The sequence below is a fragment of the Mauremys mutica genome, chromosome 3 (assembly GCF_020497125.1).
Source record: "Mauremys mutica isolate MM-2020 ecotype Southern chromosome 3, ASM2049712v1, whole genome shotgun sequence".
NCBI lineage: Eukaryota > Metazoa > Chordata > Testudines > Geoemydidae > Mauremys > Mauremys mutica.
This window is the reverse complement of record NC_059074.1, coordinates 128,866,009-129,010,187: the sequence shown is the minus strand read 5'-3', so window position 1 is coordinate 129,010,187 and position 144,179 is coordinate 128,866,009. Positions and strand designations below refer to the sequence as shown.

Sequence of the window (144,179 nt, the reverse complement as noted above, 5' to 3'; positions counted from 1 at the left end):
GTACTTCAAGTATTTACTTACACCTAGCAATTTTCCACAGCAATTTCTAGGGTTCTTTTAGCTCTCCTTTTCATTGGCCTGTGTACTCAGCTTCATTAATTACCCTGGTTGTTCTGTACAAAGTGAAAAAAAGGTTATCTGTGCGTGAATTTGGAGATGGTCTACGCAGCAGGAAAAATGAAGACTAACTAGTGGTTTCCTAGTTGGTGCAGTGTATGCACTACATGGTTTAAATAGTCTCTTCAATTTGACTTTTGTTCCTCAGTCAATGTTCATAACATAGCAGATCTTGGTCTGCTGAATTTTTCAGATGGGTTTCCTTGCAGATGGTAGGGATTAGTACAGGAACTCCACATCTCACTATATTCACAAAGGCCAAGATGTCAAAAAAATGGGTATCTAAAAATTAGGTTCCTAAATTAATATTTAGGAATATAAATTAGTAGCCAGATTTTCAAAAGCACTGAAGACAAAGATCTCGCCCTAAAGTCAATGAGTGTTCCTGAATACTTAGTACTTGGACTTAAGACCCTTACTTTAGGCACCCATTTTAAAAAAATCTTGGACAAATTCACTTGAGCAGTTGATTCTCAAATTCCCTACCCTGGTCATGATGGATCGTTTTAGAAAATCCAAAGCAAAGAATAAAGTCTCTGAATATTTTATCAGCAGCTGTTCTGCCTGTTTTACTGGTTGTTGGGTAGAGCTGTGAGAAGCTAGTGAAGTGGTCTATTTCCACTACTAAAACATATTCACAGCCCTTCCCTCCCACTGTCTAAAAGCAAGTGATCACACAGATGCCTGGGAAGGTGATCATGGTAGTAATGTTCTACAAGGGTAATTAATTTCTGAATAGTAGGTCTATTTCATTTAACACAGAGACAAACACTGCTGACTGGAGTGGAAATGAAATTTCACTTAAATATGCCATTTTGTCAAAGCTGAAATGTTTCAGTGAGACATATCGATTTTGACAAAATCTTCATTGCAAAGGTTCTTTTTGGTTCAGGGCTCTCTGGTCAGTTCTGATTAGTGAGTGGGTGTGTGTTATGAATAAAAAATCTCAATTTTTTAAATCTGAAAATAAATGCTTTGACACAATTCCATTTACTGAAAACATTTGAAAGGTTTTGGTTTTGTTCCAAGAAACGAAAACAAAATTTGAAAGCTTGAAAGTTGCTGTGAAATCAAACGTCGTCTTCCAGGCAGCTCCGTTCCTGAGAGAAGGATCATTTTTTCCCTTCATTTGCAGCCAACAGAATCTCTTTTGTGCCAAATGAAATGTCCATTTGGGCCCGAAGGGAGCAAGGTGCTCATGTAATTATTGGTAAATCAATGGTTACACAAATTGTTTTTTTGAATTCTGCTTGTCTATAGAGGAGTCCTTCTTTACTACACTGAAACCTGCCCCATTCTTATATCAGCAGTCTTACAACTGGTGTTTCCCTGCCATCTCTGTGTCCTACTGAGCTGTTTATTTCTGCCCTCCATCTCAAATTGCTCACCTGATCCTTAGAGAGACAAGGTGGAGAGGTAATATTTTTTATTGACCCAATTTCTATTTGTGAAAGAGAAAAGCTTTCAAGTTTACACAGAGCTCTTCTTCAGGTGACCTTGTTCACCTGACCCATGTTCTTTCAGCTTCCTCTTGGCTAACAGGGAGGCTGGGGTAGCATGAGGAATACCTGCCCTTCCTCTCCCATGACTTTTTGGGTACTTGCTAAAGAAGGGATGCAGAATATTTTCCCTCTGGCTGGACAACAGCACTCATTTGTACTGTGCGGGGACTGCCTGAGTGCCCCATCTTTTGCTGATGTTCCGTCTCATTACTAAAGGCAGCTTCATCGTCTCAAGCAAGATCTCCTCACTGATCTTCCTCATTTTAGCTTGAATATTATCACTCCATAGCCTTGTCATTGCTGCCTAGAGCTGGTTGAAAGTTTTCCACTGGAAAATACAGTTTGATTGAAATCTAAACATTTCACAGGATCATGTTGATTCCAATAATATTTTTGACAGGAAAAAGTTTTATTTTATTTTTCTTGTTTCATTTTGATAAGGTAAAATGTTTTGTTTCAATATTATCATTTTGATTAATTTCAATTCAATGTTTATATTACATATAATATTTATATTTATATTAATATAATACAATATATTAATAATTTAACACTGCATTATATTTATATATTATATTTAATGTTATGTATATGCTATTTAATATTTTAATACGGTATACAAGCTGAAACAAAATTAATTGACTTTAAATGAAACATGTTGACATTATCACAATTAATGATTTGATAGCTCAGAATGAAAGTTTTTGAGAATTTCCATTCTGCGGGAAATTTCAAAATGTCTTTTGTTGTTGTTGTTGTTGTTCCAATTCAAATTTATGGAATTTCCTGCAGAATGGAAATTCCATTTTTAGACCAGCTCTAGTACCGCCTCTAAAAATTGGCTCTGGACCAACTCAGTGATACTTCAGACCTGATAAGACTATATCAGTCAGATTATATCAGGCTGCTGCTGCTGATCCACCAGATGAACTAAACCTTCCAAAGGGTTTATCTGGACTCTTGTTCATTTTATATAGATTTTAATTTTCCCTTCCTTATAAAACCTAATCATGGGCCTAAGTTTTTAAACTGTGAGGGCAAATTCAGTGTTTGGACTTGTATTGAAATCCAGATCTGGAACTACATCCTCTGATGGTGTAAGTCAGTATCGCTCTACTGACGTCAATGAAGTGATGCTGATTTACACCAACTGACAATGTGGTCTCAGATCTGGATTTGGATCCAAGTCCAAACTCTCCTACAGTTTGGGGGTGTTGAAATGTGGGATTCCAGCTCAAGGCAATTCAGATCTGAATCTAAACCTGTCCAAAGTCAGGAGAGGAGAGGGATGGATGCTTGTGTTTCTGTCCCATCTTTAGTTAAAAAACTAAACAAAAGCAAAACCATCCCAAACAGTAAATGCCAAACTGCACCCTTTGTTATGCTGATTGAAAGCCCTCTGGAGCTTGGAAGGTGCTCTGTATTTTCTACAAGCAGATTCATCAACATTTTTCATGTGAACACATAATAATGCTACTGACACCACCAAAACTAAACTTTACTCTTATTAGGGAGCAAGGCAGGTAACATAATCCTCCTTATTCCCCCTCGAGAACCCTCTCCCTGATGTGAGTGAATGTGAAACATTTTATGAAAGTGACATATGTCTAATTGGCTGAAAGGTAATATTCAAAAGAGACACAGGCCCGCTGCTCCTCTCTGAACTCAGGGACTGCAGCTGGCAGAGTGTTAAATCAGTTAACAGTTGGGCCCATTACTGTGCTGCTGCTACTGCTGCTGCTGTTATTGGGACTGTTGCTGAGTCTAGCTCAATGAGCTCTATAGTCAATGGAGAAGGCATCTCTATTGTGCACCTCAAAGCATGCTCACAGCCCCTGAAAGAGAAACAGGCCCCAAACTACTGGCGCAGATCGTATGACAGGATTACTTGCTTGTTGCTCCTCTTTTTTTTTTTTTTTTTTTAAGGGACTTCTATTGGCACATAGGAAGGAATTACATGAGGGAAGACCGTATTACATCGTGACAGCTGGAAAACTGGGGACTGAAAAATGTAAAAGAGAGCTGGGTTCTTTTATGCCTCCTGCACACCTACCCAAAGTACCTTTTAATTCATTTGTGTGGTGGGGGGAGCTCCAGTATATAGGCAGTATGGGGCAAACCCTGGTTTCATTGAAGTTAGTGGTAAAATTCCCATGGACTTCAGGGAGGTCAGGATTATTCCACAAAAGCATACACAATAGCCATACTTTATAGATATTGCTTATTTGCTCTTATGCTTCTTGTGGATTAATTGTGTATTTTTTAAAGGATCCAACTATACCAGTTCAGGAATTGTGTTAAAACTACATTTAAATATAGCTCCAACTAACAAGACCCCACCTTCACTAGAGACCAGATCCTTAGCTAGTGTAAATCAGTAGTTCCCCAATGGAGCTAATACAGCAATGCTGACTTACAAAGCTAAGGATCTGGCCCCACGAGTACAAGTGTATTTTTGTAACCAGGTTGTGACACTCTCATCTGATCCAGTTAACAATGAACATCATTGATTTATGTCCACCCAGCAGCTTTATACAACCATCAGCTAAGTCTGTTTCCACCCCTCCCACATCACGTTTGTATGAGTACATTCTGAGAAAATCTGTGCAGCTTAACCTACAGTTCTTCAGAGGGCCACCATGCCCAGAGGACATGGATAGAGAGCAACACCAGCATATGGTGGCAATGACAACCATTCTAATGATGCTGATCAATGCAGGGAGGATAATGCCGTGCAAAGCTTTGATGCTACCCTGCATAAACTGCCAGATGCTCCCAGAAATGTCCAATCAAAACAAGTTTCTGATAATCCACATATAGAGGCTTCATCTAATGTTAAGAAAGTTTTGTAGTCTCACCAAAACTTCTAATCAACAATTCCTTTAGTTCAAATGCCATTCGTTAATTCCATTCTGTGTTTTCTTTCAATGACTTTGGATAATTGAACATTTCAACCAAATGAAGAGGTCAGCACAAGTGTTTAATTTAGGTCTTGTGCAAAGAGACCTGTGTGCAAAATTCAGTGTTTTCAATTCTATCCTGCAAATCTTTCCTTTGGTTTGGATACAAGTTGATTCTCACACTAAGTTTTTATTTCATTTTTTTGATCCAACTGAACCCTAACTCTCAAAGCAAAATGTTGAGTTTTGCACACTTGTGACTTGAAACCATAAATTGGCCCAAGTCTGCAAAATCTTGTCTGAACCCAGCTGAATGTAAAGTTTGTAGTGAAACAAAGTAAGTTTACTAGCACTATCTTCAAGTAGCGCAGTTAGGAAATATGCACCAAATTCAGCCTCAGTATTGCAGGCATAACTCCACTGTACTTGTTTGCTGGGGCTGAATTTGACTTTCTATCTTTTGTGCCTATAGAGCTGGAAGTGGAGGAGATGGTGAAGTATTAGTTTCAAGGAGAAAAATAATGGATGAAAAAGAAATCTGGTCATTAACCCCTGATTAGTTTACTGGGTAGGATGTAGCAGATCCTTGCATTTAGAAGAATCTGGAATAGAGTGGGATGTAAGAACATGGACTTCCTTAGGAAATTCCAAGGGCTATCAGGGGGAGCTTTGTTCATGGGATCCTTTAGAGAAGTGCACTGTGGTTCTGAAAACATTTAGATAAGAGTTGCCATGTTTAAGGTGTGTAATCGCGCAACACACGTGGAAAAAAATAGACACTGGGCCTGATTCTCATTTTACACTAGGTACCCTTTATAGCACTCTGGCAGTGTGAAGGGGCTTAATGTGGGCATAAAAGGCCTTAGTGTAACTGAAAATCAGGCTCATTGTGTCAAAGTCTAGGAATAAAAAGTTCATATCTATGCGCTGAAGTCTTAAATTATTATTACTACCTAGGATAACGCCAATATGCATCATATCTAATCTAAACCAATCCAACCACACACATTATCAGCCTCTGAGCACACAGTACTACTATTTAATATTTATTTAACACCATACATTTGCATGGCACTTTCCCAGGGTAAAAAAGGGACAGTCCCTATCCTGAAGAATTTACAGTCCAAGGGCCCTAAGTTAGACAAACACAAGGAAGGCTGAAATCATGGTTTGAGAGAGAGAGAACTGTAGCTTGAACCAGGGTTTTAGTGGTAGAAATAAATGGAAGAGTTGAAGTTTAGAAATGTGTTACAGGGAGAAGTGACAAGATTTGGTGGGAACCTGGAAGTGAGGAGAGAAGAAAAGGCGCCCGTGAGAGTTAAGCCCAAGGTTGTGAGTACATCTGACAGGGAGGATAGTGGAGCTGTCAGCTGTGGTGGAGGAAATAGGAAGGACAGAAGTTCACCTGTAGCAATCTGTAGATTAAAAAAGTTAGGGGACATCCAAGAGGAGATAATGGAAAAACAGGAAGAGATGCAAGTCTGGACCCAGGGGGAGAGGCCAGGGGTGGAGAGATACATTGAGAGGCATCAGCATAAAGATGGTATGAGATCATGAGAGCAGATGAAGTCAGCCATGGGCAAAAGAGCAAGGGTGGTTCTGTGTTTGTGCGGCACCCAGCACAACGGATTCCAGGTCCATGACTGAGGCTCCTAGGCACTACGGTAATACAAACATGCAATAAATAATAATAAAGTAACTACAGGACATAGTCTAATCTATGTCATTCTGTGTGTGCAACTCTTGTTGGTGACAGTGGGGGCTCTCCAAGTGAGGAGGGGGAGATGCGGTCTTGTGATTTCAGCACAGGTCTTTGCAGGTGGGGAAGAAAGGAACTTTTGGGTTCTAATCCAAGCTCTGACATTGACTCTCTCTGCAGTCATGGGCAGATGTAACCACCTCAGTTTCTCAGCCTGTAAAATGGAAATAACACCTGCCAACCTGACAGGGAAGATGGCTGATTAATGTTTGTTGAGAGTTTTAAGGAAAGTTTTGCATAAGAGATACACTATTATTGTTACTATTGCTTGAAATCGCCATCATTCCGCAAGTGAATATAAAAAGGTAGAGATAATTTAATTAAATAAATAATTTAACTGTCCCTGAAATGTTTGTGATTGACCAGATCTTCCTTCCCCAAGATACAGTGACTACAGAAAAAATTAATCTTTTCTACAGGGAAGGCTGCCCTCTTCTAATCCCTGCCCCAACTTCAAAAATGTCCCTCTAGCTTTGTGGCACTGCAACCCCACTGCCACCGTTGATAATCTGAACTCCTGCCTATGACTCAGAGTGCCCATCCTTAGATCTTAGAAGCCAACCTTTTAATTTGGACAGTTTAACATGGGTATCACGCGCCCATTAACAAGGCTACAGTCTTTTACATTTGGCCTAAGATTTGTAACATGAATTCCCACCATAACCACTTTGACCTGAAAGCTCAAAGAAAGTCTCTGGCAGCCTAACCCACACCACCCCTGGGCTGCCATTCCAGAGCACAGATAAAAGTGAAACTTGAGCAGAAAATGTTTGCGGTGCCACTGGCAATCAAGGTTTCCGTTGCCACAGTAACAGGAACACTTCATCAGCTCAGCTAACAGATGGCTAGTGAGCAACAGGCAGCATATGTTCCAATAAGCACTGACATCAGCACAGATGGAGGGTGGGCAGGAGGCTGGCCCTGAAACATAACCTGACATTTCCTTCTCATTTGGTGCTGCATTGTTATAGCTCACACAGGAAGATTAGCAGGGAAAAGTGAATAGCATTAGGGAATCTGCTCAAGAACCGATTACTAACACTTCACTGCAGTTTTAGATTTTTACTTAACCAGAGTGCAACATTGTTAACAACATTCAGTGGCACAAAGGAAAATGCAGTGGGTTTTAACGACAGGGGCTTTATTTTCATCACAGGCAGGTTTTCCCAAGAACACTAATTAACAGGGATTGCCACCTTCTAGGTGTCTAGATCTCCAGTTCTACTGATTATTTCAGCTTTAAAAAACAAAACAAAACAGTGCAACCAAAACCCGCACAGGATTAAACAAAACCCCACAAATACATTGTGAGAAGGATATACCTTTACTCACCACACAAATAAAGTTTAAAGATTGCTACAAAAGACAAAAAGCCTATAGTCACAGAAGAAAATCAGGCACATATCCCTGCTGGTGGGAACTCAGGCAAAGCTGGGCTTCAAGTGGGACTAAAGGACTCAGGAATCAGTAAGCAAAGAAGTTATAGACAGGGATCCCATTTTATATTTATGTACTTATGCCTGGGTCAGCTGGCAGGTTGTGTGAGGATGCCCCCTCTGCCTTCATCCTTAGCTCCCAAACACCTTTGCGTGACAGATGGCAAGGTAGTGACTAGATTATCCTCATGAAGAGGAGAGTTTTGTATACACATGGCTAAAATGTGTACAAATAATAAATACACAAATTGATCATGCACAGAAGCCTTCTGATATGTCATAATAGCTTTAGGGCGCCCTTCTTCCACTGATGTGTATGAGATTTTCACAGGTGCCTCCCTTTAATGCTAATAGGACTTGTCTGTACATCCATCTCTTGTGTAAATAGGTGAATAGACCCTTCAGCGCAGCCATTCTCCACCTGTGGATTGCAAACCCCGAGTGGGCTGCCAAGCTGTTTTAGGGATGTCATGTCCCCACAGCCTGTTCTCAGTTGCAGGTCTTTTGCTGAAGTATATTTGCTCAGACCCTGGTAACTCACCCTCTCAGATGCCAAGACAGCCCCAGAAACCCCAACACCAATTCTGGTGGCAGCTCCTTTGAAGCTTTACGGAAGTAAATACTTAGCACTTCTACAGCACTTTTCATCTGAGGCTCCTCAAGCCTCTTTTTCAACATTAATTAATTCTCACACCACCTCTCCGAGGTAGACATTGCTGAACCCCATTTTACAGATAAGGAGAGAGCAGCTCAGGGAGTCTAAGGCCCACATTTGCAAGTGGCCTCTAATTTTGTTGTCTCAATATTTTAATCTCAGCTTTAGACAGCTATTGTTATTCTGTATGTTACAGTAGCAACTAGAGGCCCAAGCTGAGAGCAGGAGCCTGTTGTCCCAGGAACTGTACAAACACCTAGTGAGAAACAGTCCCTGCCCCCAAGAGCTTACAGTCTAAATAGACAAGAATGGCAAAGGGTGTGAGAGGAAGCTGAAGCCCAAGGAAGTGAAGTGACTTCCCCAAGGTCACACAGCAGGTCACTGACACAGCTGGGAATAAAACTCAGGTTTCATGATTTCTAGTCCAGTGTCCTACTCACAAGACCACTGCCCAGGCAGGGCCAGATTTACACCTTATGTGCCCCTACGCACAGCATCTTCAGCGCCCTGCCTGCCTGCAGCTGACCTCCTTGTTTTCCATAAAAAATGAAACAAAAATAAATATAAACACAGCTTCCCCTGGAAGGCACAAGACCCTCAGCCACGCACGGCGTGCCCAGCCCGAGCCGGGGCACAACCCACCAGCCCCAGGAGAGGCACAAAAGGGGGGACTGTACCTCTCCGCACAGAGAGCTGTCCCCAGGTGTCTTCCATCCCTACTGCAGCCTAGTGCGGCAGCTGCGCTCCAGCTCTGCCTGGGCAAGTGAATGGGTTGCCAGCCACACCCCTTCTTCTCCCTCCCCGGCACGGGCCAGAGGCAGCAGGACAGCCGAGATTGGGAAAGGGATGCTCCCAGCATGTTCAGCAGCTGCCCCGCCCAGCCACAGTTCACAGCACCCCCAGGCTGACTTGGACGCTCATCTGCTTCAGTCCCACAAGCTGGGTGGCCACCAACCCGGACCAGGAGCCCAGCCACCCGCAGGGCAGCTGTATGTATTAACTTTTTAACTTTTAACCCACTCCTAGAATGTCGGCGCCCCTAGGCGCGTGCCTACTGTGCCTAATTGGAAATCCGGCCCTATACCCAGGGGGCCTTATTTTTAGAAGTGCTGAGTTCCTGGAGTCCCTCTGGACTCCAAGTGGAGTTATGGGTGCTCACTGAAAATGAGACCCCAAGTGTCTCAAGTTGAGCACCTAATCACTGGGCCAACCCAAATCTGTGGACATTTTATATTTTTGGGGCATTATGTGCCCAACTTTAGGCATTCAAGTTTGAAAACTTTGCCCTCTGGGACTTGTCTGAGGTTAACTTCAAATCAGTGGCACAGCCTGAATCCCAGGACTCCCATGCCATTGCTCTAACTGCTAGGCCTCACATGCAAACATTAGAATGAGAGGAAAGGCTTCTGGGGACACAGTGGCAGAGGACTGGTTGCGAGTGGCTGAATTATTTATGATTTATTTTGACTTAGAAAATTATGTCAATCACTTAAAAAGTGCCCATTCCATGCTCTGGGCTTCTCCACAATTTTTAACATTGCATTCTCCTCTTCAAACATTTAGGGAACAAGAAACTATGGCTTGAACCATTTAGGACTTGAAGGGGATGTCTACACTGCAGCTGTGAGTGAGCCTTCCAGCCCGAGGAGACAGACTTGCGCTAGTTCCGCTGGAGTTGGCGTGCTAAAAATAGCAGAGTGGACATTGTGGCTTGGTCGGCAGCTCAGATTCTCAGGCCCATGCAAACCCCTGGGCCTGAGCTCAGGTGGGTAGGCAGAGCCACACTGTCCACGAAAGCTCATGCTAAAATAAATTTGTTAGTCTTTAAGGTGCCACAAGTACTCCTGTTCTTTTTACTGTCCACACTATTTTTAGCATCCTAGTTTGAGGAAAGCTAGCACGAGTCTGTCTACCCAGGCTGGGAGGGCCGCTCCCAGCTGCAATGTAGACACAAAAGGTTAAAACCAATACCTTGAATTTTACCCAGAAACTCAAAGTTAACATGGGGACACATGACAGGAACCGCCTCCTTCAGTGTTAATCTTTGGGGCTTTAGAATTCTTTCCTCCAATCATTAGAGACGTCTTACTGCTTTCCTCCAACGTCAACGTAACAATCAATGAACAGTTATGAACAAACCCTCTGTGGCAATACGCTTTCTATACAGAACATGCATTGTGGCTGCACCAATTATGCTGATTGGTATATGCTTAAAGCTGCATCACATTAAACCCTGTGGGCCAAATTATCACCTGATATAAATCAGTGTTGCTCCATTGCCATCAATGTAGCTGTGTTGGTAGACACCAGCTGAAGATCTGGCCCCTTTTGTTTTCAGGCATTTCAAGCTCAGCTATAACGATTTGAAATTAAAAATTGAAGGGCTGGATTACCAGAACAACAAAGTGAATTTGCCTATAAAACAGCTGCCGTGTATATGCAATAGGCATCTTTCAGTCAAACACATTTCATAGTGATGTCTACTATGCAGACTCCTTAGCGTCCAAGAGAACTGGTCTAGCTGTATAATGTACTCTGTATCTGAAAAATACCTTTTGTGTGCGTATTTGCACAATTTGTGTACCAAATATTTATTTTCATAGGAGACAAGCTAGCCAACAGGACAAGCAGTGAGCCTTAAATCTGAACAGAGATGGACTTCTTCAGTGGAATCTACAGTAGGTATCTTGAAGCTGGTGCATGGTTTTCCATCAGATTATCATATCCATACTTAACAGTATTATGTGCAGTACTAATTACTTCAACTAGCCTAATTTCAATATTTCCTTCATTTCGTAGGGGGCAGAATAAATTATTTCTTCTCTTTCTCTCTTTCTTTCTCCCCCCATTCCCTCCCCAGATCTATCCAAGCAATCTTCCTCCTCCTCTCCCTTCCCTACCCCTCAAAACCCCAATCCTGACTTCCAGTTCCTCACTGCGAAAGCAGAAAACAAGCACATGCATCTTTGCCAAAAGCCAAAATGATTTCCCTGATTCTCTCCTCAGACTAGTCACCGCTGGTTTGCTTGTTTTTGTTTTTTACAGTCATCCCTCCGGCTCTTAGCACAAGTCACCCCATTAACAAAATTGATCTTCTTGCCCATGGTACACATGGATTTGGGATAAATGTTATAAAGCAGCCCTGCAAAATGGCACTTTTATCATCATCATTCATAGTAAAGAACAGGCAAGGAGATTTGTGTCCAGGCTGATACATTTTTATGACAATTTCCCAAGCTTTGTTTAAACCACAGGCATGGGCGCCAACTTATATGGGCTCGTGGAGCTAAAGCCACAGGAATATTCAAAATCAGGGGCTCTGCTCCACCAATATTTGGAGCTAGGTTTCGCCCCTTTAAATCCCAGCCGCGGCCGGGAATCAGAGGGCTCTGGGCTGCCCGCTGCTGCGGGGAGCCCAGAGCCTTTTAAATCCCAGCCGCGGCTGGGAATCAGAGGGCTCTGGGCTGCCTGCAACCGCAGGGAGCCCAGAGCCCTTTAAATCTCAGCCGCGGCTGGGAATCAGAGGGCTCTGGGCTGCCTGCAACCGCGGGGAGCCCAGAGCCCTTTAAATCTCAGCCGCGGCTGGGAATCAGAGGGCTCTGGGCTGCCTGCAACCGCGGGGAGCCCAGAGCCCTTTAAATCTCAGCCGCGGCTGGGAATCAGAGGGCTCTGGGCTGCCTGCAACCGCGGGGAGCCCAGAGCCCTTTAAATCTCAGCCGCGGCTGGGAATCAGAGGGCTCTGGGCTGCCTGCAACCGCGGGGAGCCCAGAGCCCTTTAAATCTCAGCCGCGGCTGGGAATCGGAGGGCTCTGGGCTGCCCGCAGGGGCAGAGAGCCCAGAGCCCTTTGAATCCCAGCCGCGGCGGCTGGGATTTAAAGGGCTCAGGGCTCCCCGCGGCTGCCAGCAGCTCAGAGCCCTTTGAATCCCAGCCCCTGGCTGCTGATTGCCCCCTCCACAGACCCCTGCCCCAACTGCCCCCCAGGACCCCCACCCCCCATCTAAGCACCACTGGTCCTTGTCCCCCGTTACCCACTCCCGAGACAACTGCCCCCTAACTGCCCCTTGGGACCCCAGCCCTTATCTAAGCCTCCCTTCTCCTTGTCCCCAACTGCCCCCTCCTGAGACCCCACCCAACTTCCCCCCAGGACCCCACCCCCTACCTGTCCCCTGATAAACCCCCTGGACTCCCATGCCTATCCAATTGCTGCCTGTCCCCTGACTGCCCCTCCGAACCTCTGCCCCATCCAACCCCCCCTGCTCCTTGTCCCTTGACTGGCCCCTGGAACCCCCTACCCCTTCTCCAACCTTGTAATCTTGTGGCACTGACTCATTGTAGCTTCATTTTATATCGGCTTACAGGGCGGGAGTGGGGGGGGCACCACCATTTTGGGCCCCACCAAAAATTATACAAACCTGCCGCCTATGACCACAGGGGAGTTTGAAGGTTCCAATAAACATTTATCTTTTAAACACCAGCCTTCCTCACACTCCACAGCTTCATGTTCAGCCACACACATATTGCTTTCGTGGTCTAGCGTAGTAGTTCTCAACCTGTGGTCCACAGATCTCTGGGGATCCGCAGACTATGTCTGAGATTTCCAAAGGGGCCTGCACTTCCATTTGAAATTTTTTAGGGGTCCACAAATGAAAAAAGGTTGAAAACCACTAGTCTAGCAGGAACTGATGGGTCAGGTTAAGATTTAGTCATGGATATTTATAGTAAAAGTCATGGACAGGTCATGGGCAGTAAACAAAAATTCACAGCCATGACCTGTCCATGACTTGTACTATATACCCCTAAATCTTGGGTGCTCTGAAGGGGGGTTCCGGGGGCACCACAGGTGCTCTGGAGGGGGGGCTCTGAGGGCACGACAGGTGCTGTGAGGCAGGGGGCAGCCTGGGGACACCACTGGTGCTGGGGGGTGGTGGTGGCAGTGGCGCATGGCCCAGGACTGCGGCTGGTGCTAGAGGAGGGAGGGAAGTGGCGCACGGCTAGGATTGTCAACTGTCTAATCCAGGGGTCAGCAACCTTTCAGAAGTGGTGTGCCGAGTCTTCATTTAGTCACTCTAATTTAAGGTTTTGCGTGCCAGTAATACATTTTAACGTTTTTAGAAGGTCTCTTTCTATAAGTCTAGTCTATAATATATAACTAAACTATTGTTGTATGTAAAGTAAATAAGGTTTTTAAAATGTTTAAGGAGATTCATTTAAAATTAAATTAAAATGCAGAGAGCCCCCTGGTGGCCAGGACCCAGGCAGTGTGAGTGCCACTGAAAATCAGCTCGTGTGCTGCCTTCGGCACCTGTGCCATAGGTTGCCTACCCCTGGTCTAATCACACAAACCCAAACACCTTTGCCCCGCCTCTGTCCTGTCCCTTTTCTGAGGCCCTGCCCCACTCACTCCATCCCCACACCCTCACTCACTTTCACTGGGCTGGGGCAGGCGGTTGGGGTGTGGGAGGGGGTGTGGGCTCTGGGCTGGGGCTGAGGTGTTTGGAGTGTGCTCCAGGCTGAGTGTGGGGCAGGGGTGCATGAGGGGGTGTGGGGTGCAAACTCTGGGAGGGAGTATGGGTGCTGGAGGGGACCCAGGGCTGGGACATAGGGTTGGGGTGTGGGCTCAGGGCTGGAGCAGGGGATTGGGGTGTGGGAGGGGGTGAGGGGTGCGGGCTCTGGGAGGGAGTTTGGGAGCAGGAGGGGGCTCCAGGCTGGGGCAGGGGTGCAGGAGGGGGTAAGGGGTGCAGGCTCTGGACGGGCGACACTTACCTTGGGTGGTGGTGCAGCTGGGCTAAGGCGGACTCCCTGCCTTCCCTGGCCCCATGCCACTCCCAGAAGCAGCCAGCACATCCCTGTGGCCCCTGGGGTGGGGCAGGATCCCTGTGGCCCCTGGGGCATGGCAGGGGGCTCCGTGCGCTGCCCCTGCCTGCAGGCACCACCCCTGCAGCTCCCATTGACTGCAGTGATCCTGAACTGTTTTGTATCTTAGGTCCATGTCTGCTCACCATGGGGGTATCATGAGCTACCAGGTCGGGGCGGGGGGGTAGAGGGGGAAAGAACTCTTTCCTATGGTTCCAACTCTGAGAAACTAAGATTTATCCCCCCAAAATGCAATAAGCTACTTCATGATGTGTTATATCTGACATACAAAAATGTCAGGAAATTCAAAGTTATAGTTCCCACAACACTTTTTCTTGGGCCCACCTTAAGTATATATTAACTATTCATATTAGCAGAGTTTGAATGGAGCCAGTATAGCTGGCACACCATCTTTTCCAGTCCTGTAAATCTGACCAATATTCGTACACTTCCACCAGCTGCTGCTGTGCTAACATGTTGTGGGACATGTGACTGAGGCATCGATCCTACATTTCCCAGCACATCTATTCAATGTGGCGCTTACAGGAAATTTTGCACAGTATTGTGGGATTAGAAGAGTGTTCTGTGAGACGACTGTGAATATTCTAGAATCCCCCAGGAATTGCTGCCATTTTACATGACCTTTGGCAGGTCACGTCACTGCTGTCCCTCAGTTTGCCCATCTGTAAAATGGGGATAACGATACTGCATTGCTTTGTAAAGCGCTCTGAGATCTACTAATGAAACCAAATATCTGACTGAATCCCTGGCCTCACCGAATCAGTGAAGGGAATGGACAAAGTTCAATATGTATTAAAGGGGTGTCTGTCCCCACTGAGACTCTGGAAATCATTGAACAGGAAACACCTCCCTCATCTGCCCCAGAGACTATGTCTATACACCAACAGTGATGAACATCACTTCAATGATCACCTAAGCTGGAGCAGACTGGTGGTTGACTGTGCCTTGAAGCAAGATGGAGATGCCTTCTGAAGGGGAATGATCCTGCTGTTGCTTCTATCCTCTATATTATGTTGGCATGCTGCATTCTGCACATTTGCATAGGCAAAGTGGAAGTGTTTCATGGTAGGCAGAGTGAGTGCAGAAGGGCACATATTAGCAAACAGAAACCCTCGAGGTCCAGTATATCTCAGCTGCTGCTACTACTGGGTAAGCTAGCATTAACAGCATGCTCTCTGCTATTACTTTGCCAATGATGCAGCTGGGAATGGCAATGCTGACAACGATGACCCCGCCGATTGACTCTGTATGCTGGCAAATGCTTTGTTCACTTTTGGAGGGTTATCTCAATGATCTCATGGAAATTGATGTTGGTGACTGGGAGACACAGGCCTTGTTTGCAGAGGGATTGTAGCCAATGCAGGTGAACTGATGTTCAGACCTTATGTAGACATGATTTACATCAGACAGAACGATTTACACCAGTGCAGCTACACCAGGGGATAAAAATCCCAGCACAGATACAGCCATAGTTAGCAAAGACAATTAAGGGACTTCCTGAGCATTTGCCCCATGGGCTGCTCAGGGCTGGGGGTAGAAAACAGAGTGGGATCCTTGTTCAGAGCAGTTCCTGAAGCACGACAGGACTGAGCTGGGAGAGATCACTGCATTGGTGCAGCTGCCTTGCCTGCAGTCCCTATCACTGTTACAGCTGCAATGGTGTTAATCAAACTCCTGTGAGCGGGGGCACTGTCAAGATGTGCTTGGAGACAGCATCTGAAGAAGCGGGCTGTATGAAAGCGTATGCTCAAATAAATGTGTTAGTCTCTAAGGTGCCACAAGTCCTCCTGTTCTTTCTGGGGATACAGACTAACATGGCTGCTACTCTGAAACACAATCGTAATGGAACTAGTGATGCTCATGCAACGCTAGGAGCACAAGGTGTCCTTCCACCATACCAAGAGGAGTAAGCTGGACGGGGGAAGTGCTCTGCAACTGCAGGGCCTATTTCCAATCCTCCCTCAAGTTACATCTCCGGGCAGAGTTCCTCTGGGCCATGTCCACTGCTTCCCTGGACACTTTCAAGGGCAGTGGGCACTGTCCAGGATTCTCTGCTCAGTGTCCCCCTCTGAATCCCTTGACTTTATGCCTGTGACCCTCACTCCCGTCCCTGTTTTTCATTTGTTGTCCCCTGAAATTATTAGGAGCACATTTGTGCATGGAGATGGAGAGTTTTATAAGCAATTGCAGGTGCCTGGCCCAGTGCTGACAACTGCTTTTTTCCCTCTAGTGTAGGCAGGGCTTGCGAGCATGAGAGAGATTGAATGCTTTGTAATGAAGGTATATTGTAACATTTCTCTCCAGGTGGCACTTTGTTAACAACAATCAGATCCTGATTGATCTTTGAAGGGCTAATTCTTATGTGGTTTGCAAGGATCCTAGAAGAAGCAAGTGTTGAGTGGGGGTACTTTAAAAGTATCAGAGAAAAAAAGAATAGTGGCATAAGAAATTTGCAATACAATGCCTGTGTCTCCTTTGCACCCCACAGCAATTTGTTCTTATTCCTGTTATTATCCCCTCAGGCACTAATGGTCACTTTATTAATTAGCTGAAAATTGCATTCTAGGTCAAATGGTAGCCCCTCCCCCCATTGTTGCAAATTGCTGCTGGTACGGCCCAGTAAATGGCAGTGTTACTGCAAAATGGGAATGATCCTTTGCTTTTCAAAATAAAGCCCATGGGCCAGCTGCACTTTCTAGGGCTGCAAAAGGGATTTCAGAATTTCTAAGCAGAGCATTTCCCCAGGCCTGCTTTTAAGCAGTCAGAAATTAACAGGTCATTGTTAAGATTTCTAATCACAGCTGATTATGTTACTGTATGTGCTGATTTTCAAAGGCTGCTTTCTAAGGTGCACTGCTTCAACACCTCCCTGAAAACTGGGGCTGAGGTTTTCAAAAGGCACTAGTAATTTTGGGTTACTCAATTTTTGGGTGCCCAACTTTGAAATGCTTTAAAGGTGCCTGATTTTCAGAGGGCACATGCTCAGCAATTTTTAAGAAATATGGCCCCCTTTTAAGGCATATCAGTTTAGGTACCCAAAATCACAACTCACTTTGAAAAGCTCGGCTTGGTGTCACTTCAAAGATATTTATGTTGAATGTAGGCATGAAGCAACATAAGTTTCAGAAAACAAGTGTAGAAATATAGGAATCTCTCAAAAGTCTTTAGAAAGGGAAACTCCTAGGGTTGCCAATACTGTATTTAAAATATAAGGGACTCTTTTCTTAGAACTCCCACCCCACCTGCCTCCCATTATTATCATTATTAATATTAATAATAATACACAGTACTGACCTACATTTGCCAGGGGTATTTCTTGCTGCTTTCTGCAGCACTCAACAACTCCCGATCTTGTTGTACAGAGTCACAGGGACGCTGGAAGAATTTTTATAGTGGGCGTGCTGAGAGTCATTGAACTCAACTGTAAACCCTGTTTTTGATGAAAACCACTTCAAGCCAGGGGGTGCGGTAGCACCCCCAGTTCCAGTACCTATGTACAGAGATGAAAAAATAAGGGACGTTCCTTGTAGTAAGGGACTGTTGGCAACCGTATACGGAAGTCGTAGGTGTTTGGCCTGTGCAGGAAGTAAAGGAGCAGAGGGGGTGAACATCAGAGGTCAAGCAAAAGATTTTCCATTAATCATTTTCTGCTGCCTAGTCTGCTAGATACATTGTGTCAGGATATCTGTGGTCCAGCAGGTACGGAACTGAGTGGAAGTCAGGAAGCCTAGGTTCATTTTCCAGCTCTTCATTGCTAGTATGAAGGAAGTGGTTAACATTAAATCAGAGTTTTGCAGATAACTCCCCTACCATCATGCAAAACATATAGCTCCTGATCTCTATTTTTTATATGACCATAGCCCTATGTCCTCTCATTCCTTTTCTTGCATAACAGTTGAAACTTTTTTCAACTGATTTCTATTCAGCACAAATTTACTGAAGCTCAAGTTGCCTTTTTTCCTTTCCCAAAGGCCACTGAAGTCAACACAAAGACCCCCTTCGGATGGGACCATAAAATAACAGAGAAGATGGAGATGAAGATGATCACCAGACAGGGAGAGAGAGAGGTACATTGATAGAGCAGTAAAATATTCATATCTATAAATCCATGACCACAAATTGGTGAATATTATTCTGTTCTCACTTAGCCAGTTTTATGAGACTTACGATGGCTCTTATAAGTACTTAATATTTTTTCTCTTTGATTTTTTTTTTAACTTACCAGAAACAATAGTTTCGCACCACCGTGTCCAATGCCAAGAACTGATGCGTCACTCAATGGTGGAAAGCAATAGAAGCCTGCCTGAGTCTTGTTAAGCCTGGAGAATTTGGAGGATTTTATTTCCCTTGTGTTCTAAAAACGCTCTAATAGTTTTTTTGTTTGGCCATCTGTAGAAATAATCAAAATGTAACTTCAGTGAAAAGTGTAAACTAAAAGCAGCCACTTTAGGAAAGCAAGCAAAACTTAGCAAAGGAATTAAACATATAATATCACTTAATGTGCTAGTTTTACTTGTGAAATCATATTTAATAAACCTAAGGTCAATGCAGAAAGAATGATTGGAGCAAATATATTGTAAAACTTCTGATAGTCAGCAGATCTTGAAAGATTCCTGAATTATTTTTGAAGTATGGAAACCTGGTTTAAGCTTATTATTTATCTGTCTTAAAGTTGTATACTGCTGCTCATCACCATACTATCCGAGTGCCTTCCATATAAAATAAATATAACAACAAAGTTCCTAGTGGACTTCAAAGAGTCTCTGGCATTGCTTTATGGGGTGAAAACTCTGTGTAGGCTAGGGGGGGATTTTTGATAAGGCAGGTTGGGAGTAAAAGGAGTGTTTGAATTGCAAGTGTCACTCAGGGTGGAAAGGCTTTCTCAGAGAGGAAGGCTGTGCAACATTTCCTCAAGATGGTCAGACTGTGTCGGTCTTATTATTGTGTTCAGCAAGCTGTATAATTATATGTGATGTTTTTCTGTATAAATATACAATGTAGGTATAGTTTTAATACAGGCATACCTCAAACACTGAATAAACTTTACAAAAAATAACACCCCCTCCCACCGTCAGAGTGGAATGTAGATCAGATGATAAAGAAAGGAATCAACGGGCAATTAAACCAGAAGGCAACGATGAATATCAAAAGACATCATCATCTACATTTAAATCCTACTAGATGAGCTGCATCTTAAACACAAATGAAAATTAAATGTCCTCAATGTAAATAGAGAGCCAGCTGGGACTCTTGAATAAAAGGAGTTCGGATCTGATAAACTTAACTCCTCTGTGGTTACTTTGAGTTCAACCATCAGTGTTCAAAAGGGGATAAAGAGTAGCAACATTTCATAGCAGAGTTTTAAAAATGATTTTACCAAAACATTAAGATATTATGCAGTGCTGAGCCACCAATCATGTAATATCTTAAAGTCACAAATGGGGGCAATGCAGCTTTTACATTCCAGTTTTGATCTCCTAGTAAAAGAGTCAAAAGGTCAGTCAGCAGTTGGATGCTGGGTGCTGCCTCCATAGTCTTCCAGACATCCAAAAGCGTTTGATCACTGGGCATTGCCAAATGGCATGTATCCAAGCTGCTTTTTGTGTTTTACATTTTTCACAAGCCAGAGGGGCGTTTCCTGTGTAACCTAGCAGAGAGAAATGAAGATCCATACATTTTAAATATCAGCTTTGATAGAAGTTAAAATGGCTGGCTTGGAAATGAAACCAAATGTATTTTATATGATGATTCACAGCCATTCAGTAGTAATATACTGAATCAGACTCCCTTAAAATGGTGTTTTATTTGCTCTGCTCCTTTGTGAACACTAGTACTAATAGCTTTCATATAAAATCAGCCTATTAATGGCATAATGGCTAATTAGGGACAGATGGGAATAACTGACACAACAATACAAAAGAGGAAATGTACATAAAAATTGTATGTATCCCTACCCTCATCCCCTTTGATTTCCTCTTTTCTCTTTAAACTGTATGCTCTTCAGGTCAGGGACCATATCTTTCTATATGTGTACAGGCCTAGCACAACGAGCTCCCACCCCTGATGGCACCTTTAGGTGCTACTGCAAACAAGTATTATATGATGACAGTAAAAGAGGAGATGAGATTTTATTGATGATGGTTATACAAAACACCCCTTACCGACTAGTGAAATGTGACTAACACCAAACCTATAGTCTGTTAGGTTCAAGCTTTACCATCAGAGATACTCAATCCTGTACAGGGGAACACACTATCTTCTCATTTCCTGCAATGTTTGTAGCATATTGACATAAACAAAGCATAAAACAGAAGTTGAGATTACTACAGTTGAGGTCCTCTCCACACTACAACTGCAATCATGTTAGAGTACCTAGTTATAACACTGTTGTGCCCTAACCATGTTATAACACAGACTCTGCTCTCGCAATGAGTTCTGTGCAGGCAGATCCCTGCACTCATGTGGAGCTCGTTGCAGGATCAGAGCAGCATCTGGTTTTACCTGTGTAAACTAGACAAAGATATATTTATTACTCATTCATTTACTTTGATGTATATACTCATTTCATAAAATGGAACCACCTGTCCTTTACTCTGGGTATTCCTTCACTCATTAAAAAATACAGTTATAAAAACAAACTACTTCAATAACAGCACTTTGCTCAATTATTTACATACAGCAAAACCCAGCAGCTGAATGCATACTGAAGATCTTTATGATCTCTCACCAGAGTCCTCATAACCCCACACAGCTAGGGAAAACAAACAGGCCTTGAATATGCCCTGAAAGTTAGTAAGGCAGGACTATTTCACACCAGTACAGAGTGAGTTACAAAGCTCACAGAGAATGTCCTGCTAGCGGCCACTCTCTCTTATACAAGTGGGGCTCCAGCACACATCCCCCTGCTGATTATAATTGTGGCAGTATGGTCCAGGAAGAGAGCTGGTCTTCTAGATAAGTAGGTTCCAGGCTGTTTAGGGCTTCACAGGTCAAAACCAACACCGTATGTTCTACCTGGGGCCTGGTCTACACTACCAACTTAGGTCAATGTAAGCTGTCTTGCATTGACCTAGTTGTGTATGTGTCTACACCAGGGGTAGGCAACCTATGGCACGCATGCCAAAGGTGGCACACGAGCTGATTTTCAGTGGCACTCACACTGCCTGGGTCCTGGCCACCAGTCTAGGGGCTCTGCATTTTAATTTAATTTTAAATGAATCTCTTTAAACATTTTAAAAGCCTTATTTACTTTACATAAAACAATAGTTTAGTTATATATTATAGACATAGAAAGAGACCTTCTAAAAACGTTAAAATGTATCACTGGCACGCAAAACCTTAAATTAGAGTGACTAAATGAAGACTCGGCACACCACTTCTGAAAGGTTGCTGACTCCTGGACTACACTTAAATTTGTCTGCCACTGACGTAAGCTCTCCACTACACTGACATAGTAACACCACTTCCCAGAGCAGCGTTGAACCCTCGTTGATGTACTGAGGTCAACACTGAGGTGCGAATGTAGAAGATCCTACCTATGTCAACCTTAACAGTCCTCCAGCAGCTATCCCACAATGCCTGACAGTGACTGTTCTGGTCACAATTGTGAATTCCACTGCCCATAGGTCATGGAGACAGGAAGCAAACCCCCATTTTAAACCCCCCTGTGAATTTTTGAAATGCTTTTTCCCGATTGTTCATGTTGGGGAGCACACCTAGCAGCTCTCCACTGTTGCGTGCAACTACGCACCTCACCATGCTGGCTACATGTTCCAGATGCTTTCCAAACTGGACAGGAGATATTGGCTCTCCTGGGCCTGAGGGAGAAGAGGCAGTGCCGTGAACAGCAAGGAGGAGGAAAAGGAGGATGGGGGACATGCAACTGTGGACTGCAGCTGTGCTGTGAGCCAGGACCTGTTTGAGATTCCAGCGCAGTCCAGTCAGTCCCGGCTGTCGAGTACGGGAGAGCCTGATGCAGGGGAAGGACCCACTTGTAAGTGTGTCGTTATATTTCCCATTACAATGATGTATTGATGATGCCTGCAGAACACTTTTTATTAATTTACTTGTACTAGAAGTAGCTGTACAACAAAGAGAGGTAGTGTTATCTGCTTTTCATTCTGCTGTAGAGTTAGGCAAGGGGGGGGCATATGAAGCAGTTTGTTTATGTGCACAGGGATGTCCCTTGAATGCTTCTGAGAGATCTCGATGAAACTTTCATGGAAGTACTCTGCAATCCTCTCCCAAAGGTTTCTATGGATGGCAGCCTTATTTCTTCCTCTGTGGTAAGACAATTTCCCATGCCAGTCAGCAATAACTTCAGTAGGTACCATTATAGTACATAGGCTAGCAGGATATGGGCGTGGGCAGCTTTGGTTCAGAACTCCAATCTTGTGAGTAAACAACGCCAGCATCCCTTCAATCTACCAAAAGCACATTCAACTGTCATTCTGCACCTGCTCAGACAGTAGTTGACACTTTCCTTGGTGCTATCGAGGTGGTTGTTGTACGGCTTCATGAGCCAAGGGAACAAGGGGTAGGCTGGGTGCCCCAGGATCACTACTGGCATTTCAACATTGCCAAAGTAATCCCCCGGTTGGGAAAGAAAGTCCCTGCTTGCAGCTTTCTAATCAGTCCTGTGTTCTTAAAGATGCAAGTGTTGTGCACCTCCCCTGAGCAGCCAACACTGATGTTGGTCAGCGTTCTTGCTGAGTGCTTCATAAATACAGAAAAATAGCTCTGTTGACGTACTCTGTGGCAAGGTGGTCTGGTGCCAAAACAGAGATGTGTGTGCTATCTACTGCTCCACCATATCTTAGGAACCCCATTGCTGCAAATCTATCCATTATGTTCTGCACATTGCTGAGAGTCACAGTCCTGCATAGCAGGAGATGATTACTGGCCCTGCACACTTGCATGACAATGGCTCCCACAGTGGATTTTCCAACTCCAAAATAACCAGTAGCAATCTGGTGTTGCAAGTTTCCACAGTATAATCGCCATTTGCTTTTCCACTGTCAGTGCAGCAATCATTTTGTTGTCCCTGTGCTGGCGGGCTGGGGCGAGCTAAGTACACAGATCCAGGAATGTGGCCTTGTGCATCCAAAAGTTCTGCAGACACAGCTTGTCATCCCAACCTTGCATTACAATGCAATCCCACCACTCAGTGGTCATTTCTCAGGCCCAGAAGCAGAGCTCTACCATTTGCAGCTGCTCCGGAAATACCACCAACAACTTGAATTGTTCCTCCCTAGGTCCCACAGCAATCTCCCTCCAGGAAATCGTCATATTCCACGGCTCTTCTTGCAGCTCTGCACATACTACAGGATTGTGTGTCCTGTGCTTGCAATACTCATGACAATAGTGCATAGCTGTCTGGGTTCCATGCTTTTGTCAGAGATGGCAGACAGCGACAAGTCCCGCATGAATTAATGGGATTTTAAAAATAAGTGCAAAAATTATGGCGTAGGAATGGCATTACGGGGTGGAGAAAGTTGCATGATGGGAACTTGACCTCACAGTCCCAGCACAACTCATTTCTGGCCCATCACACATTGCCAAAACTTCCAAAAAGGCAGTATGCTGGATGGGGGGGCGGGGGGGGGGGTTGACATAGTTAGGGTTGACCTAAGTTTTAGGTGTAGAGCAGGCCTGAGAATTAATAGGCAGCCAGTACAGATGCAAAAGCACTAGTTTAATGGTATCCCCAAAAGATGTAACCTGTAACATTTCAGTTACTTCAGTTTCTCAATAGATTTAAAATTTAACCGCACATAGAGTGCACTTCAGTAGCCTAATCTGGAGGTGACAAAGGTGTGGATGACAATTGCACATTTCATATCTGAAAAAAATGAATACAATCTCCTGGCCATACAGAGATGAAAAAAATCTGATCTATCTGTAGCTGCTGCTACCTGATCTTCTAATAGTAGCTGGGAGTCCAACCAATCTCTTAGATTGCACACCTGCTCCACAAATGGCAGGGGAGCTCACTCCAAACACAGGGAGTGATATCAGAGAGCAAGAGAAAAATTTGTCTTATTCAAAGGAATCTTGTTTATATAAAATTGAATAAATCCAAGAGTTTAGAGGCAGTCATAGTTAACAGGTTCACATGCAGTGAGATTTAGATGCAATGGACCGTTTTCAGGGTCTGAGGAACAGAGCTGGATGAAGTATTAGCAGTAAGCCAGCAGCACTGGATGTATTTTTCTAAACCTAATTTTTGAAATTAGGGCTGTCAAACGATAAAAAAAAATCACAATTCGTCGCAAGATAATAATAATCACGATTAATGGTCATTTTAATCGCATTGTTAAACAATAATAGAATACCATTTATTTAACTATTTTTGAATGTTTTCTCCATTTTCAAATATATTGATTTCAATTACAACTCAGAATACAAAGTATATAGTGCTCACTGTTATTTTTTATTACAAATATTTTCATTGTAAAAAAAGAAAAGAAATAGTATTTTTCAATTCACCTCATACAAATACTGTAATGCAATCTCTTTATCGTGAAAGTGCATCTTACAAATGTAAAATTATTAAAAAAATTTATATAACTGCATTGAAAGAGCCTACAAGCCCACTCAGTCCTACTTCTTGTTCAGCCAATCACTAAAACAAACAAGTTTGTTTACATTTATGGGAGATAATGCTGCCCTCTTCTTATTTACGTCACCTGAAAGTGAAAACAGGTGTTTGCATGGCACTGTTGTAGCCGGGGTTGCAAGATGTTTACGTACCAGATATGCTAAACATGTATATGTCCCTTCATGCTTCGACCACCATTCCAGAGGATATGCATCCATGCTGATGACAGGTTCTGTTTGATAATGATCCAAAGCAGTGTGGACAGATGCATGTTCATTTTCAACATCTGAGTCAGATGCCACCAACAGAATGTTGATTTTTTATTTTTATTTTTTTTGGATGGTTCAGATTCTGTAGTTTCTGCATCGGAGTGTCTTTTAAGACTTCTGAGAGCATGTTTCATAACTTGTCCCTCTCAGATTTTGGAAGGCACTTCAGATTCTTAAACCTTGGGTCAAGTGCTGTAGCTATCTTTAGAAATCTCATATTGGTTCCTTCTTTGCATTTTGTCAAATCTGCAGTGAAAAATGTTCTTAAATTAAACAAAATTTGCTGGATCATCATCTGAGACTGTCCTAACACGAAATACATGGCAGAATGCGAGTAAAACCACAGAGCAGAAGACATACAATACTCCTTGGAGGAGTTCAGTCACAAATTGAATTAACATTTTTTAATGAGCGTCATCAGCATGGAAGCATGTCCTTTGGAATGGTGGCTGAAGCATGAAGGGGCATATGACTGTTTAGCCAGGATTGGCTACAGGCATTGTCTTTGGTGTAAGAACTAGGGTACCCACTTGATCTGGGGTAAATAAACTGATCTCTCGGGACTGGAAGCAACCTGAATATTTTGTGATTTTTGGTGTGAGGGACCATTTGTCACTAAATACAGCTTTCCTGGGTAGCAAGATAGACTGGAGAATCTAAGAGAACTGTCTGTGAGTCCATGGTAAGACTGTTATAGTGATCCAGGAGTTCACATTGTTACTGGCTTGGTAAAATCTAATTACAGTACATACCCCCAGTTTGGGGTGTCTGGCAAGTTTTTGACAGTCTGCCCTGAGGTAGGCACTCACTGTCATAAGCCATTCCAGACAATTGGCGTAGTCTTGGCAGGATTCACATGCCTCAGGGTCAGTTGGGTTTATAGTGCGTAACCCCAGAGCTGTTAAAAGTATAGATTTGATAGTGAAAGTTTAAGGGTTAAAGGTTAGTCCCAATGAGTGAATCACAGTCATATGAGGGTCTTGATATAAAAGACCTGGAGCATTTGTGCTCGCACAGGGGACTATCCTTTAAAAGGCAAACCCCAGATCAGGAACTGAGAGATTGCTCATAAGTTTTGACCAAGCATCCAAAGGCCCTGCAGCCCCAGACATTGGAAGGAAACTGGCCAGACTGGAACACCTGCAAGCCTAGAAAGAATGTGAACAGGAAATAATGATGGCAGAGCTGTGGATCTGGGAACTGAGGCTGAGGAGAAAGCCAACCAATGACACATGGAACATATGGCAGCAGTCAAAGCCAAGGCTGAAATGGAGGAGAAAGCCCACAGCACCAAAGATGCATGGAACAACTAGTGGCTGAGGAGAGAACTCATGCATTGCAGCTCAAATACTGGAGCAGCAAAAGCAGCAGCCTCAACCAGTTAGTCCATCTCCACCCAGCACCAGGGAGTGGGAGAAAGCTTGCCCCATTTATCAAGAGACTGATAATATTGTAAGAGACCTTTGAGAGACCATGTGGGGGCCACAAGATTCCAGAGGATAAGTGCATGCCAATCCTTCTGACCAAATTAACTGGGAAGGCAAGACAAGTTTTTAATGATATGGAGGAGAGTGATGCTAAGGTGTATAAGACAGTTAAAGGAAATGTATTGAAAAGGTTTAAGATTACCCCTGAGTCCTATTGATTGAAGTATAAAAATCTTAAGATGTTTGACAAAATCACTCATGTTGAATATGTGCATAACATGCATAATTTTATGAGTAAATGACTAATAGGCGTGGGGCTGAAGCTAACAATGAAAAACTGTTTGATATGAAGGTGCAAGAACAATTGGTCCTGCTAGTGAAGGCAGGGGGCTGGACTCGATGACCCTTCAAGGTCCCTTCCAGTTCTAGGAGATTGGTATATCTCCAATTATATTTTTATTTTTATTTTAATTGCTGTGGCTAGTCACTGATGAGGTACAAGTGGCCATCTGTGACAAAAAACCTTCCACCGTTTTGGAGGCAGCAGAAAATGTTGATGAATATATACGGCGACAGCATGACAGTAGTATCTAGCTCTTCTATAGTGCTTTTCATCCATCAATCTCAAAGTGCTTTACAAAGGTGGCCAGATTCATTATCCCCATTTTACAGATGGGGAAACAGGCACCAGGAGGAAAGTGACTTGCCTAAGGTCATCCAGCAAAGTAGTGGCAGAGCCAGGAATTGAACCCAAATCTCCTGAGTCACAACCTGGTGCCTATCTACTAGGCAACACTGCCTTAAAGAAGGCAAACCTACCCAGCAAAACAAACCAGGGCTCTTATTGTGCAATTGATACAGCACTGGTGCAGCAGTTCACACATGTGCTATCAGTTGCAGAATTGGGTCCTAAGTGCCTACTCTCCTTATACCTAATGGACCCAATTCACCACTGTGTTAGACCATTTTTATGCTGGTATAACTCCACTGAACTGGCATAAAAGTGAAGAAAAGCTTTGGTGAATCAGGCCCAATCTATCCAATTTGCTACGCAGAGGAGTGAGAGAGGAGTAGGAAGCCTTACAGATCACACAATCTCCATTATGATGACAAAAAATTCTTAAACTGCTTGAAGTCAAGATGAAAAATTAATTTTAAAAATGGATGCTTCTCAATAACATGTTGCCAGGGCAGGTGTTAGACTTGCTGGCACCTGGGGCCAAAGCCGAAACCTGAGCCCCACTGCGCAGGGCCAAAGCCCAAGGGCTTCAGACCTGGATGCCAGGGCTCAGGTTACAGGCCCCTTGCCTGGGGCTGAAGCCCTTGGGATTCAGCTTCCCCCCCCCGGCCCAGGGCAGTGGGGCTTGGGCTTTGGCACCCCTCTGGCCCAGGGTAGCAGGGCTCAGGCTTCAATCCCCCATCCTGGGGTTGTGTAGTAATTTTTGTTGTCAAAAGGGGGTCACAGTGCAATGAAGTTTGAGAACCCCTGACACATAAATAAACTGGGTGCCATCTGCTGGTGCTTAAGAGTGTTCAAATGCCACATAATTTATGATGGGCCACCAACAAGCAAAAGCTTTTAAAATGCTTGTATTTTGAGTGAAGGTAAATTATGGTAACTGTTCAGTTATTTACCTCCTTAAAAGCAGTAATGTTAATAAGTTGAGCGACTTCAAGTTAAGATGAACTTGGTGCTGAATTGCGTGACTGGGAATCAGATCTAGGTCTATTCGTAGCTCTTTTTCAGTGTGACCGTAGGTGCTTCATATCTCTGAGTGGGAGTTTCACAATTTGTAAAATGGGAATAATGCACACCAATCGGACAATGGTGGGGTGAGGGCTAACTCAGTGTTTTACAACACTCAGATTCCAAATACTGTAATAAAATAGAAATCACCTAGGTAAAGTGAGCTATGGCCAATGAATTCATGCCAGTCTGTCTGTCTGTCTCTATCAATGACAAGATCTCCTCTCTATTAAAGACTACACTGGTACAATCTGACTCAGTCACTGATGATCAGTGGTATATTCTTCTCCCATTTACCACTAAAAGGACAACAGACATGAAAGCAAACAATATCAGTGAATGATTTGTTTATTTCTTAAAATACAGCTGCATATTTTAGATTTGTTGAAGTACTGTAATTAGCAATTTAACAGTTTGTGGAATAAGAATTTTTTCCCTTGTATTTTTCACCTTCAGAATTACGCCTCTTCAATTCCAGTTCTGAACTGCTGTGTCAGGGATGGTCTAGATAATACTTAGTCTTGCATCAGTGCAGGGCACTGGATTAGATGACCTACTGAGGTCACTTCCAGTCCTACATTTCTACAATTCTATGTCTTTCACCTGTGGTACAGCTCCTTCTTCCTCCCAAGGCTCAAGGCATCCCAGGTGGGGCAACACTGTCAGGTTACAAAATCTATCGTCCAGGCATTGAGGGGTCCAGTCAAATGTGCCTCTTCAGGAAGGCCATTTTTTTCTTGTGTGATTACCTTTTCTTGCCCACGGGCCTCACATAGCTATGACTAGCCTTGGCTAGGAGGGCAGAAACAAAGCACTCTAACACAAGCTAATCCTCTTTGGACAGGAGCACAGCACCTGCATGGAACTCCTGATCCAAACCCATGATTTCTAAGGAGAAAATAATCTTTTGCTTAGAAGTCTGGATAATTAGCAGCTTCTGGCTATGGTCCAGCATAAGAAGAAAAATGTCAACAGAGAGTGCCTTTACATCTCATTGGCAATTCTTAAAAAGTGCCCAATCCTAGCACAGCAAAAGCTCCCACTAAATTCATGTTTAATTTTAGTTTACTACCACTTCATTTATTGAGGCCACTAGAAGTCCTGGAAGATCCTGATGTAAGAATAGCTACAAAATACTGACGCACAATTAGATTTTTTTTAAAGCACCATTGCATATAATGAGGTTCCTGAAACTAGTGATCTTTGAATATACCCACATTTCTACATTCTCCCAAAAGGTTTGAATAAATAGCAGGTAGTACATTTAAAAATAAAGTGAATAGCTGGTAGGAAAATATAGCAGGACTGCCCCACCCATAATCATATCATCCTCAGAAAGCAAACTGGACAAAAATAGCGTCATATTTAAACAAAGTGAAATCAGCATCAGTTTTTTTTATAGAATTAAAAATGCTGGGCCATTGTCAATTATTTATTTAGCTGAGTTGTAGCTTTGTATTTATGTTACAGTACATATTGTATTTCAGACAATAAAATACATATGAGAAAATCATAGTACCATATTATGTACAAATGACAGCATGTTTATGTTTAGAAAATTCAGAGATTAGATGGGAAAAACTCAATGGATAGTTGGCTCAAAAGTAGACATCCGCACAAGAGCTAAGGCGTGACAGCAACAGAGCTAACTAGTACTAGAATTAACTAAAAACTAGCAACTACTAATCTGTAATCATTGTACCATAAGGATAAATCAAACTTCTACAGTGGCTATGGAATTCATTTGTTAATAATCCTTAACATTAGAAATAAACCTATTCTTTGAGATACAAGAAGAATGTATGTTTTTCTTCATGTCAAATATTTGTACACAGATTTAATTTACAATATATGCCCACACATTCTATATGCACTACTATATGTAATAGGGAAATCCATGAGACAAATTGTAGGCCTGTGAGAAATTAATTTATGATGACTGGTTGCCACACCTGTGCACTGTCCACTAATCTATATCTGGTTGGACCATTTTGAGCATTCTACACACACGTGGTAAAATCATTTCAACTGTTGTGCTTCAAATAGCTGACAAAAAATGAATTTATATGAGAAGTATTTGTTTTGTTCCCCTTCCCCACATTTGGAATGTCCTCCAAAACTACAGAGGCCCCAGGCCCAGGATGAGCAATATTTTCTTCTCAGTCAATGACTGGTTTAAGGTTTTCTGTATAATACTGCAAAGGGCTAGAAATAGGACCATTACACAACTGAAAAGGGAAATACCAGGTTTCCCAATAGGGGACACAGCACTCATTTTTGCTCTGGAAGATCTAAGAATGAGACTTTAAAGCTGTGAACAGTTTTGTGTCTAGAAAAGACATGAGTGAGCTTAAAGGTATTTTTAAAGATTTCTAAAATGTATTAGCTATAATTTTCCTTTTCCTTTGAGCCACTTGACTTTACAGGCAGATAGATACTTTAAAAAACACATTTTTTGTATTTAAAGCTATCTGAAATACTTCTAAAATACTTTTTCTGTAAAAGATGTGGCATACATAGAATGTGTGTATATGTGGCATAAAGGTTTATCCGCACTCAGTTGGGATGACTTCTTAGAGTATGTCTACTCTGCAATTAAAAGCCCACAGCTGGCCCATGCCAGGTGATGTGGGCTCGTGAGGCTTGGGCTAAGGGCTGTTTAATAGCAGTGGAGACGATCGGGTTTGGGCTTGAGCCTGTGAGGTGGGAGGGCCCCAGAGCTTGGCTGCAACCTGAGTCCACATGTCTACAGCACAGTTAAACAGTCCTTGGTCCAAGCCCAAGTCAGCTGGCACAGGCCAGCCACAGGTGTCTAACTGCAGTGTAGACATACTCTTAAGCTCACTCACATCTTTACTACTTTAGATTTCCTCTATCTCCTTCACTACATAAAGGTGGCCTCTGTTTCTGTACACATTTCCTTTACTATTAGACTTCATAACTGTCTACCTTAGGCTTTTGTAAAGTGCCCATCACTGTGGAACTGGGAATTAAATAATTCACAATTTGCCTCAGAACACAAACACATACTCTTATAAACATTAAATTAGCAATGAAAAAAGAAGTATCAGAGGTACAAAATGAAATGAGATTGGAAATACTGAATGAAGGCAGGGTAATGTGTTTGTAACTAAATCCTTCCCACCACCAATTTTAAAATGTGTATTCAATTTGACGTCATTTTCTTGATGGTACAATAGCAATACTGAAATAATTTTTATTATATTCAATGTATAGTACTTTATAAAAACATATCTTGTCTTCTTATCACTTTTCATTCAGTTCCAGTCAAGGACAAAGTCATCTGGGCCATCTAAAATACAAACAGCCTGTGATGGACTAAGCAAGACACACAAGTATCAACATGTAAACAATTTCAAATAATAAAAATCCCTGTGAAAAGACATAGAAAAACTGCTCCTGTGGCCATACAAAATGAATAAAAGTGTGTTTAAAATTCCAAAGAGTATTTAGGGTAAATTTTTCAAAAATGCTTAGGAGCTTAAGGCCTGGTCTATACAAGAAAATTAGGTTGGTTTAACTAAGTCAGTCAGGGGTATGAAAAATCTACTCCACTGAGTGGCGTTGTTAAGCCGACCTAAATCCCCATGTAGACAGTGCTAGGTTGACTGAAGACTTCTTTCACCAACCTACCTATCACCTCTCTGTCAATGGGAGAATCCCTCCCGTTGGCATAGGTAGTATCTACACTGTAGCGCTACAGTGGCACAGCTGTACCATTGGAGCGTTTTAAATGTAGACAAGCCCTTATTTAGTCTCTTTTTCAAAAGGGTTTTGTACCCAGAATTTCAAAGGTACTTAGGTGTTTAAAGAAGCAGCTAGGATTTAAAAATACCACTAGTGCAGTGGTTCTCAACTGTGTTACCTGGGCCACAGGTTGAAAACCACAGCACATTCCCCTCTAACCCTCTCCTCCCCCCAACAGACCCCTTTACCCAACACCTCCCACCCAGAAACCCTTCCACAGAATGGGGCCCGGAGCAGACCTCTGGGTGGGGGACTGGGCTGCCTTTAACACAGCTGGGCCATTTCCTTAAAACACAATCTACAGTATTCAGACTAGAGTGGATTAATGTAAGATTCCTTGTGGCAGTTTTTACTGACATCTATGGTAGAATCATTAGTCTGACTATGAGTTTAATATTTTTACTCATCCTTCAGTGATGACATTATATAGAGAGGTTTTCATAAAAGAAGATGACTAGGCCATATGTAATCAGAAAAGCATCTAATGGCTGATTCGCATTTACCTTGATTCTCTCAAACTGTTTTAAATAAACTTTAGTATATTTGGAGAAAGGAAAAGAGAAGCATAAGTCTCTCCAATACCAACAAGCATTATATGACTAATGTAAAAGTCATGTTAGGTAATCAGTTTTATGAAATTATTGCCTGGATTTTAGTGACAGTCTATGGGACTTAAAATATAAATATTATTATTAACAACAACAACAAAGGATTCAGGATGTTCTATAACTTCCCAAAGATTTTTCAAACATCCATAGGAAAATGTTGCTCTCATTGTTATCGTACTTGCTGGATATTATCATTTATTTTGGTTTAAAACAAACCAGTTGAAAGTCTCTGGGTCAAGATAAAAGGGGGAAAAAACGGGGGTGATGTCCCGGTATGGGGGGTTTACCATAGACCATCAAATCAGGAGGAGGTAGCCGAGGCATTTCTAGAACAAGTAACAGAAATATCCAAAACACAAGATCTGGTAGTAATGGAGGATTTTGACTAACCAGAGTTCTGTTGGAAAACATACAGCAATACATTAATTTCTTGGCATGTGCTGAGGACAATGTCATATTTTAGAGAAAGGAGGAAGTAACTGGGGGGCAGCCATTTTAGAGTTTATTCTGACTAACAGAGGAATTGGTTGAGAATCTGATGGTTGAAGGCCATTTGGCTGAAAGTGGTTATGAAACAACAGATTTTATTATTCTAAAGAAATGAAGGAATGAGAGCATTAGAATAAGTACAATGAACTTAAAAAAAAACAGTCTTTAACAAATTCAGAGAACTGGTAGGTAAGGTCCCATGGGAAGAAAATCTAAGGGCAAAAAGGAGTTCAGGCAGCTTCTCAAGAGACATTATTAAAGGCACAACAGCAAACTATCCCAAAGCAAAGGAAAGACGGGAAGAAGAGGCCAATATAGCTCTATCAGGAGCTCTTTAATGACCTGAAAATGAAAAAGGAATCCTATAAAAATTGAAGACATGGACAAATTGCTAAAGATGAGAACAATAGAACAGAAAGTTATACCTGGCAAGGGACATAAAAGGCAATATAAAGAGGTTCTATAAATACATAAGGAACAAAAAAGACAAAGGAAAGTGAAGGACCACTATTTAGTGGAAGGAGAGCTAATAACAGATAAATCCAAGGAGGTTGAGGTGTTTAATGCCTATTTTGCTTCAGTGTTTACTAAAAAGGTTAATCATGACCAAACACCTAACACAATTAACAACAACAATGGGGAAGGAACACAAGCCAGAACAGGGAAAGAACACTTTAGAGAATTTTTTAATAAATTAGTTGTATTCAAGTCATCATGGCCTGACCAAATCAACACAAGGAAACTTAAGGAACTAGCTGAAGCAATCTCAGAACCAATTATCTTCAAGACCTCATGGAGGAAGGATGAGGTCCCAGAGGACTGGAGAAGGGCAAACATAGTAGCTATCTTTAAAAAGGGGAACAAAGAGATGCTAGGGAATAATAGACTAGTCAGGTCATGCCTACACTATGGGGACTATAGTGGCATAGCTAGGCCAGCATAATCCTGTAGGGTAGAGGCAGCCTACTGCAATAGAAGGGGGTTTTCTGTCACGGTAGGAAAACCACCTCCCCGAGCGATCAGTGGCGGATTAATGATTTTGCCGCCCCTAGGCTCTGAAATAATTGTCGCCCCGCCCACCCCTGGCCCAGCCCCAACCCCACCCTTTCCCTGCCCCCATTCCAACCCCTTCCCCAAAGTCCTGCCCCCTCCCTGCCCCTATTGGATCCCTTCCCCAAATCCCCGCCCCAGCCCCACCTCTTCCCGCAGCGCGCCGCGTTCCCCCTCCTCCCCCCTCCCTCCCTCCCTCCCCCACGAAACAGCTGTTTCGCGGCACAAGCACTGGGAGGGAGGGAAGAGAAACAGGACTCGGAGACATGCTCGCAGAGGCGGCGAGCTGGAGCAGGGGAGCTTCTCCGTGGGTGCTCAAATTTGCCGCCCCTTCAAATTTGCCGCCCTGGGCCTAGGTCTTGTCGGCCTAGGTGATAATACGCCGCTGCGAGCGATAGTAGCAAGATCAACGGAAGCATTCTTCCATTGACCTTGCTGCATTTACACTGCAGGTTAGGTCAGCACAGCTTCAGTGCTCAGAAGTATGGATTTTTCACACCTCCTGATGCGGTAGGTATCTCAATCCAAATATTAAGTGCAGACCAGCGTAAGACTAACTTCCATACCTGGGATGATACTGGGACAAATTATCAATCAATCAATTTGTAAGCCCCTAGAGGATAATAGGGTGAAAAGCAACAGCTAACATAGATTTGTCAAGAGGAAATCATGCCAAATCACCTTAATTTCCTTCTTTGCCAGAGTTACTGGCCTAGTGGACGCAGGGGAGCAGTAGATGTGATTTATCTTGAATTTAGTAAGGCTTCTGACACAGTGCCACATGATGTTCTCAACTACGGAAATGTGGTCTAGATGAAATGACTATATAGTGAGCGCACAACTGTTTGGAAAATTCAAAGAGTAACTATCAATGATTCGCTGTCAAACTGGGATGATGTATCTAGTGGGATCCACAGGCATCTGTCCTGTGTTTGGTACTATTCAATACTTTGATTAAAAATAACATGGATAATGGAGTGGAGATTATGCTTCTAAAATCTGTGGATGACATCAAGCAAGGAAGGGTTGCTAGCACTTTGAAGGACAGGATTAGAATTCAAATCAACCTTGATAAATTGGAGAATTGGTCTGAAATCAACAAGACAACAGTCAATAAAGTCAAGTGCAAAGTACTACACTCCGGAAGGAAAAAATCAAACGCACAAATACAAAACAGGGAATAACTGACTAGGTGGTAGTACTGCTGAACAGGACCTGGGGGTCATAGTGGAGCACAAATTGAACAGGAGACAACAATATGATGTGGTTATTAAAAAGGTTAGTATCATTCTGGGATGCATTAACAGGAGTATGGCAGTAAGACAAAGGAGGTAATTCTGCTCCCCTTGGTACTGGAGAGGCCTCAGCTGGAGTTCTTTGTCCAGTTTCAGGTGCTGCACTTTAGGAAATATGTCCAGAGGAGAGCAACAAAATGATAAAAGATTTAGAAAACTTGAGCTATAAGGCATTAAAAAACTGGGTATGTTTAATCTTGAGAAAAGATGACAGAGCAGGGACCTGATAACAGTCTTCAAATATGTTAAGGACTGTTATAAAGAAGATGGTGATCGATTGTTCTCCACGTTCACTGAAGGTAAGACAAGAAGTAATGGGCTTAATCTGCAGCAAGGGAGATTTAGGTTAGATATTAGGAAAACCTTTCTAATTATAAGGATATTTAAATACTGGAATAGTTTACCAAGGCAGGTTGTGGAATCCCCATCATTGGAGGTTTTTAAGAACAGGTTAGACAAACACCTATCAGGGATGGTCTAGGTCAGTGTTTCTCAAACTGGGGTTGCCGCTTGTGTAGGGAAAGCCCCACGCGGGCCGGGCTGGTTTGTTTACCTGCCCCGTCCACAGGTCTGGCCGATCACGGCTCCCACTGGCCGCGGTTCGCTGCTCCTGGTCAATGGGAGCTGCTAGAAGTGGTGCGGGCCGAGGGACTTACTGGCCGCCGCTTCCAGCAGACCCCATTGGCCTGGAGCAGCAAACCGCGGCCAGTGGGAGCCATGATCAGCTGGACCTGCGGACGGGGCAGGTAAACAAACCGGCCCAGCCCGCCAGGGGCTTTCCCTACACAAGCGGCAACCCCAGTTTGAGAAACACTGGTCTAGGTATACTTGATCCTGCCTCAGCGTCGGGAGGATTGACTAGATGACCTCTTGAGGTTCCTTTCAGACCTACATTTCCATGATTCTATGGCTATACCATTACTGCTTAAAGGAGAAACTGTATTCCCTCAGGGATTAGATGAATAAAGGTATGATGATATTAAGAATCAGAGGGGTAGCCGTGTTAGTCTGGTTCTGTAAAAGCAGCAAAGAATCCTGTGGCACCTTATAGACTAACAGACGTTTTGCAGCATGAGCTTTCGTGGGTGAAAAGCTATTCACCCACGAAAGATCATGCTGCAAAACGTCTGTTAGTCTATAAGGTGCCACAGGATTCTTTGCTGCTTTTACATGATATTAAGAGTATCAACAGGATCATTAGCTTTATTTAGCTTAGCAAAAAGATGAAGAGGTAACTTGATCACAGTTTATAAGTAAATACATGGAAAGATTACTGATAGTAGGGGGATCTTTATTCTAGCAGAAAAAGGCTTAAGTTCTAGCTGAAACTAGACAAATTCAGACTGGGAAAAAAGCAAACATTTTTAACAATGAGGATAATTAATCAGTAGAGCAATTTATCTAGGAACATGGTAGATTCTCCATCTCTTGAAGACTTTAAATCAAGACTGGACATCATTTAAAAAAAAATGTCCTAGCTCAGACAGAAATTATGCTTTTAATGCAGAATGAAATTTTATGGTCTATGTTATGAAGGGGTTAGACTAAATGATCATAATGGTGGCTTCTGGCCTTAAAAAAATCTATGTATCATTAATCCAGTTAACTATCTGTCATCCAATCCTTACCCAGGCAAAACTTCTCTTGGCTTCAGTGCCAGAGTAAATACTATAGAATCTGGTCCCTGCTTTGGGAGCTTAGGTTAACTAAACATTTATTTTTATCATAATCTGCAAAACAGATCCTGGATTTAAAAACTATCTGCAAAACTATACTTAAAACAAGAAACACATATCAGATGCAGTGGCTTTGCTAGTAAAATCAGTGTTGATGATGATAGTAAGAAAATACTGGCATCAAAGGAGATAAGAACAAGATACTAAAAACCTAACAAAAATTAAAGAGAAAATAATCTGGGTCCAGAGCTTTCCATACAAATGATTAACATTAAGACCCTGGTCTTGCAATTGAGTCCGTGCAGGTGCAAGGGTCTGCCCATGGGGTATCCCACTGGGAACATTGGAAGTCTGACCCTGCAAACTCTACTGCTGGATTGGGGCCTAAAATAATACATGGAAGCTGTGGCAGTAGCTAAATATACATATGACAAAATACAAAACTGTCAGAACTGTAAGCGAGATATTTTCATGCTGCTTCATAGAATTTCGGAAGATACCAGTGATAAACAATTTGGAAAAAATATTGTTCTTATTTCAATGCTAGATAGGGATTGAAAACAGGACAGAACCTTGAGCTATGCATTCTCGGTCTCCGAATCAATGGCTGTTTATCAAGAGTCAGGTCAAGGACACCTGTGTTTAATATGGTCAGTCACTAAATTATTAATTCTTATCAGACCTAAAGCATAGGAAGGAAACTCCTTTGCATGATGGGTGGAAAACTTCTCAACAAAATTTGTGATATGGATCATCAAGGAATATCCCAGTAACTGCAACAGCCTCTTCATTAACGCAAAGGGAGATTACTATACATCTTAATGTACTAAAAATGTTCCAATACAAAAATAAAGACAGAGCGGCCCCAAAATATATAAATGGAGAAGAGTGATTATCAGTTAGTTTAATAAACATCCTCTTGAGCCAATTCAATCCAAAGATTATGAGAAAAGCTAAGGAAAATATCAAGCAGTTGAAGATGACATGGATGAAGACAATTTTCAGTTAAGTTATTGGGCTACAGACCAGCAATGAGATAAACAGTTTTTAACTCTTCATCCATTTTCTATATGACCACAGTGTTGTTGACACTTAAGGCATTTTTGCTTCTGGATACAATTTGTATGCTTCATTTTTTAATGAAGAATTTTTATGGTTACTACCTAATGTTTTTCCCTGAAGGCAGCAGTTAAGTAAAGTACCTCTGACTGTTTTATACTGACTGGGTAGGCAAGTGGAAATTTTAAGAAAATATGTTTATGTGAATTCCAAAACAAACATTTTCTTCCATAAATAAAAAAAGCTTCAGGATAGTACTTGTAATATCAGTTAACCAGTATACAACCTTATGGTCTTGGTAACACTTATGTGCTCCGTCATTACATAGTTATTTAGTAATAACTGTAATTGCTCTGTCCAAAATTAATTCATTTGGTTGTTAAAATAAATATTTATGTAACACTGATGTCCTTGGGTGGGCCTCTGGATCTTCATGCATCAGCCTCTACTGGTCTAAAAAAACCTCAGCTGTCTTAACCAGAGCCGGTCCTATGTGTTTTGTCACCTAGGATGGAAAATGCTTTTGGTCCTCCCTCCCTGCCCCAAAGACAAGCAAAAATCAAAACAAAAACAACAAACAAACTTGTCAAGCAAAAAACAAAACAATGGGGATTTAGTGCTGTCTAATGTGATGACTTGGCACCCTGCATGTAGTTGCGCAGGGCCACCACCCAAGGGGGACAGAGTGCCACACTGAGCATGCATGGCTTACATTTCCATCACTGAAACTGTGCTGTAAAATAAAATGAAATATATCTGCATTTGCAGAGACGAAGTTCCGCCCTTCTCGGGTATGGCTGGGGAACGATTGGCAGATACTGCACCTCGCTGCAATGTGGGATTCCCCAAGGCAGTAGAGGCTGTGCTGGTCGCCATTACTCACCGAGAAGGATCGCAGGCAGAAGCGCAGGGTTTGAAGCCTGGATTCCTGGGCATGGTCCAGTACCCGAATGGGGTACAACGGGGGTGGGGAGGTTTCCCCAAAGAGACTACATCTAAACACTAAGAGATCTATAAAATGCTAAACTATAAAAACTGTTAAGAACTATTTACAAAGCTAAATCTAATTCTTATTTTGGAGGACGAAGCCAAAGCTACAGACACTGGAGATTCTGACCCAGACCATGTGGTTGTGAGAAGGAAATGGAGAGATAGTTGGTCTATCCAGCCCTCTATACCTTCAGACTGAGGCAAGAGGTGAACCAGGGTGCAAGCCCAGACCAACAGACACTACTTTCAAATTCTCCAGCTCTGGGCACATGGTGCATGTGTGTAACCCCTCAGTGGAATACAGAGGTACCATCACTTGAAGAACTCTAATTCTGAAGTTAATAAGGGCCTGGATGAGAGTTTTAGTGGTCTAGACAGGCAGAAAAGGATGATCTCAGAAATACTTAGGAGGTAGACATGATAAGATGTAGAAATAGCCTGGATGTGCAGAGTTGTTCCCCTCCTAAGCTGCGATGAAGTGCTGCTGGCACTTATAAGTCAGCAATGCATTCCAGCAGGGAAGTAAGTACCAGCATTTCACTGGTAAGTGAACTTTTAAAAAAGTGATGTCATGTTCCATCTTTTTCAGCAGGCTACAGTAAGAAGAGTATGGCATAACCAACAGTAGCCTCCTAATTCAAGAACTGATACAACATATTACTGTACACTGTTCTTAATGGGGACATCACACTACGTTCTCGTCTGCAATGTAAAACTATATTGGAAAGATCTACTTACATTATATGAGTGGTCTAGCACTGTTAAAACTCGATTTGGACTTTCCTGTATAAACAGGAATGTGTGTTTTTATAACCATAATTGGATAGTGCCAAGCAGTAACCAGATCCCCCGACACTGATTTTACAGTACTTAGTGAAACCATTCTCCAAATAAAGTTAGCTCAATCTTAGTGTGGAAAGGACATAATGGGCTGAGTACCCACAGCTTCGGGTGAAATCATTGGAAGCTGCAGGTGCTCAGCCACTCTGTAAAGCCCCTTGAATCTTGGCTTTTGTAGGTAAAGATGCTATCCATGGGAGAAATATTATCCTCTCATTCAAACCCATTGTAGACCTTCTGCAATCACTGTAGTTCTATTATTTACCGGGGAGCAAGCTGGAACCTTCTCCTCTGGCCTTGAAGTCTCCTCTGGTCTCGATGTCCTCTACCTGAAGTGTGAAAGGGGAAATAAAATATTTTCCTCTTAATGTTCAAGCAGGAAAATAACTTACTGATGATAGTATTTAAGAAACAACCCACTGAGGTGTATTTTGAAAAAAGAACATTTTCCCCTCTGTTACTGCCACAACCCCTCACTATTTCTTATTCTACATCCATTTCAAAATAGTTCAGTTGGTATTCAATGAAGGCCAACATTTTTTAAATTTAGGTGGCTAAAGTTAATGGTGGACTTGCTCTTCTTAAAGACACTATGACAGCTATCTGCATAAATCTTCACTTTTAATACTAATACAGCCAATTACTTGGAACTGTAGATGGACATACAGTATGGTCCGCAGACTAGGTTGTACCAGTTAAGGAAAGGACAATGTGATACTTAGGACTTATCTACAGATTTTGTATTCCTTTAATCTACATCTCAATTTTATCCTAAATGTGAGTAATACTGACATAATAAGCACCTTTATGTCAGTACAACTGCACCAACTGTAGGGGATTGTACTACTTAAACTATACAGGCTTCTATAGGCAAAACAGTATAAAAACTGTGTGAAGACCAGCCCTTACTTCAGTAATGAAGTACAATCAGATCTCGTTGTCACTACAGTTGAAACTCTGTAAGCCGGAAGAATGTTTAAACAATTCTTGTGAGCAAGACATTACCATGGTGGTAGCCTTGGCTAGTGTTGACAAGATCTAACTATGTCATAAAACATTTTACAAAATCATGCTATAAACTAAGGCCCTGCAGTACAGCTGTTGCATGTTCTGGAATGTGATTTGTTGAGTTTGTGCAGGTGAGTGTCTTAACTACCAGGCTATAGACTCATTCTCACTCTCTTTCCCTGGCCCAATGACGATCCACTGCCATTCATAGTGGCAATTCAGTCATTCACCTAGGATGTGGCAGACCCAAGTTCAAGTCCCTGCTCCAAAGACTACTTAATTATTTATAAAAAGTGGAACAGCTTCAAGAGAATAAGAAAGGTCCATGCCAGAATATCCCATAGTCTAGTGGCTAGCACACTCTCCTACAATGAGGAAAGACCCAAGTTGAAATTCCTTTTCCACAGCAGGCAGAGGGGGGAACTGTACCTGGGTCTCCCACATCCCAAGTGAGTGCTGGTTAATAACCACTGGACTAAAGCTTATGAGGGAAGTGGGCACTTCCTCATTTTGTGATCCTTGGCTTGCTTTTGTCAAAATGTCTGACAGTCACAGCAAAATTTTTCAACATTAACAAAAAGTTTTGATGGTTTTGGTTAGGTCAAAACTATTTGACAAACTTGACACAAATTTGCAAAGAACTCCTTTGGTTGACCTGAAACTGCATTTTTCAGTGAATAAACTATTGAGGCAAAAAATGTTGCCCAGCTCTACTCCCAATTCCCTTTCCCACATCTTTGGCTCACTGAGGCAATGGCCTTTTCTGTTTCTTTAGACAAGCTTCCCAATACCAGTGCAAGAGTCACTATGCATAATAAAATTGTATAGCCAGGGCCAGAGACAAATAAGACAGAAAACTGTTGTGAATGCATAAAAGGTCAGACTGTGTATAACCCTTGTATGAATAAAAGGAAGCTATGAAGATTTTATATGCTGTTATGAAAGAGTTGAGTAATGGATGGATAAGTTTAATTTAGATTTTGTTAATTGTGTTTTGCACAGGAATAGAATTAAGGTTGTTTGAATAGTGGTTTGCATACTGATCAATGAGAATTTTTCTGTTTATTGTAAGAGTACTGAGGTTAGTGACAGAATTGTTTACGTATCCTTCGCTTGTGATTTCTATAGTTCTCAGTGTTTTGTTTATTTTTAGTGATGCGTGGAAAGGTACAGCGTGTCCTGTTTTGAATCACATTTGCAATCTTAACAATTAATGAAGTTTTGTTTGGAAATATGCCATGTGGCTTTGTCTACATGAAGCTAGAAACTCTGTTACCTAAACTGGTTTTATACATAGTTTAAAACTGGTTTAGGCTAACTTAGTTAAATGGGGTCAAACTATCTTTAAAGCAAATTTAGCAACAGCTTCAGTTTTAAACTGTGTGTTTTTTAAATAGTAAACTCAACAACAACAAAACAATACAGGTAGCACAATTCCCAACCCAGAGTAGATGGAGACCTAGGGTGCCCAAGATTTGTTCAACTAAATACTTCTTTGTGTACACCTTGGGAGCCTGCAGCTCACACCAAATATGTGAAAAACAGAGTAGCTTGTGGCTGACTTTAGTATGAAGGTGTGATCCACTGAGACTATTACTATCATCATGCAACATTCTCTCTTAAACTGAGTGATTGCCCTCAGATCAGGATGGTGCATTGCTTGCTGGGACCCTTTTGCCTGGTCTACACTAGGCGTTTAAACCAGTTTTAGGAGCGTAAAACCGATTTAACGCCACAACCGTCCACACTAGGAGGCACCATATATCGATTTTAATGGCTCTTTAAACCGGTTTCTGTACTCCTCCCTAACGAGAGGAGTAACGCTAGTATCGGTATTAACATATCGGATTAGGGTTAGTGTGGACGCTGATCGACGGTATTGGCCTCCGGGAGCTATCCCACAGTGCAGCAGTGACCGCTCTGGACCGCAATCTGAACTCGGATGCAGTGCTCAGGTAGACAGGAAAAGCCCCGCGAACTTTTGAATATTTCCTGTTTGCCCAGCGTGGAGCTGCCGATCAGCACGGGTGACGATGCAGTCCGAAATCAAAATAAAAAAAGAGCTCCAAGCACGGACCATGCGGATGTGATCGCTGTAAGGGCAGGCAAGTCCGTTCTATCAGCGCTCCGTTTACAGAAGATGAAATTCAGAATCCTTTTTTAAAAATCTCCAGACAGACGCCATAGCAGGGACTCAGCGCACTGCAGCGTGACAAGCGTAACGGAAAGCCAAAGAATCAAATGGACGCTCATGGACTGGAGGACTGAAGCTATCCCACACAGTTCCTGCAGCCTCCCGAAAAGTATTTGCATTCTTGGCTGAGCTCCAAATGCTTCTAGGGTCAAACACAGTGTCCGCGGTGGGTCAGGGCATAGCTTGGCAATCTACTCACCCCCCCCACCCACTCCCAGAAGCGAAAGGGGAAACAAGCCTCTGGCGCTTTTACATGGCACCCTAACTTTTATGAATGCTGCAGATAGACACGATGCTGCAGCCGTCAACACCAACATCCTCACTCCCCCCCTGCCATGGGTGGCTGATGGTACAAAAGGACTGGTAACCGTCCTCGTCATCAGCCTATTGGCACATGGGGCAGTAACCATGCTGACTAGCATCCGTCAGGTCGATCAAGGGCTCCTGGCCCTAATTTTTTATGGTGGATGGTGCAGTATGGCTGGTAACCATCGTCATCATAGCAACAGGGGGCTGAGCTCCATCAGCCCCCACCCTTCATGTGTAAAGAACAGATTAAGTTGCCCCTGGACTAGCAGCTTCTCTCCTACACACTGCTTAATGTCCTGTCTGGACTATCATAGCAGCTGGAGGCTGCCTTCCACTCATTTCTCACTAACAAGTCACCATGTCTTTTTATTCCTGCATTCTTTATTACTTCATCACACAAGTGGGGGGACAATGCTACAGTAGCCCAGAAAGGCTGGGGGAAGAACGGAATCAACAGGTGGGGTTGTTACAGGAGCACCCCCTGTGAATAGCATACAGATCATAGTTTCTGCAGGATCTGACACAGAGCAGCTGTGCTCTCTGGTTCTATGATACAGTGGTCATCTAGTACACTTGCCTATATTCTAGGCAGGACTGATTCTATTTTTAGATACCAAAAAGGAGGGATTGACTCAGGGAGTCAGTCCCAATTTTGGCTTTTGCGCCCCTGGCTAAGAGCAGCCAGGGGCACTTATGACAGCAGCAAATGGTACAAAAGGACTGGTAGCCATAATCATCCTCACCAGTTCCAATTTATGGAAGGGTTTGGATGGTGCAGTATGACTGGTAACCATCTCTGCTGTCATGCAAAAGCAAAAAGCATGCTTCTGTGTAGCGCTGCTGAATCGCCTCTGTGAGCGGCATCTAGTACACATACGGTGAGAGTCACAACAAAAAGGCAAAACAAGCTCCATGATTGCCATGCTATGGCATCTGCCAGGGCAATCCAGGGGAAAAAGGCGCGAAATGCTTTGTCTGCCGTTGCTTTCCCAGAGGAAGGAGTGACTAACGACATTTACCCAGAACCACCCGCGACAATGATTTTTGCCCCATCAGGCACTGGGATTCTCAACCCGGAAGTTCCAAGGGGCGGGGGAGGCTGCGGGAACTATGGGATAGCTAGGGAATAGCTACCCACAGTGCAACGCTCCAGAATCCGACGCTAGCCTCGGACCGCGGACTCACACCACCGAATTAATGTGTTTAGTGTGGCCGCGCGCACTCGATTTTATAAAATCTGTTTTACAAAACCGGTTTATGCAAATTCGGAATAGTCCCGTAGTGTAGACGTACCCATAGTCTCCCTTAGCTACATCTCTAAATTCAAGAGGAGGGCAGTTAGCTACCTTCAGTTCAGGACTCTATGGGTATGTCTACACAGCAATTAGACACCAGCTACTGGTCTGTGCCCGCTGACTCGGGCCTGTGTCATAAGTGCTGACTCCGTGGGTGCTCTGGGGCTGGAGCACTCACGGGGAAAAATTAGTGGGTGCTCTGCACCCACCGGCAGCCAAGCTCCCCTCCCCGCCTCTGCCTCCTCCCGAGTGCTCCGCGTCCCTGCTTCTCTGCCTACTTCCCAGTGCTTGCCGCCGCAAAACAGCTGTTTCATGGCGTGACAAGCTCCGGGAGAAAGGGGGGAGGAGCGGGAACGTGGAGCACTCAAGGGAAGAGGCGGGGAAGAGGCAGGGCTGGGGCAGGAATTTGGGGAAGGGGTTGGAATAGGGGCAAGGAGGTGGCAGAGTTGGGGTGGGGACTTTGAGGAAGGGGTTGGAATGGGGGCGGGGCAGGGGTGGAGTCAGGGCAACGCTGGGGACAGAGGGGGGTCGAGCACCCACCAGCGCCAGCAGAAGTTGGTACCTATGCCTCGTGGGGCTCAGGCTGTGGGGCTATTTCATTGCTGTGTAGCCTTTGGGCTCGGACTGGAGCCCAGGCTCTAGGACCCTTTGAGGTGGGAGGGTCCCAGAGTTCAGGCTCCAGCGCAGGCACAGAAGTCTACACAGCAATAAAACATCCCTGGAGACCGAGTCCCGTGAGCCTGAGTCAGCTGGCACAGACCAGCTGCGGATGTTTAATTGCTGTGTAGACATATCCTGTGAGCTGCAATTTTAGCACCTGAATTATACTTATTGTACAACTGTATAGTCAACATAAATCTGCAAATATGGGATTTAAAACTAGACTGGACAATACAATAGAACATGTACTGCAGGGAAAATCCCTACGTGTAGGAAGAGAGACTGAATGGATTCAATAGGTATTATATAGAACATGGGTAGGCAACCTATGGCATGGGTGCCAAAGGTGGCACGCGAGCTGATTTTCAGTGGCACTCACACTGCCTGAGTCCTGGCCACCAGTCTGGGGGGCTCTGCATTTTAATTTAATTTTAATTGAAGCTTCTTAAAATCTTATTTATTTTACATGCAACAATAGTTTAGTTATATATTATAGACTTATAGAAAGAGATCTTCTAAAAACATTAAAATGTATTACTGGCACGTGAAACCTTAAATTAGAGTTAATAAATGAAGACTCGGCACACCACTTCTGAAAGGTTGCCAACCCCTGATATAGAGGAAAGATGGTGCTGTGGTTTGGGTGCTAGCCTGTGCCTTTGGGGAGACCTGGGTTCAAATCCATGCTCCATTACAGACTCCCTGTGTAACCTTGGACAAGCCACTTAGTCTCTCTGTGCCTTAGTTCATTTTATAGGTGGGATAACACAGGGGTGTTTTGAGATTAAAGACTATGAGGCACTTCTATGCTATGCTTAATAACTTTATTGACTTACTGTAGGCAGAAATGGGTCTTCTGGAGGGTGTGAATGAAGAGACAATAATAGTCTATTAGCTAAAAATGGGTGTTCCATGCACAAGGGCTGTATGGAAAAAAGCTACTTCCTCCATCTCTAATTTCTAATGTGATTATGTAATTAAAGACTGTACTATAATGCATACACACAAGGGAGCTGAATTAAGGTTGACCATACCATGCATGTGCCATCCCCACAGAGCAACTGAGCATGCTTTCTCCAGCCTAGGACTGCAGGGGCACAGCTTGACTTTCCCTGTAATGGCTGCCCTGGGCCAGGAGTGGGGCACTAGAACTGAGAGCAGGGAGTCTGTCTCTCTTGTTCTAACAGTCACACCCCTGTTGCCACCCAGACACCGTGGAGAGGGAATGCAGATGTTTATTCAAACTCAGAGTAGACAAAAGTCAGACGGAGGGATGGACGGGAGTAGATTGAGATAAGGAGTCTGGTGAGCCTGGGACTTGGGGGGCATGAAAGGGTGAGAACTGTGACTGTCTTAGCTTGAAGGCTGGAAGGAAAGGCTAGGAATATCAGGGGAAGAGAGATTGGGATTGATTGGGCAAGGAGACTGGGACTGGGTGTGGGGAGGAGGAAGGACTGGAAGTGAGAGGGAGATTCGGACTCAGATAGTGAGTTTGGAGAGGAAGACTAGAACTGGCTAGACAAAAAGACAGGGAAAAGAAGCCCGAGGACTGGGACTGGGTAGGTAAGGAGAATGGGACAAGAAGCCTGGATGGGGCAGGAACAGGAGCACTCTTCCCTCCCTCCAGAGCCTGGAATGGCACCCAACATTCTTGAGTCTCACCATTTCTCTGTTGTCAGCAAATATCTGTGAAACCCACTGGCAAAATGTATATCTCATCCCTCTAGTGCTGTTCCACACAGAGGATGACAACCTGCTCTTTAAAAAAGGGAAAGAGGAGGATCCAGAGAACTGCAGACCAGTCAGCCTCACCTCAGTCCCTGGAAAAATCATGGAGCAGGTCCTCAAGGAATCAATTTTGAAGCACTTAGAGGAGAGGAAAGTGATCAGGAAAAGTCAGCATGGATTCACCAAGGGCAAGTCATGCCTGACTAACCTAATTGCCTTCTATGATGAGAAAACTGGCTCTGTGAATATGGGGAAGGCAGTGGACGTGATATACTTTGACTTTAGCAAAGCTTTTGATATGGTCTCCCACAGTATTCTTGCCAGGAAGTTAAAAAAAGTATGGATTGGATTAATGGACTATAAGGTGGATAGAAAACTGGCTAGATTGTCGGGCTCAACGGGTAGTGATCAACAGCTCGATGTCTAGTTGGCAGCCGGTATCTAGCAGAGTGCCCCATGGGTTGGTCCTTGGGCCGGTTTTGTTCAATATCTTCATTAATGATCTGCAGGATGGTGTGGATTGCACCCTCAGCAAGTTTGCAGATGACACTAAACTGGGAGGAGTGGTAGATATGCTGGAGGGTAGGGATAGGATACAGAGGGACCTAGACAAATTAGAGGATTGGGCCAAAAGAAATCTGATGAGGTTCAACAAGGACAAGTGCAGAGTCCTGCACTTAGGATGGAAGAATCCCATGCACTGCTACAGACTAGGGACCGAATGGCTAGCCAGCAGTTCTGCAGAAAAGGACCTAGGGGTTACAGTGGATGAGAAGCTGGATGAGTCGACAGTATGCCCTTGTTGCCAAGAAAGCTAATGGCATTTTGGGCTGTATAAGTAGGAGCATTGCCAGCAGATCGAGGGATGTGATCATTCCCCTCTATTCAGCATTGGTGAGGCCTCATCTGGAGTACTGTGTCCAGTTTTGGGCCCCTCACTACAAGGATGTGGAAAAATTGGAAAGAATCCAGCGGAGGGCAACAAAAATAATTAGGGGGCTGGAGTACATGACTTATGAGGAGAGACTGAGGGAACTGGGATTGTTTAGTGTGCAGAAGAGAAGACTGAGGGGGGATTTGATAGCTGCTTTCAACTACCTGAAAGGGGGTTCCAAGGAGGATGGATCTAGACTGTTCTCAGTGGTACCAGATGACAGAAAAAGGAGTATTGGTCTCAAGTTGCAGTGGGGGAAGTTTAGGTTGGATATTAGGAAAAACTTTTTCACTAGGAGGGTGGTGAAGCACTGGAATGGGTTACCTAGGGAGCTGGTGGAATCTCCTTCCTTAGAGGTTTTTCAGGTCAGGCTTGACGAACCCTGGGCTGGGATGATTTAGTTGGGGATTGGTCCTGCTTTGAGCAGGGGGTTGGACTAGATGATCTCCTGAGGTTCCTTCCAACCCTGATATTCTATGATTCTTGCTATCAGATATGCCATTAGCTCAAGAGGCAAAGGTATGAGTGGTGGGACTAAAGGTTCCAACTCTGCTGATGACCCATGTGGGTGGTGTCTATATGATGCCACATGATGGAATTTTTGTTGTCTGCAGTTGTTTGTTTTTAAACTATGACATTACACACACACACACACAATGCTAAAAGAACATTATCAATTTGCAAACTGAAAAGTTAGGAAACAGGCAACCTTAATTCTGCTCCCACCCTTCACTTTTGAACATGCATTTTGAGTCTTTATTTACATGATCTCATACTATTTTTTCCACAGAATCCCTCACTCATTTCTCTAGTAAACCTATTTTACATATACATAGGAAATTTGATCACATTGGAGAATCATGTTATAATAGTCTCCTGAGAGTGTTATAACATGGTTTGGTTTCACCTCTGTAGAAAAGGCCAAACTGGGTTTTAATAACGCTACTTCATCATGTTTTTACATGACCCAGTGCTGTTATTATGGAATACATTTTGCAATAAAATCCCTGTGTGGCTGGACCCTGAATTACATGCCTCTTAGAACAGAATCATTAAGACAGGGGGTCAGTTTTGATTCTGTTTATAACCAAGTTACTCAGCAAGGTCGTATGTTTTGGCCTCACCCATACAGGCCATGCCAAACCATTTTGTTTGTGGGTTTAATAATAGGTATCACATTATCTATCCTGTGCCCACAGGAGACTAAATGCATTTAAATGTATTTATTTTTTTACCAATCACTTCACCAAACTTCTTTAGAAAGCAAAACTAAAAATGTAGAAGAAACTCAGGGTTACATTGCTATACTGCAGCCCAAAGAAAATATTTAGTATGTTTTGGATGATTTTCCTTCTTCCTATGCTTGGTTTCTCCAAACTCCACACAGATGCCTCCTGACCCTGACAACTTTTTCCCTTCTTCTTGTAATGTCACCACAACCTGTTTCCTACCAGAGGCATTGACCTTAGCTTCTTTTAAATGCCTCTTGTGTTCAACCAACAGGTGTTGGTGAGTGATTTATGGTCAACTCTTACCAAGAAAGAGTACAGCTTGCCTTTAAATCTTAACATTAAGCATGTGGTCAAGGGCTTTTCTCGATTGTGGTATGAGTTAGGACACTTCTATGTTACTGTGGTAATTGAAAATTACTAAAACTTTCTAAAACAATTCAACTGAGACCAAATATGAGAATTTTCAGCCCCACAGAAGAATTTTTCCAAAAGTTACAAATGAGTGAAAACACTGGGTCATAACGAAATTCTATATGTAACTTGTAGGTTTAGCTTCAGCTAATACTAATACACAAATCTCATTGATGCAATGGAGTTTTGCCATTTATTACTATGGGTGGAAGATCATAACCATAATTACAAATACATGATTTAAGTTTAGTCACAGACACAGTCATATACCTTTGGCAGTGCCAATTCTATTTATTTTTATATTGATTTTTTACCTGAAGGTTGGGCCTCAGACCCATAAAAGTAAGGTTGAGGGCCTCTCCACTGGAATCCCCTGTTCTGACTATGATATGGTGGAACAAAAGAAGTTGCGTGTGCTTGCTGGAAGCTACAATCCCTTCCTCCTTCTTGCATTTCTAAGGAACAATATTTATCAGTTGATGTTGATTATATACACAATTTTATGAACAAAAGATAAATCATATTCTGCATTTTTTGGAAATATTATTTTATAAGAGAAGTGCCACAATATTCATGTGTGATTTTAATTTCTCCAAACTAATTAGCACCCTCCCTTTCACAGTTGACATAATTAACTATGGTTCTGTTAATGTGCTCATAGCTCAATTTCTATCCACACTCATCATAGTTACAAGCCGTACAAGAGTGTTTAGAAACCATGCTGAAACTCTATTATGGTGGTAGTCAATAGCACAGTTTTGGTTACTACAGCTATGTCTAAAAAAAAATCTTTGTCCACATTGGAGCCTTTAAATCATACTGGAAACAGTTAGGGCTTGGCTACACTTACAATTTGCAGCGCTGGGAGTTACAGCGCTGGTCATGCAGCTGTGTAGGGCCAGCGCTGGAGTGTGGCCACACTGACAGCTACCAGCGCTACAGTGTGGCCACACTTGCAGCACTTTCCAGCGCTGTATTGAGAGGTGCATTGTGGCCAGCTATCCCACAGAGCACCTCGTCCCGTTTTGGCGCCGTTTTGGCGCTGAGTATTGTGGGAAGGGGAAGGAAGTGTGCAGGTCATTCCGCTTCCTGTTTGCCAGCGCCCTGTGGTGCATCGCTTCACATCCCAGCATTCACTCTTTCCGGCAGCGTTTGGCGCCATTGTGAGTGTCTTTCTGTTACTCTCTGTGTGAATCGTGATTTCTGTGGCAAATGGAGCCCGATCTGCTGAGGACTCTGCTGATGAGTGTCACCAGCACAACACGTTTGGCAGTCCAGCTATTCCTTCAGCTCCAAAGTGACAGTGAGGAGTCCGACGATGATATCAATATGGATTTGCCTGCCGCGTGTGACACTACAGTGCTCGTGGCATTCACGGAAATGCTCAGCACCGTTGAACGCCGCTTTTGGGCTCGGGAAACAAGCACTGAGTGGTGGGATCACATCGTCATGGAAGTCTGGGATGACGAGCAGTGGCTGCAGAACTTTCGTATGAGAAAAGCCACTTTCATGGGACTGTGTGCTGAGCTCGCCCCCACTCTGCGGCGCAAGGACACAAGATTGAGAACTGCCCTGACGGTGGAAAAGCGGGTGGCTATTGCAATCTGGAAGCTGGCAACTCCAGACAGCTACCGGTCGGTCGGGAACCAGTTTGGTGTGGGAAAGTCGACCGTGGGAATCGTTTTGATGCAAGTTTGCAAGGCAATTAATCGCATCCTGCTAAGAAAGACCGTGACTCTGGGGAGCGTGCAGGACATTGTGGATGGCTTTGCACAAATGGGTTTCCCTAACTGTGGAGGGGCGATAGATGGGACGCATATTCCTATTCTGGCCCCCCCCCCCCCCACCTGGCATCAGAGTACGTTAATCGTAAGGGGTATTTCTCCATGGTTCTCCAGGCGCTTGTGGATCACCGCGGGCGTTTCATTGACATTTACACAGGCTGGCCTGGAAAGGTGCATGATGCACGCATCTTTCGGAACAGTGGGCCTGTTCAGGAAGATGCAGGCAGGGACTTTTTTCCCAGACAGGAAGATCACAGTAGGGGATGTCGAAATGCCCACTGTGATCCTTGGAGACCCCCCGCGTACCCGTTACTGCCTTGGCTCATGAAACCCTATACAGGGAAGCTTGACAGGAGCAAGGACCGGTTCAACTACAGGCTGAGCCGGTGCAGAATGACTGTGGAGTGTGCTTTTGGGCGTTTAAAAGCTCGCTGGAGATGTTTTGTATGGGAAGCTAGACTTGGGGGAAAGCAGCATCCCCGCGGTTATAAGCGCTTGCTGTACCCTCCATAATATTTGTGAAGGGAAGGGTGAAACATTCAGTGAGGCATGGACCACCGAGGTTCAAGTCCTGGAGGCTGAATATGCACAGCTAGAGAGCAGGGCTAATAGAGAGGCCCAGCACAGGGCTACAAGGATTAGGGATGCCTTGAGGGAAGAATTTGAGGCTGAAAGCCAACAGTAATGTTTGCTGCCTTGCATGGGAGTGAATTGCACTGCTTACACTGTTATTCTATTATCCATAATAATAATATGATTTGTAGTGCCTCTTTCTTTACTGGGCTAAGGTATCTTTCACTATCTGCTATAATAAAGACTGTTTTCAAAGCCAAGAATTGTTTTATTGAAAAGAAAAAAACTTCCTTGACAGACAGACAGACACACAACATTTCATGAACACAAGAGGGCAGGGGTGTGGGTTGGTGAACTGTACAGTCACATTTTTGCATATGCCCTGTCTGGATTGCTGTTTATTGAATCCTGCACTTCAGGGTTCATATACTGCATGGTGATGGGGGTTGAATGCAGAGGGTAAGGGTGGTGGTAGGTATCAGGGCTGGTTGGGGGAACGTACAGGTGTTGGAGGCAGCTGGTGGTGGTAAGAACCTGGATGCTGGGGAAAGGTGGTTTGAGCTGACATTGGGGCACAAGGCAACAAAGGACGGGGCGGGTGGGGAGTAGCACGGTAGTGCTCTGCTTGCATGGCAACGAGTGACTCTATAGACTCCGCTTGGCGCTCCAGGATGCTTAGCAGCCGCTCCGTGCTTTTTCCTCTTGGCCACTGCATTTCTCTGCCGGTTCCTGCTTTCCTTCTGTGGCGGAACTTGCTTTCTGTCTCTCGCCACTCCTTCAATTGTTTACTCTCTCGAGCAGAGTGATTAAGAACAGTATTCAGCATGTCCTCCTTGCTCTTTTCGGGGTTTTTTTCTCATATTTTTAAGCCTCTGTGATGTTTAAAATCTGGGCCGTCCAGTAGTCAAGGTCACAGTAGAAACAGAAATGACAACATTTAAAAAGGGCCGCATTGTATCCACTATCTCCAGACATGAATTGTTACACTGAGGGAGTGAGTTTTCATTTAAGCATTCTTTTCCCCACACGCATAACACAACAGAAGCCACGAAATGGTGAGTGAGGAGTGCTTACTTATATGGGGAGAAGTGGGGCTTGGGTGATAGAGGGGAGCTGGTTGCTTCGGGTAATCTGGAGTGCTAGAGGGGTTGAGTGAGGATGCAGATGCAGGGGTGATCTTATCTCCCTATCTCTTCACTAAAGAGTCTCCCAACATTTTTCACAGGACTTAATCCTGGAAGATGTTTCCCTACTGCGAGTCACTAGGGAACAGCGGGGGGCTCTTTTAGAGCAATGTGGATTCCGCCCGGGACCCTATGCGGCGTGCCTGTGTTCAGAAATGGTCCCCCCACCACTGGCAGAAGAGTGGCGCGGACGCGTCACCGTCACTGGGACAAGGGACACAGTGGCTCTGCCTATAAACCTGCGCAGGCTTATTGCCCACGCTCTGGATGAAGCTTTTGCTGAGATAACTGAAGCAGATTACCGCGACGTGATAGACCACATCAATGGGCTATTCCACATCTAGAGGCTGGCACGCATGCATCCATAACCCCCCCTCCTCTCCAGAAACATTTCACCCAGAAAATAAAAGCCGCTTACCGGTAACACGCTCCTCTGCTTGTCCTTCTGCAACTGCTGGCTGCTGCGATTGGGTACTTTCCTCCTGGCTTGAGAAGAGCTCCTGGCTGCATTCCTCCAGGGAATCTGCGGTTTTCTTCCCCCATCCCAGGAGCTTCACTCGCGGTTTCCTCTCCCACCCCCCCGCCGCCTCCTCCGCCTCCTCCTCCTGTCCCCCAGCCTGCTCAGAAGTGTCCATCGTTATCCTGGATTGGCAGTGGGGTCACCCCCAAGTATCTCATCCATCTCCCTGTAAAAACGGCAGGTCGTGGGAGCAGCTCCGGATCGTCGATTCCCCTCTCGGGCTTTGTAATAGGCACTCCGCAGCTCTTTAATTTTCACCCTGCATTGTACTGCGTCCCGATCATGGCCCCGATCCAGCATGGCCCTTGATATCTGCTCAAAGATATCGTAATTCCTACGGCCAGAGCGCAGCTGTGCCTGAACAGATGCCTCACCCCAAACACTGATGAGGTCCTGCAATTCACCAGTGCTCCATGCTGGGGCTCGTTTGCCGCGTGGAGGCATGGTCACCTGTAACTGATTAAAACTGATTGCACTCCACACCTGGCTGCAGCAAACAGGAAGGGGGAGATTTTTAAATTTCCCGGGGCATTTAAAGGGCGGGTCACCTGAGGCAAGAGCAGTAGAGTGCAAACTGATGTGCAGAGTGGCTGAACAGGAATTCTGGGATAACTCCTTATTCCCTGGAGGACAGGTAAAGCGCTGGTGAGTGTCCACACCTGCTGAGCAGCGCTGGATCACCAGCGCTGCACTCCTTATACCCCTGCCGGGATGGGTTTTCAGCCAGCGCTGCAACCAGGGAGTTGCAGCGCTGGTTGTGCCCTGCAAGTGTGGACGGGGTGTTGTTGCAGCGCTGCAAAGCCTCCACCAGCGCTGCAACTTGTAAGTGTAGCCAAGCCCTTAAACATGAATCCACAAGTCATGGTAGATGCTAATGTGGTTTGATGCGCCATTGATGAGAGGATCTTATAGGGACACCTTAATCTATTTTCATGCATCCTTTTTTGCATATCCAGTATCAGGTCTTCGAAAAGCATGTACCCCCAAATGCCAAACAATGTGGCAATGGAAAAAAGAGATGTACCGATAAAAAACCCAAAGCACCCAGTACAGAGGACATGACATATGTTAAGAGTCCCTACACCTATCAAGGTTATCAAGAAGCTTCCATCCACTTACATAAGCAACACAAAACAAAGGATGGGGAGGGAAAGAAAGGATTCTTCTTACATCTGTGTATAAATACGATCAAATGCCTGAGACTTGATTAAATCTTTCCTCTTGTTGTGTGGATAACATATGCAATCAAGAGAACCATGCCCATTTCTATTATCTGCATTTCATCAACAAATAGGTACAAAGGCTAAGTAATTGTGCAGTAACAGTTTTTTAAAATGCATCAATTGTCATTAGAACTGATGCTGACTCAAGCTTTAAATTGAGAATAATTACAAAGTATTTTGAAGCATCAGCATTCACAGACTGAGCTGTGAAAAAATATGTGTGTTCAAAACCCTTCAATGCTGTTAACCCCGAAGAACACTTCCTGAAAGCAGAATGGGAAATCCTGAGCCATCTAATTGCTACAGAACCAAAATAGCTTTAGTCAGTAAGTACAAGAACAGTCATTATTCTGACAGTAATCCTTATTGTATTTACTGCATACATACATGTTATTAACTGTGTAACTGGATGGAAATATTATTTCACCATGGGAAATCATGAAATTTTCTAAAATCAAGAAGCTTTGACTCAAATTCTTCCTTCAGTTAGTGTCAGCAAGTTCTCCCAGGATTTACTTAATTGACAAATTGCCTGGGGGAATTGTTGAAAGGTAATAGATATCATCAATACAGCGGCTTTACTGGTAAAATTAACATGATGCCAACCTGTGATAAATCCATTCCCTCGCCGTCTGCTCTGAATTGTTCTTTTCTTTACCACACAAGCCTTGCAAATGAATGACTTCAGATTCTGGAACTGCGTGTGCAAAGATCCCTGCAGACAGTGGGGTTAAATCAATGACTTTGGTAGGTTCTTTTTCTCTTTTCAAGAGTAGCACCACTATAACACCTAATTAGCAATCAAAAGAATTTGACTAGTCCTGCCTCATAGTATCTTTTGGTCTGTCTTCTTCACGAACCAAAGCAAGCTAAAAATATTCCATAATGAAAGAGGATTCTTGGGGGGAGGGGAGGAGGTATTTGTTTCCCCCCTTTTCTTGATAAAGTTTGCTTTTCTTGCTCCACTCATCTCTGTAAATTGCTTTGCATCCCTGGCTTTCTATTACATTGTCTTGCCTCTGCAGACAGACCTGACTAGACCTACCTAACCATTACCTTAGGCAATGATGGCTAAGACAACTTGATAAGGACTGATGCATAAATGCCTGTGTTTATTACAGTGATGGAAACTGAATCAGTGAGAATCAAGTCTATGCATTTTACTTCATACACCCCAAGAAACACTTGGCAGAATATCTTCAGCCATATTTTAGATATTTGTTGATTGATAGAATATAACCCAGACTAAAGATAAAAGGAGAAATATAAGCCAAAAGACTTGATTTGTTTTGATCCTATGGAATCCTGTTTTGATGGAAAAGTCCAGTTGTCCAGAGGACAAATAGAAGTCATTTAACTAAGGTCCCAATACAGCAAGGTGCTGCATTTCCTGAACTTCCACTGATTCAAATGGGATTTGCAGACACTAATTACCTTGAAATGATCAGGTCCTAATAACTTACCCATTTTTAAAAATTTTTGGAATGCTGGTAGAGGTTGAGAGAGTGTGCAAGGGTGGGGATTCTCTGCCTACAAGCTAGTCTGCTGATTTTCACAAACCTGAACTGATTTTCATTGGGACAACAATTCCTTCACTAAGAGGAGACCCAAACGGCTACTTGATAAGGTTGAAAGGCTGACAAGATGGCCACTGACTAACTAGAGAGGTTTAACTAGCTCCTGGTGGAGTTCAACTCACCCAAAGCTTCAGTGAATTTTCCTAACAAAGTTTCTAAGTTGACAAACCTGATTATTGATACAATTTTGTTCACAACTTGTAGCTTTATTTTTCTATCTATGCTGACAAATTTCTATGGATAGATCCCATTAATGCTAAAATCCTCCCCATGCATTTTTGGGAGAAGCAGCTCAGAAAGTGGTTATGAAGAAAGGAGCAATTTTTTCACCTTTTCAATAGTGGAATATCACCCATAGAGTAATTTTCTGAATGCAATGCTGTAGCTCTTAGTAGATCAGATTTATGATGATTATGGGAAGCCTGCTAAGAAATAAATACTGAAAGATCTTGGCTCCCAGCACTACATCAAGTTGTGCCAGGAAATAAGTACTAATTGTATCTATAAAACTAACTTTATAATAGCAGCAACAACCAATCACATAAGTTTGTTGGGTTGCCAATGTCTAGAGCTAAACTGGCATCTCTAGGGAATGAGTCCGAATCCTTGGCTTTCAAAATGAAAAGTTGGAAAACTATTTTATTAGTCTGGGAGCTCTCTCTGCCATATATGTAGCATAACTAAAAAAAGAAAAAGATATTCAAACTACTCTAAATATTCAAGAGTCTAGACTGACTATTTTTCCACAACAGATCTGTTCGTGTAGGGAATGTTTAGACTACAATAAAAGGTGTCTTTTTTTTTTTTAAACCTACTGTTAGTTAGTCCACCACCTGTCTGTGACCTGCCAATCTTTTGTGGTTTTAAATTAAATAGGAAAAAATATTTTTTTTTAATCTCCCCTGTTGCTGTGGGAAAGTGGCACGCAAACAACAGGAGAAACTATCAGCCTAATCCAAAACCCACTGAAATAAAAAGAAAGATTCTCATTGACTTCAATGGCCAATTTGGATACGGCTGTGTAGACCAATCCTGCAACTGACTCAGCTTAGTAAAATTCCTACGCCTGTATGGGATCATGCTTAAGACAGGAGGGGTCCACCCACATAATCAGCTCCAGGATTGAGGCCTAATTGGCTACAAAGGAAAAACAGTTAAACTGACTATACACAAAATGCTGTCAAATGTATTAAGTAAGCAAACTGAAAAAGCAGTAAAGTAATTTCTCTAATATCTTTATTAAGGAACCTTTATGAATTCCTCTGAAATCTTTATGGCAGAAGTTCTCAGAAACACTTTAATATCAGAAACTGCAACACATTTTGTAATTCTCATTTTTTAAACGTACGACCAATAATAAAAGTAAAACTGTAACCAATAGCCTCAACATTAATTTTATTTGTATGGGGGCCACAGGCAGAGGAGGTCAGCTGGGGAAGGGCGGGGAGGGGAAAAGGATTAAATGAGACCAATGAAAGCCTCCATTTTAAAATAAAAAATATTGATGAGTACAGTTTTTCAAGTAAGAATGTACGACTTTTGAAAGGGATGTGTATATACTCACATTGCCCTCCAAGAGCTCCTCCAAAGAACACCCTCTGTGTGACTGCTGATATTTCTCTTGAAAAAGTTTTCCATCAAACACTTTCCAGGGCATCAAATCATCCATATTAATTGGAAAGCCACAGGCACTATTGGCCATAATCAAAGTTGTAAGCCCACGAATGAAGAGAGAACCAAGCTGTACAGCTCTGGAATCAACCTGGGCAAGCTGTTGAAATTAAAAACACAGACACCAGAGGATCTAAGTGAACTTCTGAGTGATGATTCCACCATAACACAAACTATACCAAGCATACCTCTACACCAAACAATAAGAATGATTCTTGATGATGACTTTAGGCCAAGGGAACTCTGATATTGCTGTCCTCTACCCCCACAGGTGCAGAAGAGCTTTGTAGCATCATCATGTTTATTCGTATATTGCGGTTTTAATTCATTGAAGTAAAGGAATTTGTGAAATTTGTTTACAAGAAATAAGAGTTCAATAAAGCACTTGAGTTTAAAAAATTGATACACTTAAAACTAAAAATGGGCTCAGTGAAAGACCAAAGAAACGAGTAAAGTTAATTATAATCTCTACAATACTCCTTAAATATTAGCAGTTCCTTATAGGGATTCTTTTAGTGTAATTTAAAACTTTAACTGAAATGATTAATTGATTCATAGACTTTTCATAACTAGGTCAAATGAGAAATGTTACCACACTTGATGGAGACCATACAAGCTATAAGATTTAAAGGAGCAGGGTTAATTGTGTTCAAACTGTAGAAATATGTTAAACACTGTAAGACTTCCTCTGCCAGCAGTCCAAAGGTCAAATAATTTCTCTTCAATGTGGATTTCTTCAGAAGAAATACTGGAATGGTAGCGACATCATCTAAAAAATACAAAATGAACCTAAAACCTTGCAGCCAGGCAAGGGATTTAACCAGCTGCTGTGCCAGAGTACAAAAGCCATAAAAGCTCTGGAACCAGCAAGGAGACAATTCCTCTGATGTAGGCATTGCATGGGCAGGTCGAGGCTGCCTTCTGAGCAATGCCACTTCCACAGGCCCTGGCACAGGAGTCTGCCAGGGGCAGGAGGGCTTCATTCTTGGCAATGCCACCATTGATAGAACAGCCCATGGAGGTTGCCATGACTTAAAGCAAGTGCCCCGGCTGCATAAGTTACATCAGGGGCTGCACTGGCTCTGAGAGTAGCCCATATTTGGGAGGGCAGAAAGGTGGCTTAAAGCCTCCTTTGTCCACCCTCTATTCCACAGGGCTGCGAGTTCTCTGCTTAAGGTGCAACACAGAATCTCAGCCATTATCACTTATAATAACAGCAGTTTACAGCTTGAAGGATCCCAAAGAGATTCAGAAACTATGTACATACAGCACCTCTGAAAAGTACCTACAGAGTGAAGATAACAGTATACAGAACACGGAAGTGCATTCGATTTTTGATAAGGGACAGCATAGCAAAACCAAAGAGGCATGGACTCTTTACTGGTCACTTGGAGTAAACCAGGCCTCAGATTTTAAGGTCTCATTCAAAGAATCAACACACAGTAAAGTATAAGGAACATAATGTATCTAGCTCCCTAGAGCGAAGGATTTCTAAGTAATCCCTATTATTATTCACTAAACTGAAGGATGTTGTGTAATTCAATTAGATGAAATAGAAGTTTACCCCATTCTAATCCCATATTCAAGATTAAGAGAAAAAAAAAACATACAAACCTGGATCATTTAGAACTAAAGTTGTCTCGGTGACATGCCAAGGAAATGAGTATAGCTCCTTGTAATTTTTTTGAATTATATATAATTGTACTTAATGAGATGCACCTTGTCATCTTCAAAATGAAACTTGCTTGGTGTGTGATTATGAAATAAGATTTAGTAAGAGGGAGTACAAACAGAGGAAAAACACTGATGGGAATCTTTAGGACTCCCTCTGAGGTCAATGTAATTCCTGCTGGGGGAACCTCCCAGAATTCTATCATCCTTCAACAAGCTTTTAAGCCCCTTAAATATGATTATTTTGTATTACAGGAGGCTAAATGTGAGCATAAATCAAGTTCCTAGAACCGAGTTATAAACAGAATGGGAATATTGAACCAAATTAGCCGAATCCCAAAGGCTAATATTGTAATACACTATACTCCAACCAACTACAATAACATTACCAAAATTTATAATGACACATGCCCTTCACAGTTGTTCTATTAATTTTAGATTAATGCAAAAAAAAAAAGATTCAGTATATTTCAGACAGATTCTGAAATGCCATCTTCCCTAGAAGACTTCCCAGTACTTATGTTCAGGAATTTAATTGTAGTACACAAAAATTTTCACAAAGCACAATAAAAATAGCCTTCAATACCTGTCCATGGTTCTCACTCTAAACCAGTAGTTTACAATCTTAGTAATAAGAAAGTATCCTATATTAAATGTGATTTTTATTGTATGAGGATTTTACATCTGAGATTTTCTTCATTCATTTTCTGAACTAAAATGGGGTAACCTGCAGCATACTTATTGTTTTTCTCGTGTGATTCATTCACATCCATTGCTCTCAGAGAACTCATCTTTTCCCTTCCTAATCCAACCCTCCTATTTTGTCTGTTTTACAAACATGGAGAGGAGAATAAAATGAGAAATTCACTAACCTGAAGACTAAGTAAATTTTCATAATGTATTTATTACACCAGAAGCAGAGAATCACTAATTATTAATAATAATTAATATTAGTTATTTGTATTACCTCAGTCATGGACCAGGACCCCATTGTGGATAACTAAAAGACAGTCCTTGCCCCAAAATGCTTACAATCTAAATCTAGTGATTAGGGTAGACAGACTCAGGGACTTTAAGGTCAGAAGGGACCAGCATGATCATCTAGTCTGACCTGTACATTGCAGGCCACAGAACCTCACTTACCCAATCCTGTAATAGACCCCTAACCTCTGGCTGAGTTACTGAAGTCCTCAAATCTTGATTTTAAAACTTTACATTACACAGAATCCACCATTTATTCACGTTCAAATCAGCAAGTGACCAATGCCTTATGCGACAGAGGAAGGTGAAAAACCACTAGGACCTCTGCCAAGCTGACCTGGGGAAAAATTCCTTCTTAACCCCAAATATGGCAATCAGTTAGATCCTGTGCATGTGGGCAAGACCCACCAGCCAGACACCTGGGAAACTCAGAGCCCTCCCCAGTTACAGTCCCATCTCTGGCCATTGGATAGATTTGCTAAGTGACCGATAGGCCATATGCCATAGTAGGCAATCTCATCATACCCATCCCCTCCGTAACCTTATCAAGCTCAGTCACAAAAATAAGTTAGGTTTTTTGCCCCCACTACTCCTCTTGCGGCGCTGTTCCAACACTTCACTCCTCTGATGGTTAGAAACCTTCATCTAATTTCAAGTCTAAACTTACTGATGACCAGTTTGTATCCATTTCTTCTTGTGCCTACACTGTCCTTAACTTAAGTAATGCCTCTCCCTCCCTGGTGTGCTTATAGAAAGCAATCATCTTTCTCCCCATCCTTCATTTTGTTAGGTGAAATAAGCCAAGCTCCTTATGTCTCCTCTTGTAGGGTAGGTTGTTTTTTTTTATTTTAATAGAACTGGAAGGGACCTTGAAAGGTCATCAAGTCCAGCCCCCTGCTTTCACTAGCAGGACCAAGTAGTGATTTTACCCCAGATCCCTAAGTGGCCTCCTCAAGGACTGAACTCATAACCTTGGGTTTAGCAAGCCACTGCTCAAACCACTGAGCTATCCCCTCCCCCCTCTATTCCTCTGATCATCCTCATAGCCCTTCTCCCATTCTAGTTTGAATTAATCTTTCTTAAATATGGAGGACCATAACTGCACTCAGTATTCCAAATGAGATATCCCCAGTGCCTTGTATAATGGTAATAAAACTTCCATCTCTCTACTGGAAATACCTCAGCTGATGCATCCTAGGATTGCATTAGCCTTTTACATGGCCACATCACATTGGCAGCTCACAGACATCTTGTGATCAACCAACACACTTAGATCTTTCTTCTCTTCTGTCACTTCCAACTGATACGTTCCCAGTTTATAAGAAAAATTCTTCTTGTTAGTCCCTAAGTGCATGACCTTGCACTTGGCACTATTAAATTTCATCCCATTTCTATAACTAGTTTTTAAGGTTGCACAAATCTTCTTGTATAATATTCCAGTCTTTCTCCATAGTAGCAGTACCTCCCAACTTTATGCCATACACAAATTTTATTAGCACACTCCCACTTTTTGTACCAAGATTATTAATGAAAATGTTAAATAAGACTGGTCCCAAGATTGATTCTTAAGGAATTCTACTAGTAATCTCCCTTCATCCTGACAGTTCATCCTCCAACATGACCCACTGTAGTCTCCCCTTTAACCAGTTCCTTACCCACCTTTCAGTTAATTTATTAATCCTCATTTCTCCAATTTAACTAATAATTTTCCATGTGGAAGTGTATCAAATTCTTTACTGAAATCCAGGTAGATTACATTGACTGCATTTCTTTTTTCTAGAAAATCGGTTATCTTCTCAAAGAAAGATCACGTGGCACAAACCGCCTTTTGTAAAACCATATTGTATTTTATCCTAATTATTGTTTACCTCTATGTCCTCAACTACTCTCTCTTTCAAAACTTGTTCTAAAACCTTGAATATAGTTGAGGTCAAATTAATGGATTCAAACTGTAAGTCAAACTGTAGTTTCTTGGATCACTTCCCCCCACCCCCATTCTTAAATATAGGTACTATATTTAAAATCCTCCAGTTCAGAGGGTACAACCCTCGAGTTTATGGATTCATTAAAAATCCTTGCTATTGGGCTTGAAATTTCATGTATCAGTTCCTTTAAGATTTTTAGATGGAGATTATCCAGGACTGTTGATTTGCTCCCATTAAGCTGTTTGAGTTTGGCTTCCACCTTGGATGTGGTAATTTCTACTTCCATATCCTTCTTCCCATTAGCCACCCTACCAATGACCCCAGGCTCATCATTACCCTTCTTAACAACTGAGGCAAAGCATTCATTTACATGTTGGTCCAAACGTAGATTATCTTTAATCTCCATCCATCCTCAATGCTTAGCGGGCCCACTTCTTCTTTGTTTTCTTTTTATTTACATGGCTAAAGAACTTTTTACTGTTAGTTTCAATTTCCTTTGGAAGATCCAACTCTGCTTCGCTTTTGGCAATTCTCACTTCTTCCCTACACCTTCTGACCTCAAAGGGGTAGCATTCCTTGCTGATCCATCCCTTTTTCCACTCCTTTTAGGCCTTCTCCTTTCTCTTAATAACCTGGTTGAGATGCTTGTTCATTCAGTTTGCTTTGCATACCTTCCCTACAATATCCCCCCCTTCCTTGAGATGTAGGCTTCAGATTGTTTCTGCACAGATTGTAAGCACAGATGATCTTCAGTGGGATTCTATACCTCTCTATAGGAGGAGAGTGAAAGTGAGACAAGCTTATAATGATCAACAGGTGGGTCAGGCTATGGTGCTATAAGTAGGGCTTTGGGAGGCATTCACAGACAGAGCACTGTTGTCACGGGATGGACTCCACCTGAGTGGGCAGGGAAATAGATGTCTGAGCTAGAGGATGGCACAACTGATTGAAAGAACTTTAAACTAGGAATTCAGGGGAGATGGTGGGGAGATTCTCTTGTAATCTCCATGCCTGATTCTAACATTGGGTGGGAGGAAAATCAAGTAAGAGAAGATACAACAATGGAAAAAGAAACAACAGAGGATAGAAGAATGGACATCAAGAGGAAAGGTAGTGCCAAAACTAATGACACAGTCAGGTATGTGATAATGGCAGTAAAATGATAGTACACCTAATTCGGCGAGGAATCTGGGCAAAGCCAAGTAGAATCAAAGATCTTTGTATACCAGTGTAAGGTACCTGGGGAACAAATTGGAGGCACTAGAATACTGGTGCAGGAAGTGAAACCAGATATTATAGGGATAACAGAAACATGGTGGAATAGTAGTCATGACTGAAGTACAGATATTGAATGGTATTTGCTTTCAGGAAAGACAGAAATAAAGGTAAAGGTAGTGGAGTAGCACTGTATATTAACAACAAGTTTGACTGCAAATTAGAAGTGATGGAATGGATACAAGGAAATCTGTTTCAGTCAAAATCACTTTTGGGAAGAAAAGTTACAAAGGCTCCACTGGGATAGTGTTGGGGTCTGCTTACAGACCCCCCCCCAGTCTGATCTGCAAATGGCTAAAGTCCTCTTTTTAATATTTTAATGAAATAAATATTACTGGGAATTGTGTGATTTGTGGTGGATTTTCATTTCCTAGCTATAGATTGGAAGACAACTAATAATGGTAGAGCCCAGATATTTCTGGATGTGATAGCCAATAAATTTCTTTACCAAATAGTCACCAAACCAGCAAGAGGTGATGTCATTTTAGATTTAATATTGGTAAACAGCAAGGACCTCCTAGAATATCTGGTTGTAAGTGGAAGGATAAACAAAAATAGGCCTGCAACTGAAGTCCTTAACTTCTAGAGGTCAAACTTTAAGAAATTAAGGGAATTAGTTAGGGAAGTGACTGAACTGAAGAACTTAAGGATATGAATGTGACAGAAACTTGGAATTACTTTAAGTCATGTTTCTGCAAGTCTTGAGGTTTCCCTTCAGCTTCCTCTCTCCTCCCCTGCTATCATCCACTCAAATCCCCTTCATAACTCAACCGTAATTTGTAGCTGCCTCTCCAAACCTTGGATTTTCTCTTCCATCAGATCTATCAGGCAACACTTCAGACAAATGAAGTGCTTGTTAGGCATCCTCTCCAGAATAATGTACATCCTGCAGCTTCTGCATCCAGTCATCTTCATTGTCTCTTCCATTCCTCAGGTCTCTACCACTGCTGCCTCTGTAGCTGTCATAGCCTTCTCTCTAAGCTCCTGTTCACTGTCTCTAAGGAACAGGGGCTTGCTCCCTTCTCCTCCAACAGCTCTCCACCCAAACTCCTGTTTTCAGCTCTGTTTGTTGGCTCCTAGTACAAATACTACCCATCCTTCTCAGAAGAATGTTGTGAGAATCAGTGTCTGCAAAATGCTTTGAGATCCCTGAATTAATAGTGCTGCAATATTACCTATTTGATAAAACTACAGATTGGCTTTCAATATTTAAAAGCTTAATAACTAATAACTAAGAGTTTGGATCTCATAGTCAAGGTAGAAAGCAGACCCACAGATTATGTCAGGAAAAAAACCCCTTCAGTTTTAAATGTATTTTTCAATAGTATAAATCTTGCATGTCACTGTACATAGAGGACAACAAGTAAAGAGACTTATTGTCTCAGCAGTTTGGGAACAGAGAACCATCATCATTACTGATAGCAGTGTTGACAGTCTCAAAGAGACACCAAGGACTATATATAGAGGTATATAAAATCATGAGTGATGTTGAGAAAGTGGATAAGGAAAAGTTATTTACTTATTCCCATAACACAAGAACTAGGGGTCACCAAATGAAATTAATAGGCAGCAGGTTTAAAACAAATAAAAGGAAGTTCTTCTTCACGCAGCGCACAGTCAACTTGTGGAACTCCTTACCTGAGGAGGTTGTGAAGGCTAGGACTATAACAATGTTTAAAAGGTGACTGGATAAATTCATGGTGGCTAAGTTCATAAATGGCTATTAGCCAGGATGGGTAAGAATGGTGTCCCTAGCCTCTGTTCGTCAGAGGATGGAGATGGATGGCAGGAGAGAGATCACTTGATCATTGCCTGTTAGGTTCACTCCCTCAGGGGCACCTGGCATTGGCCACTGTCGGTAGACAGATACTGGGCTAGATGGACCTTTGGTCTGACCCGGTACGGCCTTTCTTATGTTCTTATGTTCTTATGACTGCACAAGTATCAAGTTTGCAGATGACACAAAATTGGAGGAGTGGTTAACAGCAAAGAGGACAGATCATTGATACAAAGCAATCTGCATTGCTTCACAAGATGGGCTCAAGCAAATCATACGTGTTTTAATATGGATACAAGTAAATGTATGTATGTAGGAACAAAGAAAGTAGGCCATACTCATAAGATGGGGGACTCTATCCTGGGAAGTAGGGACTGAAAAAGATTTGGGGGTCTGGTGGATAATCAGCTGGACATGAGCTCCCAGCGTGAGGCTGTGGCCAAAAGGGTTAATGCTATCTTTAGATACACGAACAGATGAATCTCAAGTAGGAGTAGAGAGGTTATTTTACCTTTGTATTTGGCACTGCTGTGACCGCTGCTGGAATACTGTGTCCAGTTCGGGTGTCCAAAATTCAAGAAGGATGTTGATAAACTGGAAAGTGTCAAGCAAACGCGATGAGAATGATTAAAGGATTAGAAAACATGTCTTAGAGTGATAGACTTAATTAGCTCAATCTATTTAGCTTAGCAAAGAGAGAAGGTTAAGGGGTGATTTGATTACAGTCTATATGTACTACATGAGAAACAAATATTTAATAATGGGCTCTTCAGTATAGCTATAACATCATACAGTGGCTGGAAGTTGAAGTTAGGCAAATTTAGACTGGAAATAAGGCATAAATTTTTAACAGTGAAAGTAATTAATCGTTGGAACAACTTACCAATGGAGTTGGTGGATTCTCCATCACCAGCAATTTTAAAATCAAGATTGGACATTTTTCTAAAAGATCTGCTCTAGAAATTATTTTGGGGAAGTTCTATGGCTTATGTTACACAAGACGTCAGATTAGATTATCACAATGGTCCCTCCTGGCCTTGGAATCTATTAATGAGAGAACGACCTTGTAACCCTAGCTGAACCTGTCCTCACCATGGCTCAGACATACTGTTGGAAAGGTTAAAGGAAGTTCATGCTGCTGTTGATGCTGGTGGACCTGTTTTGAAGGTAGAGGACTTCACTCTCAAAGGATGTCAATCCAGCACCTTTCTTGCATGTTAAAAATAATTGTTTGGGGCTTTTTTTTAAATTACAAATGGAAATCAATATTGACAAGAATGAGGACTACAGTTAGCACAGTGAGTTCTTTATTTTAATAAGCAGGAAATGAAGTCACTCAAAAGTAGAGTTTTTTTCCCCATGTCTGGAAACTAACAAATAAAATGAAAGCACAGTGAGCCTGCAACGAGTCGACACACATGGCAAACCCATGGGATGTTCACAGCTGCTTGGTGTCAGCAATGCAAAGATGTCACAACGAGGATAAATGGAAAATTCCAAAAGAAAAGACAGACTTGCCTTTGAGGGCATTACACCCCACAGATTACTTCTTATTGGAAATTGCATTTGTCCTTTTTATTTTTTATAAACACAGGACTCCCATGCATGATGTGAGATAGAGTACTAGGATTCTGCTGCTGCGCCTACCACCAACTGATAACATTTGTAGGAAGGACAGGGGAAGTGTGTGAGAACTGCTCCTCCTGCCCCAGCTGCTTGTGCTGTACTCTTGCCATTGCTCTTACCAACAGCAGCTTCCCACCCCATAACATTTTTGGGAAAAGATTATTTTCCCAATTTACCAACATTAATTGATTTAAAAGTTAACTTAGAGTTCATTCACTTTTTTTATCACTGTAATTGAGGTTGTTGTCACTGCTCTTAGGGGGCCTATTCCTAAGCCATGCTGTATATATAATCTAACTTTAAAAAGAGATATGAAAATATTATGATACCCAGAATCAATAAGATGGAACACTCATTTGGTCAACTTGAGAAATCTGATCTCTGTCTCCATCTCAGATATTTTTCTGATCTACAGACACAAGCTTTGATCCTGCAAATTGTTAGCGTGGGCAGATACTTATGTCCACCTGGAGCACCACTGACTTCAGAATTGGGATCTGCACAGGAGCAGGGGTGCTCAGATTGAGCAGGTTGTGGGATGAGAGCCATAGATGGTAGATCTTTCTGAAGTTATTCTAAAGATTTTTTGGCTGATTTGCCCAACCTGTTTGGGGAGGAGGGGAGAGTCTTTGATTTGGAATGTATACTTCCAATTCAAACTGTATCAACCTATTGAATTCCTGAACCAAGTGCTAGTGTCACAGAGGTAACTACTGATAAGGAGATTGTCTGGGGGAGGGGACAGAAATCTGCTGATCAATGTGGAGCTCGTTACTTTTCGAGTTCTAGCTCAGAAAAAATAGTCACATGTGCAGGGAAATTCATCCATACGTGACTGACATGTATAGATCAACTCAATTAAGGAAGCAAAACAGAATTAGTTTATTAAATTTAGTGCGGACATAGCAATATTTTCATCCAGCCAAGTTAAAAGTAGTTTTTAGATGGTGGTCAGTATTTTCTTGTTCGGATTTTGAGGATGCAAACATGGCTTTAGATTTTTGGGGCCAGATTTGCAGCTCTCAGCTTCTTACATGGACATATGCAACCATATTCTGCAGGTGCAAATTCTTGCCCATGCACTTCAAAAACTGTACTATATGTGTGCATACAAGTTATAGAATATGAACTCTCAAAATGCATTTACTTTAATGGGTTTTGTTGATGCAAATTCTAACACATGTGCGTGCAGATTTTAGCATTTTTAAAGGGCAAGGGCAAGGGTTTGAACATGCACAATGTGGATGCATGTATGATCACGCAAGTGAGGCTGGAAAGAGTCCTGGCTGAGACCAAGAAGATATGATGGGAATATTTAATTATTTTACACTCATTTACCTGACTTAATTAACTGTTTAACAGAACTTCATTGCATACATATTAATATTATGTAATTGTGCATGTTGATTGGCTACTTTAATGGGATTTTAACATTTTATTCTATTCAGGTTTATACTATACCCATCATGGTGGTATAAAAATATATTCTGGTTTATTTTCTACAGTGAAACAAGCAGAGGTCTAGTATTTGATTTTGTGCATTTATCTTTTCCTTATCTTGTGTTTTCTTCCTCTTGGCTTGGTAGGGTATAGGCCACATGTGGCCTATACACTATTTTTTAAATTAAATATACACAAATAAACAAGAGATTATAAAATTACCTGAATAGTCTGTAGCTTTTATTCATATTTTTACGGACATGAAAGCATTGCCCATAAAGCAGCATGCTTCTGTCTATATACAAAAGAAAATTAAACAAAAGACAACATTCAAACAGATTCCAGGACAGGTTAGTACTTGCTAATACCTGATTAAATCAATCAATGCAAGAGCAGTAATTAAAACAAATGAAATCTGATCCAAGTAACTTAAACTGCTGGAACTCAAATCAAATGATGGTGATCAGAATCTGAAGCTATCACTTTTCTAAACAAACTGGTTCTTTTAGATTAATCTGTGCTCGACCAGTAGACTATTAGAGCAGTGATTTTCAGCCTGTGGTCTGCGGACCCCTGGGGATCCACAGACTATGTCCAAGATTTCCGAAGGGGTCTGAACTTCCATTCAAAATTTTTGAGAGGTCCACAAATGAAGCAAGACTGAAAACCACTGTACTAGAGTTTCTGTTCTATTTTGCCACTTATGAAAGATTACCTCATATCCTACGTTTCCAGCCCATCTCTAACATAAGTCATTCTATATTTAACTGTACTGAAAATATGCTCAGGCAACAAATACAGTGAAGTAGATCGTATCTTAAAACTTGCATTAAAGAAAAGCAAAACTTAGCTTTGCTCTTCATGGAAATTGCTGGGAGGTATAAACACAAATCGTGTTTAAAATACAGATAAAAAAACTCTACCAACTGATACCAAAGAGACAACCCTTACTATAGTTAAAGTCTCAACACTGGAAAACACCACAGAGAACAAATTTTATGAGTGTCAATATGAAGTTAATCTTCCCCTGACAGAAGCTTTATTTGCACTTGGAATTCATCCTAGTTCCCATCAGCGCAAATCCCTAGCGTAGCTGAAATAACCAACACCTGTAGTGGGGCAACTTGCCTTGTTTTCAAGCAGAGATAAGCTACAATGGTGTGCATGGTGGTTTGCCCTATCTATACTAGGGGTTTACATCAGTGCTGTGTTACAATACTGGCTGGCAACCCAGGGCTGAAATTCCATGTAGACAGGTATGAGAGAGTCAAGTAGCCACCCTCCACCTGAAAAAATTCTACTGCAAATTGAAAATCACTTGGCAACGGAGATAAAAATGGCACAAGGGAACTTCAGATCTGAGTATCTCCGGCCTTATCTACACAAGGTTGTTTATTTTATTTATTTTTGGTTAAGATATCCTACTGTTGTTTCCATTGCATCAGCTCCGCAGTAGAAGCAGACAAGACCGGTGGCCACCAGAACAGTACCATGACATGTAAAGCTGGTCTGAGCAGAGTCTGATGACCCATGGCCAGGTCCTCAACTGACAAAAACTGATGTAACTCCATTGAAGTCAATGGAATGATGCCAATTTATACCATCTGAGAATCTGGCCCATAGCACTTTAAACACCAATGGCTGCCTGGAGCCTTGTCTATACCAGTGGGAGGACTGATAAAACTGAACTAGGGATGGCAATGGTGGGAAATTTTAGTGTAGACACAACCTAGTCAAGGTGGTAACTTTAGCTGGCATCAATCAGCTTTATGCAACAGATTGTTGAAAGAGTTATATTTTACCTGCTTCCTTGGCTTGGCTGAGTGAAAAAAGCCAGTATTTTGGAAACACGCTTATGGTGTGTTCTGATAAAAGACTACAGCTTAAGCTAAGCTCTTCCTGCTTAGACAAGGTGGGTGCAAAGGCAGTGTGACTGAAAAGAGAACGAGGTCCCTGTGCAGGCATCTGGTGGGGCAGAAAACTAGAAAAACCAGTTCTTAAATGTTCCTAATACTTCCCAGTAAATATTTAACAGTAAACAGCCCAACTGTTTGGTGTTTATATGCTAAGGAAGGTTTATTTACTGGGTTTTACTGACAGATTGGTGTAAATGGATACTTCTGTTGAACAAAACTGCTATTTAAAAACACAGAAGTGAACCTAAACAAAGCTTCAAATATTGCTTTACCTTTGGGTGTTCTATAAAAAATGAATATCAAAACAAAGCAAGAAACACACTACAAATATGGTACTGTTTATTAAAAACAACCAGTTAAAATTACTTCTAGAGTTCATAAAAACGTTGCTTTTAGTTTCTGATTTCATACTCAAAAATACGTCTTCCTCAGAGAGCTCCCTCTCAGATATACCATAAGTACAGTACTTATAAATAGGATTTACTGCAGTTGAAAAAGGAAGATGTTTGCTAGTACCCAGTTGAACTCTAGAAACTCAAAGTGATAATATAGTTATGTAATGGACAATATCAGGGCTTTCAGAGCTTATATCAGAAAAGATATAAGTATGGGTTCTTTTCCTTTTCCACTTGCATTATAATTGTAGAATCAAATCTTGCTCAGCTCTGATCCAGAATTTGTATTGGGTTAGTGATAATACAAAACACATCTATATAATATTTGCATAAACTTTCACAGATAACTTAAATAGGCAAACCATCTGTTTAACTGTCACACACCCAGCAGCCATACCCATAAAAAAGAGCAGATTCACTCCGTATTTAGTGTATTTTACACTCACTCTCAATGGGCACTCATCTGTACCTTCTGAAAGCTTATCGTGGAACACCCTCACCCACTATACACACCTTATTGCACCTGCTTGCTAACAAAAATTACAGTTAATATTTTACTGGGGCTTTCATTATAACCTTCCCTGCCCCATGATCTATGTGTTATGTTTTTTTTCCCCCTTTTTCAATGCTTGGTCTCAGCCTAAAGCTTGGTCCTGTTTTGTTTTAACTGCAAAAAATTCATTTGTCCCTTTCCGAGTCATGAAAACATGGGAGAAACAAAAACAAAATGCTACACCCCTTTTCCCACTATAAAAACATTCACTATCTCCTCTTTTTTTCAGCTCCAATAACTTTCTACTACATACTTCAAAGACTAACATTCTCCCCTCAAAGTAAAGTATTTTCTTTGCTATACCTTCCAAACACAGGTATCGCACTCCTTAATTCAAACCATAACTTTCATCATAAGGCCTTGGAGACCTTGCAGTCTTCTTTTATATTGAAAATTTTGTTTTCTTCAGCATCTCTCTTGTATTCAAGACTGTATCTCATCATTTCTAAAACTAGAGGCTGCATGTGCCAGTATTGTATCTTGACCCTTCCTCTCCTTCTGAAATTCTTTTTCATGCCTTATTTTAACAGTTTTTATCTTGCTCAATCATAGGCCTTGTCTACACTAGAATATTTTACCAGCAGCAGTTCTACTGGCATAGCTATTTGGATGTTCACATGTGGCTGTTTTTAATGGTACAGTATGACCTTACATCATCGTATTGGTAAAAGACATGGCCCTGTGGGTATGCATCCCAGTGTCCCCCAGCATCACTATCTGATGCACTTAGTTGTGGGAAATTTTTGCAGTGCAGGGCTGCTGCCATGTATTGTGGGATGCCATCAGTGCTTTCAGGGAATTGTGGGAATTTGGGATTTGCTGATAAAACTTTCCAGTTTAGACCAGGTAATAATATGTAACCAAGATTGGAACCTAGCAAGCTATGGTTTCTCTCATGCCTACCTATGCTTATGATTAAGTGTCTCAACATATTACAATTCTCTTTTCTATGCTTTTAAAAATCTACTTGCTAAGGCTCCAGCACCCCTTGACTTCAAAGTGAGCTGGATCAAAACACTAACTGGACATCCAGGAAGATCTACAGCTCCAGAAAACTGAACCATATTGTTTTGGCAACTGGTGCTAATGTCATGTGTGTTATGAAATAGCTGATGTTTGAGCTGTCAAGATGAAACTCTCCTTGCACCCAACCTGTTGTGAAGGGGATTGCATGAGGTAAAGCACCCCTTGCCTAAGATGTCAAACTTTTTCTGAAGTTTGTTTGTATTGCAAAGCACCTACACAAAAGGAGGGTTCACACCCAGGCTCACCTTTCTAGGCTACCTTGTCCAAAATTAGCAACTTTGGGCTAGTTGATTTCCCAGAAGACATATCCATGAGTTGAAGGAGGAAAAGGAAACTGTTCATGCTGTGAGATCCCAGATTCCAGGAGAGTCTAGAGGCCTAAGACAACTGCTCCTTGGGACAGGGCAGTGGTGTCTTAGATGAGGTATCTGCAAAAGGGAGTTGCCTGTGTACAGCTTTTGACCACCTCTGTTCAAGAAATCAAGACTTGTGTACATTTTGTAAATAAATTACAACAGAAAACACCTGACTCCATATCATCAATTTCTCCTCCAACGGGAAACCTACTTGCAAAATCTCCTACCTTTTGGCAAAGGAGCTACAGCACTTCTATGCTCTGAATTCCTGCCACTGAATTCAATTCATAACTGCATCTTAGTTTTTATTATTTCTCCACAGGCTTGCTTCCACCTACATTGCTGACCTCATATACCACTTTCTCCTCTACTAAACCACTTCTTCGACCTTGGGCTCTACAACATCTTCTCCTCAGATGTTTTCTATAGCTAGAAATTGTTGCATCACTTGTGTTGCTCGTAATGAACTCTCTGCTACCCCATGAATCACTCTCTCTATGCAAATCTAGAAGTAAATATTTACTGCTTCCATTCATTCTTTTCTTCCTGGAAATAGAATGCACTATTGCTTACTTATAATACTGCCTTTTTAAAATGTCTCTTCTTTTTCTGTCTCTGTACTTATTGTCCTTTTGTGCATGTATAAATTGCTGTACCTTACTCAATACAGAGTTCACGCTCTAGTTTACTCTCAGTGTAAAATGATTCATATGTGCCTTCTACAAAAATGAATTATACTGAATGTATGATACATATGCTATACGGACCAATATTGAATGGAAAAGTAGCAAATTTATGAATTAATATTGGTCTGTGTGTGTGTGTTTTTATATATTTTTATAAACATCTAAAACAACCATATTGGCAAACCCTCACCTGTTTCCAGCAAGGAACTGGAGGAAAAAACTCCACATAGGATGTTTGGAGTAAGAAAGACTACATCAGCTCTCAAAGGAGTGACCATAAACAGAAAATGCAAGGAAATTAATGCTGTGATTTAAATATGGCTTTTTTTTTAATGTTCTGCAGTGTCACCAGTATGTTAGTATGAGCTGAAAATACAAGTGCAAATAGGAAAGAGGTTAATTTGGACTTCTTCCTCATTCATAATTTTAAAGACTTACCTTAACATGGACTGGTATGACTCTTCAAAGCAAAACCACATTGCAATGGGAGGAACTCTGAGACAGAGTTTGGCTCCTTTGGAGCTTTGCTGAGGAAATAAGGCTATGTCCACACTACAAGCACTACAGACACACTACTGCAGTGCTGCAGCAATACCACTCTAGCACTGTAGTGTAGACACTTGCTATAGCAACCAAAGGGGTTTTTCTGTCCCTGTAGTAAAATCTACCTCGTTTTTAGCCAAGTTGATGGAAGAATTCTTTCATCGCTGCAGCGGTGTCAATACTGGGGTACAGGGTTGGCTTAACTGAGTGACTTAGCTAGGTTGACCTAGGCCTGGTCTACACCTAACATCTAAGTGTCTCACCTACATTCAAGTCTAAGGAATTGCTTGACTGATTATACACAGATGTCCTGGAGAAACTGTTATATATTTATAACATATTCTAGAAAGAATGCCTATCCACACATTAGGTGACCTTGCTATAACTTAAAAATGCATCATGTGGAGGTGCTGAATTGTGTTCACTGTAATGTTGTCAGATAAAAAAAAACAATGTCAAGCTAAATTAAGCTGTTAACTGTAATGTAGATGTGGCCATGGATCGTTGAAAGAGATGACACCCCCTAAAAAGGATTTCCCAGTGGTTTGAGCACTAGCCAGAGGCCTTGGCTACACTGGAGAGTTACAGCACTGGTAGTGGCTTTACAGCGCTGCAACTTACTCCCCGTCCACACTTGCAAGGCACATACAGCGCTGTATCTCCCTGGCTACAGCGCTGGCTGTATTCCACCTCTGCCTGGGGAATAACGACTGCAGAGCTGGTGCTGCAGCGCTGGAGTGCCAGTGTAAACAGTGATTAATCTTACTACGCTGTAACTGACCTCCGAAATTTTCCCATAATGCTTTTAACTAAAGAACTCTCTTTGTTTTGTTGTGATGCCTCTCTTTCTTTTGTTGTGAACTCGGGGCTCCTGGAGCTGCTTATCTAAAAAACAAGCACAGCTACTGTTTGCTGTGAATGAGGCAGGCAGGGGGATGAATGTCCACGGCTAGTGTTTGCTTGAGGAGAGAAACAGCATGGCGGGGGAGGGGGGGGAAGGGAGTCCTTCGGAGCAGCTGCTTATCTGGTCTGAAGGCTATTTGCATTTAAGAGTGAATGAGGGGTGGGGGAAGTGGTCGGAATTTGCAAGGCAGGGAGCTGACAGTGTCAGCTCCAAAAATCCACTCTCTCTCTCTCCTCCACGCTCCCTGTCACACTCCACCCCACCCCCTCTTTTGAAAAGCACATTGCAGCCACTTGAACGCTGGGATAGCTGCCCATAATGCACCACTCCCAACACCGCTGCAAATGCTGCAAATGTGGCCACACTGCAGCACTTTCCCTACACAGCTGTACAAAGACAGCTTTAACGCCCAGCGCTGTATAGCTGCAAGTGTAGCCAAACCTTAAGACTTGGGAGACCTAGGTTTGAATCCCTTCTCTGACACAGATTTTTTGTGTGATCTTGGACAAGTAACTTAGTCTCTCTGTGCCTCATAATACCATTTCCCTGTCTCCCAGGAGTTTTGTGGGGATAAATACATTAAAGATTGTCAGGGACTCAGATACTATGGCAAGGGATGGGGGCATATAAGTACCTAAAATAAATAGATAATTTCAGTTTTCTCCCTCATATATGGAAAGAGCCATTGTACTCTTCTTGCAAATCCAAAGTCTCATAGTACAGGCAAACATCAAATAAAACAGTCACAAAATAAAGAGGGGGGAAATAGCAATGTAAAGAAAACCCCTTTTAAAGTTATTTAATATTAATAATACTTTGCACTTAATGGCATTTTTCAAGTCCAAGTTCACATTATTATTAATTAATAATACAAATAAATATTTTAACCATTTCAAATGGGCCAACAGAGGAAAAGACAAGTTAAATGACTTCCCCAAAGTCACAAATCAAGTCAGAAACAGGAAGAAAACACAAAAGTTTTGTCTCCCCACTCTGTACTATTACCTAGCAAATAAAACTCCCAACTAGCAACATATTTCACAGAGAGAAGGTGAGCAAAGATGTTCATGGTTATCCTGGCTGTCTTTGACATCTTTAAGGTAACAATTCCATGCAACACATTCCGGCACATCCTACAAAGCACTGCAACTGTATGCCTGAAGGTTTATTTTATCTTTGCCATCCACCTACAAATGACTTGTTAGGATGTTACGCAAAACATTTTTGGTTCTCCTCAGCTTCACACAACCATCTGCTTTTGCAGTGAAATCCTGGGCAGATGTGAAACTAGCATTCCTGGTCATGCAAAACAATGGACATGCTGACGGGTGCAAGGAAAAGCAGATGACAGGCAGTTGCGCGTGCCACTGCTTACTTAATACAGGCTCCCTTCTCCTTCAGAGGCCCCGCCCTCTGGGCAACACGTGCCACTTAAGGACACAGGTCAGCTCTTATACATGATGGAGTGCAGCCACACCTGTGCCAGGCAAACACGTTATCTCCAACCTTCATACATTTCTCTTCTCCTTTAACAATCACCTTTCAAGACAACAAAAGAAAGGAGAACTCTTTCTTATTATGAACAAATGTAGACTAAGATCAATATAAAACTGGCTGGATGATGTCAGTCCACACCAGAAATTAGTATTTTCCTTTCATGTGAAAAGTTACCCCTGATTCTTTTATAGTTGTATTCAATGATGTTGTAGCCATGTTGGTGCATGATATTAGAGACACAAGCTGGGTAAAGTAATATATTTTATTGGACCAACTTTTGCTGGTAAGAGAGACAAGCTTTCAAGCTGATACAGAGCTCTTCTTCTAAGACAAGAGCAGCTCTGTGTAAGCTTGAAAGCTAATCTCTCTCACCAGGAGCGGTGCCAGGGTTTTTGGCGCCCTAGGCGGGGGTCCTTCCACGTTCCTAGTCATTGGAGGCAATTCTGCAGCGAGGGGGTCCTTCCGCCCTCCCGGTCTTCGGGGCACTTCAGCGGCGGGTCTTGGAGCGAGTGAAGAACCCGCCGCAGAATTGCCGCCGAAGACCCGGAGTGCGGAAGGAACCCCCGCTGCCGAATTGCCGCCCCCCCAAATCCTGCGGTCGCCTAAATGGAAGTGCCTGCCCTGTCTCTCACCAACAGAAGCTGGTCCAATAAAAAAATAATACTTCACCCACTTTGTCACTTCTATAGTTGTCAGTTTCTGTTAATCAACCTTTGGGAGGGGTTTTATTCTCCTTTCTCTGGTGCTTTGCCAGCAGGAATCAGGAAGGCTTTTCCTATATATAACGTTCCATACTGTTACAGAGTATGGCTTGCATCCACATGAAAGTAGCAATAATGATCCTATCTAACATTTCCATGTCCTTTATCCTGAAAGAGTCTAAAAAGCATTTACCAAATTATTCACAGAATGGAAATACTTCACAACTGAAATGCTGCTACTATTAGCCAGGTGAACAACCAGTAAACAAGCAGCTAAACCATAGTAGAGGAAGAAAATATTTTGGCCCACGATTTCAGGGAAAACTCATTCCCCTATGAAAAATACAAAAATATACTTAAGGTCCACAAAGGGAAGACAAATCCTCACTTTAAAGGACTTGCTCAAAAAATGTGCACACTAGTACATTGCACAGAACTAAATGCATCTACCTCAAAATGATGAAGCGCTGAGTCCACCCTGCTAAAATTTGTACCTGTGCTTCCAGGGAATATAAATATTTCCTGCTGATATCTGGACCTATGACAGACTGGATTCTGTCCATCAAGAAATTATTTTATATCTGTAAATAAATTATAAGAATGTGTGGGGATGGCATACTCTGATTACACTAATAATTAAATCAGAAAAAGCAGAGGCATCTGACAGAAAGCAACAAGGAGGAGAGAGAGAATGCTAATGTACCTTTAAAGATTAATGTATCAGATTGGGCTAATGAATATTTACATGTTAATGGGCCATTGTCAGCTGGGGAAGGTGCTGTTTGGGGAAGGCAAGTGATTGTCTAAGCAACAGGATCAAAGGAGATTTTTAAATAATAGGGAGCAAAAGATAAAATCAGAAAAATGGCTACAGTTCTAGAAGTGGTTTTTTTTCTGTTAAATATAGTAAACAATGGGTAATTTCAGTTCCTAAGCTATGGAACCTGTGCAAACATCATTTTATCTATGTGAGTACAACAGAGAATTCAATGGCTAATAATGACATCGGGACATCATATCTGACCACTTAAAAATCCCTACACTAGAATATAAACAAATAGTCCTGCAGTACAAAAGAGACACATGCAAGTGGGCATGCTGAATTGAGAGGCTGAAACACGGCTGGTCAGAGAGACAGAAACTGACATTATTTATATTAAATCTACCAGGCTATTAATTAGGATACCTAACGAGAATCCTTTTAATTCTCTGGTTTTCTGTAGTATAACTCCAAAGGTTTTGACCTACTTTGGCAAGACCAAATGCCCTCAGAACTAAATGTGTTTGATAGAATTTATTCTTCATAAATAATTTATCATTGGTTTGACAATTTTTTATTCTTATTTTCGATCCATTAGGACTTGGACTATTTGGGCCAGGAGTCCCCAACGTGGCGCCCGTGGGGGCATCTAAATGCACCCGTGTCCTGGCCAGCGGTGGAGCATCCTCCAAAATGCCACCGAATTTCTGCAGCGTTTCGGCGGCGACGCCTCTCAATGACGTCACTTGTCGGCGGCAAGTGACGTCATCGAGAGGCGTCGCCGCCGAAACGCCGCAGAAATTCGGCAGCGACGTCTCTCGATTACGCCACTTGCCGACAAGTGACATTATCGAGAGGCGTCGCCGCTCAAACGCCGCAGAAATTCGGCGGCGACGCCTCTCAATGACACCACTTCCCACCAAGTGACATTATTGAGAGGCATCGCCGCCGAAACGCTGCAGAAATTTGGCGGCGATGCCTCTCGATGACGCCACTTGCCGCCAACAAGCGATGTCATCAAGAGGCATCGCCACAGAAATTTGGCGGCATTTCGGTGGGTGCTCCACCGCCGCCACGGTCCTTCGTCTGGCGCCCGCAAGACGAAAAGGTTGGGGACCACTGATTTGGGGGATAATTCACTTTGGACCATCTAAAGAAAAGGTAAAATACATCTAAGCTTCTGAGGACATGGAGGGGCTTGACGCTATCTCACCCCCATAGGGTGTTATCACCACTTTTGGTCCAGTTAGTCCAAAGCTTTGAGAAAGACTAAAGATGAGAGAACAGGCTGAGGGGCAAGGATCACAAGACCACTAAATCCTTCTTACTCCCTCATATTTGGCAGACTTTTGGCAGAACCAAACCTATCCGGAGCATAAGAATACGCTTAAATCCCACTGCAGTCAATGCTTAAATGCTTTACTGAATCAGGTCCTAAGCGAGCAATAGAAGCTTAACCAGGAAATTTTACATTTTTATTTGCACTTTATGGGTTTTTTTTTATTTTGTTCAGGCTTCAGGCAAAATGTTATTAGTAACAAGAAAAGTCACATAGGCACAGTCAACAAAGAGCTTTGTTTATTTTCCATGGGTGGAGAGTGAATTTTTGAACTGCAATTAATTTTATTTTGAATAATGTAGCTAGTTCACAGAGGCTGCTTGGAATCTGTCAGAAAAACATTACGTCTAAGAGTGTTGACAGATGAAGTTTTGACTTGCCAAATGGGTCAAAGGACTCTGCAGTTCTGGTATGTTCAGAATTAGCTATTTTCCCCTTCCTTTTCTGGTTGAATGTAGCGAGGGGAAAGCTAGTGGCGCTCAAAAGGAGAGTATTCTGTACTCTATGGTATTTTGCCTTGCCTGATATTTGAAGCCAATCACTTAACTCAGGCCACTTTTCCCATCTACAAACACACACACTACAAGCTGTTTTAAGACATATCACTTGGTTTATGTGGATATTGGTAGGATCAACAAGGCATGTCCTAGAAATATATCCACAGAAAAAAATGCCCTGTTTTATGTCGATTTTATGGTATCACCAACCTATCACAAGTACACAAATTCATTTAACAGCATCCATGGCTCTGTATGGCACAGAATTCTGGGAACACCCAGGTAAATTGCAACTGTTGTTACGATTACATTTTCTTACATGGGAAGAAAATATTCTCTTCCAAGGGGTGATAAAGCAATTATTTACTAAAAAAGAGTTTTTATCTGAATACCTATGGAGTTGAGCTGAAAGCAACTTTTATAATTCCATTTGTTGTATTTATTTTTTCAAACTTTTTAGCATAATATTCTAAAATAATTGTATCAAATATAATTATTTCATGTCAATATGTAATTGTTTTCAACAAGAGCACTCAAAACAAAAGTATATTCAAACAAGTACATTTCAGTGTTTGACTTTCTTGTACGTTCCAAATAGCCAAACTGATCAGTTTAACATTGGTCAAAAAAGGTATATCGTTCCAAAACAGATTAAAAAAATAAAAAGTCCCATCAAATTAACAAGAGTTATAAAGCTCTGAAAAATATTAATGCTGGAAATGGTGCCACTATAAGTAGTGGGTATTTCTACATATGCCATCCGCTCCTGTTATAAAACTTAAATTCATCCCAATTGTATATTTCTGCATGAAGTCAGAGACATTGTACTAAAACAAACTTGCTCTAAAAGTGAGAAAAAAAACAGAACAGAAGAGAGTGCTGAGAGTCTGTCAAATCTGATTCATGCTTGCATGCAGTTCACTTTAAAACACACTCTGCACTTTGCATAGGACTCAAATGTCAGCCCAAGTATATTTACTTTGAACACAGTACCAGATTTCCTCTACTGATTTTTAACCTCAACTTTAAGAAGCTTTTTGTCTCCAGTGAGACTCTTTTCCCTCCTATACTTTACAGAAATCTTACAAGAACGGCCTTTCAGCTTGAAGGGACAGTATTATAGGGTGCCCCTTTTTACAACTTATTACAGCCACCATTGTTTGGATAGTATTCTACATACATTGTGTGAAAGATAAATTATGGCTGCACTTACTGCAAAACAACTGTGAATGGCACAGTGTTAGAAAGGACACTGCAAACATGACTGCTGGTGCCTCTCTTTCTCTGCAATGCCTGCAAACTTGTAATGTTGGCTCTCTGGGCTCTTTGCCAAAACCACACACCAGATTAAAATAGAAAGAATGGAAATAGGCAACCTGGGGTCCAAAATCTTAATTCTGACCTTATGTACAGCTCCATGGGAGGCCCGCGCAAAACATAATGTTTATATACCATATATGGGGAAAGGGGGAAGCTGGAACAATCTTATGGAAAAAGAATGAATCAAAAAATCCTGTAAATGAAGTGCACTTTTCAGTATTTTGAAGCCATGAATCATGATAAATAATCAAATCAGCACTTATAAACATTCCATTAGTTCTAAGAAAGTAACAATTCAACGTGTTTGTTAGTTCCGTATCCACAGCCTGGTTACTCTCAACTTCAGACAAACTATATTTTGACTGGATTTAACTTATTTTATTCAAACGACGGATATGTTACATAAACTTATAGAGTTATTACTCTAATTAAATATTAAATATAGATAACCGATTAGAATAATAAGCAAATTCAGGGTGGGAGTTGCGAACATATATTTACCATATCAACGATGTAGCCTGCTTACTTACTCCTGTGCTTAACAAAGGGTTTTCTTCTACTAAAAATAATGGACTGAGACTCTTGCACAGCCTTCAGAATTGGGTCAAATGATTTTGTTCAGTCCAGAAGATACAAGTTGTTCATAAACTAATCCCCAGGTAAATGATTTTAATAAATTAAATACATGTGATTAGTCACAAAATTTTATAGTAGAATACTGGCATCATAGATATAAATCTTTCACATACTTAGCGCTAGTCTACACTGGCAGCGCTTTAACATGGCTTGTGCAGAGCACAAGGCAGAGCACTGGGAGAGAGCTCTCTCAGCACTCTAAAAAAACTACCTCCACAAGGGGCGCAGATCCCAGCGCTGGTGCACTGCTTACACTGGCTCTTTGCTGCGCTGCTTTTTTCACACCCCTGAGCGAGAAAGTTTCAGTGCCGTAAATTGCCAATGTAAGCAAGCCCATAATCAGCGGTTCTCAAACTTTAGCAACCCGAGGACCCCCATTGATTTTAAAATTTTCCTGGATCCCCAAGCTGCCCCCCCCTGCCGCTCAGTGCAGGCCCCAACCCCGCTCCTCCCCTACCCCCACCCTACCTCTTCCCACCCTCACTCTACCTCTGCCCTGCCCCTTCTCTTTCTGCCCCCTCTCCCAAGCACACCCCATCCCCGCTCCAGCTCCTCCTCCCTCCCAGCATCTCCTGCACGCCGCTGAACAGCATGCAGGAGGCACTAGGAAGGAGGGGAAAGAGTTGATTAGTGGGGCCAGTGGTCCCGCACATGATTCCACCCCCATCCCCTGAGCACACCTCGTCCCCGCTCCTCTCCTTAGTCCCTCCCTCCCAGCACCTCCTGCACACTGGGGAAGATGTTTCCCAGAGTGCAAGATGCACTGTGAGGGAGAGGAAGGAGTTGATCAGCAGGGCCTGCAGGCCCCAGGGAGTACCCTCGCAGACTCCCAGGGATCCACGGATCCCAGTTTGAGAAACACTGTACTAAATGATTCTATACCATTCTCATAAAATTTCCTATGAGCTGAAGGAAGGAAGTTTGGCTTCCATTCTTAGAAGGCTCTTTGTTGTGTTTTAAAGTCCACATTAAACTTTTGCTTTTCCACTGAAGTTATGTCACTATGATAAACCACCTGAGCTCTGCTCCCATGGTGTATCTTGTTACCAAAACATTACATTCAAACTACTTCCATGTTAGACACTGTGGTATATTCATTGCTTTTGAAGCCACCACCTGATTTTAATTGATAAGATCTTTAAAATTAACATATTTATTAGTGTAAGAGCTACATTAAAATGTATTTAAACTATTACATTAATATACTAGAAAAGCAACTGCAGTTACTCTCAAAGTAAAGTGCTTTAACATGAAAGTCACTTGAACTACAATTCCCAGAATGCTCATGTTACTGACAATTATGAATACTTTAAAAATAATTCTAAGTTATTCTATCTATCTAGGTAGGAACATGGCCTCCATCACAACAGTATTTGAGCAATTCACAAACATTAATGAGTCTATCTTCACACCAGCTTTGTATTTGTAGTCTCATTTTACAGATAGAGAATTGAGGCACGTGAAAATTAAGTGACATTCCTAAGTTCACACAGGAAATTTGTGATAGTACTCAGGAACTGAACCCAGATTACCTGAGTCACAATACAGTGCACAAGACTACTCTTCTTCCCTCATAGGTCAATCCACAGATTAGGACTTTATGTCAGAAGTACCACTTTTAACAATTACACTATGGCTGTGGTCCACCTGAGTGAAAAAGAATGTTATTTCATGAGTATTTTAAATGGAAGATTTAGTGAAGCAGGGCTAAGCAGTTCTGACATCTAAACACACAAAGACAAAGACCACATTCATCCAGTAAAATGCGACACAATCATACATAACATGAGGGTTTTTTCTATAAGAGGTTTGTGATTGATGGAGAGAGTTGCAGTCTGTGAGGAGGGACTGTATTAAAGGAAAAAAAAGGATGGCAGGATTATCAAGGAAGGACCAGGGAGAGAGACAGAGATTTACAGCCAGCTGCTGCTGTGGTTAGAACAAGGATCTGAGACAGCAGTGGCATCACCTTGTCTCCTTTTATACCCTCACCCTCAGAACATTCAGGAACACAGAGGGCAGAGGTAGGAGGGATAAATAAATACTCTAATAGGCACTACTATGAGAAGGTCACATCATTTGAGCTGCAATGGCTGGTGCATCCCACAAGCAGGAATATGCAGAGCCTGAGGATGCTATAAGAAATAGAGAAACATTTTAGCAGCTTCCAATTTAGGAAAAGATCAAGTCCAGCACAAGATTAGGGAAAAATGACATTGTTTTAAAATGCTACATGAGAACTATTAATTGGCCGTTAGTCTAGCAAGGATTTAAACATGCAAGGCAACATATCTGTATACGGTAGCTGCTAATAAAGGAGGACTGTATATCATTAGTGCTGAAGACTTCAGCCATTTGTCTAACAGCAAGGCTACTGGTTAAGGACTCTCATACGTAGGAGAAAAAATTAATTTCAATGTCACAATGCTCAGGGCCTGTCTACACTTAGGCCTGGTCTACACTAGGCGTTTAAATCGGTTTTAGGAGCCTAAAACCGATTTAACGCCACAACCGTCCACACTAGGAGGCACCTTATATCGATTTTAATGGCTCTTTAAATCGGTTTCTGTACTCCTGCCCGACGAGAGGAGTAGCGCTAATATCGGTATTAACATATCGGAATAGGGTTAGTGTGGCCGCAATCGACGGTATTGGCCTCCGGGAGCTATCCCACAGTGCACCACTGACCGCTCTGGACAGCATTCTCAACTCGGATGCACTGGCCAGGTAGACAGGAAAAGCCCCGCGAACTTTTGAAATTCATTTCCTGCTTCGACAGCGTGGAGAGCTCATCATCACAGGTGACCACGCACAGCTCATCAGCACAGTTAACAATGCAGTCTCCTGAGAATCGAAAAAGAGCCCCAGCATGGACCGCTCGGGAGGTAATGGATCTGATCGCTATATGGGGAGAGGATTCAGTGCTAACAGAACTGCGTTCCAAAAGACGAAATGAAAAAGTATTTGAAAGAATTTCTAAGTCTATGACGGATAAAGGCCACAGCAGGGACTCCGTGCAGTGCAGAGTGAAAGTTAAGGAGCTCAGACAAGCCTACCAGAAAACCAAAGAAGCAAACGGAAGGTCCGGGGCAGGTCGAAAAACATGCCGCTTCTATGATGACCTGCATGCAATTTTAGGGGGCTGCGCCACAAGTACCCCACCCCTGACCGTGGATTCCGAGGTGGGGGTTGTAATCTCTGCCATGTCAGACGGGGAAGATGAAGAGGAAGAAGAAGAGGAAGACCTCGCAGAGAGCACACAGCACTCCGTGACCCCCAGCAGCCAGGAGCTTTTTATCACCCTGACGGAATTACCCTGCTCCCAGCCCTCACAAGCAACTATTCCAGAGAATGATGCCATGGAAGGGAGCTCTGGTGAGTGTACCTTTGCAAATAGCAAACAGTGTTTTTTAAGCAAGCCTTTTTTAATGATTGATTTGCCCTGAGGACTTGGGACGCATTCGCAGACAGTATAGTTACTTAGAAAAGTTTGTTAACATGTCCGGGGATTGAGAGGAAATCCTCCAGGGACATCTCGATGAAGCGCTCCTGTAGGTACTCCAGAAGCCTTTGCAGAAGGTTTCTGGGCAAGGCATCCTTGTTCCGCCCACCATGGTAGGACACTTTACCATGCCATGCATGTAGCAAGTAATCAGGTATCATTGCGTGGCAAAGCATAGCGGCGTATGGTCCCGGTGACTGCTGGCATTCAAGAAGCATGCGCTCTTTATCTTGTTCTGTTATCCTCAGCAAAGTGATATCGTTCAGGATAACCTGGTTAGAAATCAGGAATTTAAGTAAGGGGGGGTGGCCATTTTTCTACTGGGTTCGTGGAATGCAGCAGCTTAAAAAAAACACTTTCCTGCACGTAGCGAAGCGGGGGGAGGGGAGGAGTGAAATGCCGATGATCTTTTCTGTTTGGTCACCGGCGAGGCGATCTTCCCCAAGCTACCGGACAAGCAGTGGGTGGGGGGGAGGGGGAAGGTTGTTGATTAGCAGGGAGCTAGCGTGGTATTAGCCATGCGTTGGGGGGGGAGGGGTAAATCACTGAGACAGTGGCTTACCATGGCCGCATGCAAGCTGAATCCTGATGCCTGGACCTGTGTCTGAGATCTGTAACCCAAGAGTTGCAAGCAGGCACTATTAAGATGAAAAATGCGACCTTGTAGGGAAATCACATGTGCTATGTAAGGTGAATAGTGCTTTTCACTGTGAAAGAGTATAACCATTGTTCTGTAAAATGTATCTTTCTAAATATTTATCTCCCTCATGCAGCTGCAAATATTTCAAACGTCCCTCCTCCATCCCAAAGGCTAGCACAGATAAGGCGGAGGAAAAAGAAGACGCGAGATGAGATGTTCTCGGATATTATGGAAGTTACACGCAATGAAAGAGCTCATCTGAATGAGTGGAAGGACGTGGTTTCAAATTACAGGAAAGAGGCCAGTGAACGTGAGGACAGGAGGGATGAACGTGAGGACAGGAGGGACAACCGAGATGAGAGGTGGCGGCAGGAAGACCGGCAGGAAAATCAGCGGTGGCGGCAGGAAGATCAGCGGTGGCGGGATGCAACTCTGGGGCTGCTGCGTGATCAAACTGACATGCTCCGGCGTCTTGTGGAGCTTCAGGAACGGCAGCAGGATCACAGAGTGCCGCTGCAGCCCCTGTATAACCACCCTCCCCCCTCACCATGTTCCTTAGCCTCCTCACCCAGACGTGTAAGAACGCGTGGGGGGAGGCTCCGTGCACCCGCCCACTCCACCCCCGTGGACAGCCCAACCAGAAGGATGTCGTTACTCTGAATTTTATTTTTTTAATGGCCTTCTCCATCCCTCCTTTCCTCCTCTCAAAGCACACCCTTACTTCTCTCCCTCTTTTTATAATGAATCAATAAAGAATTCATGCTTTTTAAATGAGAGTGACTTTATTTGCATAAGTAAGCTGTACTCGAAGGGGGAGGGGGAGTTGCTTACAGGGACTGAGTCAATCAAGGGGGTTGGGTGTTCATCAACAAACACAGCAGTCACACTGTACCCTGGCCATTGATGAAGCTCGTTTTCAAAGCTTCTCTGATGCGCACCGCTTCCTGGTGTGCTCTTCTAATCTCCCTGGTGTCTGGCTGCGCGTAATCAGCGGCCAGGTGATTTGCCTCAGCCTCCCACCCCGCCATAAAGGTCTCCCCCTTACTCTCACAGAGATTGTGGAGAATACAGCAAGCAGCAATAACATAGGGGACATTGGTTTGGCTGAGGTCTGAGCGAGTCAGTAATGTGCGCCAGCGCGCCTTTAAACGGCCAAATGCACATTCCACCACCATTCTGCACTTGCTCAGCCTGTAATTGAACAGATCCTGACCACTGTCCAGGCTGCCTGTGTATGGCTTCATGAGCCATGGCATCAAGGGGTAGGCTGGGTCCCCCAGGATAACGACAGGCATTTCAACATCCCCAACTGTTATTTTCTGGTCTGGGAAGTAAGTCCCTTGCTGCAGCCGTTTAAACAGAGTAGTGCTTCTGAATACGCGAGCGTCATGAACCCTCCCTGGCCATCCCGCGTGGATGTTTGTGAAACGTCCCTTGTGATCCACCAGTGCTTGCAGCACCATTGAAAAGTACCCCTTCCGGTTTACGTACTGGGTGCCCTGGTGCTGCGGTGCCAAGATAGGGATATGGGTTCCATCTATCGCCCCCCCACAGTTAGGGAATCCCATTGCAGCAAAGCCATCCACTATGGCCTGCACGTTTCCCAGAGTCACAACCTTTCGTAGCAGCAGCTTAGTGATTGCTTTGGCTACTTGCATCACAGCAGCCCCCACAGTAGATTTTCCAACTCCAAATTGATTCCCGACTGACCGGTAGCTGTCTGGCGTTGCAAGCTTCCACAGGGCTATCGCCACTCGCTTCTCTACTGTGAGGGCTGCTCTCATCTTGGTATTATGGCGTTTCAGGGCAGGGGCAAGCAAGTCACAAAGTTCCATGAAAGTGCCCTTACGCATGCGAAAGTTTCGCAGCCACTGGGAATCGTCCCACACCTGCAACACAATGCGGTCCCACCAGTCAGTGCTTGTTTCCCGGGCCCAAAATCGGCGTTCAATGGATAGAATCTGCCCCATTACCATCAGGATCTCCAAAGCGCCGGGGCCCGCGGTTTGAGATAATTCTGTGTCCACGTCCTCATCACTGTCATCGCCGCGCTGCCGTATCCGCCTCTTACTCGCCTCGGTTCGAAGGTCCTGGTTCAGCATATACTGCACGAGAGTGCGCGAGGTGTTTAAAACATCCACGATTGCGGTATGGAGCTGAGCAGGGTCCATGCTTGCTGTGCTATGGCGTCTGCACGGTTCACCAAGCAAAAAAGGCGCGAAACGGTTGTCTGCCGCTGTCAGGGAGGGAGGGAGGGGTGAGGCTGTACCCAGAACCACCCGCGAAAATGATTTTTGCCCCATCAGGCACTGGGATCTCAACCCGGAAATGCCAAGGGGCGGGGGAGGCTGCGGGAACTATGGGATAGCTACGGGATAGCTACCCACAGTGCAACGCTCCAGAAATCGACGCTAGCCTCGGACCATGGACGCACACCACCGATTTAATGTGTTTAGTGTGGCCGCGCACACTCGATTTTATAAAATCTGTTTTACAAAACCGGTTTATGCAAATTCGGAATAGTCCCGTAGTGTAGACGTACCCTTAAATGCTGCAGTGGCACAGCAGCACCACTGTAGCTGTGCTGCTGTAGTGCTTCAGTGAAGATGCTTCTGATGCTGATGGGAGGGGTTTTCCTGTTGGCATAGATAATCCACCTCCCCGAGAGGTGGTAGCTAGGTTAATAGGAGAACTGTCCTGTAGATTTAGCTCTGTTTACACTGGGAGTTAGGTCAGCTTATTTGAGTAGCTCAGGGGTGTGGATTTTTCACACCCTGAGCAATGTAGTTATACTGATCTAATTTCCTAGTGTAGACCAGGCCTCAGAGTTGGCAGGGTTTTGCAGTTTCTGTTTGGCTCTGCAGTTCCCAAGGGAAGAGAAAACTCTTCCATAATCAAGTTCCAGATGAAAATTCCAGACTCCTCTTATTTTGAGCAGAGGGTGCCTTTCACAGTGGAACAATGTTTGTAACAACAGACCATTCTCTGTATGACAATGGTCTCAAACTATTGTACTGATGACCCCTTTCACATAGCAAGCCTCTAAGAATGACCCCCACCCTTTTAAATTAAAAACACTTGTTTATATATTTAACACCATTATAAATGCTGGAGACAAAGTGGGGTTTGGGGTGGAGGCTGACTGCTTGCGACCCCCCATGTAAAACGTCAGGACCCCCTGAGGGGTCCTGACCCCCAGTTTGAGAACCTCTGCTGTATGAAGAGGGGGGAAGGGAAACAAAAGAAAGAATTGGGACATAGTGCTGACTTGTTACTGATCAGGTATATATTTTTAAGTACACTTGGAGGAGCACAAGACAATACATTTATAAACTCGCCCCATGGTCAGCCTCTGTAGGAATTAAGATGGTCTCAGTCATGGCTCCAAACATCAGAATAGAACTGTGCAGCTGCACTGTGTGGTTCCATAGCAAAATAACAAAATTCTTCCCTGTGTCCTGACCACAATGGGAGCCATGTACAACATCCAAGAGCAGTATTTGTCCCAAAAGATTAAACTGATCACAGAAAGTAACATCTAATTCAAACAGAAGTAATGTGAGAGCAGTTTTCAAAAGTACATAAAAGTACTGCTAAGCATCCCTATAAACATAAAGTCAACACTTTATGTTCATGCTCTATTTGCTTTATGTTTTTATTGAATGACTGTGATAGATAATATTAGGCTTCAGAGTACATGAAAATTCCAAATGTTAAGTACTATACTATATATAACAGGATTTCTACATGGGAATAAATGCTTTATTTTTGCTAGGAGCCACACTGCTTTTAACTCAATGTATGCTTTCTCTCTTATGTTATGCAGATTTAATGTTTGCTCTACAATACAACAATTCCTTGATGAACTCAGCAGAAATAAATTTTTTAAAGTTTGGATTTCAGCAGTTAGGACAAGACAAATGATGACAGGATACAGGGCAAACTGAGCATTTTTGGAATTCCAACTCAAATACACCAGTGATCAATGGGCAATGACACAAGGCACACTACACACAAGTGGCTCTTATCAAGAGAAGGCGTTTTCAGAAGTGTGCCCTGGCCTGTTCAAAGTAACAAAGCATTCCACAGGTGTGTGAACAGATTATCAGGATCTGGAATAAGACTCCACCCACTCCCATGCCTCCTCCCCTTGCATTTTATCTGTATCCAAACCTCCTAAATAGGAAGACCCAAGACACACCCTGTTTACCTCTAAATAAAACCCAAACTCCAGAGTGATTAGAAAATAACTCTGACTGTGCCACAGGGCATGTTACAACATCAAGTACCTTTACAATTCTTTGTAATTAGCTTTAAAGTTCTGACATTATCACATAAGAAAGAGACCTGAAGAAGAGCTCTGTGTAGCTCAAATGCATGTCTCCTTCACCAACAGAAGCTGGTCCCATAAAAGATATTACCTCACCCACCTTGTCTCTCACATATGAAAGAGGCACGTTACTCCATTACAATATATCAAAGGTTAATGTCTGGTAAATTGTTTTTATACATGTTGATTGAAAAATATGAGAAAAAATAAAAGTTACCTATTTGCTTTTATAAAGAATGTCTCAGTGAATCCAGGTTACAGGTTTCATAAGTGTTATTGATTTGATTCTTAACAGTTCACTTGAGTCACCAAACCTCAGTTATTATGAAGGTCTTTTGCCATAAATATAAGTATTAATAATACTTTGCACGTCTCAAAGCACTTTACAAACATTTATTAATTAAATTCAACAATACCCATGTGAGTTAAATAAATATTATGACAATCATTTTGCAGATAGGGAAGCTGAGGCATGGAGAGATTAAATGACTTGCACAAAATTATTATTTACTATTTCTGTTACCATAGGGTCTATAAGCCCCAGTTGTGAACCAGGACACCACCATGTGCAAAGTGCTGTACAAAGAACAAAAGGATGGTCCCTGCACCAAAAAGCTTACCGTTTAAGTACAGTATGAGAAACAACAGATGAATAGACAAACAGACTAGTACAAGGAAACAATGAGATAATATTAGTCAGCAAGATAAGTTGTGGTCTTAACAAAGCAGCAGTCTAACTTCTGTCAATTTTTTTTGTAGACATCACTGCAAAGGAGTTTAAAGGAGGGATCTGAAGGAGAACAATGAACTGGCTTTGCAGATGTTTACAGGGAGTACCCTCCCAAGCGTAAGGGACAGCATTGTAGAGAGCACAAAGATGCTTGTTTGAAATTTAACAAGAGGGTGATAGAGGCTGGCATCACAGGCCAACTGACCAACTGGAGGCAGGTCTCAACTTTTCACTACTAAATGAGAGATGATAGGCAGAGTGGGGACAGGCTATGAAGGGCCTTGAAAATGAAGACAAGCCATGGTTGGTACGATACAGAAATGGCACAAGTAATCAGTGGCACAGCTGAGAAAGGAACTTGAAAACCCATACGTTTACCACCCAGTTCCTTGCAATATATACTGTATATGACTGACTGTTTTTCCTATGATCACCCTCCCACAGGATATCAAACCAATATTTCAACACAAAATTCTAGATTATAATCCATACTTCATATGTTTGTAGTGCTTAGCATAACAGGGCCCTGATCCTGATGGTCACCTCTATAAATATTAGGAAATCTTAACTATAGGAACTGCTATTGCTCTGCTAATAAAAGACCATTTGACCTCAGTACTTCATCTACCATTGGTTAATTGTTCCATACAGACACACTCCACATGTCAGGCTGATTTGAATAAAAAAAAAATCAATCATTGCAGGACATATTTTCAGTGTTATTTAGTTTATACTTTCATTCTCTCTTCCAAATTTTAACTAATAAAGTCAAACAAGTACAGTAAACCACTTCTGTGGATCTTTCTGATTACAGTAAAAGCCTTGCCCACAAATCACAAAAACAGAACTTGTGTCTAAAGGATTCCACAACACCTCAAACACTGTCCTGTTTCCCTAGATACTGAACTACTGGATCCTAAATGAGGGTCTTTACAACACTGGAAAATGTAAAACAACATGTGATTCTTTACAAGTAGGCTAACACTTTAGTATAAATGGTGTAACAATGTATTATTTTGTACTGCGTCTTTCATACAATTTGTATTCGCAAATGTGTTATAGTTCTCAGAAAAATAGACTCTCGTTAGACAGGAATGTGCATTCTAACATTTCCTTTAGAGATTAAGAAAATAAATTTTTAACATGGCATGTGGAATGGAACAATTTTCTGTCTAACATGATCTGAAATAGACTAGACGCTACCATCCCCAATTCAAAGTATAGAAAGAGAACGTAGCTATTTCTGACTGGAACTTATGGGAATAGTGATTTTATTTTTCATCTCAGGTATCTCATCAAAGCTCAGCTGGTTTTTTTCAAAATTCCATACAAAGGCCCCCAATCCTGCAACTGACTGCACATGTTCACCCCTCCTCCTGCACTAGTCAACCAAATTCATCTTTATATTTAGACCCAGCATGGAAAATTTCAACCTGAAAGGAACTTTTTTGAGAAACCTATGAGCAACTGGAAACGTGGGACTATTACGGAAACAATTCAATCTTAACTGCAGCACTGGCTATGATGGTACTTGCACTTATCTAATACCTTTCCATCCAATAATCTCCAACTATTTTACCATTGTTATTTAATTACAGTACCCTTGCAACATCCATGTGAAACAGATATGTATTAGCACTATCTTTTAGGCCTTGTCTACACTACAAAGTTTTTTGTTGTTAAAACAGTGGATGCGTACACAGGTGGAGTTAGATGACGATGTGGAGCTCCCAGCGGGGTCATCCGGTGGCGTAGGCATCCAAGAACTGTTCACCACTTCAGAGGTGTCTAGCCAGTCTCAGCAGTTGCTCTCCAGTGAGCAAGAAGCAGGAGAGGAGATGCCTGGCTGCAGTTTGTGTAGTGAGGAGGTGGGTTCAGCGTATAGAAAGGTACAAAGCTGGCTGTGTTTCTGTGTGCTGGACATTTCCCTGTGCAGCTAATCAGTACAGCAGAACAAGGTGTTGATGAACACCGAGATCTCACGGGAATTCTCCAGAGAGATCTCTAGGAAAGTTTTCTGGAGGTACTTGGTAATCCTCTGCCAAAGGTGCATTGGCAGAGCTGCCTTGTTCCTCCCCCCATTGTAAGAAACTTTCCTGCACCATTCAGCAATCACTTGTGTAGGTACCAAAGTGGCACAGAGGTGAGTAGCATAGGGACCAGAGCAGAAACAACAAGCATGTAATGTACCCTCGCTTCCCTGCTTATCTCAGAAGTGAGATATCTGCTACAATGACCCTTGCCTAATTTTTTTCCCTAGTTGGTTGCACTGCAACCTTTGCAGAGTGCTCTTTTCCCCATGTAGAGCGCCCTTCACCCCCCACCCCAGCCAACACTCACCATGCTTTGGGTGTTCGCAGAGATGTGTGCTTGCCAAGGCTCAGTGAGAAAGTGACTGTTATGTTACCAGAGGTGTATTTTACTGAAATGTTTCAATGCTGTGCATTAATTTAAAAATCATGCTTTGGCGAATTGTTCCTTCTGCTTTGGCAGATGTGGCCTTCAGGAACACCCCACACACACCAGCCAAGAGTTTCAGCAAGATAAAAAAGCACCCAAGATGGAGAAAAGAAGACATGTTCGGGGAGGTACTGCATTTCTCCAATGCAGAGAAAAGGGAATGCAAGGAGTGGAGGGAAGCTGAAAGGCAGGACAGAAAAAAAAATCAGGAGTTTGTTAAAGATGCTACTGAATGGATGATTAAAGTCATGGAGGAACAAATGTAGATACCAAAGTCCTTAACGCTGCAGACTGAGCAAATGTGTGCCCGCCCTCTCCTGCAGCACATTCAGAACTCTTTTCCATTCCCCTCACCAAACTCTGCCCACACAGTCCTTTCCGGGACTTCTCAGTTTCCCCTTCACTCCACTCCCTTGGACAACTTTCAAAATGATAGCTGGACCTACACAGATCTCTGAAAGTCTGCCCTTCCCTGGTACCTCCATTCCCACCAAGCATACGTGTGTGTGTTTGTGTGTGTGGTTTCTTGTGCTTTTAAGTTTTTGAACAGTAACTCATTTATTTATTTCCTACAAATTGAGATAGCAGGCATTACCAATATATACACAGGCAGTTTAATCATTTATTTACTGGAATATAAGGCCCCAAATGTCACCATTGCTTCCTAGGAAAACTACATGTAATGCAACATTGCAGGACCAATCATAGTAATACATTACTGGTTCTCATTTTCAAAGTGTTGCCCTAAAGCCTCCTGATCTGAATTATCCCACTCTGGGTGCCCCTCTATTAGCCCTGGTATCTGGCTGCTCAAAATCAGCAGCCAAGTGGTCTGCCTCAACACTCCATCCTGAGCAAACCTTTCACCCGTAGCTTCACAAAGATTACGCAATGTACAACACTGTGCCTATGACCATGGGGATATTATCCTCACTGAGGTCTAACCTGCCATAAAGGCATCGCCAGCGCGTCTTTAATCTGCCAAAGGCATTTTCCACTGTCATCCAGCACCTACTCAGCCTATTGTTGAACAGCTCCTTAGTGCTGTTCAGGTTTCCCATGTAAGGTTTCATGAGCCCTGGCTATAATGGGTATGCTGGGTCTCCCAGGATCACTATGTGCATTTCAACATCCCCCACTGTAATCTTCTGGTCCGGAAAGAAAGTCCCCGCTTGTAGCTTTCTATATAGGCCAGTGTTCCTGAAGATTCATGCATCATGCACCTTCCTGGACCATCCTGCGTTGATGTCAGTGAAATGCTTATGGTGATCCATAAGCGCCTGCAACACCGTGGAGAAGTACCCCTTCCTATTGATGTATTCCTGTTATCTGCATGACGATATGATCCCACCATTCAGTGCTTGTTTCCCAAGCCCAAAAACGACGGTCCACTCTCTGCACCTGTTCTGTGAATGCCAAAAGCAATTTAAAGTTGCTCCTATCCATATCACACAGCCTGTCAGGCAACTGGGAGTCTTCTTCAGTTAGGGACTTCGTGATTAACTGCGCTGTCATCCACAATGACTTCATGACAGTTATCAGAGCACAGGAGAGCAGTGCAGGATCCATCCCTTCTCACAAAGATGCTGGCATGCACAGCAAAGAAGGAATGTCGAAAAACGCCATGAAAGAAAGCCAGAAGCCCATGGAATGCTGAGACAGAAAGCAATGCATCATGGGACATTGAGCCCTGTCCCAAGATGCGCCACAATCTGCTCCGCCTTCCCACAACACCTAGCGCAGAAGGTGTTGAGCAGGACTGTTGGATAGATACCCACAGTGAACTGCTCACACTGTGGATGCTAGTGCCCTAAGTGTGGACATGGTCTGCTGACAGATGGCATGAGTGTGAACGTGCATTTCAGATTTTTATTACAGCGCTTTTGGAGTGTCGATATAATTTTTGTTGACAAAACTCTGTAGTGTAGACAAGGCCTAAGATGGGTAAACTAAAAGAGGTTAAGTCATTTGCCTAAGATCACATGGCAAATCAGTGGCAGAGCTAGGAACAAAATCTAGATCTTCAGATGCCCAGTCCTAGTTTCAAATCTCTAGAAAATGCCCCCTTTTACATTTAACATTGTATGTCATTAATGAACACGAATGAACCAGACAAATTATAGAAAATGAAATGCCTGTAAATGTTACACTGACGCTCAATTCCCAACCTTTGAGTGAGTAACTGTAAGAGAAGAATGCTCAAAAAGAAAACCACACTTTGTTTATCCCGGTTATCAGCATTATGTTAGCAGATCAGTCATGTCTTTACCTGCAAACCTGTTAGCTGAGCAGCTGACTTCCCCTGAAGGCACAGAGTGTGAGCCACAAATGCATTCAAGTCCTCCAGAGAGAGACTGTCCACCTGAAACAGAGATAAAAAAAATCTGAGCTGTGAGCTATGGAAGAAAAACCATTCTGCAAATTGGTCTTTATCACTGTGTAAACACAAACACACAAAATGAGTAGGGTAGTGGTGAAGGAGTGACATTCCAACAACCAGAATTTAGATAAAGAAAAAGAACACGGTACTTAATTTCACAACCCCATTTGTGTAGCTTTGTATTATCTCCACTCTCCACAACTCTACCCAAAAGCTAACTTTCACATTCTCCCTCTTCTTTTTCTTTTAGGACCTTTATAAGTAGTACCAACAGGATATCTACCAGTAACTACAATACCAAGAGTGTTCCAATAATGATGCTACTTCAGAGGTATAAAATATCTTTACAGTACAAAATCACTCTACCACTAGGGTCCCAAAATGAAGAATAATTAAACCAGCCATAGTTGATGGCTATGAAGATTTATCTCCAGTACAAATGCTCTACTGACCATCAGTAGAAAGATGTAAAAAATTAGCTACATCATTTAAAAATGGGTGTGTCAGTAAAAATGACAAGATAATTTAGAACAAAATTTTCTTACTTCAAAGTAAATTTCCAGGTTAGATTAATCCTTGGTTGGTTTTTTGGTGGGGAGGGAGGGGCAGGGTTGGATTTTTTTTGTGAAAGGAATTTAAATTTTTGAAGAAAATTGGGGGAAATCACCCTTATGAAAAACAACCCAAACAATAGAGGAAAACTCTGAGTTTCACCTAGTTGTTTTCTTCAGATGTTTCTATAAGGGAAGGAGAGGTGAGGTCTGCCCCCTCTGGAAGAAGCAGACGGTCTGACTCCCTGAAATCCATGGGTCTCTGGGATCTGACAGAGGCAAAGGGCCATCTGTGTGGAAGCCCTATGGTTTTGCACCAGCAACTGCTCCCCCACACCCCTTGTGCTCTTTCTGCAGCATGGATCCAACTAAGTTATGATCTCCTACTTCTCCCCCAAAAAGAATGCACACTTAAGCTGTGTATATATGTCAATGCTGAATATTTGCTAACATTGTTGAGGTTATAATAAGGTTTTGATTATACTGTGAAGGAGATCCATGTGGTATGTACAATGTTTTTCCTTATCAGCTGGAAACGGAAGGAAGTTTTTGTGAATATATGGAACCCGCATTGTCAGTGCAAACATGCTGATTAGAGGTTCAGGTGAAGTTAGGGATATCCAGCTAGCCAGCCGCTAAAATCCCTCTTAGTAGCTGTTCTCTAATTTATCTACCTGTAAAGGATTAAAAAGTCTCTCTGCTATGCATAGGTAAAAGAAAGTGAGTGGGCACATGGCCAAAAAAGTTAATGGGAAGGCTAGAACTTTAAAAAATTGAAACAAGACTCCCCTTGTATATGTCTCTTGTTGTTCCCCGGGGAAGAGGTGAACAGGGCAACATCATTGTTGTAAGAAGCTTGGGGCCAGGTATGAAAAATCCTCAGTATCATACCTAGAAACTACTCATTTGAAACCTCAGATATGTAAGTAGATCAGGAAATGTCTAGGAAGACACTATTAGGTTTATCTCTTTTTATTTCTTTATGGCTTCTGGACTCCTCTGTGCTAACCCCCGGTGCTTTTGTTTTGCTTGTAACCTTTAAGCTGGACCTCAAGAAAGCTCTTCTTGATGCTTAATCCTTGTAGTTTTTTTTTTTAAATCTAGCAAAAGCCTAAGTTCCCAGGTGTATTTTCTTTCCTTTTTTTTTTATTAATAAAATTTACCTTTTTAAAGAACAGAATTGGATTTTTGTCTCTTAAGAGGTTGGTGCACATGTTGTTTAATTAGCTGGTGGCAACGGCTGATTTCCTTTCCCTCCCCGCCCTTCTCAGCTCTTCCCTGGAGGGAGGGGGTGAAAGGGCTTGAGGGTACCCCACAGGAAGGAATTCCCAAGTGCACCTTCCTGCGCGCTCAAAGGGGTTCTGCACTTGGGTGGTGGCAGCATCTACCCATCCAAGGTCAGAGAAAAGCTGTAACCTTGGGAGTTTAATACAAGCCTGGAGTGGCCAGTATTAATTTTTAGAATCCTTGCAGGCTCCCACCTTCTGCACTTGAAGTGAGGAACCAGCCTTGACAGTCTTATCATTTTTGTGTGTGACTTCATCTGAGAGTGTAATGGTCATCTCATTTCACCCACACTGTTGTTATTAGGGCGTTAAGTGCACTGGATGACATACACCACATGTTATGATAGGACCCATGGATCTTGAAAGGTATGTGGTGAGGGGTACAGATCATCACAGCAGCAGAGATAGATACAAAACCTACAGACCGTTGTTCTGGCAGGGTCTGGGCCACTTTGAGTTGGTGTGGCCTGGTCTGTGCAAAGCTTGCTTCTGATGATGAACATGTCAACATGTTAGGGGATTGTTTGAAGGCCAGAAGAGGAGGTTTGAGAAAGATTTATTTCAGTATGTGGTGCCCATAGAGCATAGGTATTAATTGTTTAATGATACCCCATATGAGTTCCAAGGTGAGGTGGTAGGTGAAAATGAGGGGCATGCAATTGGAGGGTTCCTCCCCCCCCGGCAATATTGAAGAAAGTTGTCTCGGGGTATTTGAGTGGACCAAGCTTCAATCTTTGGCAAATTCTTTTTGCTCTTGCTTAAAACAGTCTTCTTAAAGTTTTCATTAAATACATGAAAAATAAATATTGAGAAAGCCAGTCAGTCAATCCATATGCTGGTGCTTAAAAAAGTTAAAATTACAAGCATGAACAAAGGCACAGGTGACAGTAAGCAATTTCCTTCTGTTGCCTTTCTTGCTGCAGGCATTGGGGAGATACAGTTGGGAAACTGGTGTCTTTTTTTGTCTCTTTAAAATTAACTTTCAAACATAACTAAAAACAACTTCTAAGCTGTACATGCCTTAAAACATATTGATCAGGGTGTTATACTGAACCCTGATGGGTGCAGATCCATGGCAAAACATTCAGTTGATGGAGATACTGGGACTGTGAAGACTATAGATCAGGGGTGGGCAAACTACGTTCCACGGGCCGCATCTGGCCCATCAGGGCTTTGGATCCAGCCTGCAGGATTGTCCCCCATGGTGCCATGGACCCCGCACCACTCTCAGAAGTGGCCGGCTCCACGTCCCTGAGGCCCCCGGGCGGAGGGGCAGAGGGCTTCGTGTGTTGCCCTTGCCTCCAGGCACTGCCCCCTGCAGCTCCCATTGGCTGTGAATGGGGAACCACAGCCAATGGGAGCTTCAGGGGAGGTACCTGGAGGCACGGCAAGGGTAGCACACGAGGAGCCCTCCGTCCCCCTTCCCCCAGAGGCCACAGTGCTTCCTGGAGCAGCGCAGGGCCAGAGACAGGGCAGGCAGGCAGGCAGCTGGCCCCGGTGCGTGCCGCTGCCACCCCAGAGCCGCTTTAGGTAAGCGGTGCCGGGCCGGAGCCCGAACCCTGCCTGCACCCCACCCCCCAACTCCCTGCCTCTTAAGCCCCCTGCCTGCACCTCTCCTGCACTCCAACTCCCTGCCCTGAGCCCCCTCATATGCCCCGCACCTCTCCTGCACCTCAACCCCCTACCCTGAGCTCACTCATAAACCCTGCACCCCTCCTCTGCCCCAATCCCTTGCCCTGAAGCCCTTCCTGCACACACCACCTCCTCCCGCATCCCACATTCCCTCCCGCACCCCAACCCCCTGCCCCGGCCCTGCATACAATTTCCCCATCCAGATGTGGCCCTCGGCCCAAAAGGTTTGTCCACCCCTGCTATAGATAAACCCCACATTGTGAAACTCAATCAGATGCTTGCAAGGTGCCAAATCTGGGTGAAAGTTGCCTTCCCAGTGTAAAAGCCTTCACTCTACCTACAGCACAGAGTTCTATACAGACCCGGAAGGGTCTGGGTGTTGGCTGTAGGTGTCTTAGCAGACATTCCATTTCTTTTTTTGCGGGGGGGGAAATGATATTTTGGATATAAAAGCAGAAAGGATGACTCAGACCCACTCAGTTAGCTCCAAACATCCCAGAGACTGTGTGAGCCAAAATGCAAATGGAGTAGCTGACAGGGAGAAGGGGTTTGTATCCCTCCTGCCAGTATCGGAGAGGAAACACTGTGAAGATCAAGATACCTCCCCAGCACATGCAACTTAAATACCTGGGGCTGAAAGAAGGGGGGGAATTGAGAGAACTTTTTGCTCCAGGGGAGCAAGGAGTCCTACTGACCTGAAGGGAAACTGAGTCCTGATGCCCAGGCCAGGGAAATACGCTCTCTGCCCACCCTTATCAGTGAACCAGAGGCAGTACACAGCATGCGCAGGGTCTCCAGCCAAAAGTGATACCACTGAGCCAGCCGCAATACACTGGCTAATCTATGACACCCATCCAGAGGTGGGAAATGCCCAAGTGAAGGGTACGTGGGGGATGATGGAAGTAACTACAGCCAGGAAAAGGGGAAGTCTCCCCTCCCTCCCCAGTCTATGACTGCCTGCTGGTTTGTGAAAATGTAAATGACACTGAGCCTGGTTGGGGGGTGGGGAAGAGGAGGGGAGAAGAACTGCTGTTCACCTTGACTCAGTGTGTAGGGATCAAAAGGCCAACGCAGCATCAATACTCTTTCCCCTCTCCTCATAGAAGTTGAAGCCAGGCCAAAGGGATCCCAAGGTCCTGACCTCCAAGGAGGTGGGGCAGAGAACGAGGGAGGTTTGAAAAATCTCCCTTGCCTGACCCCTCAGCCGTTAAAAACAGTGCATTGTTGAGAGCTGCTTCACAGGGAGCCAGCCCTGCTTTATTTCTCCCTTCTGGCCAAAGAGTTGCTGGGGGTGGAGAACGCCCACTCACCACCAGGACACCCATCTTTGTCCCACCCTTGAGGGACAAAGGGACACGACACACACTCCCTAGAAACCAGATAGGAGGTGGGAGTGGGAGGACCAGGTTCTGGGGTGACAGAGGTAAAAAGGTGTGTGAGAGAGTTCCACCTATAGTACTGCCCCATAGGTTCCAAAGAAAGAAAATATATGGTATGGTTGTGAAATGACTGTACAGATTTATGAATGATGTATACTGGCTTGTCAGCAAAATGTTTATTATATGAATAGTTGAAAAATCAAATTAGGCAAGGTAATGGCAGAAACGCCATTGAAGGAATAAGTCCATGTGTTTCCCTAGGATGCTGGTCAAGCAGCCCTGTTACACAAACCTCTTTATAAGGGAGATGTGACAGATATTGCAAACCCAGGGGGACAGAATATTATATTAAGTTTACGTATCACTGTGAGTTAGGGATTGTATGTGTATACAACTATGAGGAGAACGTTACAACTTCTCCAGAAACCAAAAACACCGGGATCTGATTAAGACAAATCACTCAGGTTGTAACACCTCCAGAGAGATACCACCACCTGGGGAGGTTCACATATACTGGTTCAAACTGAACTGCCTAGAGATCATCAGACAAAGAAAAGACTTTTGGATAAAAAGCTGGGTTAACACTGGCTCAGGGCTTCTTTCTGATCCAACAAACGGACAGGACCTCCTAACCAAGGGCCCCAACCCTTAGAGAAGGGTTGGAAAGACTTTGGTCTAGTAGGGCCCCATAAATGACGGATGACCTCTGATAAGCTTTTAGCATGTGCATGGGAACATTTTTTATATGTTTTCTCTGTAATACTTTTATTTTAAGAATAAATGTGCTTGCTTCATTAAGGTTTTTTGATAAACTGTATATACTGTTATAGCCCCTAGAGAGAGGTTAACCAGAGGTGCCAGGCCTCAGTTAGACCTGGTGGGGAAACTACAGTGAGGTGCAGAGGGACTATAAGCCTAAACCTTCAGTCTGAGGGAAGGAGACACAGGTATCTGCCCAAAATAGGGGAACAGCTGGGACCTGGAAACCTAAAGAGGCTGCCCTCAAAGAAGACCCGGAGGTGGGGGGTCAAAGGTGCAGTTAACACAAACTGTGACACTGGATTTTTTTTTTAATTGTGTTTCCTGACCAAGAGGAAGGGGAGCCCAAATTTCTTCAGAGATTATTTTGCTATCTCGTCCTTTAGTCCTACCCTAAAAAACCCCTACAGATATTAGTATGCAATGTATGAAGGGTATCCAGGATAGAGTGATACATAGTTAACACAGTCAAAATCATGTCAGCCCCAATTCAGCAAAGCACTTAAGCATGTGCCTTTGTACTTTCTCATTAAGAATCTGTGCTGTAAATGCAACTAGTTAAAGAGAGGGGAAAAGTGGTTATGGCACACATTTGTACAATTCCCACATGTTCTTTCCAAATGAAGAAATCTTAGTTTGGGTTAATTCATGTGGCTGAGGAGAGTATGAGAAAATTAGGAAGATCCTATTTTCACATACAAATAAAAGCCCACTGCTGAGAAAACGAAAGTCAGAGAAAACAAATTATATTTTAATCAAAAGAGAGTTCACAGTAACAGGAAATAACAGAAAATCTAATCAAATTAGATGAATCCAATATTTTCTTGTTGCACTAATAAAGCAAGATATATTTGTGAGTTCACTATTTTAAAAGGTGACTAAAATTGTGAAGAATGTGTTAAAAATCTCTTGGAAATGGAAACAATGAATTAATATATTCAGTTCTAAGTTTCTTTTGGTTTTCATTGTTTTAGGTACATAAGCAGCGAATATTTCAGAGTAACAGCAGAAATATGTACCTGACTTCTTATTACAGTCAGATAAGAATTTGTATTTGCATGTGAGAACTGCTATGGCCACTCATCCTGGCTTTGAACTGGGGGAGCTGACAACGGGTGGTGTGAAGAAGTCATGGGAGTTGATGAGAAGGCCTAGAGTAGCCATAAGAACAGTCAGTCGCTGTTAAAGTTTTTTTTTTCTTTTCCTTTTTTTAAATATCATGACATGAAAGAAACACAAAAAGAACAGCCATAATTTACAAACAGAGCCAGGTATAGGGGGAAAATCCTAAGATTACATTTTTAGTTAGTTATTTTTCGTGAGGATGCACAAAGGTCTTTTGCCAGAGGCATTCAAAAATTAAGATGTATAATTTAGGAAACACTATTTTCTCAGACAGGATGACACGAGTTAACTGGAGTAATAAAAACTACTGTAATTTAGTACTATTGATGTAATCAACGATGCTTGAGCTAAAGATGGAGTGATAAATTGACACAAGTGTGAGCAGCAAGTGCTGGTTACATAGTAACCATTCACTTTACCTGCAGGGTAAGGTAAATCAGCAGACAGCAGACAGCCGCAACAGGTGCATCCAGCAACTGGAACTCCTCCACAATGTCCTGAAGGTGAAAGCATGCCAGAAACATGCTATACCGTAGTGTTTGCACCTCTGGTCCTTTAGTGAGCCACAATGTTCTCAAACTAGGTGTTCCACCTACAAAAGAAATCCACTATTTTATCTTTGCAATAGGAAGAAAAGACAAGCTTTGCCTATTAAATTAAACCAGTGGTTCTCAATCTATTTATCACTGTGGGGGACACATGCAGCTCTCTGTGTGTTATGTGGGCCACGTCCACACAATATATATACTAACCGTATGAAACCTGACGATGTCATATGGGCCTCAGCTGTGTGCTGATTGTGCCGCAAGTGACCCATGGGCTGAGAACCACTGAATTAAACATTAAGAGGAAACACATGTTCTTCTCTTTAAGTTTGCAAGGAACAAAGTTTGGTTTTGTGGGGGAAAAAAAGGGGGGAGGGGAGGGTTGCAATCTAAACAAGTTTCTTTGAAGAGAGTTACACTTTTATACCTGGGTAGTGTAGGCAACTCTGAGCCAAAGGGGATTTATCCCTTGGGACAGCAGGCTTTGTCTGCACTACTGCCCTTCCTGTAAGAGCTCCAGTGTACAAGGAGAGGTCAGTATTAACCTGAAATAGGGGTTTGATAGAAATCAGCATGTCCCCCAGGTGGTAAATCAGTGCGTCCTTAGGAACCGTGGTCATGCCGCTCTCTGGGCCAGCACCTACTTTTAGGAATGACACTGGTATTCCCCAGCAGAGTAGTGGTTGTAGGTAACTTCTGCCACAGCCACTCTTGAGCACTCCACTACTGTCAGCCCCCTGCATTAGGTCCAGTGGCATAGTCCAGAGCTAAATCAAACCCACCAGGACTTATTTATTCCCCTAGAGTACAGTATGATAATATCACTACTAATAAACACACACGCATTATGAGACTAATTATATATCATGTTATACCAATCTAGGCATTTTTAGTGGACTCTTCAGTATGGTAACTAGGGAGATCCACAAAGGCTCCTAACTCCTATTATTTTCAATGGAACTTTGGAGCGCTCCACTTACATTACATTTAATCCACTGTCAAAATAAATAATATTGTGGGTGAAATGCCAGGTGGATATCTAGACAGCTGCACCGAAAAATCCCAATTAATGATACACACCTACTGTAAAGCAATGTTGCTTTTGTTGTTGAATAAACAGAGAGGTGCTAGTTTTAAGACTGGACAGACAAAGCTACATTTGGTAACACATCTTCCTTTATGATGAGCAGCAGCTGCATTCTACAATTAGGGCCACTTGGCAACAAGTGATTAAAGTGTCAAGGTGCTGAGATCTAGATGGCTGATGTGTTTATTTAGCAAAGAAAGCCATTAACCAAATGGTACTGTGCCTAGAGAAAGAGAAGTTAAAAAGCAAATCCTTAAATATTTTCCTCCCTCACTCTCCAGAATGTTTACTTTAATATTCTCAAGACTATGGTTCCCATCAACAGAAGTCAATCACAGGGGAAAAAAAACTGTTCATGCAACCTTGACAAAGTTCTTTGCTTTTACCGTACCAAATAAATGGTGATTTTTCAGTTTTCAAATCACTTTGTAGGAAAAATATGTATACACTTCAGGAAAACATTAATAGTTTGACATTAATTAGCAAAAAGAATAATTAATTAGCACCACAGACAACAGAAGTGATAGTGTCCCTTTATACAGTATTGATGAGACCTAGAATATTGAGTCCAATTCTGGGAATCGCTGCATCAGAAAAAAAGTTGACAAACCGGAGAGAGTTCAGAAGAGCAACCAGAGAGAGTAACTTGGGGGAGGCGGGGAAGAAATAAAGATGAAATAGTTATGCAACTGCCCTCTGGACAGGCAGACATACTCCAAGAGTCAGTTAATAGAAAGTAATCTCTTTCATCTCTAATTTCTAAGATTTTATAAGTGAATTTTATTTCAAGAGCGTAGATAATAATTATACTATTTTCAAAACAACACCGCTTAACAACTGCAGTGATAATGGAAATAATGTTATATGAGACAGAAATGAAGATCCAAGGACTGGCTCCTCCACAATACACCCCTTGAACAAGTACAATGTACATGCATGCAGGTATGCTGAAAAAAATCTCAGCAGAAAAATCAATACATCTCCTCTGTAAAAGATTGCTGATTCCATCATTAATTTAAAATCCACATGTGCAGTGGGAAGAAGAGGGACTTGTGAATTATAAGTTATTTGTACTTGTAAAGGAAACATAATTCTATCTTCTAATTGAACCTACCACCCTATAATAATACTTCCATCCAAGGATCTCCAAGCATTTTACACATAATTAAACTCACGATGCTCTTAGGAGTTAGCTATTATATAACCCTCATTTGACAGACAAGTAAATTGAAATGCAGCAAAGTTTAATGACTTGCCTAAGGTCTCACCAACAGTTTATGGCAAAGCCAAGATTAGTACATCGAAATCATGATTTCCAGTTCTTTGTTCTAACCACTAGACTACGCTGCCTCTCTGCTAGATTTAACAATAACTATAATACATTCCTAAGGAAAGAGAGAGGTTTACTTGGATATGGAAGAAAAATGTATTTTTCTTCTAATACTTCTGGATATTCTTATTAAGGGCTTATCTACACAGTGCCACAATCTGAATTACAAGAGTGTGAATTGTAGTGCACTTGAACGTACCACGCTCTAACTGCCCCATGTATACTCTGTTAGTGTGAACTAAAAGATACCTAGTTTGTGTTGACATAGTCCCATTTGAAAAAGGATGACATTAATGTGCACGAGGTACCTTTTAGTCTGTCCCAGCAGGATCTACATGGGGCACTTAGAGCACAACATGTTAGAAATGGGACTACAGCAACACAAACTAGGTACCTTTTAGTTTGTGCCAGCGAAATCCAGATTGGACAGTTAGAATTCAACATATTAGAGAGCTCTACAATTCACACTCCTGTAATTCGGACTGCGGTGCCATGTAGACAAATCCTTTGATTCACTTTTGGAAAAATTATTTAAGAAACAAAATGGAAAAAAAATCAGAATTGCTGCTTGGGCAGTTGCTACTAGCTGGATTCTTCAGGGGAAAATTAACTGTCCTATCTGAGATTTAACAATTACAAGTTTATGTACCTCTAAGTCTACAAGATTTTTGTCATTTTCAGTCTTCTTTTATTATGCAATAAAATTGTGTGAAGAACTAAATTTAGGAGTACTCATGCTTATACTCCTTGTGCATTCCTAGAGTGAGAATATCACCAAGATGAGTGGCCTGGTCATCACAGGGTTATGAATTGATACTTTTCTAACAAGAAAGATACTTTTTAGTCAGCATGTGAAAAGATCATTGATCAAATTAATTTTCCCTTTTAATTCATGTGCTAGAATAAATGTTGTATTTAAATATGACCACGTATGAATAAAAAACAAGAAAACCTCACATGCGTAGTAAGTCTTTATTTTGGTTGGCTGAGCTTCAATAATTGATTTATAAGAAGCAAGTAATGCATTCAGACACAAACTGGTGGAATGCATTAACACTTCAGTGTCATTAAACTCTAGGTTTACATGAAGCTGCTGTATAAATTTACACCAACCTACGTCACATCACCACATGGTACAAGCACTGTATGTGTAATATACGAGCTGCACAGTTTAAAATAAAAAAATGCAACTTCTCAACCTGAAGAAATAAATAATGTGAGTTGAGACGTGGCTTTATAGTAAAGAATGATATAAATATAATTATAAAAATATAATAAAACAAACATTTTAGCTATTTTACATGTATATGAAGAAACAACTATAAGAAGGGATTTAGAAGACTGCTTATCAGGAATGCTTAACATTAACCTGTCAATCATCTTTGCCACTTTTAAAGGTTTACTACTGCAAGCCAGAATACTTGTTAAATCTGACTTTTTAAAATAAATCTTTGAATTACCCTCTTCTGAAACCAAGTATATCCATTACATATTCCTGTAGTAACCAATGATTGGAACAATGAAAGTACATCCAGGCTCCTCCAATATGAAATGACTTATATTTAAATTCATCTGCAGTATCTGAGATATTTTTGGCAACAAAATGAAAAGCAGCATCACAATATGTTTGTGACAGTAAACTACAGACCCTGAATACATCAAATGGATCAGCCATCTTCAGGAGATAAGGATATTTTCAAACTCATTCCTAATACACTTCACTTCTCTGTTATCAAATCTAATCTCTGTTAGAAATGTTTTATCAGCATCTTATTTGTTAGATTATTTCTGGAAGCCAGAACATATACATTAAATATACCTGCATTTTCCTTAAATAGATTTGTATATCCTAGGATTGCCAACTTTCTAGTCATACAAAACCAAACACCCTTGCCCCACCCCTGATCCAGGGCCCCGTCCTCCGCTCACCGCATCCCCCCACCCCCGTCACTCACTCTCCCCACTCTCACTCACTCATTTTCAGCAGGCTGGCTCAGGGGGCTGAGGTGCAGGAGGGGGTGATGGCTCCAGCTGAGGGTGTGGGCTCCGGGGTGTGGTGGGGGAAGTGGGCAGAAACGAGGAATTCAGAGTGTGGGAAAGGGCTCCAGGCTGAGGCAGTGGGTTGGGATGTGAGAGGGGGTGAGGGCTCCAGATGACAGTGCAGGCTCTGGGGTGGGACCAGGGATGAGGGGTTTGGGCTGCAGGAGGGGTCTCCAGGCTCAGGCTGAGGAGTTCAGAGTGCAGAAGGGGGCTCTGGGCTGGGGCAGGGGTATGAGGGGGTGACGGTTCTGTCTGGGGGTGCAGACTCTGGGGTGGGGCTGGGGATGAGGGGTTTGGGGTGTAGGAGGGTGCTTTGGGTTGGCAGCAAGGGATTTGGTGCCCCTAATCCCCTAATCATTTTAGTTTCCCTTCTCTGAACCTTTTCTAGTGCCAGTATAGCACTTCTCTTCTTTTAGAGAAAGTGATGAAATGTTTACATAATATAAAATTTTCCAGAAAGATACATATTTTTATCAGAATCTGCAGCAGAAAACCAAAACCAAACAAACAAAAAACCAAAACCCATCACACATATTACAAATGCCTGTGGTTCAAATAATAGCTTCTATCAAGATTTCTTCTTTTTTGTTGGTCTGACTTTGATTTTCAGATTTGAATTCTAACTTCCTATAACAACATCCTTACATTTATCTCCAAATAAGATTCCCATTTGAAAACTGTGATGTGCTGCTGACATCCTTATTTGGTGAATCAGTCATGCAGTGGAAAATAAAAACTGCATGAGAGAATTTAAGTCATACAAATATGGACTTCAAAAAATTTAGAAAAATATTTGTTCTCTGAAGGAATGAAAACACAGCACTAAAAATAAACACCAGAAGTCATCCTCCTTTTCTGTAATAGTCTGCTCTGTAAGTCAGTAGTTATTAGGGATGAATAAACTTCCACTTTTAGGTTGCACATACTTTTAAAACTATATTTTGGAATTAAATTATTCATGCTTATTCTCAACACAAAGGTGAAGGGTGTATCCAGAGCACCTGCCATTTTATGTAAGTTCTTCCCTCACTCTACCACCTGGAAGGGAAGATTTAACCATAGTACTCAGACTGTAGTGTTCTGGACAGATTTGGGTCTAAGATTTTACTCCCCCCCTGCATTTTAAAAACAATTTTTTAAAACCAATACGTGAAGATGTGGTGCTCTGTAAATGCAAACTCAAAGGAAATAAAGTGAAAGCGGTATAAGACAGACCAACTGATTTTTTATACCATGGCTTCATATTATCCTAGGCATCTCCGGATCCATCTCATACCCCAGCCAGCTGCCCTTCTCCTGAATTCCCCTATCATCTGTATTTGAATATGCAATCATTACATCACTAGATTCCTAGAGTAGGAAGGACAGTCTCCAGGACAGAATACTGGATTTGGACTCAGGAAACCTCGGTTCAGTTGATAGCTCAGCTACAAACTTCCTTTGTGACCTTGGGCAAGTAATTTAATATCCTTTGCCTTAGTTACCCACCTGTAAAATAGGGACACTTTGCTACCTCACAGCTGTGTTGTAAGAATAAAATACATTCATGATTTTGAGGTGCTCAGATACTGTGAAGAAGGGCATATAAGTAGCACATGCTTTTCAAATTCTGCATGTTTAGGAGTGCAGTGGCAGCACAGAAAATGTGAATTTGGGATTAGGGGTCCTGGAACAAATAGAAAGGTCACCAGATTTAATGGGCATCTTCTTATATCATCTTAAAAGGACTTGAGGGAAAAAGGTAGGTCTTACCAGTTATTTCCTTTACTGGATTGTGTGATAGTCAAGCTAGCTCAGAGGCACATTCCTATATACTATTTATTTTAAAAAGAACCAAAATAGAAAAAATAAACACAACCAATTACACACATGCAACCAGAAAAGGAACAGCAGTTTGTGGTACCAAACAGCTCATGGGAGCACTTGTTAATTCCAGAAAGAGGCAAGCTATTATAAATATTCTGTGTTTTAAAATAATGACACAAATAGAAAAAAAATGGCACATTAGTCAATGACTCATAATCCCCTCCTTAACTCATGATGGCTGTGCATTTTTCCCCTCCATTATGTGAACTAAGAATTAAGGACCAAATTATCCATGAGGTAAGCAGACACAACTCCCATTAAAGTCAATGGGAATTGCACCTGCTCATTTCAGGTCTGAAACTGGACCAAAGGGCCAACTTACTAGCATTTGGTCATTTTCGTCACAGCTTTATTGTTACAACATAGACCCCAGTCATGTAATAAGCTCTGCAGGGGTCCCTTTGTACATAGCTCACTGCCAAAGGATTGGGGGTTGGGACCAAAGTTTGGTATTTTATTAGGGGATGCCACATTTTGAGTGGGATAAACCTGAGCTCCTGACACACTTGTTATATGGGTAAAGGTGTTACCTAGGTGAAATTTATCCAAAATATTTTTAGTGTAACTGTTTTTGGCCAATCTGAATTCCCTCTGAGAGTGCAACTGGATATGGTATTGTTACCTTCCTATCCTAAACTATTACAGTGCAGCTGTGTGCTGCTAAAAAGATGTCACATTCAATCCCAGGTGTAACTGCACTGCGGTGGTAGACAGGCAATTCATATACAGTAGTATATGAATTAGTATATACGGTATTCAATCATGTAGTTACCAATAAAGTGTAAAACATTTGGATGAAAAATGTTTTATAAATGTAAAATGGTCCTCTTAATATTACAAACACAATGAAATAGCTGAAATGCTGGTAGTGCATGTGTCCCTTTTCTTAAAAAGCAAAATAAAGACAGAGAAGAAACAAAGCAGTGCAAACACTGAAAGCAGACAGTGTATGGGCCACAAATAGTAGAAAAAAACTCACAGGCACCACATAGGAGGTCCAATTACATTTTTTTGAAAATGGGACAATGTTTAGATGTACATATGGTTTGGTATAACAGCCTCTTTTCGCTTCCTTGTCCTCAAATGCAATATACCTTTGAAACTCTTTAAATAATTGTTCACATCTGTTTCAAATGTCAATTTCTCAAGTACTGTGTAACATTTTAATTTAATACAGTATAATATGAAATTCTGAGATTAAAACTGTTAAACACAGTGCAATTCCAAGCAGTTATGGAGATACAGCACTAACATTTTAACAACTGGTCTTTCATAGTCCTCTTTGACTGCACAACCAAATATCTGATGAAAGATTTTCTAAACAGTTTTCTAACCAAATATTCAAATAATATCATTAATCAGTTCAGAGTTAAATATAAAGATGAGATTTTATTTTACCTGGGATGTCAAGCTGTATAGGTTGTACAAGGTCTGGTTGCTCCATTGGATTCCCAAAGTAAACAAACCACTCCTTTACTATAGGATAGGCTCCACAGGTGTCTAAAGAATAGACAATTTGATCAATAAACCAAGTACGAGTACTGATGTTCACATAAGGGTTGAGAAGAGTGGTGGGAGGGGATTGCAAAGCATTAGTAAGTACCACATTACAGCTGGTTGCTCATATACTTTAAAAATACAAGAAACAGTTTAGAGCATCTTTTCACAAGTGATCAGAACAAATGGCTATAGGTTTAGTTATACATTATGGCAAGAGTTCAGCGTTGGAACCGCAACTGAAAACTCAAGGCAAAATTTTGAGCTGTGCATGTGGCAATGAGGAAGAGGGGCTAAGTTAGCTTTTTGTGCCCTTCTCATCCTGGGCTGCCCTTCAGTGTAACTTAGCAAGTCTTGGAAACCTATGTTATGTCAGCCTCCCGAGGCTGCCTGATAGACCACTATGCAGCCCAGACTCTCCACTATGCTGCATGCTCCAGTCCTGCCCCTAACATTCCCTGCCTGCTCCCAGACCTGACTCTGGCACACATGCTATGTCAGTCTTGCAAGGGGTCATTACAGGGCAGCCTATACAGCTATCTGCACCAAGGGAATCCTCCTATGGCTAGGACCACGGCTTTTAGGGCCCCTTTATACCACTCCAGTCCTCTCACCTGCTGTAAAGGGACCAGAATGGGGGTTGAGGATCTCATCCCAAAGTATATTTTTCAAAAATGCTTGATGTAATGATTGAGGTACCGGTAGCTAGCAACTGAGGCTGAGATTTTCAAAAAGGGCCTAAGGGAATTAGGACCCCTATTTCCCATTGACTTTCATGCCCACCTACCATTGAAATCTGATGGGAGCTGGGTGCCTAACTCTCTCAGGATCCTTTGAAAATCCCAGTTTAAAGGCAAATCATTTGTGAGGAGAGGGGAAATGGCCATTTGTCCTTTTTGAATTATGTTGTATAAAGAAGGTCTGAAAAGTCTCTTGGTCCCCCCCAAAATAAAATAAAGGTTTTTTTCTTGCTTATTTTTTACCTTAGTAGTATTGGGCATGTCCATGCTTTCCTCATGTTGCTGGAGGTCCCAGAAGCCTCTTTTGCCCAGCACACATTCCTACATCTTTTACTAGATTTGTTAGTTATTACCTGGCAGGACTTGCCCTTTTTTTCTGATATGGAAATAGTTATAACCATTTTTTCCCTAAAAGCATTTAAATGTTACATTTGCTATTTTCATGCTCTAACTACTTGAAGCTTTTTTTTAAAAAAACAATACAATAATTATTTTGAAAAGTATCCTAATTCTATCATCTTCATGTTGTAATTTGATTTATAGAAACTTTTCCGGATCACTTCCCATCATTGTGAACAAATACTAAAATTAGTATTATTCCCCCTGTACATGGTGCTCTCCCTTTTGGTCCAGAATTTGCTTGCATCACAACCATCTCATACAGCTCAGTGGAGCATGCTCTGAATTTTCACTTCTGTGTTCCAATATGAAGAAGACAAATTCGTCAATCTCTGGGCAGATGTTAGAGAATAAAAAAAATCCTACATGAAAGATACCCTGAAATTGTATAGCAATTGAATTGCTGAACAGTCTAATATCCTGTTTTGGAATAATAATGTTTTGGAATAATAATGTTAATAATAATCTTTCATTAACCGGAATGTCAACTTAGTATTCTAGTGTCACTTTTTGAAAAGAGTTCTGAAATTTGTATTTGTCTTTTTAAAAAAAAGAGTTCTGAGCAAGTCAGGATGCTTTAATAAAAATTGAGATGCTGGGTTACAAAAGTGTTATAATTGAGATTATAAAGTGTCATTCGGTTCTAAATTTGGGTGAAATAAACTATTTTTACACTGAACATTTTTCTGGTACTTACACTGCTCAAGCATTAACATACCAAAAAGGAGAGAGTAGTCATAGTAAACCTTTATTATTATTATATTTATGTATAAGTTTGTATCTGTATATACATGTGTATATATATATTTACAAAACATCACAACATCTTGGTGATGAGAATGCATCAATTATATAAATACACGATTATTCAAGTGAGGTAGTCAAACAAACAATGACTGTTAAAAGCATGATTCTATACAACTGACAACATAGCAATGCAACAAGAACAGGACAGGGCTGTGAATGTCGAATTCAGTCTCTCCCCAATACTGGAAACAAGGGTCCATCCTGGCTACAGCTCAGGTGGCATAATAAAACCTGCTGCACTAATTAGACAAACTCCTTAAATGCCACAAAACAGAAAGCCTCTGCCTGCCAACAAGACATTCATATTACCTTTGTTCACATCTACTACATATCCTGGCAAAACACTGATGACAAATCTTTTTAAGCAGCATGGCTCCCAGCGTGCCAGGAAGTGAGCCATTCAAAGGAATATATTTTAAATTCTTTACCATTCAAAGATCAAAATGTAACACCTGAGTGACATTTGAAGAAAAAAAAAACCACCCTGCTGATTTCTCTTTGATCAAGTAAAACGTTCACTGAAATTGTGCATTAGTGCTTCTCTTTTGAGTATGATTCCAAAATACAGCAAGTTAAGAATTAATAAAGAGGGATTTTCATGGAAGAACTCAATGTGAATATTGGGTGACCTCATATTCACCTCAAATCTTATACCATAATCTAAAATGATTGCTCCTTCGATCCTGAGGGAGCCCATTAAATTCCCAACTCCCTTAGAAACTTTTGATAATCCCAGACTACATTTCCAAAGTACTTCTGCATGATATATACAGAAATCACCACTGAAAACCAGACACATCTGGAGTGGAAAATGGCAGCTATTTAAAAAAAAATAAACATTTTTGTGAATGATCTGTGAATTACTGTTGTCTATTAGTATAAACAAAATTCCAAATTGGATAGGACCCGTGTGCAACATGCATAACTTTAGACTTCTATAAATTATGTTATGTTACATATACTCCTTCACATCTGTGAACACTTCAGCCCTACTGAGTGCATATTGGTGACAAAAAGCACAGAATCCTCCACACAGATGTCTTTTGGCAGTGTCAAAGCGAGGGTCAGTTTGGCAGGCTAAGCTTAGAACTGGGAGTAATTCCATGATCTCTAGGAGTCAGCCAAGTATTTATGACACATTACATACTTTTAAAATTAGCAATAGCAATACAGGTGCAGATGTTTCCATGTAATGAGCGAATTCTAAAACATAACTGCCAGCTTTGTTCAGAATTATTAAAAAAAATAATCAAATTGGGTTATCAAGATAGGGTTAACAGAAGCATTATCCACTATTAACTTTTCCTCTGTCTAAAATACTTTTTCCAGTAGTATTATTAAGGTATTATTAAAAGAAAGATGATAAAAGCTCAGTGCTGTATAGGTAGTATGTCTGCTAAATTATATCTAAGGAACTAATGTAGCCAAAAGAAATACCTTACTTTTAAAACTTTAGCCAATACCTGCTGTCATGGGCAAGACCACAAGCAAGCCCGTACTTTTTAATGAGTCTCAAAATATGGCCTCTATCTTGCAAACGCGTCAGGATTTGTGTGACTGACTTTACTCATGAGCAGCCACATTAGTAAAGGTGCGCACGGGCTTAAGTGTTTGCAAGATCAGAGCCTGAGGGGAAAACATCATGGTTTATTAAGGTAGGGATTAAAGGATCTAAAGGTAGCTAGGCCCCCCAACTCCTACTGAACTCTCAATTCCCTTAGGCACCTTTCTCAATCCTGAGGAGCTTCGGGGGGAGGGGAAGGAAAGGAGCCCTGAGGCAGCAGTTTGTGCGACATTTTCATCTATTCTGAGCTATTTTTCACAAATATCTAGCAATTAAAAGAAACCAACGAATGTCAGATGACTGCAAAAAGAAAAGGCCAATTTCTATGACACGAATGTCAACCTGATGGATTTTAAGGATTCAAAAAAATTAAGTACAATATTTAATAAAACAATATAATACTAGCTAAATGATTTTATTTGCTTCCTTCCCACCTCTCTTTTTAAACTGAGAGATTTTAAGAAAAATCACATTTACAGAACAGAACAGGCCATCTGATGGCATTGTTTGAGAGAGAAATTGGTAAGTGATGAACACCAACAATCTTTCCTTAAAGCTCTAAAATAATTTCTGGAAAAACAATGCCGTATTGTCTATAACAGGGTTTAAAAAAGGACTAGATAAATTCATGGAAGATAAGTTCATCAATAGCTATTAGCTTGGATGGACGGGGATGGTGTCCCTAGCCTCTGTTTGCCAGAAGCTGGGAATGGGTGACAGGGGATGGATCACTTGGTGATTACTTGTTCTGTTCATTCCCTCTGGGGCACCTGGCATTGGCCATTGTTGGAAGACAGGATACTGGGCTAGATGGACCTTTGGTCTGACCCAGTATTGGCCGTTCTAATTTTCTTATTTTAAATTATGAATTGTCACACCAACAGCTTGTACACCAGTGTTTCTGAAACTGGGGTCGCTGCTTGTGTAGGGAAAGCCCCTGGTGGGCCGGGCCGGTTTGTTTACCTGCCCCGTCTGCAGGTCCGGCCGATCGCGGCTCCCACTGGCCGCGGTTCACCGCTGCAGGCCAATGGGGGCTGCCGAAAGCAGCGGCCAGTAAGTCCCTCGGCCCGCGCAGCTCCCATTGGCCTGGAGCAGCGAAGCGCGGCCAGTGGGAGCTGTGATCAGCCAGACCTGCAGACGGGGCAGGTAAACAAACTGGCCCAGCCCGCCAGGGGCTCTCTCTACACAAGTGGTGACCCCAGTTGGAGAAACACTGTTGTACACACTACCACTTATATCGGTAAAACTTATGTCAATAAGGGGTGTGAATAAGCCACCCCCTGAGCAACGTAAGTTACACCGGCAACCTAAGCACTGGTGTGGACAGTGGTATGTCGGTGGGAGATGGATTTATTACACAGGCAGGAGAACTCTCTCCCATCAGCATAGACAGTCTTCACCAGACACACTGCGGCAGCACAGGGAAGCTGTGCCAGTGTAGTGCTTCTAGTGTAGATTAGCCCCAAATTTGTCTTGGCTTGACACACAAAAATCTGTATGGTAACAGTCTGCCATTCTGCAGCTGCAACTGTTAACTAAAGACACTAGTCTTAGGGCTTGTCTACACTGGCAAAGTTAAAGCGCTGCCGCAGCAGCGCTTTAACGTGGCTTGTGTAGTCACAGTACAGCTCTCTCCCAGCGCTCTAAAAACCCACCTCCATGAGCGGCGCGGCTCCTAGCACTGGTGCACTGTCTACACTGGCACTTTACAGCGCTGAAACTTGCAGCGCTCGGGGTGGTGTTTTTTCACACCCCTGAACGAGAAAGCTGCAGCACTGTAAAGTGCCAATGTAGACAGGCCCTTAGTTGTGTGTGTTCCTGCAGACATCACTGAAGTCCTGCTGCTCAGAGGAGTAAACAAAAGCCAACCAGGCTGTAATTGTCCTCAAAAACTGAGACACGATGGGCTGAAAAATGAAAAATGGCTGTTGCGCATTATTTTTGCTGAAACCTATGTTGTTCTCTCCATGTGCCTTTTAAACTCTGAGTCACTTTTTCCTATTTTTTTCCTTTTACTGTAAGACTTCAATCTTCAGTAGACAAAGGAAGTAAGGTGCCCAATTACGTGATTTCTCAGTCTGTAATAAAAACATTAGTTTAACTGATGTCGAACTTTCATGGCTAACCATACAAAGTAAATAGTATGAGAAAACATATTACAAAACACAATAAAAGTGCAACAACAGTTTTTCATTTTCAATCCATTGTCTAAAAACCTTTGGAAGCTTGAGGCAAAAGACACGTAAAAATAGAACAGTTATGAAACAGAAAACTTAAGATCATGAATTTTCCACTCGGATCTGTACAAGTAGACTCTTGCACTCATGCAGAGTCTCACTGAGTTCAATGGGATTCCACATAGGCAGATCCAGTTACAGAATTGGGTCTAAATCAGCAGGGAAAGAAATAATATTTTCTCACTCACAACTGGATAAAAGAAATACAATTCTCAAAAGTGGTTCCATTTATTTTTATTTATAGTTAGCTCAATAACAAGAATTGCCTAAAACCTCCTTTTATTTGCAAACAAAGAATTAGCGTAAAATTATTAAATTTTATAACTATTTTTTTTAAAAGTACGTAAATGATAGTTACTTTAACCTCTTAAGAAGCCTTGTATTAAGACTTAGGATGATCGTGGAAGCAAAAGAATGTTCCCATATTTCTTAACCTATTAGAACATTCTAAACTTAAATGGTTTTGCTCTGTCTTCTGATCATTAATAACTTTCACATGTATTCTTTTAACAATAAACGAAAAAACTTGGAGTTATTTTTTTAACTTGAAAAACTTAAAAGGTACTAAAATTCAACAGTATGTAGAAACATTACAACATTCTAATTTTCATGATTTCTGATTCCTTACTAATTACATGTGTATTGCCCACAGCATTTATCCTAAATGTGATGCAGATGTGAGCCACTGAAATTTGGAATTAAAGAATTTAGATTTCAAAAATATAGTTTAAAAATGTCCTCAAAGTGTAGTTGTAGCAGTGTTGGTCCCAGGACATTAGAAAGACCAAGTGGGTGAGGTAACATCTTTTATTGGACCAACTTCTGTTGGTGGGAGAGACAAGCATTCAAGCCACACAGAGGTCTTCTTCAGGTGTGGGAAAGGTATTCATAAGAACATAAGAATATAAGAACGACCATACTAGGTCAGACCAGTGGTCCATCTAGCCCTGTATCCTGTCTTCCGACAGTGGCCAATGCCAGGTACTTCAGAAGGAATGAACAGAGCAGGCAATCATTGAGTGATCCTCTGTCACCCACTCCCAGCTTCTGGCAATCTGAGTTTAGGGACACTCAGAGAATGAGGTTGCATCACAGTCCATCTTGATTAATAGTCATTGGTGGACCTATCCCCCATGAACTTATCTATTCTTTTTAAAATCCATTATTGCTTTGGCCTTCACGACATCCCCGGTAACAGGTTCCACAGGTTGACTGTACATTGTGTGAAGAAGTACTTTTTTTGCTTTAAACCTGCTGCTTGTTAATTTAATTTCATTAATCAATTGGCTCCCCAGTATACAAACCTCTTCATGGGCCATCCTGAAGAAAAACTGCTGGACTAATGCATCACAAAACCCGAGGTACATGGATGATATTGTCATTCTCCGGACAGATGGCTTAACGTTCCTCATAGATTTCTACCACAACTTCAACAACTACCACCTGCCCATTAAACTCTCTCTGGAACACTCCCACACTAACATCAACTTCCTAGACACCACAATCAGCTTCAACAATGGAACCCTACATGCAACCATACAAAAGAAACCCACAGATCACCATACCTACCTTCGTAGATCCAGTAATCTCTCCAAACACATCAAGAAATCTGTTATCTACAGCCAGGCACTCACACACCAAAGAATATGCTCCAAGATGAAAGTCCGGGATATACACCTTAACACACTCAAAACTGCCTTCACCAAACAAGGACACTTCACTAAAGAAGTAGATCACATCATGGAATGGGCAACCAAATACCCCAAGAGAACCTCCTTCAATACAAAAATGAAACCCCCTCTGACCACAAGCCCTAATTGTCACATACCACCTGACACTGGAACCCATATAGGGTATCATCAAACAACTACAACCCATACTTGATGGGATCCCCATCCAGAAAGAAATCTTTCTTGAACCCCGCACTTCTGGCCTTTAGACAACCCCCCAACCTCTCCAAGATCGTCATCAGAAGCAAGCTCCCCACAGACCAGGACACATCAAAGTAACACCAGACCCTGCCAGAACAAAGATGCAAAACCTGCAGACATATCTCCACTGCTACAATGATCAACACCCACCTTTCAAGATCCACGGATCCTACACATGCCTATCACAACATGTGGTGCACATCATCCAGTGCACTAAATGCCCCAATAATAACTATCACTATGCTCTCAAATGAACATATACAGGAAAATTATAAAAGACAGAAACACCCTATCATCTGTGGGTGAACACTTCTCACAAAGCAATCATGCTGTATCTGACCTATCCTCAAGGAAATCTGCACAACATTTTCAAAAGACCTGCCTGGAAGCTTAAATTCATCACTCTGCTATACACTAAAAATCATGGACTGAACAGTGACACTAGATTTATAGCTTATTACAACAATCTGTAACCCACTAAACCACTCTTTTTGTCCTATGACTGCAGAGGTGTTAACGGGCCACTCTACCTTGAATAGTCCCTTACAATATATGCTAACTACTTATTCTAAACATTCTGTTCCACCTTGCATTTTGCTGTGAGGCTGGGAGCACCTTTCCCAGACCTGAAGAAGAGCTCTCTGTGGCCGAAAGCTTGTCCCTCTCACCAACGGAAGTTGGTCCAATAAAAGATATTACCTCACTCACCATGTCTCTTAAATAATTAAGTATGTGGTCCAGATTGGAGACTATGTGTCTCTGACACTGTGCAGTGAATACAGGGATAACCCTTACCTTTTCTGGACTCCAGCAGAACAGAATAAATATGTTGTCGAACTGGACGGTAGATAAGTGCCTGTCCAGGAAGTTCTGTGTCAAGTTCATCTTCCAATGTATTGCTGCATTCAACTTCTCCTTTACTGAGGACATTGTACACCATATAATTTTCAGCTCTGACGTGTTGTTCTTTAGCTAGCTGTTCAAATGGTGAAGAAGTCATTTATTTTCTACTTTAAAATTAAAAAAACAAAACGGCAAAATTAACTTATTTTTAAAATAAACACTTCCTCTGATCTTGGTGAAATTATGCCCAGGAAGAAAACAACTGATATTTCAAAATATCAGAGTCCTACATTTTGCCTTAAGGACAAGGGAAATAATATAATCTCATTGGTGTGTAATTTTTTTGTGAAGAGGAGGAGTCCCCAGGATTCCCGTCATTCTCTTCCTATTATTCCCCTACTCTCCATTCTCAATGGCAATTAGTGGCAATGTCTTTGCTACCAGTAACTCCCATCAGAGAAAATCAGTGCTACTCTTTCAGTCAGCTGAGGCCTTGTCTTCACTGCTAAAAAAGGTGTATTTTTTAAATGTGGGGTAATTAACGTGTGAGCTATCCCAAGGTGAAAACACAGCGAAGACAAAGTACTTTAGTTTTACTGTGCAGTAAACTGGGTGAGGTCAATCCCAGACAGTGACACAGTACTGACCTCACCTTTTTTAGCAGAGAAGACAAGGCCTAAAGACTGTCACTGGAAAGCAACATACAACAAGGGGACAAGCTCATTATTTCTGCAACACTTCCAGTCTCTACCTAGGAGCTCAGGGGCCCACATTTGGAAGCAAGCTTTGCTGATGCTAGACTAGGGGACCAGCATAGCTTGTTTTACAAAAATCATTTCAGGCTTTCATGATTTTCCCCTGATTTGTACACTCAGAAAATAGCTATGTAAATTACAAGGCCATAAAAGGCACAGTGAAACCTATCAATAGCAATATTTCACATTTATATAGCATCTCTCATCCCAAAGGATCCACATACCACCACTGAGATGCAGCTATCTAAAAGGAACACACTGGCAATCAATCAGTGCACAGCACACCGCACAACAGCAGGGAGCGGGGGAAGAAAATTTTTGGATAAGCATAAAAGACATCAAAATCTTTACTGTCCAAACAAAGTAAACAGGGTTTCAGTTTACTAAATCAACTCTATATTAAGTCAATAAATGAAGGACTTGCATCAGGTTTTTTATAGCACTCATTGCTCCAGCAGTTATCTGCAGCATGCATTAGCATAGTGCTGATGGCTACTCCGGAAGAGGTGTTTATAGCTATTTTACCAATTTATATCTCAATGAAGTAATAAATTTTATTCCAGTAGCCCATTTTAGATGCTACAAAATTGGATTAGGACTTGATACAAAATATGCCATACTAATAATACACTTCATTTCATTTTATTTTAGGCCTATAGCTTGCATAGACGTGAGTTCACAAATTTTGTGAATTGCAAGTTTGGTTGCCACAATGTACCAGAAATCCATGATTTACAATACAGTGAAAAGTAAAAACACAAGCTGGGCTCCATACTAACCATGGATACAAGTGTAATTGACACTGCATCTTGAAAAATGTTTCTACTGTATATAAATAGGCAGACACAAGAGGTGCAAACTTTTCAAGACAAGCAGCATTGAGAGCCAATGTACACAAGGCTGGAATTGAGGTATATATGTGGACTTGTTTGCATTTAAGATAGCAGAGTTGTGTTCGTTCCAAAATGTGAGCACTTGTATTTGCTTTGTCAGTGTTTAAGCATGGAAAAACTAACCATCTATCTACAAATTAGACTAAGTTATTTGGGGCAGGGACTTCTTTACTTAGGGTTTATAAAGAAACAAGTACAACAGGGCCACAATCTTAAGTGGAGCCAGGGCGGCTCTATGTATTTTGCTGCCCCAAGCACGGCAGTCAGGCAGCCTTCGACAGCTTCCCTGCGGGAGGTCCGCTGGTAACGCAGATTCGGCGGCATGCGTGTGGGAGTTCTGCCGGTCCCACGCCTTTGGCGTGCCCACCATCGAATTGCCACCGAAGCCGCAGGACCGGCGGACCTCTCGCAGGCATGCCGGCGAAGGCTGCCTGACTGCCGCCCTCACAGCGACCAGCAGGCCACCCCCCCGCATCTTGCCGCCCCAGGCATGCGCTTGGTGCATTGGTGCTGCCCCTGAGTGAAGCATCCAGATATTATCATTTATTAACTGATTTTATTACACTACCTCATCATCTTAGGAAACTGCATCCTTTCAGATTAAAGATCAAACCGAGGTAATGACCATGATGACATCTCAAGGTCCCTTCCAGCCCTACACTTCTATGATTCATGATATGTTCCGTAAGAGAAGGGATGTTAACTCTGGTGTCCTGGCCATATTCCAACTTCGGGTATGTCTATATGTACAGCACTACAGCAGCACAGCTGTACCAATGCAGCTGCACCACTGCAGCGCATCTGGTGAAGATGCTCTATGCTGACCAGAGAGAGCTCTCCCACTGGCATAAAAAAAATCACCTCAGCAAGCGGTGGGAGAGCTTCTCCCACCAACATAGCGCTGTGCACACGAATGCTTATGTCGGTGTAACTTATGTCGCTCAGAGGGATGGAATATTCACATCCCTGAGCAACATAAGCGTTGTTGACATAGGCTGTAGTGTAGACATAGCTCTAGATACTTACATTTTACCTACCTAAACTCCCTTCACACTTTCAATCAGAAACAATATTCTTCTTCATTTTGGCCTTACCACTCTAACAGGAGTGATTACAATCAATTATATGTGGATGTGTATCTTTAAACAGTTGCTACATTTTATCTGAGTGATGGATGCATTTTAAAAGTGTACTAAGTGAATACTGTGTAGTTTTTATTTCAGTTTGTAAGTGCTTTGGAATCTTTTGGGATGGAAATCATAATATAAATATAAAATATACTTTCAAATTATACTCAGAGATTTTTTTTGTTAAGTTAACCAAGAGAGGTAGACAGAGAGATCCTATGTTCAAAGCCTATGGGCACCTAACAAAATTTGGCTCTTAAATTACATCCTACACACAATTTCTAAAAAGGCATTTTCTTGAAGTCTCAAAGTTTTCTCTTAATAAACTTTCATAGATTTAACAGTCATGTAAACAAAAAGTCTCACAAAATATATTAGAGAATTAAAAATCTCTGTGTTTCTGGTTACCAAAAAAGAGACTCGGTACATTCAAGGAAAAAGACTACTCCCTAGCTTGATCTTGAAGTACCATTGCCTGTAAAACTCGCGACCATTTCAGGATCAGCCTTAGCATTCAGTAAGGAAAAGAATATTTTGCTCGGAAAAAAAAGATATATTTGAGTTCACTCATTATCACATCAGTAAACGTTTACAGCAAAAGGGTGATGGCAAAGCTTTAAGAGAAGAGATACCTGAAAGATCTCCTGATCTGGACATATGGCTGTTTCTTGCTTGAGAATTTGAGAATTTGATACAATGGGGGGAAGCCATGGAGACTGTTGGCCAGGCAAGAGATAGGACTCCACTCCCCTGTAAAGTAATTTCTTGTCTGATGCCAAAGGTAGCATTTCTTCCAAGTCTTTCAGGCTACCATATGAGCATGGAATTCTTGATATGTAGCTTGCTACAGCTAGAATTATGTTAGCCCTTTTGTCATAGCTCTGGCTCTTTGGAGGACATGAAGCTACACATTTCCGCCAGAAACCCTCCAAAATGTCTTCTGGAACTATATCATTCCCAAGCAGGCAAGCAAAAAGAGGGAGGTCTGTTATGTTGAGGCCCAGTGCATGACAGAGGTTCTCTCTAGAGTACATAACAGTGACCATCCTGTCCAAGCAGAGATTATTAATAGAAAAATAGGGAGAGGTGTTATAGATGAGGTAGTCGGTATCTTGTCCAAGAATTCCCATGCAATTATTTTGCAGCCCATAAGAGGCCACCTCATAGTCTGCTTCTTGCAATGAACATATTGTTTCTTGGCCAAGAGACTTTAAGGCAAAGCGTGTAAAAGTTGCCAACCCTGAAGGAATAAAGAACATCCCTCTCCCTGGTTGTTGTCTATAGGACTTGAGGAACTGAAAGATTCTGGCTATTTCTTTGTTGTTCTTCAATCTTCGTTTGACCCATTCGTCTCTCTTCTTCTGCTCTACCACACCATCAAAGCAGAACACCAGCTTGATATCAGCTGCCATAAAAGCTTTAATAAAATCTTGCAAATTAACAAGGTACTCTTGCCACTGGCCACCACAGACCCAGGATTCTGGTGTGTACCAGTGTCGAATACAACACATGGCATCTACCACAATTACAGGAGGGGAGTCAGGATGACTGATGTGATATTTTTCTGCCATTTCCTTCAGATTTACCATTGTACATGCATCAGGGCAAGCGTTTGCCACAAACCACTGCAAACCTTTAATGCCCATAGTTGCTCTTTTTAAGCCGAATTCTCTGAGCAATCTGAAAAAGGAAACAAAAAACAAAAATGTTCTAAACCACAATATTAAGAGAGAAGTAACGTTCAATGGTCAGACAAGGGAACTGGGAGTTCAATGAATGGGGTTCTGTTTCTAGTTTTGCTAATGATTCCTTGTGTTATCTTAGGCCTTAACTCTCTAAACCTGTTTTTCCATCTCTAAACTGGGAGATAAAACCTATCCATCTTGTGATGCACTTTGTCTTCCATCTTTAGTTCTCACTATATCAGCACAAAACATTATAACTATGCTAAAAGTATTACTTTGAAAAATCAAGATGAACAAAGCTCAAATAAACAGATTTATTTTTAATACAAAGAACAAAAGTCTACTTTAAAAATTCAGTGTGTTTGTTTACAAGGACTCAAATAGATATTGAGAGTAAAAAGTGTGTAACTTTTCCTTTGCCAAGGGGGTTTACAACATAGAGATTACTACCTTGACTTTCAGAGGCCCTCAGTACCCACAGCTCTAACTGAAGTCAGTGGAAACAGGGGCTCAACAACTATGAAAAGCAGCCCACAGCCTTGATCCAGCAATTGGATCCACACAGGCAAACCTCCATGCCTACTTGAAGCTTCAGTATAGTCAATGGTTCATCCTCATGAATCCAACTGCAAGACTGAGACCCATATTTCTGCATGCTGTTTTAGTTGCTTCAGTTGTATTTTGATTTTAAAATCTTATGCATTTTACTATCATGTATTTTCAAGACTCAAAAGCTAAATTTCAGAACACATTTAAATAATTATGTCCCTATTTATATGTAGTAAGTTTATGATAACTTGACTGTTAAAAGGATTAACACTTTAAAGTGGTCACTATAATGCGTGTTCATTTTGAATCAATTAATCTAAATGGAAAAAAATATACATACTGACTACAATCTTAATACAAGAAAGGGATGAAATCAGATTTTTCTGTATTAAAAACTGCCAAACAATAATAGAAATATGGATTTCCCCCATCATTTTCTGTGTTTAAAAACATGCAAAGGAACCCAAGTTATATACTGTGAAAATAAGTATGGGAGAAGGGTTAAAATTAAAACCTACAACCATCTCCAATTTTGTTTATAGAAACCCCTGCTCATAGTAAATGATTTACATAGCTTTAATGACAGCTGTCTTTTTCTACTAATACAAAGGCTTTTTATTTCAAAGGATTTTCTACCGAAACCTGCTGGTGACAATACTGAATTTTTTATGCAGCAAGACAAGCTCATTTTTCTTTTTACTTTGACTTTATTCAAAATTGTCCCCTCCTTTCTCACACAAACAGTGAGGAAATTCACTGCAGGTTTTAATTAAGCAAGTACAAGTATTCCTGTCTTTCACACTACTCATTTCTCACATTTTGACTTACAAACTACCTCAGGAGTGTTTAAAAAAAAAAGAAATTGAATACAAAAAGTAACATGAATTTACAACTCTGAAAGGTGCCTATTAGCCTTCTTCCTCCTCAGAGTTGTAACACCCTTCACATGCAGTTTTCAAACACCCTCTTCAGTGTGAAGTGAGATTAAATGTTTAAAGCAATCTAGAACTACACTGTGGATATTACCTTTTGAAAAAATAGAAATATTTATCCCCATCACTACCGCACAGGTATATAAAGTATAGTGTTGCTTTCCCAAGCACTTTTTCTAGGGCCATGTGGGTGTCCTTCAAATTCCAGCTGTTTGTCATAAAACAGAGCTTTTCACTCACAGCTGCACCTGTGATCACTAGAGGAGTTACACATCTCTTTAGTTTGCGTACTGGTGTATACAATTGCACCATAAAGAGTTCCTTAAAAGGAAGTTATCACATTTCCACAGAGACCCAGCAACAGTTGGACCTGTGAACTGAGAGAACCCCTCCATCACCCAGGTACTGTTGTTTGCAGTTACACCAAGTGATGTGATGAGGTCTGCCCCTGGGTTTTTGAAAGGAACCCACATGGTTTCTGCAGAAATGCACTGGGTCCAAGCAACAGTTTTAGCTATGAAGATCCAGGAAAAGGAGCCACTCTCTCCCCATCCAGGTGCCGAAGGAAGAAGCTGCACTAAATAATCTAGAAGCAGCACTGTCTAAAGGTGATGCAAATACTCTCCAGCCTTCATGGCTATATCAATATCTGAAATATTCTCTCACTTAACTAAGGCCAACCTATACTAGGGACATTTTCAGCAAACTTCCCGCCATTGCCAGTACTAGTTCAGTAACATCAATAACAGCAATGCTGCGGAACTTGGCGTAGACAGACTGCCGGCTGCCATAAGTATTTTCAGCACTATCATTTAACCATACTCAGATGTAATCAACACAATGCTACTTTTTGCACATTAATTTTAGTGCTGGTGAAAGATAACAGACAGTATTGAAGGTTTAAGTCTTTTTAACCACAGAACAGCTACAGCCTGAGCAACAGCAGCAGTGCAAGCTTCCTGCATTGCCCCACCTCTCCAATGGGCCTTAGCCATGACCTGACAGACCACCTCTAAAAGGTGAGACAGTTCAGTCTCCAGGTGCATTCAGTCCTCAAACTCCCTGCTGAGACTGACAAGGCTACCAATTTGGGGTTGTCTACATCAGAGATTCTCAACCTTTTTCTTTCTGAGCCCCCCGCCCCAACATGCTATATAAACTCCAGGGCCCAGTGAGCGGGGGGAGAGAGACCCGCTGGGCTTCAGCCATCAAAACATGGGGCTCAGCTGGGGGGAGGAGGGCCTTTAGTCAGGCAGGGCAGGGGGCTCCAGTCACCAGGGCTTCTGACCTGTAGGACACCAGGGCTTGTGGCTCTGGATTTCAGCCCCGTGGGAGGCAGTGAGGCTCAGAGCTTCTGGCTTTCAGTCCCGGGGGGGGGATTCCGGGGCTTCAGCCTCACAGCTCCAGGCTTCTGCCTCACGGGAGCACCAGGGCTCATGTTTCCGAGCTTTAGCCCCACATCTCTGGGCTCCAGCCCCACCAAGGCCCCAGAATTCTGGGCTTCAGCCCCATGGGAAGCACCAGAGCTCAGAGCTCCAGGCTTCAGTCATGGGGCCTCGTACACCCCTGGTTGAGAATCGCTGGTCTACATAACAAAATTTGATCATGTTTGAACATAACTGTGAACAATAAAACAAGATATGATTATGACCATGACTAAGTCATCAGTGTAGACCAGGACAAATCATGCTCAGCTTCACGTCAAACAACAGGATACTGAACCTGTTTTTTCCTGGGCTACCCTAATCACTAAATTATAGTCAAAATCTAACTCAATCATTTACAGTCATGTTTAAATGCAACGTTTTGCAATGTAGACAAAAAACATAGTGATAAATATGATTTTTTTTAGGATTCTGGGATCTGGGCTGAGACCACAAAATTACTTTATGTAGTTCAGATAGCTCTTGCTTTTAAATACTTTTTGAACATTAATGACCTAGGCTACTTAGACTATAGAAACATTAATCTTGTGAGCCACTAGTCCCCCTAAAAAACAAGAAAACGGATCCTGACTCTGTCGGTTATTCAGGTTCAGTAGCAGATTATTACACAAGCAGACCCACTGATTTCAAGACTACTTAACCTGAATAAATGTAGCAGAATTGGGCCACAAATGCTTTGTTCTAAAATTCTGGGTAGATTTCTAACAGCCTTTCCATCCTTAACAACAGAAAATAAATACACAATTATTATTTGTTTACATCTAACACAAAATAAAGCTAAACATTTATTTTTAACATTATTTCCTTGGGTAACTAACAAGTTAACAGCTAACAAAAATACAATTTTCAGCCTATCATGGTGTCCTGATTACCAAAATATCAGGAGTGTACATCTGCATGGAAGCTCTCCGAAAAGCCTGCCATTCAACAACTAATCACTGTGCTGCTAGGTAGCAAAAATATTTAAAATAAGTATTTCCAGCCCGCATCAGACACCTCCATCCAAGACACACAGAATGAGGCCTTGTCTACACTATGGGCAATACGGCAGCTATGCCTCTATAGCATCACAGTATAGACTCTTCTTACAGTGACGGAAGGGGGTTTTCCACCACTGTAGGTCAGTGGTTCTGAACCAGGGGTATATGTGCCCCTGGAAGTTCGCAGAGGTCTTCCAGGGGATACATCAGCTCACCTAGATATTTGCCTGGTTTTACAACAAGCTACATAAAAAGCACCAACAAACTCAGTACAAACTAAAATTTCATATAGACAATTATTTGTTTATACTGTTCTATATACCACATTAGCAGTTCTCAAACTGTGGGCAAGTTTGTTTTAATACAGGTCAGTGTTAGACTCACTAGAGCCCAGGACATAAACCCGAAGCCCGAGCCTTGCTGCATGGGTCTGAAGCCAAAGCCCAAGTTTTTAAGTGAAGTGAGGTATGGAAGACAAATCAGACTCCTGAAAGGGATACAGTATGAGAACCACTGCTACAGGTAATCCAGGTACCTGAGTGGTCTTCCAACAACCTAGCCACACTGACACCAGGGGTTAGGTTGGGATAGCTACAGCACTTGGGGGCATGAATCTGGAGTGACACACTTATGTCATCTACATTTTAAGTGCAGATCAGGCCTGAGGGAATAGGCAGCCAGTCTACACTCTCCTGCATATTGTGTGATCATTTACACTAGCAAAAAATAGGTGTAAACCATGACCACAGCAGAATGGTAATCACTTACACTCAGTTTGCACTTAGTTAATGACGACTCAGGTGCAGCAAAACAGAGACTCGGGCCCCAACTGTTTCTTGCTGTTCCCTGAACTCTGTGGGATCAGCAGTGCTTACACTGGCACTGGTTTCACTAAGGCGTGAGTCTGTACCTAGACAGTCTTGTTGTTCCAGCTGAAGCCAAACCACGATGAACCCCTGAAACGAGAGTCTCCACACAGGGACCCACACCACTGTATCTAAACACACCTGTCGCCAAGCCCGCACGGCCCGGCACAGGCCTGTTCCTGGGGCTGGTCCCGGGGCACAACTGCCGGGAAACACACACCAGGTGGCGAGCGCTTCTCTGTCCCCCCCCCCGGGCTGCTCCCTGCGGGCGGGGCTGGCGGGCGGGCGGGGGCGGTGTGGAAGCGCTGCCTGCCCTCCCCGCGGCGAGGGCACAGGCCGTGTGTGTGTGTGTTGGGGGGCGGGGGGTGCCCTGGCTCTGGCTGGCCCCGGGGGCGGCGGGAGACCCCGCCAGGGACCGCTCTGGGGGTGGGGCCCTGCCCCCTAAGGCTGCAGAACGGACTCTTCCGCCGGCTGTGGAGAGGCCCGCTGGGACAGGGGGGTGGCAGGGCGGAGGAGGCGGGACACCTGCGCCCAGGGCCCTACCTAGCAACACACCGGCGACCCCGCCGCGCACCACCCTCGCTTCCGCTTCCGCTTCCGCTTCCGATTCCACCCAAAGGGCGGGACTGCGCACGCGCACTGCCCCCGCCGCGCAGCTTGCACGTGCCTCGCCGCTGATTGACAGAGGAAAGTGCGGCGGAGGAGCACGTGACTCTCCCACCAGCCGGACGCTCGGCCCCCGCCTCCCAGAGCCGCAGATAGTCAGGGCCCCGCGGACGCGGCGCGGGGACGGGCGAGGGCTCCCGCACGCATGCGGAGAAACACCCAGACACACACACTGTAAACTGCCCGGCACCTCCTCCCGCAGTGTAAATCCCAACTATTGCTATCGTGTGACACCACTATTTATGCATCTATAGCATCGTTACACCTGGTGCTGTTCAGACATGCCAGAGCACCCTGCCCTGGGGAGCTTACGGTACATCGCAGTCTCTGTGTTATTTCAGACACACATGGTACTCCGATACAGTATACCTCTTAGCTCTAATCTGTTACCTCTCGCTATATCCTCCCCAGTGGTATATATACTGCGTCCCACTGCCTACAGTAGGTCTATTACCCCAGATCGGTACATTACCTTCTCGTGGTAACCCTAGCATAAAGATGTATTTTATTATTTTTCTGTTGTCCCGCTGTTATCCCCAACTGTACCCCCTAAATATGCCTTACTATTATCCCCAAATTATAAAACCTCAGTGTGCACGCCTCTCTTTTGAAAGGCAGCACTGTGTTTCAAAACAGGTCTTACTAGTGATCCTGTTTGCTTGCTCTACCCCTCACATGTGTGGGGCAGAGGGAAGGGGTAACGTTATAAAAGATGTGTTTGTTTTCTTGGACATTTTAGGATTTCAGAATTTCCTGACGTGAAAAGGACTTGCTTAAATATGCCTTCACCCTTTTCTAATACTTTAGGTTTTTTATTGGGGTCTCTTTCTCTATGTCCATTTATTGGACTTGGACTTTAAAAAAAGCGTTTCCTAGCAGCAGAATGCAGAAGGCCCATTCATATTACAATGGGCAGAGAGGAAAGAAAGAGCCTGGTTTGTTTAAACTGCTTCTGTCTTCATTCACAGCCTGATATCCATGCGTATTGTGCTGGCTACAATGGGACTAAAGGACTCATTGTGGTCGAAAACAAATCAAAATAGAATAAGAGATGATAAGATAAAAGAGTCATGCAACAAAATTGTTCAAAAAATCTAAGTCTTACATCTGAGATTTATGTTACCTTTTGGCTGCGTGGCCTATTGACCGATGTTTATAATAACCACTAGAGTTTAATAAACAAAGCGATACATGGGAACTTTATGTGCCATTTTTAAAGGCACTGAGTAGAAATAGTGGAGGTGTTGGTTGTTTTATTTAATAATTATTGTTTTGTGCTTGCATACATTTTACATATACGTTCCATATATCATTTGTTTCTATCAGGTTATTATCCTAGCAGTGGACCACACATAATATCATCGTTATAAAAATGCCAGGGCCCTCTTTGTGTGTGCAAACAGCATACTAACAGTGAAGCTCTCCTTTCTCAATCCACAAGATGCTCACATAACCTACTCCAACCCGTAGGCAACAGGTGGAAGCTTAAATAACTTCACATATTTTTCAGGGGAGAAAGGACTTTGGGGAACCGATTTCAGGATTAGATCAGATGTTATTGCCAGTGAAAAATTAAACAGAGCAGTGCTCGAGGGAGTACAGATTAATATATTTAGTGACTCTGCATGCACAAAGGCTTACCATTGTGGCCACGTCTGAATGCCTGTGAATAGGATGGAACATATGCAGCCTGTCACCGCAGGTGCCCACATCTGTTCTTCTCCAGGCAGATGCTCACAGAAAAGGGGAAAGCATTTCCAAAAGCTCCGATCCGCTCCGTCCAAACCCATCCTCTTTTCACAATCACCTTCTGCAAAGTAGTTGCTGTGTGCGTGTGTGTGAGAGAGAGACAGGTAGAGAGATCCACAAAGAAAATAAAAATAACCTCATGGAAACTGGAGGACGTTTTGAAAGGCCAAGTGCAAAGAAAACAAACCAACCAAAAAACCCCAAAGCATTAACAACCCCAAAGCATGATTACTTCCAGGATTTGAAACTGCAGCGTAAACCTGGCTGTATTACCAGGCCATACGTATAACAGGAAAAGACTATTCTCAACCTCAGTATAGTATAGTATAGTATAGTATAGTATAGTAATAAATAAATAATGTATGAAGCTAATATTTGGAGTTTAAAATGTTAGGGCTTATGACAGTGAATAATTAAACTTGGAACATGGAAGAAGTCACTTTCCCTATAGTAGTGAGTGAACACAGATGACATTGTTACTAAAATTTGGGCTACAGTGATGGGAATATTTAGATCTACTCTCTGAAAATTCATAACCAGTGAATAAATCATATTTTTCTAGCACATATTGAAACTAACCAGGAGCCACAATCTCTGGATTTCTTCATGTGTCAAGTAGACAGATTAGACTGAAGTATGGGCTGGATTTTGCATTCTTTGCTCAGGCAAAAAACAAACAAACAAGAACAGAAGCTTTTCCTGACTTCCCCTCCATGGATCCAGCCACTGTGATAGAAAAAGATAATGGTCTTATCTAATTAAAATGTCTAGAACCACATTCATGTACCTACTGAAGTCGATGCCACTGGACATTCAGTATCCGGTCCATAATCATGACCACTTTAGGATTTAACACATTCCGTGACTTCACACTGAAATCTATGGCAAATAAGTCATTGATAGGAATCCTAACTTTGCTCCTTTTATTCACGCAGAACTCCCTTTCAAGTGAATGAGAGTGTCGCATGAGTAAGGAGAGCAAGATTTGTTCCAGCACAGAGGTTATTTCTATCAGAATTTGTTAAGTAATGATCGTGCTCATGAAGTCAAATGCGGAGCTAAAATGGAAAGGAAAAATATAAATTAAATTATTTTAATGGTTTGAGTCCACCCAAAAATAGCGCTAAAGCGATTACATTTGTAATTACTGTACCAAGTGTTTCTTGTACACTACTTGAGCTATAGCTGGAGATTTTGATGCATACAGCTCGCCATTGGTATAATCAGAATAAAATGAGCCTATCCGCAGTTCTTCCAACAAGATGAAACCACTTCCATATTTTTTTATTTAAAGTAAACTTTAGAGAGTAAAATAGATGAGGTTTTTAGAGTCAATTAAAAAGAAGTAGGGAGGGGGAGGAGAAACGTTTAACCCTTTCCTCTTTCTTGTATTCTCAAGAAAGAAGAATTGGAGAACTATTTTAGAGTCTTTTACTTCGTCAAAACTCCCTATGATTTCCTGAGTAAGGACTGTAAAACTTGGGCCATTATTGATAAGTATTATAGGTCACATATAATGACGGAAGTTATCAAACTTGTTTGTAGAATCCTTTTACATAGTGTCTAACCATTGACCTAGTAGTTTAAAAAAGAAATCAAAATAAAAGGCGCTAAGCAAAAACAAAATAAAACAAACATCTAATGGAATTTCCAGAAAGAACCTGTGTCCATATTTGTCTTTCCCAGCAAAAGTCTCGCTCATCTATATTGAGTTATCCTTAACAACTAAAATTGTTACTAAAATTGCATAAAATACATGGACACAAAGGAAAATGTAAGAGATGTATTCTATAAGATCATGTGTGTTTTATATAATTATGTTGGGAAGCACATATAATATACACAGACGCCTTTGGGTACATTTTACATTTTATTTTTAATTTAGAAAGGCAATCTGACATCCAAGAACAATGATGAGACTCTGGAGTTTAGCCTTAGAAGATGTTGAATGTGCAGCTATGCGCTCGCTCTCTCTCTCTCTGTGTGTGTGTGTGTGTGAGAGAGAGAGAGATGTTCGGAGCTGGTCACGCTGGCTTCTCTTTTGGGGGATCGATAGCAATCTGTTGGTGGGGGAGATGGGCCAGTCTATTGTCGTGCCTTTTTGTGTATGTTTGGTTTTGTTCCTTCTATGGCCCGGAGGTATGTGTAATCCTGAGCACACCACATTTGCTAAATTTGCCCTAAGGAACCGGCAGATGTTCCCCTGGCAGACATCGGCACGCGACTGACCTCAACCCTTGCAAGAATATTCAACCAATAATCCTTGCCATTTTGAAATAACAGCAACAGCACGCGCACACACACACAGACACACACACGCACAAAGAATAGTCACCAACTTTCCTCATCACAGTTTCCCACAACCAAAATAGAGTCGGACACAAGCCAACAACCAGACAGAGCCAAGGAAAAAGGTTTCCCCCCATGTTCAGTCAGTAAAACATATATAGGGGCCACTTTCGGATTTTCACAGGAAAGGGCTGAAGAGCAGCTGGCTGCAGTAATCTGATCTGGAGACAAAGGAATGCCCCGTCGGTTCTAGGATCACAGGTAAACACACAACCTTTGTTATGAAAATGAGGGGCTAGGATAGGGCTAGAGCAGATGATTTGCGATTTGAAAAGGGGGGATGGGGGAGGAGGGGGAGAAGCCACCGAGCTGCTTATCTATCATCTGGCCTCTCTGCGTGCCAGCTGAGCCACGCGACTGCCCTTTCTTATTCTAATCTGCACATGCCTTTGCAACTTTCTACAAACCTTCATGCTAAACTTCTTAATCCCCCTCAGACATAAAAACATGCGAATATCCAACAGAAAATACAGAGCAATCATATTACCCCCATAATTGTTTTATTGTAATACATTCCCTTCTTCTTCTCCTCTCCCCCCCCCTATTTTTTACACAGGACTGGGTTACAGGAAAAGCTTACATTGCGTAACACTCAGGGGGAAAACAATATTTTCCCACACCAGCGCTTGTGTGGAGGCGGCTGAGTTTCAGTTTTCCAGATCAGAAAAGTGTAGAAGGATAGATATAATACTCATTACGTCCTGATTACCATATCAGAAAAGGCACCATCGAACTGCGTTGAGGCCAGTGGTTTACGTGGGACTATTTTCAATCACATCCACTTACCCTTATCTCCGTTGCCATTAAGTATGAAGACGATCTTATGTTCTATTGCATCTGCTTCACCGCATCTAACCATTCTGGACCTTCAGATGCATTATAAATATACTTGGATGTTAAATATTTCGGTGTATTAGCATGTCAGCTGATATGTAGTATACATATCATGTACACACACACAGGTAAATAATAAATATATACCCAATTAAAATAGTATACCCAACCAGCTTCACATAACTACACACATACACGTATGCATGAATATGTCGACATGCACCATATGGCTATGCGTTATACATTTCTAGAAAAATACAAGCCAATAGCGGGTGAATAAGCAGTATCCTGTAGAAACTGATGCGTGTTACTAAGCCTAATTAATAGACACCATGCAAGGACTACGTCTATAATCTGGCATGGTTATAAATAAAAGATTATTTGACTGATTGGAAGTTTCCAGCTTTGTTGTTCTGTGGTTGGGCTGTAATTCTTTCAAGGGAAGAGGGAGCCTGTCATTACAGGATGCTATAAATTAAAATATACAGTATTCAGTCCGCCTGAGACAATGCAAGATTTCAGCTCTAGAGAATTGTTTAACTATAAGGCTCAACCTTTTAGTCCTACATGTTTAAACCGCGTAAATGTATTCTGTTCTCTTATTGAACTCGTTTTCTAATACGTCATTCGAAAAAGCAAGATGCCTACAGGAGATTCTCATGAATTACTAAAATCCCATTCGCAGGGAAATTTCCCCTTCCATCCCCATTGCCAATGTCTGGGATGTCTTCCGCTCCTTAATGAGCCCGACTTTGTACTGTATATTTGCTGAGTGATCAAAAAGTATTTAAAAGCGGGTTTCAGCATTTTCTTAACGAGGAAGGTGAGGATTTATTACCTCCCTCCAACCTCAGGACTTTGGCTGCTGTGGCCATGCCACCGATAGTCTGTTTAACATACTTCAACGTAAGCTGCCTCTGCATTTGGGGGGCTCTGGTTTGGGTATGTAAGTGTGAGAGTATAGAGACATGCAGTTGGGAGTGAAAAAACGCCATTTGGTTAGGAGCAGATGGCTGGCTAGGGGGTTGATCGCGTCTAAAGGCGTGTCATCCCCCTTCAGCTCGAATCCCTAAGGGCTCCCCTTGTCTTTAAAATCAATGAAAATTAAAGTGCAGAGAAAGGATGAATAGTTAGACCTCGAGTCCCTCCTTTGTTCGTCCCAGCTACTGGTGGGCAGGAGTTAAACTACAACAGCCTCCTATAGAAACACTTAAGTTAAACAGTCTCCCCGTTAGCCCAGCATCTGAAAGAGGGGGGGGGGGAGCAAAAAGGAGCTTTCTGCTTGATTTCCCCAACACAGAATCGCGTGGCATAAATTAAGTTGGAAAAGAATAAGTGCATTGGGCAGGATTCTGATGGATTTTACGACGCCTTTCAGTTACGCTTTGCAGCAGTAATCGAGAAATCTGTGCCACGTCAATTTAACAAATACTTGATACTGAAGGGTGATGTTAAAGATTTGGGGCAAGTTTTTTTTTGTAGGTTTAAGCCCTTGCGCGTGTAACTTTTTATTTACAGTTTTTTAAACAGCGGTGCAAATGAGAGAACTTTCTATCTCTCCCAGATTAAAAGATTTGTGGTGATATATCACTTCTAACCTCAGTCTACAGACGACCTCAACTTTAAACATATTTTCTCCTCCCACGTGCCCAGAAAACCTATATGAACCAGATTTGCTTTCCTAGGGAAAAGAGGCTGCAGCAAAGTTTCAGAAGCAGTGGCAAGCCATTAAAAAAGATGTTGACGCTAGGTGGCAAGAGTAATTTACAAGTTAAATCTAGCGCTGCTCTTCAATGTCTTCTGTTAACATATCCACATGTTCCTTACTTAAAGGAAGTTAAAGTGTAGGTGGATTTTTACTCTTTAGGCATGAACATGCTTAATGGCTCCGATCCGGCCGTCTTTACTCAGGCAAAATTCCCACTGGTGTTAATAGGAGACTGCAGGATGAGATCCTACGTTTAAAACTGGTTATCCCAGAAGTACCTGTAGTTTAAAAGCAAACATTCCTGTGCACATAAGATTTTATTGGGGGGGGATATTTGGATATAAATTATACTTTTGACCAAAGTTATATTTAAACAAAGGAGATTTAAAAGGTGAAAGGTTGCGAATATTTTGATACTTGTTTAAAAGACACAGATACTTGGAAAGTTTTGGTGCCAGCAGAGGGAAAAAAGGCTATGCTGCACTGGGAAGTATACAGTTACAGTCGTGTAATAGCCAGGATGTGCTAGGCTGAATGCATTCATTAGTGATTTTCTTTTAATTGGTATTAACCAGTGATTTTACTTTAAGAAGTGTTTGAGAATTTTTTCCAGGGCATTGTAAGATAATTTGTGATCAAGACATCTGCTTCAATGAAAGTCACATTTTGCCATGCAAATGCACGTTTCAACCCAATAAAGTAGCCATAATAAGGCTTTTAGCACTGCATACCTACAGTGAGGTTATTGTAGCCAAATCCTCTCCTTTGCACACAAGCTTAATCTGTGCTGAAATGCTGTGTTACAATTAAAATGACATTTACACAGACAGTTACACCTTGCATCCTAATGAATCCGCCTGCGCCTATCTAGGTGCTTGAAAAGGGCCCAAAACAAAGTGAAAACCCATCTCCAAGTTATATCCCAAAGTCGCCTGCAAACTTTTTATCTTACACTTTCAGCCATAATTAAGAAATTTCGCAGTGAGAGGCCCTCCCCCCACCAGTAAACTCCTGGCCTTGTTTTTAAAATCGAAACAAAAGTTCTACTGTCCGATGGACGTGTAAAAAAATAAGAAGTTGGCTGTTGGTGTAAAGTTGTTGTTGTTTTTTTTTAATGGGGGGTGTGTGCTGGACGGGATTTCTTTAAAAAAAATGTGCGGACATTGTTGTAGAGGCAGTAGCGTGCGCCGAGGGGAGCTCTTTCTCTCCCTTGCATTGTGCAGGGAGCAGGTGCTGTCTACATTACCATACAGCTGAGAGCACAAAGAGCCAACTGATTCAGCCCTCACACAATAACAAACTGCCTTAATGACAGCCACGCGAACGACACACACCAAACTCACTTTTTACTAAGCTGAAGGAGGGGAAAAAGGGAGAGAGGTTGATGAGGAGTCTGATAATAATAATATAGGGATATGGGACTCAAATGGGCTTTGCTAACTGCTTCCTTCAGCCCTTCGCAAACCATTCTCAGCGAGGATATATATTTATATTATATATTTAAAAGCCCAAATGTTTGCCCACCCCCTGAAACTTAACACATGGCTCTTCCCAGTTTTTCTTCGCTACGAAAATATCTGTAGTGTATCCAGAATAATGATCAGTCCGTAAGCATCCTGCCCCTTCCAGCTTGCAAACTTTGAAACACCAGATTCTCTCCCTCTGCCCCGGTAGGATTATTTTAGCACCTTTAGCATACTCCCCGAATGTAGCCTGGTTTTAAGAATCCGGAAGGAGAACACCAAAGCCCTTCTCTGGTTCCACAAATATATTCGTGATTTTTGTTAACGATCCAGATTATACCATGGGGAAGATGGTGTGAATTTAAAGGGATCAGATTTCTCCTGTGTGTCAAACTGACCCCCGTCCTCCCCATTTAAGCTAAAGGATATCTCTGGAAATGTACATTATCACCAACAATTTACTTTTTGGGGGCACAGTGGTGCTTTACACATTTCAAGAGGTAATTATAGATCTCAGTGCTTGGAGCTGGTTTTCTGGCAGGGGTGTGTTGCTCTCTCTCTTTCTGTGCATGTTGCGAGAGGGTGTTACCATCTCCCCAGAGCAGAAGGGGGATTCTTGCGGTTACCAAATTTGCAGGAATGTAAATGAGCGCGTTTGGTGAGAGCAGGAGGGGAAAGGGGTAAAGAAGGAGGAGGAGGAGGATTGCACATTTTACAGCTCACTGACCATTTGGCGATCCATTGAGAGGAGGGTTTGGAAAAGTGGCTCCTTTGTGACAGCTCTAGCCAGATTGGGGGGCTGCTCATTTGCATCTCATTAGCCATGCAGGCGGCCGGCGGGATATAAGGGAGGCAGGCGCCTCATGAGAGGCAGATCCATAGTGCTTTACATTCGGAGAGAGGCACAGCAAAGATCATACACACGCAAGGAGAGACCCAGGAGCACACACGGGCGCTCTCAGTTCGCTTCCATTAAGACATTATCTGATTATTATTATTATTGTTGTTTTTGGCTTGGATCCCTTAAAAAAAGACCACAAGAAATAACGAGACCGATCTTTGCATCTTGCAAGAAGAGGATAAGAGTCCAACGTGATCTGCAAATTGCTGCTGCTGTTTGACACTTCCCAGCCCCTGATCTGCGAGGGGCCAGCTCGATACACACGCAGATAACACACAAACCCCCTCTCTCGCTCTGCTCATTTGAAGGCAACGGGAATTATCGCTCCCTCCTCCTAGTCTACAGGGATTTCCAGATCGCTGATTTTTAATCTTCCACGGGAAGCCTTTTCTCTGCCTCCTTTGGGAATTAAGTGGCTTTTTTTTCCTTTTCGGTTTTGGCTGGTGGGGGAAGAAGGTTTTGGCGAAAGGAGAGAAGTCGTGGACTGGAAGAGAAAGAGAGGAAAAAGTTGTTTAGAATATCAGTCTTAAAAACAGTCTGTCCCCTTTTTGCCACCCAGAAGAGCTGTCAGTCCCCCGAAGGGCGTCCCTAAAAGCATCACCAGAAAAGAGAGAGAGAGAGAGAGAGAGAGACTCTTGAACGAGGTAAACTTTAACACTAACTCCACTGGGACAAGAGGCTTCTCCTGCCCAGGCTTCTTGAGAGACACTTTTTTTTTGCCCGTGAAAGAAAGAAAGGAAAGAAAAGGGGCAAGAAGAAAAACCCGACTCTCCAAAATGGGAGGTCAGTCCATGCTGACTCTTGCCATCCTCTCTGTGCTGCTTTGCCATTGCCAGGTAAGTGGATCTGGGGTCTGTATTCCAGGCGCTGTTCAGTGCAACTGCTAATAACAACTGCCACGCTAACCAGGGGAGGTGGGGGCCCCTCTGTTGCAAAGGTAAACGCTGGGAGGGATGCTACAAAGACTGGCAAACTGTTGAGCCTCCTTCTCCCCCAGCCCCAGGGGGAGCTGGCCCTGGCTCGGGGCGCGTGGCTCCTAAGGGAGCGGAGCCGGAGCGTGTGGGGTCTGCGGGCTTGCCCCAGCAGGGCAGCCGCTGCACCCGCTTTGCTGCCCCCTCCGCCCCGGTTGGCGGGCGCCTTTTGAACGGCTCCCCTTGTCCCCCGCAGGTGCGCTGCTCCGGGGTGTTCGAGCTGAAGCTGCAGGAGTTTGTCAATAAGAAGGGGCTGCTGGGGAACCGCAACTGCTGCCGCGCGGGGAGCGGCGGCCCCGGCGCCGGGCTGCAGCAGTGCGACTGCAAGACCTTCTTCCGCGTGTGCCTCAAGCACTATCAGGCCAGCGTATCCCCCGAGCCGCCCTGCACCTACGGCAGCGCCATCACCCCGGTGCTGGGAGCCAACTCCTTCAGCGTGCCCGACAGCGCCGGCGGCGCCGAGCCCGCCTTCAGCAACCCCATCCGCTTCCCCTTCGGCTTCACCTGGCCCGTAAGTTCCACCCCGGGCGGCGGCCCCGCCACGGACCAGGGGCTGCGCGAGCGCCAGGGACCAGGGGAGCGCGGAGCAGCGCGCGCGCGGAGGGGCGGGGGGAGACTAAGGGTCTGTGGCCAAGGGCCGGGCCGGGCTGGGTGCGTCACAGCAGCACGGGGGGCGCTCAGGAGCGGGCTGGGGGGGGGTGGCAGGATGTACTGACCGCCTCTGGACGGTCGGTCGGAGGGGGACATGCTGCGGCTAGCTCGTGTCTCGCTTTGGAACCGGCGAGCCGCTCCGATGAATGGACGGCGGTGGGGTGTGTTTGATTGTGTGCGGTTCCCCCGCTCCCGTCTCTGGCCAACACAAGTATGGTCCCACCAGTGTGGGGAAGTCCTGATTCGCCCCCCTTCCCGCTCCCCTTGCCCACTTCTGTGCCCGGAGCAGGCTGCAGAAATTGTCAGCCCTGCGTGAAATTCCCAAAGGACCTTCCAGTCATCCTCCCAATGTGTGAAACTGGGGAAATTAAGCGTGAAGATTAATGGCAACTGCCCTCACATCCTACCCACTGCCTCCCTTTCTCCCACCCCCCCTTTTTTACACCATATCCTGTACTAACAGGCTGAAAAAACAGGCCAGGAAACAACTCTTCAAAAAACCCTTCCAATCCCTTGAGAAAAGTGAAAACAGGCTTAGAGGATTGCACTGACTGGGCATATATATTTCTGCTGCTGCTGCCTGTGATCACATTTTTTGCTGACTTTAGATTTTGATTCTCATTTTGTGCGCCTTTTTTAATTTGAATTTTCCAGGGCACTTTCTCTCTCATCATTGAAGCTCTTCATACAGATTCTCCCGATGACCTCAACACAGGTAAATACCCTGGTGCAAATCCTTTTCCAGGATTAAATCCAAACCTGCTACTTCTCAGGCTCACTTTCCTTACTTTCTCAATTAACGTAGCCACTCCCTGCCCTTTCTCACTCTACTGTTCTTCATAAGAATGTTATAAGAAAGAGAGCCCTGTCAGCACATGGCTTTAACATTTCTGCACTTACAATTCTCCCCTCCTGTGAACTCCTCTAGGTAATCTATTGCAGTTATTCCCATTGCACCCTCATGACTCACAGTTAGTTAATTGCATTTCTTCCTTCCCTTTCCTTGCAGAGAACCCAGAGCGCCTTATCAGTCGGCTGGCCACACAGAGGCATTTGACAGTGGGGGAGGAGTGGTCCCAGGACCTGCACAGCAGTGGCCGCACCGATCTCAAGTACTCCTACCGCTTTGTGTGTGATGAACACTACTATGGAGAAGGCTGCTCTGTCTTCTGCCGGCCCAGGGATGATGCCTTTGGCCACTTCACTTGCGGAGAGCGTGGAGAGAAGGTCTGCAACCCAGGCTGGAAGGGCCAGTACTGCACCGAACGTGAGTGTCTACAAAGAAAGACAATTGAATCTTTCCTGGCTACAGTCACATGAATTATGATGCCCACTGAACTCAATGGAAGACATTCCATTGATTTCACTGTGCATTGGTTCAGGTCCCAGATGAGAATAAAAACCAAGGTAGAAAGAATATATGATGGTATGGTGCTGCTGTATAAAGGTTTTATTGGCATGAGCTCATTACTCAGAAGTACCAAAACCATAAGTGAGTTATCTGAAATGATCCAATATTACACCAATGACATCTTGATGGCATATTACACTATCACACATTTGGTTTATACAAAAAATTGTACAGAAAAATTATTCTAGAAGTGTTTTGGGAAGTTTAAAAGAAAACATATGTGGGCTATTTATGGTATCCTTCTACCAGGAAGCCAGGGTATCTTCAAGCCATGAGTCAAGAGTTACAGGCTTTAGAAAGGGGAATTATAACTAATAGAACTTCTACAACGCTGAAGTAGCTTTCCATCAATCATAAAGTCAAGACTGTATGGTTTGATATCTTGCAACCTTGTAACCTAACAGGGCTCGAAACAAGTGCTGTCACCCACTGGAAAGGAGGAGTCCAAGATACTCTCTAGTGATATAAAGAACATATTTCTAATCCTGTCAGATCATGACATACTGGATCATAAACCTGAGGGCTGGTTGAGGGCTGAACATTGCCCTCCCTGTACCCCAGATCAATGTAATTTGGGAGGAGGAGAAAACACATTTATGGAAAACAAGGAAACATCATGGAGGCAGGTTGTGTTTTTGTTTTGTGTTACATGAAGGACTGAAAGCTTTAAATGAGGGCTAAGCTTGACCCTGCTGGCAGGTTTGGAATGTTAGAAGTAGCCCTGGCAGAGATGGAGCAGATTGCAGCTGAGGTGGTCAAAGAAGTTAGATAAACTGAAGATAAATTTAATGCACATCCCCACTCTACTACACTCTAGTATATACTAATATTCTAATTTGTGTGTATGTCTATAATAATATATTGGCAGATAACTCACCATCTGAATCCCCCTCTCCAAACCTCACAAATCAGGATGAGTAACAGGAAGAAAACAATTTGGATGTTGTAGTGTGCAAGACAGCCTATCTGTTTGCCTTGGTAAAAAAAAAAAAAGAGCTAAATTGTGAATTCAGATGGACTGATAATAACCGGCCTCAGTTTATTCTTATTGTTAGGGACTAGTAAGGTGATTACAGCCCTATGTGGCACAATTTTGCATAGTAAACTGTAAAAGCAGCAAAGAGTCCTGTGGCACCTTATAGACTAACAGACGTTTTGGAGCATGAGCTTTCATGGGTGAATACCCACTTCGTCGGATGCATGTAGACTGGGGGCTTGAATTTCCCCTGGTTAGGCTTTAAATGGTTGTAGTGCCCCTGGATTAAAGGTTTCTATTGCAGAAGTGTTAGGGGGTGGAGGGAGAGGAAACATTTCTTTGATGAACTGTTTAGGGATGTCAGCACCTTTTGATATTTGTATATTGCTGCTTCTTCAGTAACCAAGCAGAATATTTCCCCTCTTTTTTGAATCATTGTGTGTGCATGCAGTACAGTCTACTCTGTGTCTTATGAAAAATCAGCTAAAATATATGAAATAACATATTTATTAGGCAGTAGGGTATATGTGCTTGTGCAAAAATAATGTTTTCTGGTTAGCAAGTGAGGTTTCCAGGCTCCAGATTGCTTCCCTTATACCCTTTTTCATCTCCTTTCATTCCAGTCTTGAGACAATCTGATTATCAGCTTTCTTTCTTTCTTTCTTTCTTTCTTTTTCTTTCTTTCTTTCTTTCTTTCGCATGCCATTGTCTCCAGCTAGCTTTGTTGAATTAAAACTTTGCAGTGCCTGCTTAATGAGTTCCATAACCAGGCGAAATAATGAGCAGAAGTCTCTTTTTCCCCCACCCTCCCTCCTTCTGGCCTGCTTACCTCTTTACTATGTTTGTGCCCACCCGCCCCTTTTTTTGCAGGGGGGAGGAAGAACTTTAGACTTATTTATTTGAATAAGAAAAAAAGTTTTTGCAGAGAAATCACGCGCGTGCCATAGATTAGATCTGGGCAGGGATAGGCTGCTGGGGAAGCATGTCTTAGCCCCGATTGGCTGCAAGGGGTTGGGGGTATTGTTGCAGTGGGGCAGCTGCTGGGAGAGAATAGACAATAGAGCAGCTGTCCTGCACTGGCACCCTGCACACCAGCTGTCCACTCTTATCTACACACACACTTTCTGGGGATATTAAGAGGTGGAGCTGTGTGCATAGAATTGGAAAAAAGGACTTCTGACCCTCACTGGGAAGGAAAGGGGGGTGAGGGGCTGTAGGGAACAGAGCAATTGTGAGTCCTCTTTTGTCTGTGTGCAACTGTATTAAGAAGAATGCTCATCCCTAGTGATAAGTAAAGTACCCAGTTACTAAGCAAGATCAATACTCCACCAGCCTTCAGAGATTAACTCAGCTGCTATTAACTGACTGAACTAGTGAAAGAGGGTTTGTCCCAACCCAGAAGACACTTCAAAACTGTAT

At 42.5% G+C, this 144,179-nt stretch overlaps 2 protein-coding genes and 1 long non-coding RNA gene across 7 annotated transcripts in view; 2 read left to right on the top strand and 1 right to left on the bottom strand.

Annotated features, from left to right (window-relative positions):
• The first annotated feature begins 3,549 nt into the window (after positions 1 to 3,549).
• On the top strand, positions 3,550 to 18,641 carry LOC123367630. Of its 2 annotated transcripts, XR_006578571.1 has the most exons (4): positions 3,550 to 3,630; positions 10,973 to 11,047; positions 18,216 to 18,311; positions 18,470 to 18,641. It is a non-coding gene; the product is annotated as an uncharacterized LOC123367630 (long non-coding RNA). The 2 variants fall into 2 exon arrangements; XR_006578570.1 differs by lacking the exon at positions 3,550 to 3,630 and having other exon boundaries at positions 10,922 to 11,047.
• A 9,978-nt stretch (positions 18,642 to 28,619) lies between these two features.
• On the bottom strand, positions 28,620 to 129,681 carry FAM120B (family with sequence similarity 120B). Of its 4 annotated transcripts, none has more exons than XM_045010957.1 (11): positions 129,625 to 129,681; positions 123,257 to 124,304; positions 119,802 to 119,982; positions 111,230 to 111,331; positions 103,383 to 103,555; positions 96,121 to 96,213; positions 58,259 to 58,465; positions 55,724 to 55,832; positions 50,148 to 50,288; positions 40,328 to 40,391; positions 28,620 to 31,600 (listed from the first exon to the last, which is right to left on the bottom strand). In XM_045010957.1, exons 2-11 carry the CDS (start codon positions 124,268 to 124,270, stop codon positions 31,588 to 31,590), a joined length of 2,097 nt encoding a protein of 698 aa, XP_044866892.1. In that variant the 5' UTR covers positions 124,271 to 124,304; positions 129,625 to 129,681; the 3' UTR covers positions 28,620 to 31,587. The 4 variants fall into 4 exon arrangements, with proteins under 4 accessions (XP_044866892.1, XP_044866895.1, XP_044866894.1 ...); XM_045010960.1 differs by lacking the exon at positions 129,625 to 129,681 and adding an exon at positions 129,126 to 129,584; XM_045010959.1 differs by lacking the exon at positions 129,625 to 129,681 and adding an exon at positions 129,223 to 129,584.
• A 9,460-nt stretch (positions 129,682 to 139,141) lies between these two features.
• DLL1 (delta like canonical Notch ligand 1) overlaps positions 139,142 to 144,179 on the top strand; it is a 9,251-nt gene continuing 4,213 nt past the window's right edge. Inside the window, exons 1-4 of the mRNA XM_045008354.1 lie at positions 139,142 to 139,587; positions 139,919 to 140,233; positions 141,028 to 141,088; positions 141,383 to 141,640. Coding sequence (XP_044864289.1) covers positions 139,528 to 139,587; positions 139,919 to 140,233; positions 141,028 to 141,088; positions 141,383 to 141,640 — 694 coding nt within the window. The 5' untranslated portion in view covers positions 139,142 to 139,527. The remainder of the gene's footprint in view (positions 139,588 to 139,918; positions 140,234 to 141,027; positions 141,089 to 141,382; positions 141,641 to 144,179) is intronic.

Excerpts from the sequence above, each read along its gene's own strand:
- FAM120B (XM_045010957.1), bottom strand. The coding sequence starts at position 124,270 with ATGGGCATTAAAGGTTTGCAGTGGTTTGTGGCAAACGCTTGCCCTGAT. Across the intron at positions 103,556-111,229 it reads TATACAGCTTGACATCCCAG|GTGGAACACCTAGTTTGAGA; the intron begins GTAAAATAAAAT and ends TTTCTTTTGTAG. Across the intron at positions 40,392-50,147 it reads GTCTGAGGCCCAACCTTCAG|GTAGAGGACATCGAGACCAG; the intron begins GTAAAAAATCAA and ends TTCACACTTCAG.